Source organism: Somniosus microcephalus, unplaced genomic scaffold (genome assembly GCF_052327205.1).
Source record: "Somniosus microcephalus isolate GS21.2 unplaced genomic scaffold, FLI_Smic_1.0 unresolved_chr9, whole genome shotgun sequence".
In the NCBI taxonomy this organism is placed as follows: domain Eukaryota; kingdom Metazoa; phylum Chordata; class Chondrichthyes; order Squaliformes; family Somniosidae; genus Somniosus; species Somniosus microcephalus.
Genome location: NW_028225187.1, coordinates 24,882,864 through 25,027,042, shown reverse-complemented (window position 1 = coordinate 25,027,042; position 144,179 = coordinate 24,882,864). Strand labels below are relative to the sequence as shown.

Here is a 144,179-nt window from a genome sequence, read left to right as displayed (position 1 = left end):
GTTACTTCCCACTGAAAACACAATGTGGCAATCGAAGTGAAAAATTACTGCCTTGTGAGCAGATTCACAACGTAACACAATTATTCTTCGTTATCTGTGCTCAATAATTTTGAGTTTACAAGCAGTTTGTACCGTTGGATTTTGCTCTGTTACAATCGTGTTGTCATGACGTTGTGTTTTAATGGAAAGAGAATAGAAGAGTTCAAGGATTAAGAGACAATATGATCATTCGTCGAGGTGCAATTAATTGGAGTGAGGAGAGGAACATAGATGGACAGGAATGGAAAGCTGTAACGGGCTGGAAGAAGAGCGATGGTGAGGTCATTATCCGTTGCGTAGGTAACACAACAGAAGGAGACGGAGGGCGGCAGTGCCAACAAAACCATTGAATGTGAGTAATGTGCATCACATCAAATTCTTCTCAGCAGCACAGCCTTCATTTTTGTCAGGTGTCCTGAATTGTAGGTGTTGTTAGCTGAGAATAGTCCTTAAAGACGTTGAGCTTTGCTCCATTGTCATTGTTATATGGAAAGTACAGTCAGTGAAATTAATCCACTTGCAATACCAGTAAGAGTAAATTGCATGCTTTGAATGCCCATATATTTGAATGATGCTTATCAAAAACCTCTTCCAGGAATCTTATGGCTAAGATGCGAAGAAACTTTCAAAGATATTGTAAAGCTCCCAATTCCTGTTGCTGCACTACCCGCACTCCTAATGCGATGATATGAAGGCAGGAAGGAAAGTGTACGCTACTGCTGTGTGAACACTGTGGCTGCAGAATTTATCAGTTGTGCGTGGACCTCAACCGAAACTGGCAGTTTCAGAGATGCTGATATTTTTCTCCTCTGGTCTGATTCAACATGTCTTGATACCTGTGACCGGTGAGTATTAACATATTCAGACAGTAAGTTATTGCGACTTCTGGGTAACGAGAAATGTGCCCTGTCTGATTTCTTCCAATGCTGTCAGCTCTGGTGTTGGAATTCCTTAGTTATCTTCTGTAGAGAAGGCAGTTCATTTAAACAGTTACAGCTCTTCTAATAGATGATTGTAAAGCTGTCATGCAAGAGTCTGGCTTTATGACCAGGACAACAATGGAAATTTGCAGCACTTAACAGGGTCTTTCAGAACATTCTCTCTCTGCTGGCTGTTTATTGCAGCTAGTCGGAGCACATCCTAATATCATGCTGCTTCCCCACAGCCCTTGCATTTTCTTCCGATTATAACGTTTATTCAATTACAACTTTACAGGTGGCAATGAACTCTGTTTGTGCGTGCTGCTGGACCTGATACATCTTCCGGGTCCCTCTTGTTTTTTCTCGACTTTCATTTAATAGTTATTGATTGTAACTTCTGCAGTCGCGCTGCTTATTGTCATTCTATGAATTACATTATGAATAGGGCATGAGCAGCGTGCCCACAACATTGGCTAAGAGACTAAAAGCACAGTGGTGCTGAACGCTTGTTTATCAGCCTTGAGGGAAGTATTTAGTGGCGTTCCCCAGACGTGAGATATTGAGAACACAGAAACATAGAAGATAGGAGCAGGAGTAGGCTATTCGGCCCTTCGAGCCTGCTCTGCCATTCAATGAGATCATGGCTGATCATCCAAATTCAGTACCCTGTCCCTGCCTTCTCCCCATATCCCTTGATCCCTTTAGCCTTAAGAAATATATCCAACTCTTTCTTGAATATACCTAATGAACTCGCCTCCACCGCCCTCTGTGGCAGAGAATTCCACAGGTTCACCACTCTCTGGGTGAAGAAATTCCTCCTCATTTCAGGCCTAAATGGCTTACCCCTTATCCTTAGACTATGACCCCTGGTTCTGGACTCCCCGGCCATCAGAAACATCCTTCCTGCATCTAGTCTGTCCAGGCCTGACAGAATTTTATAGGATTCGATAAGATCCCCTCTCAATCTTCTAAACTCCAGTAAGTATAAGCCCAATCGACACAATCTCTCCTCATACTTCATTCCTGCCATCCCAGGTATCGGCCTGGTGAATCTTCGCTGCATTCCTTCCATGGTAAGAACGTCCTTCCTCAGGTAAGGCAACCAAACCTGTGCAAAATACTAAAGGTGTGGTCTCACCAAAGCCCTGTACAACTGCAGCAAGACATCCTTGTTCTTGTACTCGAACCCTCTTGCTACGAAGGCCAACATACCATTTGCCTTCTTAACCACCTGCTGCACCTGCATGCTTACCTTCAGCGACTGGTGTACAAGAACACCCAGGTCTGTTTGCACTTCCCCTTCTCCCAATCTTTTCCCATTCAAATAATAATCTTCCTTCCTGTTTTTGCCAACAAAGTGGATAACCTCACATTTATCCACATTATAGTGCATTTGCTATGTTTCTGCCCAATCACCGAACCTGTCCAAATCATGCTGGAGTTTCACGACATCCTCCTCACGGCATACCCTCCCACCGAGCTTTGTGTCGTCTGCAAATTTGAGATATTAGATCCAATTCCCTCGTCCACATCATTAATATATATTGTGAACAGCTGGGGTCCTAGGACCGAACCTTGCGGTACCCCACTAGTCACTGCCTGCCACTCGGAAAACGACCCGTTTATTCCAACACTTTGCTTTCTGTCTGCCAACCAGTTCTCTATCCAAGTCAATACCTTGCCCCCAATCCCATGTGCCTTAATTTTGCACGCTAATCTCTTTTGCGGGACCTTATCGAAAGCATTCTGAAAGTCCTAATACCCCACATCCACTGGTTCTCCCTTATCTATTTTATCAGATACATCCTCAAAAAATTCCAGTAGATTAGTCAAGCCTGATTTACCTATTGTAATCCATGTTGACATTGTCCGATCCAGTCTCTGCTTTCCAAGTGCTCTGCTATTACATCTTTTATAATGTACTCTAGCATTTTCCCCACTACAGATGTCAAGCTTACCAGTCTATAATTCCCCACCTTTACTCTACCACCTTTTTTGAATAGTGGGGTAACATTAGCTACCCGCCAATCCATGGGTACCGTTCCAGAGTCTATCGAGCTCTGGAAGATGACCAGCAATGCATCTACTCTTTCTAGGGCCACTTCCTAATGTAGACTGGGATGTAGATTATCAGGCCCTGGGGATTTATCGGCCTTCAGTCCCATCATTTTTCCTAACACCATTTCCCTACAAATACTGATTTCTTTCAGTTCCACCCTTTCATCAGACCCTATGTTCCCCGGCATCTCTGGGAGGTTATTTGTGTCCTCAATTGTGAAGACAGATACAAAATATGTATTTAGTTGTTCAGCCATTTCTTTGTTCCCCATTATGAATTCCCCCGATTCTGACTGCAAAGGACCTACGCTTGACTTCACCAATCTTTTTCTCTCCACATATCTATAAAAGCTTTTACAGTCAGTTTTTATGTTCCCTGAAGCTTACTCTCATATTCTACATTCCCTTTCTTAATTAATCCCTTTGCCCTCCTTTGTTGAATCCTAAACTGCTCCCAATCCTCAGGATTATTGCTTTTTCTGGCCAATTTATATGCCCTCTCCTTGGACCTTATGCTATCCCTAATTTACCTTGCTAGCCACGGTTGGGTCACATTTTATGGTTCATTTTTATGCCAAACTGGGATGAACAAATTCTGTAGATCATCCATTCAGTCTTTGAATGTTTGTCATTGCCTATCCACCGTCAACCATTTGAGGGCCATTCCCCAATCAATCCTACCCAACTCACTCCTCAGACCATCGTAGTTTCCTTTATTTAAATTCAGGACCCTAGTCTCCGAGTCAACGACTTCATTCTCCATCTTAATGAAGAATTCGATCATATTATGATCGCTCCGAACCAAGGGGCCTCGTACAACAAGATTGCTAATTAATCCTTTCTCGTTACATAATCCCCAGTCTAAGATGGCCTGATCTCTGGTTGGTTCCTCGACTTATTGGTCCAGGAAACCATCCCGTAAACATTCCAGGAATTCCTCCTCCACAGTATTGTTACTCATTTGGTTGGCCCAATCTATATGTAGATTAAATTCACCCATGATGACTGCTGTGCCCTTATTGCACGCTTCTTTAATTTCTCCTTTAATGCCATCCCCAACCTTCACCTCACTGCTTGGAGGTCTATAAACCACTCCCACTAAAGTTTCTTTCCCCTTAGTATTTCTCAATTCTACCGATACAGATTCCACCTCATCAGAGCTAATATCCTTCATTACAATTGTGTTAATCCCTTCTTTAACCTTTAATGCTACCCCACCTCCCTTTCCTTTTTGCCAATCTTTCCTGAATATCGAATACCCCTGGATGTTGAGTTCCCAGTCCTGGCCTTCCTTGAGCCACGTTTCCGTAATCCCAACCAAATCATATTTATCAACTTCTATTTGCGCAGCCAATTCATCCACCTTATTACAAATGCTCCTCGCATTAAGACACAAAGCCTTCAGGCTTGTTTTTTTTAACCTATTAGAATTATTATTTACTGTGGCCATGTTTGATTTAAACCGTTGATTTCTCTGACTGCCACTTTTGTTTTTCTCCTTCCTAACTTTTGATTGTATCCTTATTTCCCTTTCCTCTGTCTCCCTGCTCAGGTTCCCAACCCCCTGCCATTTTAGTTTAAACCATTCCCCACAGCACTAGCAAACACTCCCCCTTGGACATTGGTTCCAGCCCTGCCCAGGTGCAAACCGTCCGGTTTGAACTGGTCCCACCTCCCCCAGATCCAGTTCCAACGTCCCAGGAACTTGAATCCCTCCCCCTGGCACCATTCCTCTAGCCACGTTTTCAGCTGAAGTATCCTTCTATTTCTACTCTGACTAGCACGTGGCACTGGTAGCAATCCTGAGATTACTACCTTTGAGGTCCTGTTTTTTAATTTATCTCCTAACTCCCTATATTCCGCTTTTAGGACCTCATCCCGCTTTTTACCTATATCGTTGGTGCCTATATGCACCAGGACAACTGGCTGTTCACCCTCCACTTCCAAGATGATCAGAACGATGCCCTTTTTGATATATATTAATGAACTGGACTCGTTTATAAAGGGCATAGTTTAAAATGGCAGACAAATGCTGGCTGAAATATAATGCAGCTAAATCTGAAGTGAAGCATTCTCGAAGAACGATGAGCCGCAAACCACATTAAATGGTGCTACATTAAAGGAAGTGCAGGAAGAGGCAGGCCTGGCGATTCCCATAAACAATTGTGACGACGACAACAAAAGTAGATACGGCTGATAAAGCAAAATCATACGGCTGCTGGGCTTTTTCAAATAGAGGCACAGAGTAAATTAAAAATGAATGCAAAACAACATAAGAAGTAGGAGCCAGAGTAGCCCATTCGGCCCTTCGAGCCTGCTCTGCTTTTCTATAAGATCATGGCTAATCTTCTACCTCCACGCAACTTTCTTGCACTATCCCCATATGCCTTGATTCCCTCAATATCAAAAAATCTATCGATCTCTGTGTTGAATATAATCAACGATTGAGCCTCCACAACCCTCTGGGTTACAGAAGTCCAAAGATTCACCACCATCTAATGGAAGAAATTTCTCCTCATCTCAGTCCTAAATGGCTGAACCGTTATTCTGAGACTGTGACCAATGCTTCTGGGCTTACAAGTCAGGTGAAACATCCTCCTGGCATCTATCCTCTCAATCCATGTAAGAATCCGGTATATTTCCATGAGATCACCTCTCATTCTTCTAAATTCTGGAGAATATAGGCCTAGTCTACTCAATCTCTCTTCTTAGGACAATCAGCTCATCACAGGAGTCATTCAGATGAAACTGCGTTGCACTTCCTCTACGGCAAGTAAATCCTTCCTTAGGTAAGGAGACCAAAACTGTGCATAATACACCAGGTGTGGTCTTACTAATGCCGCACATAATTGCAGGAAGACATTTTTATTCTTATACTCAAATCCTTTGTAAGAATGTTCTACATACCATTTCCCTATATTTTTGCTGTACCTGCATGTTAACTTTCAGTGATTCGTTTACAAGGGCACCAAGGTCCCTCTGACTCCCAACATTTCCAAAACACTCACCATTTAAAAAATACACTGCTTTCCTACTTTTCCTACCTAATAGGATAGCTTCACTTTTATTCCACATTATATTCCATTTGCCATATTCTTGCCAACTCACTTAGCATTTATCTATCCACTTTAAGCATCTTTGCAACCTCTTCACAACTTGTATTTCCACATAGATTCGTATCATCAGAAAAGTTGGAGATATTATTATTTGTCCCCTCATCCAAATCATTGATATAGATAATGAATAGCTGAGGCCCAAGCACTGGCAATTGTGCTACCCCACTAGTTACAGCCTGCCAACCTGAAAAGGACTCGTTTATTCCTACTTTCTCTTTTATGTCAATTAACCAATGCTCAATTCATGCTAGTATATTACTCCCAATCCCATGAACACTAATTTAGTTTAACAACCTCTTGTGTGGCTATTTATCGAATGCTCTCTGAAAATCCAAATACACCAAATCCACTGGTTCCCCTTAGCTGTTCAGCTAGTTGCAATCTCAAAAACTGTAACAGATTTGTCAAACATGATTTCCCTTTCATAAATACGTGTTGACTCTGCACAATCCTATTATTATTCTCTCAGTGAAGGGAATGAAAGGGAGTTTAGCTGAAGCTTCGCACATCATTGGTTGGGACTTAGCTGGAGCTTTGTGTCTAATTATGGGCACCCCATTTTAGAAATGGTGTTGTAGGCCTTGTAAAGTGCACAGGGGAGATTTACCAGCATGACTCCTTAGATGAGGGACTTCAGTAAGGTGGAGATAACAGAGAAACTGCGAATGCTTTACTTTGATCAGAGAACGTTAAGGGCACATTTAAAAGGTGTGCAGTACTATTGTTAGAGTAAATGAGGAGACCCTGCTTCCACTGGATGGACGGTCGGTAACCAATGGTCACATATTAAAGATAACGGGCATGGAGTAGATGAGGAGATATTTTAAAGCAGTGAATTGTTATCATCAGGGTTATTGTAGCCGATTTTCTTGTAACTTTCCAAAGGGTAATTGGAGATATACTTGAAAAGGAATTAAATGCAGGGCTATGGGGAAGGAACAGGTGAGTGGGTCTCATTGGATCGCTCTTGCAAAGATCCGCCACAGCCACAATAGGCTGAAACACCTCCATTGTTGTTGTTTCTTTCTATGATTCTATAAATGTTCAGCTTAAAAAAAGCCTTCTATTGCCAAAACGTGACCTCTGCTTAGCTATTCAAGTGTATGATGCCAGTAAATGCGACAAACTTACAGCTGATACAAACAAACACATGGTTGTCACATTACTGGTTCAAAGAGAACAAGGGAACATACAGGGCCAGTCAGTAAAACTGCGATGTTACAGATGGTCCTTTTTATTTCCTTGCTTAAATCAGTGATCTGTAACCGTGCCACAATTTGTACATTGATAATAGGCAACAAAGTGTTACTGACAACAGGAGTATGCCATTCAGTCTCTTGAGGTTGTTCAGCGTTCAATTAGATCAGCTCTTATTTGTATCTCAACTTTGTCTTTGACCCATTCTCTTTGATACCCTTTCCAAACAAAAAATGTTCAAGCGCAGTCTTGAAAGCTACAATAGAACTTGCAAAATAACAACAGAAAATGCTGGAAAAACTCAGCAGGCCAGGCAGCATCCGTGGAGAGAAATTAGAGTTGACGTTTCGGGTTGAATCCCTTTTTCAAAACTGTAAAGGAAATAAAATAGATCGAAGTCAGGGCTGCGATAGAACAAAAGAAGTAAAAGAGACAGTAAGAGGAATTCAAAACCAGACAAGATGCTAAAGGACAGTGGAGACAAAAGACGGCTCAGTTTAGGTGTGAAGTGTACTGGCAGGATAAGAGACAGCTGCCATGTGGGAGAGAGAAAATAAAGGAAAGGGGGGGGAAGGGAAAACCCAAAACCAAAGGGGTGGAAAAAAATATAAGTAAAAATGTAATGGGGGTCGAGGTTATTATCTGAACTTATTGAACTCGATATTGAGTCTGGAAGGCTGTAAAGTGCCTAATCGGAAGATGAGGTGCTGTTCCTTGAGTTTACGTTGAGCTTCTGTGGAACAATGCAAGAGGCCAAGTAGGGTGAGGTCCGAGTGGGAATAGAGTGGTGAATTAAAATGACAGGCGACCGGAAGCTCGGGGTCACCCTTACGGACTGAACGGAGGTGTTGCACAAAGCGGTCACCCAATCTGCGTTTGGTCTCCCCAATGTAGAGGAGACCGCATCGTGAGCAGTGAATACAGTGTACTAGATTGCAAGAAGTACAAGTACAGGGAGCCTGCCTAAAGGAGTTGAATACCAGCAGTTTACTTTTAAAATACTGGGGTGTTTTTACTTCGGGGCAGTGAAGATCAAAGTTCGCAGGGCACGGAGCAGGCGTTTTCATTGGTGAGCATATAATTTCTGGCCCATTACAAGGCAACTTAGGATAGGTATAGGGGTGGAAACTAAGGGGAATTTCGTAAGAACTGTGATGTTAGTCGATTTTCCCTCGCTGTGTCCGTTTTCTCCTCCCCTATTTAAGTACCAGTGTTGCACTAGCAGAAGAGTGCTGTAGTGAACGCTAAGAGTTCTGTATTAAAAGGGACTTTTAAGTAACAGTGTTGCACTGAGCAGAGAAGTGCTGTAGTGAACACTAAGTAGCTGTATTTAAAGGTGCTCTATTTGAGTAACAGTGTTGTGCTAAGCAGAAAGGTGCTTCTGTGGACACTAAGTAGCTTTATTAAAAGTGCTGTATTTAAGTAAGAGTGTACTGCATTAAAAGTGCTGTATTCAAGTAAAGGAGTGTTGCACTGAGCAAAGAGCGTGTTTAGTCTTTTGGGGGGTTAATTCCAGAATTCTAAAACCCATTCTGTGTAAAAAGCTTTCCTGGTTACTCTGCTGAATGACGTACCTGTAATTTTACGATATTGCACCCTTGCTCATAATTTTCCCTGTCGATTTCGCCACAGAATTTGCCCTATTTATTCCTTTTAACAGTTCAGACATCTAGATCATAGTAGCCCTAAATGTTCTATACTGAATGGAATTCAAGCCATATATATGCACACTGTCCTCACAGTGTAACCGTCCAAGCCCCAGCATCATTATAGTCTATCTGAGCTGCATCACCTCCAAGGCCAAAATATCTTTCCTGCGGTGTGGTGGCCAAGACTGAAATTCCACCCATTTTTTGTATTCCTGCCCCCTTGAGACTTAGGTCAGCATTTCCTTAGCTTCCAGCTTTAATGACTGTGATCTTGGACTCCCAAATCCATTGGCTCCTCTACAGTCACTAGTTCCTCGCCAGTTGGAAAATACTGCGAATTATCCCTCTTGGGTGCAACGTGGATGAGATCATACTTGCCCACATTGAACATAATGTACCACAGGTTTTTCCCATTGATTTAATCGCTCTATGTCCCTTTGCAAAGTCCTGCACAACAAACGCCCCTATTAACTTAGTGTTATCTGTAAAAAAGCTTTTTTTTTCATTCATTCACAGGATGTGGGTGTCACTGCCAAGGCCAGCATTCAGTGCCCTTTCCTAATTGCCCTCCAGATGACAATGAAGTCAATTACATTGCTGCGAGTCTAGAGTCATATATAAGCCAGACAACGTAAGGATGGCAGATTTGTTTCCGAAAGGTCATTAGTGAACCCAAAGTTTTTATATGACAATCTGTTAGTCACACACTCTCGATTACTGTTATGATCTCTTAATTGCAGACTAATTTAACTCAGCGTAAATTCCTCAGGTGCGGCATGTTGAACTTGAACACTTATTCTGCGGATTATTAGTTCAGGCCTTTGGAATCCTACTCTAGTAATATTAGTCATCTATCACCTTTCCCCATTGCAGTATATATGTATGTATTTACTAGCAGGGGTGCCTGACGTTGCCAGGGCAATTTTGGGGCGCGCAGGCTCCCTGCCCCTGTCTGTCCCCCCTGTCTCTCCCTCTTCCTCTGTCCTCTCCATCCCCCTCTCTATGTCCCTCCATCCACTGTCCCTGCCTAGTGCGTCAGGCCCGGTGCCGATGTGGTACCGGCGGTGTGGGGCCTAGCGCTTCAGGCCCGGCCAGGCTCTGGGTCCGAGGTGGACCACAGCTGAGCTCCCCCGCGGATTGCATGGTTGACGGCAAGCTGCTGCCGATGACCCGCCCGCTGTGTGTAAACTCACCTGCCGCTCCCGGAGTCACAATGTGGGGGTTTGTTTGACTGGTGCTGTCCCTGTGGGGATGAAAAAAATGGCGGCGAAGTATAGGGAGACTGGAGGATTAGGTCCCGCCCGTGATGCACCGATTGGTGAACCATCAGGTCACTGAACTGTAGGATTGGTCAAGCAGCACGTCACTCAACGCTAATTAGAGGTAGAACTGGGCAACCGCTAATGAGCGGAGTTTTGAGGATTTTTGAAAGATTTTTGTATACTGTCCGAACAATTTTTGAGTGACCAAAAAGTAAATATCCCTATGAGAGTCCGCTAATGATAAGCTTTCTTTTGATATAAGATATGTGTAGGTATGCTCTATAACTTTTGATTGAAAAGCCGGACACACAGACGGAAAGACAGACCGTTTTATATATATATATGTATCGATCTATCTTACTATCTATCTTACTCTCTATCTATCTATCTGTCTATCTGTCTCTCTTTCTATCTATCTCTCTATCTGTCTATCTGTCTCTCTTTCTATCTATCTATCTATCTATCCATTTATATATCTATTTATCTATCTAGCAAGCAAACTACGATACTTCTAACCTCAGTATCCTTGCCCACCTATCTCAGGTGCCCGTCTTGGCTCAGTGCTTGCCCTCTTGCTCCTATGTCGGTTGATTGTGGGTTCCATATCCCACTCCAAAGACAAGAGCGGTTAATCCAGGCTCACACCTCAGTGCAGAATGTTGAGGTTAAACAGAGACACCGTCTTCCAGTTCAGTTGCAGATAAAAGTTCCGAAGGTAGTGTTTGAAGAAGGGCAGGGCATTCCCCTAGGACTCTTCGCCAATATGTAGCCATAACGCAAACCTATAGTTTGCCGACCCTCGGTATACAATGTGTGGCAAGGCATCCAGCAACCATGGAATCATATCACCTCGACATTAACCAGCGCCTCCTCGGGAAAGCCAGTGAGACTGCAGGTGTTAAGTGGAAAAAAAAGAAACATTTTTATAGCAACTATGGAGACACATGACTATACAGAAATTGGATTAATGCATGAAATATGGTCATGAACTGAGTAATCCTGTCGCCTGCAGTTGTAGCAGAGTAATTGGTAAATGTCTTTACTGGCATGACTCACGAGATGGGAGGTGGAATGGATATGACTGGGAGAGCAATTGAGGACAGTGATCATAATGCAGTTAGATTTAGGCGAGGAATGGAAAAGGACAAGAATAGACCAGGAAGTAACTTTCTCAATTTGGGAAAAGCCAATTTTACGAAGCTGAGATTTGGTTTAGCCAAAGTGGACTGAAAGCAACTACTTGAAGGTAATCAGTGTCAGAGCAGCAGAAGGCATTAAAGATAATGGCCTAGAAATTCAGTTGCGTTCGCCAGCCGTTAACGCCATAAGAGGGGTATATTTCCAGCGCTAGGCACTTAGCGCCCGGGCGCAGACCGATCTGCGCCTACGCCCAAATTCAGTTGACATTTAGCGCTGGCGCAAAGTGTTTGCGCCCGCTCAGCTGCGCGCGCAGCTTATGACGTCATTTCGTTGTGCAACGCTGTTTGTGCACCCCAAACCGGAAATTCAGTGGCGCCCGCCCAATGTGGGCGTGGCGCTGTTAAGAACTGTGAAGTGGAACGCAACAGAGGCCCTGTGGGCCTCGGGGAGCTCTAATTAAAGGGCACTTACACTGACCTATAAAGCCCAGCCAGTTTGCTGCAATGACTTTACTGCATTGGATTTCTGGACAGAGACCAAGGAACAGAGCTTACTGATTTGGGACAACATAGGAGAGGTATTTTTGGCTTCTGGCCAGTGCTTTGACATTTGATTCATTGTGATTTATCGGTTCTCAACTTTATTATGCGGGCTGTATGGGGGGCCAACCCTCAGTTGCAGCATTATGTGCGAAGGGCTCGGAGACGCTGTGAGAGAGGGCCAGCCATGCCTAGATGCAGAGGGGTCATCAGGCGTCGGCAACGTAGGCCTTACCCACTCAGGCAATACCGGCAGCAGGTGTCCTATCTCACCATGACTGCGGCGCATTGTGTGAAGAGGCTGCGCTTCAGAAGGGAGGTGGTTGCAGAGATCTGCCAGCTGCTTCACACAGATCTGCGTCCACAGCTGATGTGCAGGACGTCTCTCTAGGTGGAAGTGAAGGTCACGGTGGCTCTGAACTTTTATGCAAGCGGCTCCTTCCAAGCTGCTGCTGCGGACATAGTGAACATCTCCCAGTTCGCCGCGCATCGCTGCATCCGGCAGGTCACCGATGCACTTTGCACGAGGAGACACCAATTCATCGACTTCCCCATGACCCGACAGAGGCAGGAGCAGCGTGCAGTCGGATTTGGCAGGATCGCGGGCTTCCCCATGGTGCATGGTGCCATTGACTGCACGCATGTGGCTATGCGGGCACCTATCCACAATGCCGAGGATTACCGCAACCGGAAGGGCTATCATTCCCTAAATGTACAGCTGGTGTGTGACCACAGGCAGCGCATCCTAGCTGTCAATGCCCGCTTCCCAGGAAGCAGCCACGATGCATTTATCCTGTGCCAGACTACTGTGGCTGACATGTTCGAGGCACAGCCTCCACCAAGGGGATGGCTTATCGGGGACAAGGGCTACCCTTTGTGTACATGGCTCATGACCCCGCTCCACGCGCCCAGAACCCAGTGGAGGAGGCATACAATGAAAGCCATCAAGCCATAAGGAACATCATCGAGCAAACGATAGGTGTCCTCAAGCAACGGTTCCGCTGCCTGGATCGTTCCGGAGGATCTCTTCAGTATTCGCCGGATAGAGTCTCCCAGTTCGTCGTCGTGTGCTGCATGCTGCACAACCTGGCTATCCGCAGGACTCAGGCACTGCCACCTGGCATTGCACCATCACCTCAGGAGGACGAGCAGGAGGAGGAGGAGGAGGAGGAGGAGGAGGACCAGCCCAGGAGGGAGCGACAAGGGCCAAGGGCCGTCCGCCGGGGGCTTATTGATCGACACTTCTAGGCCCCCTGTCAGGGAATGGCCTGTGGCAATGAACGCACCTGAGGCAGCCGCTCCGCAAGCCCTCAGCCGGTTAACGCAACAACCACTTCAAACATGACACCTGGACATGCTGAATAAAAAGAAAGCTTTATTTCACAAACTCAGGGCCCTTCCCACATGAAACAGAAAAACAGACAAGACCCCCAAAAAGCAGTCAAAAACATCTGTCACTCCCAAAACCTGGGGAGGACTAACAAAACTTGCCCATCCAAAAGGCCTTCAACAGCGGCCTTATAAAAATAAGCCCCCCTCCACGACAGAGACACCCCCATGAAAACAAAAAATGCCTTGATCCTCGGCCTTAACAAAATAATGCCCCCCACAACACAAGCCCCCCAATATAAAAGAAACCGCTCTCACAACACTCTAATGGGTGTGCCGAGAGGGCGAGTCCTTAGACAGGCTTCTCCGGCCCCTGGCCGACCTGCTGCTCCGCCTCAACCTGGGCCCTGCGGGTGTGGTGAGGCTGGGGGAAGGCTCATGAGGGCCACAAAGCGTGTCGGCAGATGCCCTTGGGGGTCGGCCTAGACGAGGCCTGGCCCGGGAGGGGCCGGCTGCTGACTGCTGTGGCTGGGCAGCATCAGTCTTAGCAGCAGCTCGTCGCACCTTGGCTGGGGGAGTGGCAGTGTCGGCAGCACCATTGGGGGCAAGCTGGCTGATGGCAGGTACGCGCTGCTCACCAGAGACACTGGCACATGGCCGGGCTGGCAGTGTAGCAAGCGCAGCAATCTGGGGGAGGCCAGACCGCTGTGCTGCAGCAGGGCGGCGGGTGCCATGGCGATGCCGCCGTGCCACAGCGAGTGTGGCAGAAGTGAGTGCCCGAACTGCCCTGGTATGTGCCCTCATCAGCTGTGCCAGTGTCTGGACGGCACCACTCATCTCGCGAGTCGCGTCCTGCGCTGCCACCAGTTGCTGCACACCCGCGTCCTGCGCTGCCGCAATTTGCTGCACACCCCTGTCGTGCGCTGTGGCCAGTTGCTGGACACCCCTGTCGTGCGCTGCCGTGAGTTGTTCGAACCCCCTGGCCTGTGATTCCCCGAAAGACACCACACTCTGAGCCAGGGACTCAATGGCGTGAGGCATCTGTTCGACCACCCCCTTGAACTCCTGGTGGCGCCGCTCAGACGCCGCCGACATCTCATCAAGGACGCGCACCTCCTGGGTGAGGACCGTGTCCGGACTGGAGGGCGGACTCTCCCTCCGGGGAGAAGGCCGCCGAGCTGGCCGACCCTTCCCGCGTGCATCGACCCCACTTGGGCCAGGTTCTGCCCTCCCCACCAACGCCTCCCCCCTCTGGGCAGAAGGCCGGCGTGCTGCCGGAGCCTTCCCGCATGCGGCCACCCTACTGGGACCAGCTTCGGCCCTCCCCTCCAGCACCTCCCCCTGGCTCTCCTGCATGCCAGACGTCTCCCCTCCATTGCCATCCCCTGGTGCGGAGGAGGGTTCCCCCGAAGTGCCGCCGTCCTCCTGATCCTCGGCGTCCTCCTCCTCCAAGGGCCTGGCTCTCTGCGCTTCAGGGACCACCTCCTCCTCACCAGCTGAAAGCAGGAAGGCACAAGAGTAGCTTTAGAGTGAGGACAGGCCGTCAGCGAGGGAGGCCTGAGTGGTGCATTATGCGCATTTGTCGGTCAGTGGGAAAGGATGTAGATCTGAAGCGCGAGGGCAATGAGAGAGGTGCAACCGGTCATGTCCTTACCAGTGGGTCCCAGTACAGGGTCCACCTCGCCGATCGTGACAGGGCCAGTCACCCGGCCACGCATGAGTCGTGCCACGCTCTCCTCCATTTCAATTATCGCCTGGTACTCGGGACGGCCTCCACCAGTGACAGCCTGGCTCCTTACATTGCTCGCCAGCTTGGCCTGCAAGAGAAAGGGCGGCCTCTAAGTACAGTGTGGTGCCCTGTCGCTGTGTGCACTGCCTCCCATGGTGGAATAGCTTGGCCAGTGTGGTGCCCTGTTGCTGGGTGCACTGCCTCCCATGGTGGAATAGCTTGGCGTTATTAGGCCGATCGCCGGCTTAGCGCCGGAACACAGCATTTCAACGCCAGTTTCAGCGCTCGGCCAAACTTAGGGCCAACTCTACTGAATTTCGGCGATGTGGCCTACACTTTCCGGCGGGCGCTAACTTTAGCGAGCGCCCGACTTTAGCGCCCCTAAAGTGTCCAAACTGAATTTCTAGGCCAGTATGTGTTCAGAGCAAGTATGCCCGCTTAAAGAAAAAGGGTGGGACTAACAAATGCAGTGGCCCCTTAATGTCAAGGTGTATACAGGGGAGGTTAATGAAAAAAAGGGAGGCTTATGACTGATACCGAGTGATCAATACCATCGAAATCCTGGAGGAGTATAGAAAGTGCAGGGGTGAAATTAAAAAATGAATTTAGCAAAGCACAGATAGCGCATGAAAAAATATTGGCAGGTAAAATCAAGGAAAACCCAAAGATGATTTATGAATAATTTAAGATGCTTTATGTATAATCATTAAAGTGGAAAAGTCCATATGTTCGGATGAACTGTGTCCCAGACTGTTAAGAGAAGTAAGAGAGGAAATAGCACAGGCTCCGACCATCACTTTCCATTCATCTCTGGCTACAGGTATGGTGCCAGAGGGCATGAGGACTGCTAACGTTGTACAGTTTTTAAAAAAGGAGAAAGGGATAGAACGAGTGATTGCAGGCTATCCAGCCAAAACCCCGTGGGGGGAAAATTATTGGAAAAGTTCTGACGGACAGGGTATATCATCATTTAGAAAGATACGAATTAATCAAGGACAGTCAGGGTGGATTTGTTAAAAGGAGGTCTTGCCTGACAAACTTGTTTGAATTTTTTCCGAAGGTAACAACGAAAGTCGCTGAGGGTTGTGCAATTGATGTAGTATATATGGATTTTAGCACGGCTTTTGATAAGGTCTCACATGACAGATTGGTCAAGAAAGTAAAAGCCCATTGGGATCCAAGGCAAAGTGTCAAGTAGGGTCCAAAAGTAGGTTATGGTCGATGGATGTTTTGTGACTGGAAGGCTGTTTGCAGTGGGGTTCCGCACGGCTTAAAACGAGGTCCCTTGCTTTTTGTCATATATATCAATAATTTAGTCTTGAATGTAAGGTGTTTGATTAAGAAGTTTGCTATTGATACAAAAAATGGCCGTGCACTGGTTTATGAAGAAGAAACCTGCAGACTGCAGGAAGATATCAATGGACTGGTCAGGTGGGCAGTAAAGTGGCATATAGAATTCAATCTGGTTAAGTGCGAGGTAATACATTTGTGGAAGGCTAACAAGGCAAGGGATTACATTGTAAATAGTAGGCCACTGATAAGAGCAGAGGAACAGAGGGACCTTGGAGTGCATGTCCACAGATCCCTGAAGGTAACAGGACTGGTAGATAAGTTGGTTAAGAAGGCATACGGGATAGTTGCGTTTATTAGCCAAGGCATAGATTAGAGAGGCTGGAGTTGTTTCTTTGGAACAGATGAGGCTTAGGGGTGACTTAATTGAAGTGTTTAAAATTATGATGGCCTAGATAGAGTGGATAGGATGAACCTATTAACCTTAGCAGAAGGGTCAATAATCAAGGGGCAAATACATTTTCGGAGGCTTAGAGGAGATTTGAGGATAATCGTTTAACACCCAGAGGGTGTGGGGGTCTGGAACTTACTGCCTGAAAGGGTGGTAGAGGCAGAGACCCTCATCACATTTGAAAAGCACTTACATATGCACATGAAGTGCCGTAACCTGCAGGGCTACAAACCAAGTGCTGGAAAGTGGGATTAGTGAGGATAGCTCTTTGTTGGCTGGCATGGACGAGATGGGTCAAAAGGCTTCCTTCTCTGCTGTAATTTGCCATGATTCTATGCCTGTAGAACAAGCTTGATTCAGTCATTGCTAATTTTAACTTGTTTCATCTGGTAATTATCGGCTCTGCTCAAACAGCTTTCCTTGCATTTTCACAATGAGAGACGCTGCACTATGAAACAGGGAAGTACAATTTCTGTACTCACATCCTCAAAAGAAAGCAGCTCAGATTCTTTGAACCGTCCTTGTTCCTGGTGTGTTCTCTGCATGTAGATCCCTGTCGCAGTACCAGTTAATCTGTAATAGAGCTCCCCTCCAAACAATAGAGGCAAAAATATCTTCAGATCATTTGTTTGTAAATCGCTTTTAGATATCTTCGAAACATTCTCAAAAATGTATTCATTCACTCTTTAATTTAACATCATGTCATATATATCGGTGAGCATGTATAAATGTCTCTGTATACATGCTGAGAGAGAGGCAAAAAGTTAGACCTGACAACTGTGCGTTATGCCTCTCAGAAAGATCCAAAGTGCTTTAGATGAACTGAATTGTCTGCTGCCCTATTTGGATGGATATAATGTATCATTGCCTGAGAAGAGAGATGTACAAGATGGAGTGTTAACTCTCTACGGGGGTCCCATATGACCATGATATGCCTTGTCAAAGAAAGCCCCCTTTTAAATAGAATACTGACTGCAGAAAGAGTTCAGTAAATGAAGCAAACAGCTACAAAAAATACGGCATCATGGACAATGTAGCGAGTAATCTTTCTTTTGTACTGAAAATAAAAGTGGATCATTGCAGTTTTCAAAAAGGTTTAACAAAATGCATATCTGCACTTAGGACACGATTACGTCATTAATAAATTTGACAAAATCAAAAATGGAAAACCGATTTTCTGGTCTTGTTCCTATAACAGTATTTGGTCCACTTTCAATTCGAAATTTCTTTCCTTTATCATTGAAACATAATTTTGAATGGTGAAAGTACTCTAGCGTGGCGAAGGGAACATCTATATGATTGCCTGAATTGCACACATCATTAAGATACTCTTTACTGCATGCCCCATACGCAGATATATACCGTTGCAACATGATCAATTCATTTTGAAGGAGTTTGGCTGGGTAACTTATGTGGCGACAAGTGAGGGATGTTTTTTGTCCCAAAGTGACAGCTTGACTAATTTTAGCACCGTGCTCTGATTGGTGACTACAGTATTCATGATGTATGTGCTGTCTTCTAGGTTGCTGCAGCAACAGCCTCGTCATATCTGTCATCTCAAAACCAATCATTACAGAACTGAGAAAATCAACTTACTCCGAGCAGTGTGCGTGAATCTTACTGCACCATGTTTACATTCTCCCTTTTTCTTTGGATCGGTGAGTATGGGTAACAGATACTATCGGCTGAAAATTCAGTAGCCTTAGCGCCTCATTTGAGGCGCTAGAGGGCCTTGCGCCGGAGTTATGGCCAGTAGTGAAATTCCCTGGGGCCCTAAATCGGCGTTGCTCCGGTAGCGCTGCGCCGGCACCGATGATGTCATCGGTGTGCGCAGCGTCCCGGTTGCCGTGGTAACCCGCCCGAACTCCGAAATTGAGTTGCGGCCGCCTCGCCCGTGGCAGCCGCAACCAGCGTTTTGTCAGAGGTGCCTTACTGCAGTTAGCGCCGGCGCATTAAAGGCCCCGCGGCGGCCGGCCGCTTTCCCGCCGGCCGCCTGCCCGCAGCTCCCTCACCGGACTTCTCCCCACCCCCCCCGGAACAGATGCAAGCCCGGCACTTGTCCGAGGTGCCGGGCTCATTTTTAAGCAGATTTGCGCGGGCTGTGGCCGGGTGCAGGCAGCTCCTCCTTAACGGAAGGAGGAGGCCTGCACTTCCCCAGCCTGCCGCACCGCATCGGGTGCCGCAGCGCCAGAATTGCGGCGCGAAACGGCAGTTCGCGCCCTTTTCCAGGCGCTAAGACCCTTCAGTAGAGCCGGCAGCCGTTTGGGCGCGGCGCCACTGAATTTTTGGCGCGCGCAGGGGACTTAGCGCCGGCACTAATTCTGGCGCTAAAGCCCTGGCTAAGCCAAAACCCAATTTCTAGGCCATTAACTTTAACTCTCAGAGCTCAAAGATCTTTATTTCAACAGAAAGTTTGAACTGTTCTGAAAACTGCCTGAATTGAAGAATTGCAGGAAGAGGAAGTAGTTCGGAGTTGTATTTTTTGATTGCGCATTTTTGACCCATTTATTGGAATTGTATGAAAGTGGGCTATATCTTTACAGCATACAAACTAAATGTCGTGTTCTAGTCTCTTAAAAAAGAAACCACACGGATGTCATCCATGATCTGACCACACTTATCATACAGTTTTACAAGAGGCTGAAATGAAGTAGTCACGACATGTATGTCTCTGAATAAAAATTTTGAAATATAACCTATCTCTCTAATTGAATGTATGTCTATCTCTCACCTATTTAGTCTATTTCTCTATCCGTGTATCTATAGCGATGTATGCACTATCTCCATTTGAAATAGCAGAGTGGAAAATGAAGAGCATTTTAGATGCACAACTTAACACAATGTGATATTATTAATTTCAGATAATTTTCTGCATTATTTAATTTCTGTGATTTCGTAGTGGTGTAGTTACACTTCAACCTTTTCTGAACTGCACTAAATTTGCATTCTGCACTTGTGTTGCATTAGCCAGTTAACAAAATATTAAAGTATTGGCCTTGGAGGGAATGCAGCGCAGAATCACCAGATTGTTAATGGGATATTTGGCTGAGCATTGAAAGGGTAGATAGAGAGAAAAGTTCTTCACTGGCATTGCAATTCCAGGATAAGGGGACATAACCTTCAAATCAGAGCCAGGCCATTCAGAAGAGAACAACAGAAAATGCAGGAACGACTTAGAAGGCCAGGCAGCATCCGTGGAGAGAGAAACAGAGCTAACGTTTCAGGTCTGGGACCCTTTTTCAGAACTAGATATGGCTAGAGATGGAACAGATTATAAGCAGGCGCAGAGGCAGGGGGAGGAGAGGAGCCGAAGGAACTGTCTGTGCTAGCGTAGGAGGCAGGAGAGAGAAAATGTTGCAAATTGGGATGGCAGAATCATACAGCCTGAAAAATAGGGGTGGGGGTTGTACTCTTAAATTGTTGAAGTCAATGCTGACCATACCAGTACTTCCAATATTTGTTCCTTTTTCCTCAACCAAAGATTCCCCTCTACTGTGGTTGACAGAGCCATTGACAATGTCCGTTCTATTACCAGCACTCCTGCTCTCACCCCTCCCCCACCCTCCCAAAACCACGGTAAGTTCCCCCTTGTCCTCAAATTTCACCCCACCAGCCTCAACATTCAATGAATCATCCTCCACAATTTCCGCCACATCCAACAGGAGCCCACCACCAAACGCATCAACCCTTCATCTCCCCTTCCAGCATTCCAAAGGGTCCGCGCCCTCTGCGACATCCTGGTCTACTCAGCCACCCCCAACAACCCTTCCACTTGGTCTGGCACCTTCCCTTGCAATGCAGGAGATGCAACACCTGCCTTTTTACCTCCCCCATTCCCGCTGTGCAGGGCCCCAAACATCCCTTCCAGGTGAAACAGCGATTTACTTGTACTTCTTGCAATTTAGTATTACTGTATTCACTGCTCACGATGCGGTCTCCTCTACACTGGGGAGACCAAACGCAGGTTCAGCGACCACTTTGAGGAATACCTCCCCTCAGTCCGTAAGTGTGACCCCGAGTTTTTGGTCGCCTGTCACTTTAATTCTCCGCATCACTCCTACTCTGATCTCACTGTCCTCGGCCTCCTACACTGTTCCAATGAAGCTCAAAGCAAGCTCGAGGAACAGCACCTCATCTTTCAATTAGGCACTTTACAGCCTGCTGGAATATACACTGAGTTCAACAATTTCAGACTATAAGCCCTGCCCCCATTTTTCAGGCTGTATGATTTTGCCATCCCCTTGTGCAAAATGTCATCTCTCCTGCCTCTTACCATAGCACAGATTGTTCCTTCAGATCCTCCCTCCCCCTGCCTCTGCACCTGTTTAAAATCTGTTTCATCTCTAGCCTTTTCCAGATCAGAAGAAAGGTCCCAAAGCTGTTTCTCTCTCCACGGATGCTGCCTGGCCTGCTGAGTGTTTCCACCACTTTCTGTTGTTATTTCAGATTCCCAGCATTCGTAGTATTCAGATTTTCCATTCAGGAGAGAAGCAAGAAAATACGTCTTCACTTAAAATGGTGGCAGAATTGTGGAACGCTCTTCCAGAAAATGCAGTAGCTGCTAGCGTTTAATTATTTGTAATTCTAAGATTGATAGAATGTTACTAGCCAAGGTATATGGACCCAAGCCAAGCTGGATGGTTGGAATTTGGATCCAAAGTGTTATCTCGAAGAGGCTCGAGGGGCAGAATGGACTCATCCTCTCCATACTTTGAGAAAGAAAAGCTGCAATTAAATTATGAGAACAGGTTGCAAAACTTCCATTGTATTCCTTGATTCTAGAAGATTGAATTTGAGCTGATCGAGGTGATTAGACTGAACACTCTCGCACAAAAGACTCTGTGGATCCAGGCGCTCAATTGGAGCTTTCATAGTCGAGATAGATCATAGAAACATAGAGACAGGAGCTGGAGTAGGCCATTCGGCCGCTCGAGCCTGCTCCGCCATTCAATGAGATCATGGCTGATCATCCAAATTCTGTACCCTGTCCCTGCCTTCTCTCCATATCCCTTGATCCCCTTAGCCTTAAGAAATATATCTAACTCCTTGAATATATTTAATGAATTGGCCTCTACTGCCTTCTGCGGTAGAGAATTCCATAGGTTCACAACTCTCTGGGTGAAGAAATTCCTCCTCATCTCTGTCCTAAATGGCTTACCACTTATCCTTAGACTGTGACCGCTGGTTCTGGACTCCTGGACCATTGGGAACATCATTCCAGCATCTAGTCTGTCTAGTCCTGTTAGAATTTTATAAGTTTCAATGAGGTGGCCTCTCATTCTTCTAAACTCCAGTGAGTACAAGCCCAATCGACACAATCTCTCCTCATACGTCATTGCTGCAATTCCAGGTATCAGCCTGGTGAATCTTCGCTGCACTCCCTCCATGGCAAGAACATCGTTCCTCAGATAAGTTGATCAAAACTGCACACAATACTCAAGATGTAGTCTCACCAAGGCCCTGTACAACTGCAGCAAGACATCCTTGTTCCTGTACTCAAACCCTCTCGCTACAAAGACCAACATACCATTTGCCTTCTTAACTGCCTGCTGCACCTGCATGCTTACCTTCAGTGACCGGTGCAAAAGGACGCCCAGGTCTCGTTGCACTTCCCCTTCTCCCAATCTATTGCCATTCAGATAATAATCGGCCCTCCTGCTTTTGACACCAAAGTGGATAAACTCACATTTATCCACATTATATTGCATCTGCCATGCTTCTGCCCAATCACCCAACCTGTCCAAATCATACTGGAGTTTCTCGGCATCCTCCTCGCAACACACACGCCCACCCAGCTTTGTGTCATCTGCAAACTTGGAGATATTACATCTTGTTCCCTCGTCCAGATCATTAATATATATTGTGATTAGCTGTGGTCCAACGACCGATCCCTGCATTACCCCACTAGTCACTGCCTGCCACTCGGAAAAAGGGCCGTTTATTCCAACTCTTTGCTTTCTGTCTGCCAACCAGTTCTCTATCCAAATCAATACCTTGCCCCCAATCCCACGTCCCTTAACTTTACACGCTAATCTCTTATGTGGGAACTTATCAAAAGCATTTTGAAAGACCAAATACACCACAACCACTGGTTTTCCCTTATCTATTTTACCAGTTACATCCTCAAAAAATTCCAGTAGATTAGTCAAGCACAATTTACCTTTTGTAAATCCATGTTGACTTTGTCCGATCCGGCCACTTTTTTCCAAGTGCTCTGCTATTACATCCTTTATAATGGACTCTACCATTTTCCCCACTACCGATGTCAGGCTTACCAGTCTGTAATTCCCCGTTTTCTCTCTACCACCTTTTTTGAACAGTGGGGTAATATTAGCTACCCGCCAATACATGGGTACTGTTCCAGAGTCTATCGACTTTTGGAAGATGACCAGCAATGCATCTACTATTTCTAGGGCCACTTCCTTAAGTACCCTAGGATGTAGGTTATGAGGCCCTGGGGATTTAACGGTCTTTAATCCCATCAATTTCCCTAAAACCATTTCCCTACAAATGCTGATTTCTATCAGTTCCTCCCTTTCATTAGACCCTATGTTCCCCGACATCTTTGGGAGTTTATTTATGTCTTCCTTTGTGAAGAAAGAACCAAAGTACGTATTTAATTGTTCTGCCATTTCTTTGTTCCCCATTATAAATTCCCCTGATCCTGAATGCAGGGGACCTATGCTTGACTTCATCAATCATTTTCTCTTCACATATCTATAAAAGCTTTTACAGTCAGTTTTTATGTTCCCTGAAAGCTTACTCTCATACTCTATTTCCCCCCTCTTAAATAATCCCTTTGTCCTCCTTTGTTGAATCCTAAACTGCTCCCCATCCTCAGGTTTACTGCTGTTTCTGGCCAATTTGTATGTCCTCTCCTTGGATCTTATGCTATCCCTTTTTTCCCTTGTTAGCCACAATTCAATAGTTCATCCATGCAATCTTTGAATGTTTGCCATTGCCTATCCACCAGCAACACTTTGAGTGACATTCCCCAATCAATCCTACACAACTCGCGCCTCAGACCATCGTAGTTTCCTTTATTTAAATTCAGGACCCTAGTCTCTGAGTCAACTCCTTTACTCTCCATCTTAATGAAGAATTCTATCATATTATGATCGCTCCGACCCAAGGGGCCTCGCACAACAAGATTGCTAATTAAACCTTTCTCATTACATAATACCCAATCTAAAATTGCCTGATCTCTAGTTGGTTCCTCGACATACTGGTCCAGGAAACCATCCTGTATACACTCCAGGAATTCCTCCTCCACAGTATTGTTACTAATTTGGTTAGCCCAATCTATATGTAGATTAAAGTCACCCATGATAACTGCTGTGCCCTTATTGCACGCTTCTCTGATTTGCCATTTAATGCCATCCCCAACATCTGCGTTACTGTTTGGAGGTCTATATACCACTCCCACTAACATTTTCTGCCCTTGGTATTTCTCAGTTCTACCCATCTAGATTCCACATCATCAGAGCTAATATCCTTCCTTACAATTTTGTTGATCCCCTCTTTAACCAGCAATGCTACCCCGCCTCCTTTTCCTTCTTACCTATCTTTCCTGAATATTGAATATTCAATAACCCTGGATGTTGAGTTCCCAGCCTTGGCCACCCTGGAGCCATGTTTCCATAATCCCAATCATATGATATGCATTTACCTCTATTTGCACAGCTAATTCATCCACCTTATTACGAATGCTCCTCACATTAAGACACAAAGCCTTCAGGCTTGTTTTTTTTAATGCTCTTCGATCTTTTAGAATTATTATTTACTCTGGCCATGTTTGATATAAACCCTTGAATCTCTGCCTGCCACTTTTGTTTTTCTCCTTCCTGCCTTTTGCTTTTATCCTTGTTTCCCTTTCCTCTGTCTCCCCGCTCAGGTTCCCAGCGAGCGATTTTAGTCAGTGGTATTCATGGAGCAGATCTGGGAAATGTTGTTGATGTGCAGATGGGCCATGATGTAACTGAATGAAGAGGCAAGTGCGTGGGGTTCAATGGCCACCTCCTGTTCCTAATGTTCTCAATCTAATGCAAATGAATGAAATGACTAAATCAAGGCTCTGAGAATTGTTGGACTTTGCTGCTGATATTTAAAATGTTGATGTGCACATGTTTTGACTCTCTCCGTGTGTTTTTCTTGCAGCTCATCTCCATATGCTGGTCGTACAGGCGATACATTGTGAGTATACTTCATTAAAATTAATAACCAATTAATTAATGTAAACCTGAAGGTACCATTTTTATACCTGACTACTTGATAATCGGGAAAGCCGTAGCGCTCCTGGGAGCATTAATCTATTGCAAAAATTGTTATAGAACATTATTCAACAGTTTCTTAATTTTCTAATACTCCCAACTAAGTTTTATCTATTGTTGAGCGGTGATCATGGATTGTTCGCAATTTAAAAAAATTAATGACACTGTCCTTTTCTGCCACAACAGCATGGAATTTTGCTTTGAGCCATTGCTATTGTGTAAGAACTAACAGCATGTGTTTAGAATGACTGCAGTTGTACCTTCAATTTATGTTTGTTGAAACCTGCATTTTACGGTTACATCCATCACCGTCATTTAAAATTGGACGTTAGTTCCAAATATGTAGAAATGTTTAAAAGCAGACTGTGCACTCGCTTCTGACAATATTGCCATTGCAGCACTGATGCGTTTTCCGGTAAAGAACACAATGAACTTGCTTTATTACAATAATATAAAGGTAGAATCATTAAAAGAATTCCCTTGATATAATGTGCTGTTTGTTCATTCCACAGATGATTTACCGAAGCCAACCTTATCTGTGAATCCACCCTTCCGAGTGTTCCTAAATGGAGAGAAGATAACATTGACTTGTCATTGTCAATGTCCCAGCATCAGGAACCACTATTACAGAGGTCAGGATAGATTCATGCACATGGATCCTGAGGATGGAATGTGTGAGACCTCTTTGGATTTCATGAAAGATCAGGGCTTTGAAGGGAATTATACATGCACCTGTTTCAAAGAGCCTGGAGATTGGAGGGAATCAGATCACAGCGACAATGTTCAAATAATTATTAAAGGTATGTTAGCAAAACAGATTCTGCCAATGATATTACCTGAATTTGGGGCGCTTCTTCAGCAATCACGGATTCAAACTGCCATGTCAGTCACAAGGAATCTCTCCTCGTCGCTGCTGCTTAAAGTGGAACAGGAGGACACTTGGGCTGCAGTTATATTAGTGTTTTGATGCGGATATGCAAAGCAACCCGTGATACACCGATCTGCAATTGACGTTGTAAATCAGCTGACAGCTCAGTTTACATTGCAGTTTAAACTGAAGTCTGTATATAATGTTATAGGGGAGAGAAGATGCAGATCCTGGGCAGTTCCAGTAGTTATTGGTACATATCTCTCTCATTGAGAGAATGCATATCATCCCGTTTTCTTTAGACTTCTGAAATGTCCCGGAATTGCGAATAAGCGACTCTCCTGTTGGACAGCGTGTGTCTTGCAGCCAGACGAAACCTTCAATATAATTCTACCAGAAGTCTTTCCTGCTTTTTATGTTCCATTCTTGTACAGAGATAGCCTTATTCTATTAACTTTGTTACAAGCTCCAATTATTTCTATATCATTGGACAGAGTATTAATCAAGAAATATTAGGAGCTAGGAACAAAGACAATACAATAATTGTGGGGGACTTTAATATGCATATAGCTTGGGAAATCAAATTGGGAAGTGAAGTCTGGAGGACTAGTTCTAGGAATGTATTCCTAGAACAATACGTCATGAAACAAACCAGGAAGAGGCTATTTTAGATATTGTTCTGTGTAATGAGACAGGGTCCTTTAAGTAATTTTATAATGAAGTGTCCTCTAGGAAAGAGTGATCATAATATGATAGAATTTCACATTGAGTTTGAAAGTGACATTCTTAATTCCGACACTAGAGTCCTATACTTAAACAGAGACAATAATAGAGTATGAGGAGCGAATTGGCTAAGGTAGATTCGGAAATTAGCTTAAAACGTATGATAGTAGAAAAGCAGTGGCAAACATTTAAAGAAATGTTACAAAATTCTCAAGGAATATACATAGACTGAGAAATAAAACCTCCACGGGAAAAGTGATCCATCCATGGCTAACTAAAGAAGTTAAGGATAGTATTCGATTAAAATAAAAGACTTATGAAGTTGCAAAGAATAGGAGTAAACCTGAGGATTGGGCGAGCTATGGAAGCCATCAAGGGATGACAAAAAATGTATATAAAGGGAGACAATAGAATATGAGAGTAAATTCGCCAGAAATATAAAAAGATTGAAAGAGCTCCTACATGTATGTAAAAAGGAAGAGAATAGCAAATGAAAACATTGGCCTCTCAGAAGCTGAGACAGGAGAATTAATATTGGGGAACAAGCAAATTGCAGCAAAGTTAAACAAATATTTTTATCTGTCTTCATAGTAGAAGACACAAAAGGTGTACCAAAAATAATGGGGAACCAAGGGGCTAATGAGAGCGAGGAACGTAATTATTTGAGTAAAAAGTACATCCTAGAGTTGTAAAAGAGGTGGCTATAGAGATAGTGGATGCATCGGTAGTGATCTTCCAAAATGGCCGAGATTCAGGAATGGTCCCAACGGATTGGAAAGTAGCTAATGTAGCTATTCAAGAAAGGAAGGAGTGAGAAAACCGGGAACTACAAGCCAGTTAGCCAGACATCTGTTATCGGGAAAATGCTAGAATCCATTATTAATGAAGTGGTAACAGGGCACGTAGAAAATCATAACATGGTTAGGCAGAGTCAAGATGGTTTTATGAAATAAATATCGTGTTGAAAAATGTATTAGAGGTTTTTCAGGGGTAGGCTAGCAGGCTAGATAAAGGGGAACCAGTGGATGCTGAATATTTGGATTTCCAAAAGGCATTCGATCAAGTGCCAAATAAAAGATTGTTAAGCAAGTTAAGGCCACATGCCCTTATTTGGGGTAATATACCAACATGGATAAAGCATTAGTTAACTTAGAGATAAGAGAGAGTAGGAATAAAGGGGTCATTTTCAGACTGACAGGCTATAACTAGTGGAGACCCGCAAGCATCAGTGTTTGTGCCTCAGCTATTTACATTCTATATTGATGACATAGATCAAGGGGCCGACTGCAATGTATTCAAGTTACCTGACGATACACAGTCAGGTGGAAAAGTAAGATATGAGGAGAAAACAAAGACTCTGCAAAGATATATAGACAGGTTAAGTTTGAGGGCAATAAGATGACAGATGAAGTATAATGCTGGAAGTCTGAGGTTATTCACTTCAGTAGGAATAATAGCAAAACAGAATGGCCTAGAAATTCGGTTGTGGGTTCGCTAGGGCTTTAGCGCCGGAAATTTAGCGCCGGCGCTAAGTAACCCTGCGTGCGCCAAAAATTCAGTAGCCCCACTCCCAAACGGCTGCCGGCGCTACTAGAGGGTGTCAGCACCTCGAAATGGGCGCTGAGTGCCGCATTGCGGCGCAATTCCGGCGCTGCGGCACCCGATGCGGTGCGGCAGGCTGGGGAAGTGCAGGCCTCCTCCTTCAGTTAAGGAGGAGCTGCCTGCACCCGCCCGCTGGCCGCTCAAATGTTCAGAAAAATGAGCCCGGCACCTCGGACAAGTGCCGGGCTTGCAGGCCAGACGCATCTGTTCCGCGGGGGGGGGGGGGTGGAGGAGTCCGGGGAGGGAGGTGCGGGCAGGCGGCCGGCGGGAAAGTGGCCGGCCGCTGCGCGACCTTAATGCGCCGGCGCTAACTCCTGCAAGACTCGGTTGCCAAAGTCTTAGTTGTGGCTGCCACGGGCGAGGCGGCCGCAACTCAATTTCGGCGCTGGGGCCCGTCACCACGGCAACCGGGACGCTGCGCACACCGATGATGTCATCGGTGCCGGCACAGCGCAACCGGTGTAACGCCGACGGAAGGGCCCCACTGAATTTGCCAACTGGCCATAACTCCGGCGCTAGGCCCTCCAGCGCCCCAAATGGGGCGCTAAGCCTACTGAATTTCTAGGCCAATATCCTTTAAATGATGAAAATCTATTAAATGTAGGTGTTCAGAGGGATATAGGTGTCCTAGTAGAAGAAACACAGAGAGTTAGTTGCAGGTACAATAAGCAATAAGGAAGGCAAGTGACATGTTGGCCTTTATTGGAGTGCAACGGAAAGGAAGTCTTGCTACAATTGTACAGGGCTCTGGTAAGACCACACCTCGAGTACCATGCACAGTTTTGAATTCTGCACTTAAGTAAGGCTATGCGTGCCTTAGAGTCAGTGCAACGAAGGTTCACTTCATTGATTCCTGGGATGAGGGTGTTGTTCTATGAGGAGAGATTGAGTAGACTGTGCCTATATTCTCTGGAGTTTAGAAGAATGAGAGGTGATCTCATTGAAAAATATATGATTCTGAGCGGGATTGACAGGATAAGTGCTGCGAAATAGTTTCCCCTAACTGGAGAGTCTATAACTAGGGGGCATAGTCTCAGGGTAAGAGGCCAGCCTTTTAAGTTGAGGAGGAATTTCTTCATTCAGAGGGTTATGAATCTTTGGAATTTTCTTCCCCAGAGTGGTGTGAATGCTCCATCTTTGATTAAATTCCAGGCTGAGAGCGATAGATTTATGGACTCAGGAGGAATCAGTGATATGGGGATAGGGCAGGAAAGTGCAGTTGAGGTCCAAGATCAGCCGTGACGTTTTTGAATGTCGGAGCAGGCTCGAGAGGTTGTCTCGTTTATTCCTGCTCCTTAATCTTATGATCTTATAGTCCTACGTGTATCTTACTTAACAGTAATCTTGCATTGTAAAACATTTAGTGGTGAGGACGTGATATTGAATTGGGAAAGTTTATACGTGTCTAAACCTGGCATTTGATTTTAGGAAAGTGTCCTGTGCTCTTAAGGAAATTGGAATTCCAGAATACACATCTTATGCCAATGTATTGGGCACCACGATTGACTGGGAAATTGTCTTAGGGGTTAGTGTGGGAATTTCACAGTGTGCATCCTCAAAATAAAAAAGTGCATGCTTTTGCTGAACTATGCCCTACCAGGGAACTAACAATTAGTATTTAAAGAGGTTATTGTACAAATTCACACTCTCTATCGGATATGATGAGCACTATCCATCGTGATATGCTTTCAATGCCTGTGGTTGTTTTATTATGTGGACATAAAGGCAAGTATGAAAAATGGGTTGGAAACTGAAGGAATCATTTGGAAAATGGTGGAGACATATGGGTGTGGGTATTCTAAAATCAGTGTTCTGAATAGAGAGAGGGGCTGTACTGTATATTTTGGGATAAACAAATGAGACGCTGAATTATGTAGAGGTGAATGAACCAGATAGAGAACTTTTGGTGTTAGAAAGGCAGAGGCAGTTAAAGTTTTGAGCCAAAGGAAGGGCAGAATTGTGAGGGCAGAATGGGGCTACTGACCAAGCGCCTACACAATGTTCAATCTTGAATAAACAAAAAAATGACTCGATGCAATATGCAGCATAACAGAAAGACAATGCACATTCTGATTTATCTCGTTTGCCATCCCTTCCACACTTAAAATACTTCCAAAATGTTGGAAGAACTGTCCTACATTTGTTTTTGAATTTGATGACCCAATGCATCATTCATTAGAATTGTGACGCAAGATTTCATTTAAGGTTGTTGAAACGTATCCATTATTTCTTAGTAATTCTGTTACAGATACGCTTCTAGTGCCGACGATCTCCATGGAGCAATTGCCCAGTGAAGTTTCAAATGGGGAAGTTAACATTACCTGCAAAGGAGAAATTCGCTCGTCAGGGGGGACATTTTACTTATATAAACAGCCCCACAGAAAAGTTCTGCTGCGGCGAATGGTGAATGGTGCTGAGCGTACTGCGACCTTCCCTATAAACACCCTAAAGGAAGGCAATGCAGGAAGATATAGATGCCAATATCAAACAGATGTTACAGGACATTCGGTGAAATCGCCATTGAGTACATATGTGAGAATTACTGTGAAAGGTGGGGATTAACAAATACCAACACGAAGTTTGAGGTTCTTTTATCTGAAGGTCTGACGCATTCGTTCTAATGAAATGATGGGCCACAATTTATAGGCCCTAAAGGTGCGCACGCGGCCAGAGGGGCCGCGCAAATTCCGGGTTTGGACAGATGCTCTGCATCGCAGGGAGATGGGCGTCGGCTGGTGGAGATTGCGCTATTTACCCAACTTCTGCCCGTTGAATGCCCTTGAACCTCTTACGCCTGGTAAAAGCCGAAATAAGGCATGCTGTTAGCAGCGTGAGAGTTTCAAAATTAGAAAAATAAAATGTTTTCTCTCACTATCAGTTATTAAAAACTGTCCAACAAGCTAAGTTTATTTGTAGCCCCATTAAAACATATCGGGCCAGTAATTCCTGTCCCAACGCGTGAGTACGCACGGGGAACTCACGCGTGGGCCTGGAGGAATTGCCAGTTTTCAGCATGCAGAGCGCATGCGGGTAAAAACGGCATTTCCTCTCCTCTGACCCAAGGGGTTAAGAGGCGGAACGCGTATGACATGTCAGGCAGCGCGTGCGCGCTGAATTTTCTATTTTTGTAAGAGTTGCCCGTGCGTACAGGCCTCCGGTTTTTACGCTTGCAAATACCAGACATAAGTACTAAGTGGTCTATTAATACAATTTAGAATTTTCTTTCCACAGGTTTATTATTTTTAAAGAATTTACAGTAAGTTAAGAGTATTTTTAGAACCTATTTGTTAAAAAACTATTTTTTTTTAAATTTGATTAATTGTTAAAATAGTTTTTTACACTTATTCATAGTTCATTTATTTAGTGGGATGTTCTTTTAACATTTATTTGTAGTTTAAGTGCTGTTTTGGGCGCCTGAGTTTTCTTGAGTTTGACAGTTCTTACTATCAAACTCATGAATGAACTTTTGCAACCTCCCATTGGTTGCCCAGTGCCCACGTGATCCCAGCCGCTCATCAAAATAACTACGCTTTAATTCTGTTAAAAACTACTTTACATTCTTCAAAATAATTTTAAAGTATTTAAAACTTTATAAAAGTTACCTAAAGATTAATAAAAATACAAAAAAATTATTTAAAATGCTGCTCTGCATGTAGAATTGCATTGCAGCTTGTGTTAATAATTTGGGGCGTGGCCTATGTTAAGGAATCCTCAAGGGGCGTGTCTAACTTAGACTCCGCGCTCGAGGCTTCATGCTGGCTGCACTCCTGGGCGGCGTGACGTCGGTCGCTGCCCGGGAGTAATCAACTGAAAACAGGAATTGCAAGCGTCCCGGGAGCCGAATGGCAGGTGCGCCGGGTAAGTGCTCATCGGGGGCTTGCACGCAGGGCAAGCCCCCGAGCCTAATTTCTGGGCCATCATTTCCTTTTTACAAAAAAATACATTTTTGTTAAAAAAATTAATGAAATTGCATTTTAAATTATTATAATTAAGTAATTGGCCGAATTTTTTCCTTTTGGAGGCTACCTGCATGCGGAGACCACCTTTCTGGAAAAAATCTATGAACTTACCTGGGACTCCCGAGCTGCATATACTTCCGTATCTGGGACTCTCCAACTGGAAATGCCCAGGGCCACGTATCCCAGAAGCGTATGCAGTTTGCAAGCTTCCCTAGGATCACGTGGGCCATGGGGAGCCAATAGGAGCAGGGAATCTCCCTTCATATACTTGACAGATAGAGCTGTCAATTGTATGAATGAAGATCACACAAAAAAAGTGTATGACATTAAATTGATTTTTTTTTAAATAACATTTTGAAAATGAGTTGAAATTACAATAAATTTAATGGCCCAGAAATTCAGGTCTCCACGGGTGAGTACGCACGGGGCACTCACACGTAGTCCCAATGAAAGTGCCAGTTTTGTACATGCACTGCGCATGCGCGGGAAACCGGAAATTCCGTTCACTTAAAGGAAGGGGTTCAGAGTCCGAACCCGTGAGCCGGAGAGGCATTGCTTGCGCCTGGAACTTATGGTTTCTTGCAGGTTCTCCGGGAGGGTAAGTCTCCAGGATTTACACTTTTGAAAAGCAGGCACAAGGCCTGCTTTTAACAATGTAAGTGGTGAATTAATTAAAATTAAAACAATTTTTTCCACAGGTTTATTATTTTTAAATACTTTAAAGAAAGGTAAGTTTATTTTTAGCCCTGTTAGAAACTGTAATAAATTTTTTCAAAAATTTAAATTATTGTTTAAAATAGTTATTTTATGTAATTTATAGTTATTGTAAAAATGTGAAGTTTATTATTAATTTATTTGAAGTTTTAGTTATGTTTTGGGGCTGATTTGTATTTATAGGTTTGACAGCTCTTCCTATCAAATTCATGAATGGGCATTCCCTGTTACCATTTGCTCTCCATGGCCCACGTGATTCCAGGGGACGCTTCGAACTAACTGCTCCCCTAGAAATTAGAATAAATTTAATATTTCAAAGCAAAATTTCATTTTTTGAGAAAAATATTTAAAGTTGCTTACGAGGCTAAAAAATTTTTTGCTTTTCTACAAGTATTTTTAAATGATAAACGATTGAAATGTAGTTTTTTACGTTTTTCAACTCTTATGCTGGTAAAAGCAGGCCTTTTACCAGGCCTAAGATTTCTAAGGGTTTTCTGCCAGGGCAGAGGTTCACCAGAAAGCGGAACTGTCTGCCCGCAGAGGCCCTTCTCTAGCACAGGCATTCTTGACTGATTGGAAATGCCGGTTCTCAGCTCATGCTTCTGGCGTGCCTGATACCAGCACTTCCAATGTACCTATGTGTGGTTACACATCGCGTACACACCCGTAGGGACCATAATATAGGGCCCATAATGTTTTTTATTGCTTTCATTTGTTCGTGTATTTTTTAAGTGACCCCCATTCATACTTTTGGGATTTCGTTCATACGGAAATCCCATAAGTATGAATGGGGATTCCCCTTCTTTCATTGTTTGGGCCGACCCCTGCGATCCCAGGGGGCGCTTGCGAGCCACGTATGCCCCTGGGACATGTGGGCCTCTGCCCGCGGGTACCTAGAGAGGCCCAGGATCGCAGGCCGCCATAACCCCCGGACCACAAGGTAACTTCATAGATTTTTTGCCGGTCGGAGGCATCCGCCCGCGTGAAGCCTCCGACCACAAATTTTGGGCCAATATAGATATTGAAACTATTTAAATTCCAATCGTGTTGTAAGAATGTCCCTGCAACGGTCATTTTTGGCTTAGTTATTGACCTATTATATTAACATTTTCCCACACTCCATGCGCTTAGCACTTTTAAAAACAGAGTAAACCTAAAAAGGAACCTACAGATTGTGACAGATTGTAGCAAGCATAGATGGCATGCAGAAGTGATAGAAGCCAGATAGACAAAGATCAATGTTATGATGGGAGATGCAGTTACAGTGTTGGGCCAAAGGAAGCTCAGGATTTTGCAGGCAGAATGGAGATGTTCAGTAAGCGGCTACCCAATTAAAAAAGGGACATGTCGAAATATCCTGCATAAAAGAATGACTAGACACGATCAGATTCACCCTGGTTTCCATCCATTCTCATATTGTACAGACTATCTAACAGCGGTATGTATGTCGAATCAATGTCATATATCATTGTTAATTGGATGTCAATGGGCCATTCAGTCTAATTTTTCAACAAAATTTCGTTTAAGATGTTCCAAAATTTTTCTATGACTTTTTCAAATAATTCTGTTGCAGGTCATTTGCCAGTGCCAACTATTTCCATGGATCCAGTGTCCGGTGTTGTATTAAATGGAGGAAAAATTCACATTACCTGCAAAGTTGATATTCGCTCCACAGTGGGGTTATTTAACTTATACAGCAGTCACAACGAAAAACCTGTGCAGTCCCGTAATGTGTCTGATGCTGGGCGAACTGTGACCTTCACCATAAACACTCTAAACAAAGGCTCAGGAGGAATATATAGGTGTCGATATCTAACTGACGTTAATGGAGTTTGGGAGGAATCACCAGCCAGTGAAGATGTAAGGGTTACAGTGAAAGGTGAGGACCAACAAACATCAAAACTATGCTTTATGTTATTGTGTTTCAATGTCCAGAATCATTCGTTCAGATCATTTTAATATACGTAATGAAATTAATTTACAATCCTACCGACATATATGAATTTACTTGCATTGCTGAACTGGGGAGCGTTTTTTGATCGACTGTCTTAATGTTTCCATTCATGCTGCATGGACTGCAGAGGCCAAATCCTCAGCCTGTTTCCCCCAAATCATATCAATGAAATTAGCGCTGGAAGCAGTATTTAACGCTTTCCCGTTATATGCGTTGGATTGACAGGTAACTCCCGATTTCAAATTCCATTCTCTTTGGTCCCTGCGTTGGTCTCTCATTGACAGAATGTAGGGGAGATACAAGGGAATGGCTCTCTGCATACATTCAATTCAGCCTATTGGAGTGAACTGAAGCTCATCAAGCGAACTATGCCCAATATTGACAATGTGTGCAGTCGCCTCTATACATATTTAGGCAAGTTCGTGATTTTCCCAAGGCTTGCGACTCCATTTACATCTAAGCAGCTCTCACATTTCTTTAAAAATAGCGGATGTATTTAATCAGATCTCTGTAACCTCCTCCAGCCCCTACAATTCTCATCCACCTATTCAAATCCCTCCATTTCTCTCGCCCCCTCCCTATCACTTTAGCCTCTGCCAGCCCGACAATTCTCATGCTCCTGTTCAATTAATTCCATTGCCTCGCACCTCCCTTCATCTGTAAGCTCCTCCAGTACAATTCTCATCCTCGTCTTCAAATCCCTCCATGGCCCCTCGCCCCCTCCCTATCTCTGTAACCTCCTCCAGTCCCGACAATTTTCATCCTCCTGTTCAAATCACTCCATGGCCCTCGCCCCCTCCCTATCTCTGTAACCTCCTCCAGCTCTACAATTCTCATCCTCCTCTTCAAATCACTCCATGGCCCTCCCCCTCCCTATCTCTGTAACCTCCTCCAGCTCTACAATTCTCATCCTCCTCTTCAAATCACTCCATGGCCCTCGCCCCTCCATATCTCTGTAACCTTCTCCAGTCCTACAATTCTCATCCACGTGTTCAGATCTCTTCATGGCCTCGCACTGCCTATCTAAGTAACCTCCTACAGGCCTACAACACCCAATAACTCGCCACTACTCAAACTCTGGAATCTTGATCATCCCCGCTTTTATTTTGCTCCAGCATTGGCGGCCGGGCCTTCAGCTGCCTCTGGCCCTAAGCTCTGGAATGCTCTCCTTAAACCTCTCTATCACACTCTTCTCCTTCTCGACTATCATTGAAATCCATCTCTTCATCCAGACTTTTGGGCACCTTTCATAATATCTGTTTGTGTGGCTCCGTGTAAAAGTTAGTTTGTTAACCCTCCTGTAATGCGCCTTTAGAGGTTTAACTGCATTAAAGACTTATGTAACTGAAAATTGTCAGAAATAAATGATTGCTAACGTGTTTGAGGGTTAGCGTAGTGATATTCTGGCAGATGAAAGGAAAGTGTTGTGTAAAGTAGTACTGCTGGAGTAAGACATGACACCATGACCCGACGGAATGCACACTAGAATGCTGAGAGAGAATAGAGCAAAATTATCAAGGCGCTAGAAATATATTTCAAGGCTGCACTAAGTATGGATGTGTGATGGATGAGTGTATATAACCTTATGCTGTACGGTTTTTGGAAATAATAACATAGCCACCCAACTAATGACAAGTCTGTTAGATTAGCATCTGTTGTAGGGGAAATGTTTAATTATTTAATTAAGAATGATTGCAACAAATGTATAAAAGAAGAGAAATTCATTAGAATTAACCAGGGCGTATTTCAGAACGTACGTTCGTGCTTGAGAAACCTCACAGTGTCCTTTAGGGAGTTAACAGACTTGGAAGAGGGGGAAATGCACTGGGCCTGTTGTGCATTGACTTGAAAGAAGCCTTCGATGATGTCGCACAGGGGAGATTATTAGAGATGAGTAAGGGGTATGGGATTAGAAACAGGACCAAAAACAGGATTATCATTGGTTAGAAGGAAACAATCAAAAGGTTTGTACAAATGATACCTGCTTCAGAGAATTTGGAAGTAGGTAGTGATGTTCCTCTTGGATTAGTTCTGGGGCCGCTTCTGTTCCCCGTGTATATCAATGACTGGAGTTTAGATATAGAGGGGGGTGGTGGAGAAATCTGCAGATTATACCAAAATAGAAACTATGATAAATATTTTGGTAGACAAAATGCAGATACCAATAGTTATTGATAAGGGGGGCGGTGGGCTACAAGTTTACAGGTGGAGTCAATATTAATAAGTGTGAGGTTGAAATGTTTTTTAAAAAAAACAATTATAATTATAGCTTGAATCGAAGCATGTGCTGTGCTGTGGAGGACCTGATGCATTCGGGGGTACAGGTTCACAGGTCGTTAAAGGCAACAGCACAGTTGATAATGCATTGAATAAAAGCTAATGGAATTCTAGGTTTAATGGTAAGAAAGCCAAGTGGTAGTAATGAGTCGCTGTCAAATTTTAATAAGACTTCAGTGGACGATTTACACCGCCATAAGCTATTTGGGCCGAATGGCCTCTTTCTTTGCTCTAAGTTGTCTTCTCATTTAAGACGGCACGGTGGCATAGTGGTTAGCACTGTTGCCTCACAGCGCCAGGGACCCAGGTTCGAATCCGGCCTCGGGTGACTGTCTGTGTGGAGTTTGCACATTCTCCCCGTGTTTGCGTGGGTTTCCTCCGGGTGCTCCGGTTTCCTCCCACAGTCCAAAGATGTGCGGGTTAGGTTGATTGGCTATGATAAATTGACCCTTAGTGTTAGGGGGATTAAATACGTGGGGTTACGGGGATAGGGTGGGATATGTGTTGGTGTAGGGGTTACGGGGATCGGGTGGGATATGTGTCGGTGCAGGCTCGATGGGCCGAAATGGCCTCTATCTGCACTGTGGGGTTTCTGTGATTTCTGTGAAGACGTATACATGGCCTCTACGTCTCTCCCGATGGCATCCAAGCATTCCTTTCTACAACTCTGTGTGGTGATATTTCATCTTGAGTACTTGGCAATGCTTGGAAACACTGAACTTCCGTAACATAGCAATATTTGAGATATAACAGAGAGTTTTAGTACAAGAGCTAGGATCCGGGATGACTGCCATACGCATGGTAATTTTCGTCCCCTTTTAGCAGTAAGCTCATCTTAGTTGCTTGTTGACAAGTAGCCCTCTACCACAGCTGACAATGTTCCCAGATAGAGATCAGTCTGCTGCTCATTCTCCATGTGATTATCTACCTTGCCCCAAATTATTATATTCGTATCATATTCAAAAACCAAAGCATCTCACTGAAACTGTCCTACTGTGTGAGGACACCACTTGGTGCCTGATATGGCCACTGCTTTGCGTCCTTAGGATAGAAATTGAGTATTGGCACGATTTTCAGTTCAAATGCGATCAATGGATGCTCGTGCCTCCTATTTCTTCTACCTTTCCAGCATTTTATGAGTTTGATTTCTATTGGAGCTTTGAAGTGATGCCTCCTTATCATTGTCTGTGGACTATTTGTTATTAAGGGGAAAGAAGAGTGAGTTCTAAAGTCTGAGCTCGATTTTCGTCTTTTTGGCGTTAAGATCGCCTGGGCAGAGACCAGGGAGGAAAATCGGGCAGGGACAATTATGCACGGGCAGAAGAATCCGCCTATTGCTCCTTCTATTTAACTCAATAGAATAAAAAATCCAATATGTTTTGTTCTGGCGTGGGGTACTGCAGACAGCATCTTCTGGGTGCATTGTCGACAAAATGTTTAGCACCCAGACAGCATGAACAAGTATCTAACCACATTTCATGCATCTTATCCTATGCTGGAAAAAAAACGCTGAAAGTGCTGCAGATACAATTTTAACATTTCAATTTTAAATCGCTGTATAGGTGCAGAGAATGGACTGTCACTATACGCAAGCCTGGGATGCGCGGCGGGTGTAATCATTTTAATGTTTGTGGCACTTACCTGGTTCTTGATCGCTAAGGGAAGTAAGTGGTTCTGAAAATCTATACGAATTTGTACATGAGAAAATATAGTGTGAACGCTGGAGGGAGATTGCAAACAGCCAACATGAAGGTAGTCAGCGGTGACGTTTAGACAAATGAAGATTGTTCTCCGTCTTAATTGAAAGGGGTCTCCGTCTAGTTTGATCTCAGCAGAACATTTTTTAATTTAAGAAAGTAATTGACTGCAATCTTACAATCAGCAAACCTTGAATCTGTATATTTGGGTTGGGATAGAGTCAGCGGAAGCCTTATATGTGAGATAGCCAGTCACCACAAGGTGTGGCTGAATCAAACTATGGAGCTTTGGACTCACGGAGTAATTTCTGGCTAACAGTGTATAATGAACACTGAGGCAACTAAAGAGATGCCTGCGCCTTACCCGAATGAAGTGGGAATAGAGTGATACAGGTGCAGGGTAGAAAGATGTAATTAGATTAGGAGGAGTCAACATGTAATGCCTAAACATTGGCATAGCTCAGTTCGGTCGAATTACCTGTTTCTGTACTGTACGTCTATAAGACAACTCTTGTGAAGCGAATTGAACATCTTGCTGCGTTAAGGTGCGAAAATTTCAAATAGCTACTATTGTAACTGAAAACGCAAGATGAGAAAACTGTTTTCTTGATCATTTTCTCATTCTATAATGATAATAATAATAATAATAATCAACTTTATTTTCATTGTTAGTGCACAAGTGCACTACAACGAAATGTAGGCTTGCGGCTCCCGAGTGTGTATATTTAGATTAAGATTGTGGGTGTACTGGTTAACGTTCTTTGTTAGGGAGGGAGTACATACAAGTTTGAATCTACCTCATTCATAAAAAGTGCTAAACAATGGAAATTATGATAATTTGAGAGATTTTTAGTTTTATTATATATTATCCCATTTGTTTCTTTCAGGGAAAACAAGAAGGCAAACTATTGAGAGGTAACTGTATCATGAGACATGTTTCATTTTATAATATTAATAGTTTTAAGCAATTTACACTACGAATCATGAAACACTCAACTTAATAAGTTTAATAGTTTCTTAGGCATGGGCACGGAATAATAAAACAAAACTTTGTGGATTTAGGATAATCTAACGACTGTATTTTATCTTACAGAAGTGCAGCCTCTGCAAGTGGAGTCACAAGTCAGGCATCTGGTGAATGCATGCGTAAGTGTAATATTGCTGGCATTACACCTAGAGTAATTAAGGAAGTGGCCCTAGAAATAGTAGATTCATTGCTGGTCATCTTTCAAAATTCTATAGTCTCTGGAACAGTTCCCATGAATTGGAGGATCGCTAACGTAACCCCGCTATTTAAAAAAGGTGGTAGAGAGAACACGGGGAATTATGGATGGGTAAGTCTGACATCGGTAGTGGGGTAAATGTTAGAGTCCATTATAAGTTATGTAATAGCAGAATAGGAAAACAGTGACAGGATTGGACAAAGTCAAATTGGATTTACAAAAAGTAAATCAGGCTTGACAAATCTACTGCAAATTTTTGAGGATGTAACTGGTAGAATAGATAAGGGAGGACCAGTGGAGGTGGTGTATTTGGACCTTCAGAAGGATTTCGATAAAGTCACACAAATGAGATAAGCGTGCAGAGTTAAAGCACACGGGATTGGGAGTAAGGTACAGTCTTGGATAGAGAACTGGTTGGCAGACAGGAAGCAAAGAGTTGGAATAAACGGGTCTTTTTCCGAGTGGCAGGCAGTGGCTAGTGGGGTACCGTAGGGATCGGTGCTAGGACCCCAGCTATTCACAATATATATAAATCATCTAGACGAGGGAACTAGTTGTAATATCTCCAAGTTTACAGACAACACAAAGCTAGGTGGGCATGTGTGCTGTGAGGAGCATGCAGAGAATCACCATTATGATTTGGAAAGTTTCGGTGATTGGGCAGATGCTTGGCAAATGCAGTATAATGTGGATAAATGCGAGGTTATCCACTTCGGTGGCAAATGCAGGAAGACAGATTATTATCTGGACGGCAATAGATTGGGAAACGGGGAAGTCTAGCGAGACCTGGGTGTTCTTGTGCACGAGTCACTGAAGGTAAGCATGCAGGTGCAGCAGGCAGCTAAGAAGGCAAATGGTATGTTGGCCTTCATAGCGAGAGGATTCGGCTACAGGAGCAAGGATGTCTTGCAGCAGTTGTACAGGGCCTTGGTGAGACCACACCTTGAGTATTGTGTGCAGTTTTGGTCACCTTACCTGAGGAAGGGTGTACTGGCCATGGAGAGTGTGCAGCGAAGACCCACCAGACTGATACCTGGGATGGCAGGAATGACGTATGAGGAGAGATTGGGTCGATTGGTCTTATAGTCTCTAGAGTTTAGAAGAATGAGAGGGCATCTCATTGAAACTTCAACAATTCTAACAGGACTAGACAGACTAGATGCAGGAAGGATGTTCCCGATGGCAGGGGATTGCAGAACCAGGGGTCACAGTCTAATGAGAAGGGGTAAGCCATGTAGGACTGAGATATGGAGGAATTTCTTCACCCAGAGAGTGGTGAACATGTGGCATTCTCTGCCACACAAGGCAGTCGTGGCCAATTCATTAAATATATTCAAGAAGGAGTTAGATATATTTCTTAAGGCTAAAGGGATCAAGTGATATGGGGAGACAGCAGGGAAAGGGTACTAAATTTGGATGATCAGCCATGATCTCATTAAATGGTGGAAGAGGCTCGAGGGGCCGAATGGCCTACTCGTGCTCCTATCTTCTATGTTTCTATTATGTCAATAGCATTGGCGTTAATGCTCAAGATTCAAATGTAATATTTATCGTTTTCTTTCTATTTGTCAAGGTTGCCTTCATTGTTTCAATGGTCCTTTATAATATTCGTACTGATGTGAATTTTAAATTATTATTTTTTCGCTGGAACTAAAATAGAATTATTTTTAGTGAGAAGTAATAAACCCTCATGCGAGCAAACTGGATACGGGAGTGGAAGTAGAAATGGGCGAGGATACAAAAGAGGTGGCATCCCATTTTTGAATCGCTTTACGACAAGCCTGATATTCAGTTCTATATACCAGGCGACCGATGTGATTCTGCTTGTTTTGTGTCACCACCCATATCTAACCATATCCTCCAAATAATTTAAGTGCTTAATAATGATGTAGGTTATACGTTTTCCTCTTTACTGCCTTGTCATCACCTGAGCAGGGTGCCGATAAGTAAAATCTACATGAAAGTATTATATGCCTGTAATGCCACCAACATGGTATTCCTTTCAGTAAAATCTGGCGGGAGGATCGCACGGCTCTTACAAGATCCCCAGGATTTTCATATCAGTGCAACTGTAGTGATATTCTCTTAAATCAGGAGAGGTGCATAATGGCCGGCCATCCCAATACCACCAGTTTTACGCCATCAGTGAATTTGAAATATCAGAGCAACAATCCTTTCCCTCCCTCTGTATGTTATAATGCCTAACTAATCAACTGTTTTTGTACCAAGTGCCAAACACCCAAGTGCAGCTTGCCCCCCTTCTGCTTTAAGTGTTGTTACATTTAGGGCAATTGGAAGATTTTAAATGTGTGTTCCACACATCACCTGCTTTAGAAAGAAGCTGACCTATTGTCCACTCTGCTTTCTGGAACATGTAGTTAAAGCGCTCTAAAATTGTGGTATTGGATGCGAATAGAGAAAATGTGGAATTGTCATTAGTGCTATGAAACATGTCAGGGCAGCTTGTAAACCTGCTCAACGGGACAATATTGGAGTACTTGTTCGGCCGACAGTGAACTTCTTGAAATGGAATTGAAGATTAGGTGGTTCCTATAATGAGCGGCCAATCCATAATGCCTATTTTAAATCCAACTGGCAAGGTGCAGTCTAGCCCATTGAAACTCGCTGCTTAAACAGAGAGAAATTGGAACACAATTGATGGAATGTTATAAATTCATTTAAAAGGTTAATCTAGCGCACCTATCCCTTCTTTTAACGTTTATATGGTAGAGGGAATGTGATAGAAAGGGAATTAAAACATAGAAACATAAAAAATATAGTGGCATGAGTAGGCCATTCGGCCATTCGAGCCTGCTCCCCCATTCAATATTATCATGGCTGATCCTTTATCACAATAACATATTCCCGCTCACTCACCATACCCCATCTCCTTCTTAAATATATTCAGTGACTTGGGCTCCACAGCATTCTGTGTTAGGGATTTCCACAGGTTCACTACCCTCTGAGTGAAGAAATTCCTCCTCATCTCAGTTCTAAATGTCCTACCCCGTATCCTGAGACTGTGATCCCTCGTTCTAAACACCCCCAGCCAGGGGAAACATCCTCCCTGCATCCAGTCTTTATAGCTCTGTCAGAATTTTATACGTTGCAATGAGATACCCTCTAATTCTTCTAAACTCTAGTGAATACAGGCCTAGTCGATCCAATCTCTCCTCATACGACAGTCCTGCCATCCCTGGAATCAGTCTGGTGAACCTTGGCTGCACTCTCTCTGTGCCAAGTTTAAACTTTCTTAGGTATGGTGTGGAGATGCCGGAGTTGGACTGGGGTGGACAAATGCTGTGATTATCTCTCTGCCGAGGTGTGATAAATGGCAGTTGGAAAGATTACCTGTAAACATCTGACATTATTCTCTGACTATATAAGCTGTGTCTTTATGCATTTCACCACTTCACCAGACGAAGGAGCAGCGCTCTGAAAACTTGTGATTTCAAGTAAAGCTGTTGGACTATAACCTGGTGTTGTGTGACTTCTTACATCTTTCTTAGGTAAGGAGACCAAAACTGCACACAGTACTCCAGGTGTATTCTCACCAAGGCCCTGTATAACTGTAGTAAGACATCTTTGCTCCTGCTCTCAAATCCTCTTGCAATGAAGGCCAACATACCATTTGCCTTCCTAACTGCTTGCTGCAGCTGCTTTTTTGCTGTCAGTGACTGGTGTACAAGGACACCCAGATCCCTCTGTACATCAACATTTCCCAATCAATTACCATTTAAGTAATACGCTGCCTTTCTGCTTTTCCTACTGAATTGGATAACTTCACATTTATCCACGTTATACTGCACCTGCCATGTTGTTGCTCACTCACTCAAATTGTCCAAATCGTCTTCTAGCCCCTTTGATTCCTCCTCACAATTCTTAATCTTTTCTCTATATCTGAACATCAGACAGTTCCAGTTTCAGCACATACCACCGTAATAGATAAGATATAGTGTACACACTTAATCTACTATAAAAAATGATTGTAGCACAGCAGCAAAGGCTGAGAAGTTTATAAGCTGGGTAAACACCTGAAAATGCGGCCTCAGCTAAAGATGCAACCTAATGATTACGTATCTACTTATTACATAAGCACAGGTCCAGGTTGTATTATAGTAAGTGTACAGCCAGGTCCCATTCCAGTCAGAGCGTTCTTGAGGGTAAAGAGCAATGCAGCCGTGCAGAGGTCCAGGATGGTGGGTGATAGAGTTGTTCTCTGAATATAACGACCATTCTTGGAGGTAATCGGAGCCTGGGAGCCAGGTTGCATTATATGCATGCCATTTAATATAAATGGAACACAGAATCATCAGTGTAATAACGCATGTTATTTTACAATTCAATTGTGCATGAATCATAATTGGAATTACTGTTGCTCGACTAACATCCCTTTGTTGCAATGCTAACCACTAAGAAATCCGTTAATAAAAATTAATATTTTTGCTTTCAGATGTCAGAATGAATCACTCTTCCAATCCTGAGATAAATGTAAGCACATTTTCAGAAATATTAGTAATTAATCTAAGCTGCCTCCTGTATAGACAAACGGGAATATAAAATATAATGAGGGAGAGAGAGAGACAGTGAACGACAGAGAGAACGACAGAGAAATTCAGAAAGAGACAGAGAGGTAGAGAGAAAGAAAGGGAGAGCAAGAGACTGTCAAACAGAACGACAGATACAGTGAGAGAGACAGAGGGTGAGAGAGTGTGATAGAGAGAGAGAGAGACCGAGGAAGGGAGACAGAGAAAGAGAGAGAGAAAGTGAACATTGGAGAGAAGGGACGAGACATGTTAACGTGTATATCATTAACGTTTCCCTCTTTTTCATGTTGTTCTCACAGGGACTCCATTCTGAAGTACCAGAGAACGTCCACGAGGAGATCACTTACGCATCTTTGAATATGGAAGCCCTGAATCGTAAAAAAGCTGCTTCCGTCATTACTCCAGAAGTAAAATATATATTTTTTTGCAGTGGGTGGTTGACAGTTACTCATAGTGGACACAACTGCTTCCTTGGGCTTAATGGCAGGAGGGGAGCGCGAATTTCGTCTTTAGTACCAGGACATTAAATATTATCAGTGCAGATTGTAGAAATGAAAGGAGGCAGTCGGGTTGGCATATCATCTACAGAGCCAGCCAAAATTTTCTTCCGTTGATATATAGTGAGAGGCGCAGTATATTAGGGGTGTGCGTTTGTTTCCATTGAATCTACTGTCTGAATTTCGCAGAGAACATGCGTAACTCTGTTGTTAAAGATGAAAATCTGCTCCAATATGGCGATTTGAAGCACGTAGCGTCATGAATCATCTTTTCTTAAGAGTATATCACGTTGCATGCTTATCACATTGTCGCAATTTCATAAGAGACGATAGCATGACAGTGAGAGACAGAGTTAGAGAAAGACAGGAAGAAAGAGAGTGAGTATTAGAGAGAGACAGCGAGAGACATATGTTGAAAAGGAGAGACAGTGGGCGGAATTTTAACATCCCAAAACGGGTGGGTTGGGTGGGTGTTTAATGTACTAAAATCCTGAATCCCGAACCCAGCCCTCCTCCAACCCGTCCATCCAGATTTATAGAGGCGGGACGGGGGTGAGCAGACGACCTGCTCCCAGGAGGCCGGTCGGCACTTTAAATATGTTAATTGAAGTTTTAGATGTAACCTGCTGTGCAGGTTTATCTGTGCCGGGCAGGTGTTCCCGGGACTCGGGAATCGCGGCAGCTGAAGTGAGGCGAGCACAGCCTCTGGGAACACTACTTGTGGGCCGGAAAGAGCAGCAATGCTTCCTCCCGGACTCCCAGGCTCCGCCACCATGAGCCTCCCCCCTTACAAACCACCGCCCGCCCCCCAGATTGGAAACAAGCCGGATCAGGGATTGGACCCCCGAGTTCAGGGTCGGAGCGCTACGGGATTGGAACACCCCATGTCGGGGCTCGCACCTACCTGGTCCTGCGGCTTTTGTCCAGCTTCCCCATCCGACTGGAAAGCAGCCTCTCACTCAGGCTAACTTCCGTGCGGGGAAAGCTGTCCGTGATGTCCCGCACACGGGGAAACCACTACGTACCCCCCCAACACCCAACTCCCCCATTCCAGGTGAGTCTAAAAGTAAAAATGTCGGTTAGAGAGAGAAGGAGCAAGAGAGCGGGAGAGACAGAGAGGAGCGAGACAGTGAAAGAAAGAGCGAGAGTGAGAGAGAGGCAGCGAAAAATACAGAGTGAGAGAGAGCGAGAGGTAGCGGGAGAGAGACAGAAACACAGATGGATACAAAGCGAGAGAGAGGAGGAGAGTGAGAGTGATAGAGAGAGAAAGAGAATTCGAGAGAAGGAATGCCCAATGTATGCGTATATAATCTAATATGTCCTGTTCTTCTTCTTATTCGTAGCAGCGACTCCATTCTGAAGCAGCAATGAGCGACCTCCAGCAGCCCACTTTTGCATCTGTGAACACAAAAAATCTGAAACCGAAAAAAGCTGCCTCGGACACTGCTCCCGATACAAGCTTGTATGCCGAAGTGAAAAGGATATAATCATACTCAGCAGCGGGTGCTGGATGTGTGTTACTGGCCAAGGCCCGTGAAGACAACTGCTTCCTTGGGACACATGGTGGAAATGCTGTTTGCATTTTCAGTTTAACCTCCTGCACGATTGCAAACGGCTCTTGTAGAATCAGTCAGTTTCCTGAAAGAAAGGAAAGTAAGATGGGGTCTATTCTTTCTGTGTTTCTCCATGAGCATTCTTGAAGCCCAGGCGCTAAAGACCTATAACCTTAATTAGCTCCATTCATTATATATGATTTCGAGAAGCTGTACGACTGCATGCTTATCGCATTTTTAGCAGTTCTCTTTTTAGCAATATATTTTATATCAATGTGCTTCAGTCATAACATGCCGTGCCTACAGCCATTGAAGGCATTAATTAATCAGAACGATTTGATATAAGCAATGCTCAGTGCAGGTTTGAATGTCCAGATGCCTGAAGAATGAACAATAAAAAGTATTTATCCGCTGCAGATGCCTATTGTGGTAAACCACTGTTATTGTATATTGTTACCTCTGGGTGGCGCTGTGTACCAAGGCATGCCTCAGCTGACTCCGCCCACATGACCAGGTATAAAGGTGGGGGTTTCGCCGACTCACTTCCTTCTTGGAACCAGCCACCCACGAGAGGCATGCTCTGTTCTCTAGTTAATAAAAGCCTTTTCATCACCTTCCTGATTCATCGTCTTTTATGGAGTAATTGATAAGCGTATCACCTATTTAATACACTTGGGAGATCAGCTGTGAGGAGAACTCTTGGACTCTGCAAAGGGATAGAGATAGACTAAGTGAGTGGGCAGAAAGTTGGCAGATGGAGTATGATGTAGGGGAATGAGAGGTTATGTACTTTTGTAGGAAGAATAAAAAAACATAATATATTTGAAATTGTGAGAAATTTTCAAATGTTGTTGTTCAGAGAGATGTGGTTGTCCTTGTGCAAGAAACACAGAAAGCTAGCATGCAGGTACAGCAAGCAATAAGGAAGGCAAATGGCATGTTGGCCGTTATTGCTAGGCATTGGAGTATAAGGGTAATGGAGTCTTGCTACAATTGTACAGGGCCTTTGTGGGACCACTCCTGAAGTAGTGTACACAGTTTTGATCTTCTTATTTAAGGAAGGATGTACTTGCTTTGGAGGCGGTGCAACAAAGGTTCACTAGATTGATTCCTAGGATGAGAGGGCTGTCTTATGATGAGAGATTGTTTAGAATGGACCAATACTCTGTGGCATTTAGAAGAATGAGAAACATACAAGATTCCGAAATGGGGATTGACAGGATAAATGCTGAGAGGTTGTTTCCCCCTGGCTGGTGTGTCTATAAATAGTGGCATAGGCCTAGAAATTCGGTGGGCTGTGCCACCATTTAGCGCCCAAAGAGGGCACTTAGTGGCTTTAGCGCCACTGGCCATGCCCCCCGCGAAATTTAGCGGGGTGCTAATGGCGGCGTTAGCCAGTAGCGCTGCGCCACCACCGATGACGTCATCGGTGTGCGCAGTGACCCGCTACTGCCCTGATCGCAATATTGGGTCGCGCCCCCCGCTGTAACGCCGGTTGCAATCTGCGACCGGTTCAGGGGGGCTGACCTGCGGAGGTAGTGGCGCTAATTAAAGGGGAGGTGCGGGGCAGCCATTTTTTTTGCTGGCCGCCTGCCAGCTCCTCCTCGTGCCGCCATCCCCGGCCTACTGAGCCCCCCCCCCCAGGCAGAGCCAGCTGTGTCCCAAGAGCCTGGCATGTCTCCTCGGTGCCGGGCTCTTTTGCCGGCAATCGCGATCTCTGATCTCGCTGGTGCAGCCCCCTCCCCTTTAAGCCTCGAGCAGTGCCCCACTTCCGTTTGGGGTGCTGAAACTGAATATCGGGCTGGCGCAAGCGGCTCCATCAGGAGCGGTAATTCCGGCACCCAGTCGAGCTTGGCGCCCCATTTCGAAACCATAGACTCAGGTTAAGGGGTAGGTAATTTAAGACTGAGATGAAGAGGAGTTTCTTCTCTCAGAGGGTTGTGAATCCGCTATCACCCACATTTGCTCCATATCCCTTGATACCCTTACCTAAAAACAATCTATCGATTTCACACTTGAAGATTCCAATGAACTCAGCATCCACAGTTTTTGAGGGAGAGAGACTCGGATTAATACCAACATTAGTGTGCAGAATGTGCTGCCGGATTTCACTGCAAAGGGATCTAGCTATAATACTGAGAGGATGCCTGGTACTAGAATCCACATTGGAGGAAATATGTCGCCTGTATCCAACGTATCGAAGGCTTTATCATTTGAAATACATCGATTGGTTCAGCCCTCAATCTTCAATATTCAAAAGAATACAAATCAGGTTTATGCAACATGTGCTTATCATTTAACCATTTAGGCTCTGATATATTTCTGGTGGATCTGCGCTATTTCCCGTCCAAGGCCAGCATATCCATCTTTAAGTTCGGTTTCCAAATCTCAAATCATTACTCCAGCTTGGATTTAAAGAATGCGCTATACAGCTGCATTATCACTACCTCCCCTTTGTATTCCAGCCCACTTCAGAGAAAGACCAACATTCCCTTTTAGTTTTCTTATTAACTTTTGTAATTTTACATATGAATTAATTAATTTGAATATATGGACATTCAAATCAATCTCCTAATTTCTTACTATAAAAAACATGTTGAAATTTATCTTCCTTGAATCCCAATTGGATGTGCTCTCCTTTACCCACTTTGGTCTCTATCTGCTATAGGTTTACCCGCTCATTTAGTCTGTCTATGTCTGTTGGTAATTCTTTTCTCCATCATCGCATCTTAGATGGAAGAATGTTGGATGAACTCCCTACTCGTTTTAGAATATTGGCATAGTAACAGTTTCAAGCAGCAGGCCTGAGGCTCCTCCAGCCCACCTATCGGCAATGCTCCCTTGCTGCTCTTCTATTCACCCTGACTCCTTTTATTTGACAATACCTAGATTGATTAAATTAAATATATTCATATATTCATAGAGTCATAGGGCTAGATTTTCAGTTGCTTGCGCCAGCAGTTAGCGCCTTAAGAGAAGTGATTTTCGGGCGCTATGCGTGTAGCGCCCGGGCGCAGCGCAGTTTGCGCCCCGCCCCAAATTAAGTTGCCCGTTAGCGCCGGCGCAAAGTTTAGCGGCCGCCCGGATGCGCGCGCAGAAAATGATGTCACACCCTCGTGCAACGCCCTTTGGCCGCCCCGAATCCAAACTTCAGTCTGACCGCCCCATTGTGCGGCTGGCGTCCAGAGCGTTTGTAAAATGGAACGCAACACACCCTGGGGAGCGCAAATTAAAGGGCACTCCTCCTGCACTATAACAGGCAGTCTGCATGTGTTGTGTGGAAGGATCCAGTGTGTTGTTGTGAACGGTGTATTTATGTTTCCGGCCTCCTCCTCCTCCTCCTCCTCCTCCTCCTCCTCCTCCTCCTCCTCCTCCTCCTGTTCTTCATCATCATCCCCAAACTCTGCCTTTGAAAAAAACACATGCACCCTTCCCCTTTAAGAGCTCACTGGCACCAGAGTGTCTGCCGTGCGCTGCGCCCGAGCTCGGGTGTTGCGCTCTTCACCGCCGGCTTAGCGCCTAAAGATAGTCGTGGAACGTCTCTTTTAGCGCTCCACCAACCTCTTAGGGTGAAGCCACTGAATTTCCGGCAACGGGGCGCAACTTTGGGGCGGGCGCTAACTTCGGGCGGGCGCTAAGGTTAGCGCCCCAAAACTGTCTATACTGAAAATCTAGCCCATAGAGTTATACAGCACAGAAAGAGGCCCTTCGGTCCAACGTTTCCATGCCGGCCACCAAACCCTATCTAATCTAATCCCATTTTCCAGCATTTGGTCCGTAGCATTGTATGCTCTACCAAGGAGGAGTTGGATGTATTTCTTAAGGCTAATGGGATCAAGGGATATGGGGAGAAAGCAGGGACAGTGTACTGAATTTGAATGATCAGCCATGATCTCATTGAATGGCGGAGCAGGCTCGAGGGGCCGAATGGCCTACTCCTGCTCCTATCTTCTATGTTTCTATGTTTCTGTGATTGCTTATTTAAACCTATTATGATTACTTATCCCCACAGCCTGTTTGGCAATCTGTGTCATAGATCTTTCAAATTGCTTATTTTTGAAGAGTAATTATTTACTGTACTTTGCACCAATTAACAGACTGCCAACAGCAAATTCCATTAATTTTATTTGCTGGTATTGTTTGACAATGAATGTTGGATAAACTCCCGGCTTATATCATGCAAACTTTCATGCCAACCTAAGCAGGCAAATGGGGGCTTGTTCTCAACATCTAACTGAAAGAGCCTCCGGTCAGTATTCTCTTGAGAAGTTGCCTTATTTTGGTCGCTCATGCCCTGCAGTAGGGTGTGAAGACATTAACTTCTGACTAAGAGGTGACAGCGTGATTACCATGCCAACAGATTAAGGGCTGTGACAATAATCTCCAGGTTATCCGAAAAGCAATTGCAAGGACAAGTAGAATGGACTTTTGGACTTGCAGCTGCACTTGCTAAGCTATATTTGTTTCCAGCTTCATTTCCTCATTCAGCAGGCCTGAGCTCACCAAGTCACAAATAAATAGTAGTGCAACAGAAGGTGAAGCTAGGGGAGCCTTTGAAAATATAGCTCTACGACTACGTTTTCTGGCGTGCAGTTTTAAGCTCAGAAATATGGGCATCTAGCAGGCCGTGTGAGTGCATCATTGCATATCCTATTACAATTCTGGAGTGTTGCATTGCAATGACTTTTGTGGATGTAGAAGCTTGCAGAGGGGCGCATTGGTGCTCGGTTAATTCTGTGACTTTGTTTATTGCTCTCAAGTTCACGTTTCTTAAATAATGGAAGCAAAACCGCGAACCAAAGGACTTCCTTCAAAGCTGCAGCTGCAAGTCTCATCCAAATAACAGTGCAACGTTTCCTCTTGCTTAAAAATACTGGAATAAACCTTTGTTTTTTACATGTCGTACTATGTTTGGGTTGATTTGATATTTATTTGCAGGGACAGATTATTGTCTACAAATAAGTTATTTATAATTCTTTTCCACTTATGAATGCAACATTGGTTTTTTGTTTTGAGCTGATCCATGCACTTTTACTAACAATGATGGATTGTTCCTATCAGATACTGTAATGAAGATTAAAAAAATACTGCATTGTTAATAGGGCATTCAATATAATGGGACGCTGATCAGTAACACCAGTTTTATAATTAAACTCAACCACTCTCTGCGCAGTATTTGTCACCACCCAAGATGTTGTTGCCTAATAAAGAAGGATGTCATTTTTCTTGCCTAGATTAAGATTTATCAAATCGTGAAATGAAGATATAATTGGTGCCTTGGATTTGATTTCGCTGTAGGGACATAGGGTAGATTTCCATTGGCTGGTCAGACTAACACTAACGTTGCAGATCACACACCCGTTAGATGAAATTATATTTGCCTTCCTCCAGCAAAATTCATCACTGGGTAGCCCTCAGCTAGAGTATTGTGCCCAATTCAAGGCAGCACATTTCAGAAGGATGTCAAGGCCTTGGGGAGTGTGCAGAGGAGATTGACCAGGAACTACCATGAGTGAGCGAATTCTGTTATGTAGAAAATGTAGGGAAGCTGGGATTCTTCTCCTTAGAGCAATAGAACAAAGAGGAGATGTAATAGAGATGTTCAAAATTCTGGGGAGTTTCGTATAGTGTCGATAGGGAGAACCTGATTCAAAAGGCAGAACGGTTGGTAACCAAAGGACTCCTTAAAATAACTGGCAATGAAGCCATGTGGGATAAGATGATATTTTCTATTTATTGAGTAAGTTGTTATGATCTTGGATGCATTACCTGATAGGATGGTGGACGCAAATTCAGTAGCATCTTTAGAAGAGTATTATACCTCAAATTAGAAAGAAAAACAAATGCAGAGCTATGGATAAAGAGCAGCGGGCTGGCAGTAACTGATAGCACTGTCAGTGAGCCGGCACATGTAGGGCCTCCATCAGTACTGTACGAATCTATGATTCTATGAAGCGCCATGGCTCACACCGAGGTAAGTGAACGGAGTGTACATATGTTTCACATTACCTGTGCACCTTCTGATTAGAGCACACAAACAGGTCATTGGTTTCAACAGGTCCATGTCGCTGTTTATGCTACACAGGAGCCTCCTCCCACCCCTCTTCTTCTAACCCCAACAACATATGCTTCTGTTCCTTTCTCCATCATTTGTTTATCTAGCATCCCCTTAAATGCTTCAATGCTATTTGGCTTAATCCGTCTTTGTTTTAGTGATTTCTCCTTCTAACCACTCTCTGGGTAAAGTCGTTTCTCCGGAATTCCTGATTCGATTTATTTGTTGCTATTTTACACGTATGGCCCCAAAAGTAGAATCATCATCTCTATATCTACCCTATATAATACTCTCAGAAACATAAAGACCTCGATTAAGCCACCACCCAGCCTTTTCATTTCTGCAGAAAATAGTCGATCCTGCTTAATCCCCTAATAGATTTGTTAGTGAGTGTATTATATTTATTGTCCCTAGTTCTCTTTTCGCTAGCAAGTGGAATTTTTTTCTACGTATACCCTATCAAACCGTTATATGATCTTAAAAGCATCTGCCAGGCCACTCTTCAGTCTTCTCCATTTCTATATTTAAGAGACCCCGCCATTTCATTCGTTCCTCTTATTCTAGTACCATTCAAATAAAAACTAATTTTGCCATCGGCAGTGCCTCTACAATCCTTTTATAATATGGACACCAGAATGGTTCATAATACGCCAAGTGATGTATAAGCAGCTTTCCATATCATTTAACATAACTTCTTTGCTTTTCAGTGTTATCCCTCTAAAATGGACCCCAGTTCTTTCTTTTTCCTTTGCTTTGGCCTTATTAAGCTCAATCGATACTTTTACTGATTTGTATATCTGTATCGCAGAGCACTCTGTTCCTTCATCCCATAGAGTCATAGAGTCATAATGGCACACAACGAGGCCATGTGGCCCATCGAGTCCATGCCGGCTCTCTGTAGACCAATCCAGTCAGTCCCATTCCCCCGCTCTGTCCCCGTAGCTCCGCAAGATTAATTCCCTCAAGTGCCTATCCAGTCCCCCCCATTGAAAACATTGCGTCTCCGCTTCTGCCACTTCCATCAGCTGCGAGTTGCAGGTCCTCACCACTCGCTTTGTAAAAATGCTTTGCCATACATTCCCCCTGTATCTCTTGCCCAAAACTTTAAATCATTATCCCCTAGTCCATGTACCACAAATTAATGGGAACAGCCTTTCCCCGTCTATCCTATCCAAACCCGTCATATTCTTTTACAAATCTATCAAATCACCCTTCAACCTCCGTTGCCTTAATGAAAACAAATCCGGCTTCTCCAACCTGTCCTTGTAGCTAAGATCCCTTATCCCCAGAACCATTCTGGTAAATCTCCTCTGCACCTCTCAAAGGCCTTCACATCCTTCTGAAAGTGTGGAGACCAGAACTGAGAGCAATACTCCAGTTGTGGCCTAACCAGCATAACTTCGCTACTTTTGCTCTCAATACCTCTATTTATGAAGTCCAAGATCCCATACGCTTTATCCACTCTCTCAATATGTCCTGTCACCTCAGGGACCTAGGCACATTAACTGCCATGTCCCTCTGTTCTTGCACACTCTTTAAAACTGTGCCATATAGACAACTACGTTCCAAGGAGTATACGGCCTCCTTATTCTTAATACCAAAACTTGCCAGCACACACTTATCTATATTGAAGTTCATCTGTCAATTGCACGTCAATTCTCCAATGAATTACGCCTTCCTGCATCTTGGTGCAGTCCTCCTCTGTATAAATATTACTCCCCAATTTGGTGGCAGCCGCCAATTTTGAATTTGTACTTCTGATTCCCAAATTAAAATCCTGTACATTATTGGTGAACAACAATTGTCCATGCACTGAAACTTATGGATCACCACCTTTCACCTTTTGCCAGCCTTGAGCAGCTATGTTTACCCGCGATTCTCTGTTTTAAATTTTGTTGCCAGCTTGCCATTCCTCCTGCTACTTTTTCCCTCACTACCCCTGTTCTGGCCTTAGTCATGAGTTTACTATGTGATACCTTATCGAAGGCAGGTTGAAATTCCAAATATATTACATCTCATGCATTTCCCTTATCTACTCTTTCTGTCACATCTTATCTGTGGAAACACTACGAGAATGCTCGCATTCATAAATGTTGTTTCCCCAGGGTGCCAGAGAAATTAAATATTGTTCATAGAGAAGAAATCTTGGAAGATGGCCACTGATGGAAATCGCTTGAGATGAATTTAATTAAAATTCATCTGCCACCTATCTGCTCAATTCCCTATTATATTCCAATTCTCCTGTAATTTAGCCCATTCAGGCTTGGTGTCTATCATCTGATAATGCTGCAATTGTGTTTCTGACTCCTGGTTCCAGGTTACTTATAAAGATATTAATCAATAAATGTCACAAAGCATACCCTTGTGGCACCCCACTGGTAATTTTCTCCCAAGATGATGGCACTCCCTGCTTCACCACACTTTTGGATCTAACGGTCAACCGATCATGTACTGTTGCAAAATATTACAACTAATTCAGATTTATTCTCTTCAGTTGTAGCCTTTTCAGAGGAAGTTCAACATTCAAGCACAGCAGATTCACTTCCTTAAAACTAGCAAGCTCCAGGAGGCGAGTACACAAACAAACGTGCTGCACTAGCATGAATACTGCCCTTGCCAGCGAAGCCCAGATCCCAGAAATATATATAAGATACGGTTACCCCGTGGTTAAGGTACTGGATTGATAACTCACGGGTTGTGAATTTGAATCCCGTCACATTCTGCAATTGCATTATTGAGGTTGCAGCAGAAAATTGAATTATTTCAAACAGCTAATCAATGTCTCTCAGAGAAGAGACACGGACTCCTGCCCAATCTGGCATATACGTGACTCCATTCCCAATCTCCGTGAGTAACTGCTTGAAACAAATCAGGTTAAACTGGGATGAACAGAAACACATGCTTGCCAGCACCGCACAAATTTAAAGGACACATTTAAAAATGCTTTTCCAGCACAGTAGAAGAGGTTATCGCAATATTAGAATCACACAGCACATGTGGAGGCCATTCGGCCCATCGTTCCTGTGCCGGTTTTGAGAAAGCTCAATCAGTCCCACGTCACCATTCTTTCTCTTATAGTTCTGCAAGCTTTCCTTGTCAGCTGTATATCCTATTTCCTTTTGCAAGTTAGTACTGAATTTGCTTCTCATGCCCTTTCAGTTAGTGCATTCGAGACCATAACTCGCTTTTCATTTTGCCAATTAGCTTACATTGGAGCACAGAGGAGAGACGGTACATTAGCAGGCCATTCAGCCCAACCAGTCCATGCCGGTGTGTATGCTCCACTCGAGCCTTCAGCCGTCTTTCCTAAAACTAGCAGCGTAACACTCTATTCGATTCTCTCCCATATGCTTGTCAAACCTCCCCTTAAATGCATCTACACTGTTAGCTTCAACTACTCCCTGTGGTAGCGTGTTCCACATTCTCACCACACATTGGGTAAAAAAGTTTTTCAGTAATCTCTATTCGATTTCTTGGTGACTATCTTATATTGATGGTCTCTAGTGAGGCTCGCCCCACAAGTGGAAACATTCTCCCTGTATCCACTTTACCAAAACCTTTGAAAATTTTTAAGACCACTAATAGTTCATCCCTCAGCCTTCTGTTTCCAAGAGAACAGAGACCCAGCCTGTTCATTCTTTCCTGATATGTATACCCTCGCATTACTGGTATCATCTTTGTAAATCTTCACTGCACCCTCTCCAGTGCCTCTATATCCTTTTTATATCATAGCGACCAGAATTGTATGCAGTTCTCTAAGTGTGTTCTAAAAATGTTTCGATACAGGTTTAGCATAACTTCACTACTTTCCAACTATATCCCTCTGGAAATAAACCCTAGTGCTTGTTCTGCTTTATTGTGGATTTGCTAAACTGTGTCGCAACTTTTAGCAATGTCTGTATTTGGAATCTAAGAACCCTTTGTTCCTGTACCGCACATAGGCTCGCACCCTACAAGTGATAAGTGACTTCATATTCTTCCAGCAAAATGTAATTCCTCCCATATATCTGTGATCAACGTCAGTTGCCAATTATCAACCCATTCTGCAAGTATATTAATATCATAGAAACATAGAAGATAGGAACAGGAGAAGGCCATTCGGCCCCTCGAGCCTGTCCCGCCATATAATGAGATCATGGCTGATCATCCAAATTCAGTACCCTGTCCCTGTTTTCTCCCGATATCCCTTGATCACTTTAGCCTTAAGAAATATATCTAACTCCTTCTTGAATATATTTAATGAATGTCCTCCTATAATTTCTTGCAGACCTCCTCAGTATTAAATCTGTATTAAAAACAGAAAGTTTTGGAAATACTCAGCATGTGTTGAGTAAGAAGAACAGTTAACATTTCAGGTCCGTGACATTTCATCAGAAATCAGAGCCATGTCCTTAATTAGCGATCCACCTGCCAGTGGAAAGATTTGGTCCCTATTGACCCTGGCAAACCTATTAGAATACATAAGAACATAAGAAATAGGCCCTTCGAGCCTGCTCCGCCATTCAATAATATCATGGCTGATCATCTACATCATCTCCACTTATCTGCACTATCCCTATACCCCTTGATTTCCTTAATATTCAAAAATCTCTCGATCTCTGCCCTGAATATATTCAACGACTGAGCCTTCACAGCCCTCTGGGGTAGAGAATGCCAAAGATTTACCACCCTCTGATGGAAGAAATTTCTCCTAATTTCAGTCCTAAATGGCCGAACCCTTATTCAGAGAGTGTGACCCCTGGCACTAGACACCGCAGCCAGGGGAACATCCTACCTGCATCTACCCTGTCAAGCCCTGTAAGAATTATGTATGTTTCAATGAGGTCAACTCTCATTCATCTAAACTCTAGATAATATAGCCCTAGTCTACCCAGTCTGTCCTCATAGGACAATCCTCCCATCTCAAGACCAATCTGGTGAACCTTCGTTACACTCCATCTACGGAAACTGTATCCTTCCTTAGGTAAGGAGAGCAAAACTTTACACAATATTCCAGGTGTGGTCTCACCAGGGCGCTATATAATTGCAGTCAGAAACCTTTACCTTTATACTCATATCCTCTTGTAATAAAGGCCAACATACCATTTGCTTCCCTAATTGCTTGTTGCATCTGCATGTTAACTTTCAGTGATTCGTGTACAAAGATACCCAGGTCCGTCTGAACACCAACATTTCCCAATCTCTCATCATATAAAAAAGTACACTGCTTTTCTATTTTTCCTACCAAAGTGGATAATTGAAAACAAGTAAGATTAGAAGTATGAAAGTATGGTGGAGTCGGGAGGTGAGGGGGTGCATGAGGATTGAGCGTTCGACTCCAATGGTGTAGGAGCGGATGACGAGAGACAGTCGCAGTCAGAATGGATCTCTGACCATGGTTACTTCATTGATACAAGAAATAACACCAAACAGGAGGAATTCGTTCAGTTAATGATGTAGCGATGAGTGTTGATGGTATGTTCAATTAGTTTAGTAAGGAAGAGGAGGTCTGATATAGAATGATAGTTAGGAGAATGGTCCGTAGTAAACCTTTTCACGAAACTGAAAATCTTTCTGTTTTTAACCAGTGTATGATAAGCAATGTCAGAGATCATAGAATTTCTGGTGATGGCTCCAAACAATGGGCTTACAAGGATTGTAGAAGGACTGTACACTAACCGAATGCAATGAAAAGTGAACGAGCAAGTTCTTCATATCAAAGAAGAATTGAACCTGGAGGAGACTGGGAAGATATTGGAGCATATGAATATTGGAACTTAGCAAGAGGTGGACGCCATTCAGCCTCTCGAACCTGATCCGCCATTCAATGAGATCATGGCTGATCGGCGACGAAATTCAATATACCCGCCTTTGAACCATATTCCTCAATAACTCTGGTTAACAAAAATCTGTCAGTCACTGATTTAAAATTAACATTTGAACTAGCATCAATTGCCGTTTGTGGAAGAGAATTCCAAACTTCTACCACCCGCTGTGTGTAAAAGTGTTGTCCTAATTTAACTCCTGAAAGATCTGGCTCTAATTTTTAGAATATGACCCCTAGTAATAGTGTCACCAACCAGCGGAAATATTTATTCGCTATCTATCAATATCTGTTCCCCTTATTAGCTTGAAAATTTCGATCAAATCACAGCTTAACCTTCTAAACTCCAGGGAATACAACCCACCTAATTTCAGCCTTGGACTCCAGGTAACATTCTGGTAAGCACATGCGATACTTGCTCCAAGGCCAATAATTCTTTCCTAATGTGTGATGCCCAGAACTGCTCAAGGTACTGCAGGTGTGGTCTAACCAGGGCTTTGTATAGCTGAACATTACTTCTACCCCGTTGTATGCTAGTCCTCTAGTTGTAATGGCCAGGATTCCATTAAACCTTTTGACTATTTTATGTACCTGTTCATAACATTTTAATGATCTATGTACCTGGACCCACAAGTTTCCATGGACCTCCACTCTTTTTAGCTTTTCACCATTTAGAATATACCCTCTATAATCCTTATTAAGTCCAAAGTGGATGACCTCAATTTTGCCTATATTGAAATTCATTTACAACAGTTTTGCCCATTAACTTAATCTATCAATATCCCTTTGTAATGTTATACTTCCATCAACACTACTTATAATTTCCATCAGACCCCTGATATCTGAGTGTTCATCTCGTATGCCATGCTTGCGGAAACTGGCCTGGAATAATAGGATCTTTATAGGACATTACACAGGATAACCGCTGAACTAATAACGGAGCACATGTGCTGAAGTGCTTGGCTGCGGGGAGGCTGGTAGGTAAGATAAGAGTAAGGACTGATCATTTCTCATGGGGATCTGCCATAGCGAGCAATAAATGAACTGTTTTTCCTTTGTTCTCTGAATGTAGGAGTCTATGACAAGGCGACATACATTGTCCATCACTGGATACACTCAGAGGGTAGTTGTGGGCCTTCTCCTCGAATCGCAGCAGAACTCGTCGTGATGGTGCTCCCAAAGTGGTGTTCAGCATGTCATTCCATGATTCCAAGCCAACGATGGTGAATGAGCAGTGAGTTATTTCCTAGTCAGAATGGTGTGTTTCATTCGCGAGACCAAGTCTGTGGCAGAATGAAATAGAATGACTACATGTCAGATGGTTCAGCATCTTTAAGCAAATGAGGGAGGAGGGAGGCAACGATAGTCCAGTGCTCTTTAATTAGACCTAGGAAGAGAAGTGGGCCACGAGCATACCACTCTAGCACAATAGATATACGCCGCAACTACTTTCATTAGGGAAAATCGCGGGCTAACGAGCACAGGTGCGGATAAGGAGCATTAAATGCAATGGGCTGTATGTACTTTTAAAAATGAGGCTGGCAATGGACGAGGCGGTCAAAGGCAGCATGAGTTGGTTCAGTAAAACTGCTTGCTGACAGTAAATGTTAATGTCACCAAGTTCCTCTGTTGCTGAAATAGAGTGAGGCGATTTCCGTTGAGTTGCAATGTCTTACAATATTTCTGCTTTTGCTGTTCTCATCGAAACTGCTGTTAAATGCATCACTGCTGACCATCCAACAGGAAAAGAAATGAGGAACTATTCTTTCTCAACTGCCTTATCCCAGCTGTGAATGTGGCAGCGGTCAGTTTTATGTCTTCAGCTAGGAACTGATGGAACAGGTGCAGAATTTAACGACCTCCCCCCTGGACTCCAAAGCCAAGAAATCGCTGTTCACAATTGAAGGAGAGGGACTTGCTATTTTGTTCTACTACTTTGTTCTGTCATGGTCTACAATGATAGAGGCGGCATTAGCACAGTTAGATAAAGGGTCAAACCTCCCAAAGGATAACGGCCTGAAGAATTTTCTATTAATCATAAAAAAGAAAAACAACCTCAGGATAGGGCAGCACGGTGGCATAGTGGTTAGCACTGTTGCCTCACAGCGCCAGGGACCCGGGTTCGAATCCGGCCTCGGGCGACTGTCTGTGTGGAGTTTGCACATTCTCCCCGTGTTTGCGTGGGTTTCCTCCGGGTGCTCCGGTTTCCTCCCACAGTCCAAAGATGTGCAGGTTAGGTTGATTGGCTATGATAAATTGACCCTTAGTGTTAGGGGGATTAAATACGTGGGGTTACGGGGATAGGGTGGGATATGTGTTGGTGTAGGGGTTACGGGGATCGGGTGGGATATGTGTCGGTGCAGGCTCGATGGGCCGAAATGGCCTCTATCTGCACTGTGGGGTTTCTGTGATGTGATCTGTGATGATATTTGCACACAGCAAGGTCCCACAGATAACAATATGATAGTGAGCAGATCAGCTGTTTTCAGTGATATTACTTCAGAGATTGATCAGGCCACCGGGAATATCCACTAATTTTCTTTTAAATAGTGCCACGGAAATTTACGGGCAGCTGAGCGGGCAGAATCTGTTTAACTTTTCTTCCACAAGGCAACACTTACGGCAATGGAACTCGCCCTCATTCCTGCTCTGGAGGTGTAGGCTTAAATTATGTGCTCAATCTTAAGACTGTGACTATAAAGCACCGTCTTCTCACTCAGGGACGACAGTGCTGCAACTGTGCCAGCTAATTGCCTCAAATGCCTCATAGGGAATGACACTAATGTGAAAAATCAAAGCTCAGGAACAGTACACATGTAACTGAACAAAGCAACACAAATTGTATATTACAAAAACAACACGTGTACCATATTTATTGGTCATTCACAGAATGTGGGCGTCACCGGGGAAGCTAGCACTTATTGGCCATTCCTAATTGCCCTGGAGAAGGTGATGGTGAGCTGACTTATACAACTGAGTGGCTTTCTGGGCTATTTCAGTTAAGAGTCAACCACATTACTGTGGGCCACGTATAGGTCAGACTGGGTAAGGACGACAGATTTCCCCAAAGGACATTAGTGAACCAGACGGGTTTTTACGACAAGGTGGTAGTTCAGGATCACCTTTACTGATACTTGCTTTTTTATTCCAGATTTATTTAATTAAATTTATATTCCCAAGCTGCTGCGGTGGGATTTGCACTCTTAAACATAACCACTATGCTACTGTTCACGCTGAAATACTGACTTGGATAAAGAACATGTTGGCAGGCAGGAAGCAAAGAGTTGGAATAAACAGCTCTTTTTCTGAGTGGCAGGCAGTGACTAGTGGGGTACCGCAGGGGTCGGTCCTTGGACCCCAGCTATTCACAATATATATCAATGATCTAGACGAGGGAACAAGATGTAACATCTTCAAGTCTGTAGACGACACAAAGCTGGGTGGGCGTGTGTGCTGTGAGGAGGATGCTGAGAAACTCCAGTATGATTTGGACAGGTTGGGTGATTGGGCAGAAGCATGGCAGATGCAGTATAATGTGGATAAATGCGAGGTTATACATTTTCTTTGCAAAAATAGGAAGGGAGATTATTATCTGACTGGCAATTGTTAGGGAGAAGGGGAATTGCAACGAGGCTTGGGTGTCCTTGTGCAGCAGTCGCTGAAGGTAAGCATGCAGGTGCAGCAGGCGGTGAAGAAGGCTAATGGTATGTTGGCCTTCGTAGCGAGAGGGTTTGAGTACAGGAACAAGGATGTCTTGCTGCAGTTGTACAGGGCCTTGGTGAGACCACACCTTGAGTATTGTGTGCAGTTTTGGTCACCTTACCTGAGGAAGGATGTTCTTGCCATGGAGGGAGTGCATTGAAGATTCACCAGACTGATACCTGGGATGGCAGGAATGACTTATAAAGAGAGATTGGATCGAATGGGCTTGTATTCGCTCGTGTTTAGCAGAATGAGAGGGGATCTCATTGAAACTTTTAAAATTCTAACAGGACTAGACAGACTGGATGCAGGAAGGATGTTCCCGATGGCCAGGGAGTCCAGAACCAGGGGTCACAGTCTAATGATAAGAGGTAAGCCATTTAGGTCAGAGATGGGGAGGAATTTCTTCACCCAGAGAGTGGTGAACTTGTGGAATTCTCTACCACAGAAGGCAGTGGAGGCCAATTCATTAATTATATTCAAGAACGAGTTGGATATATTTCTTAAGGCTAAAGGGATCAAGGTATACGGGATCAAGGCAGGGACAGGGTACTGAATTTGATTGATCAGCCATGATCTCATTGAATGGCGGAGCAGGCTCGAGGGGCCCAATGGTCTAGTACTGCTCCTGTCTTTTATGTTTCTATGTTTCTAAAGCTGTGCTACCGTTCCCGTTGTGCTGTAACATACCTTTTAAATTATTTTTTCAGATTTGTGAAGCAATGGCAAACAGGTTATTTTGTTCGTCCCAATTTAACCTGATTTTTTTAACACTCACTCATGCAGTTTGGGAACACAGTCACGTATATGCCAGATGGGTAAGGGGTGCGTGTCTCTTCTCTGAGGGAGATTAATTAGCTTTTTGAAGATCTTCCATTTTCTGCTGAAAAACAAAAATTCAATTGCACAACATGATGGGATTCAAACTTGTGACCCATGAGTTATCAATCCAATACACTAACCATGGGATAACCGTAAATTTTGTTAATTAATTCGGGGGTTGTGTGCTTTGCTGGCAAGAGCGGTATTCATGCTGGTGCTCCTCCTTTGTTTGTGTACTCTCCTCCTGGAGCTTGAGAGGTTTAAGGAAGTGAATGTGCTTTACTTGGATTTCAAAATTCCTCTGAAAAGGCAGTTACTGAAAGGAAACATAGAAACATAGAAGATAGGAGCAGGAGTAGGCCATTCGGCCCCTTGAGCCTGCTCCGCCGTTCAATGTCATCATGGCTGATCATCCAAACTCTGTACCCGGTCCCTGCCTTCTCCCCATACCCCTTGATCCCTTTAGCCTTAAGAAATATATCCAGATCCTTCTTGAATATATTTAATGAATTGGCCTCTACTTCCTTCTGTGGTAGAGAATTCCACAGGTTCACCACTCTCTGGGTGAAGAAATTCCTCCTCATTTCTGTCTGAAATGACATACCCCTTATTCTTAGACTGTGACCCCTGATTCTGGACTCCCCAACCATCGGGAACATCCTTCCTGCATCTAGTTTATCCAGTCCTGTCAGAATTTTATAAGTTTCAATGAGATCCCCTTTCATTCTTCTAAACTCCAGCGAGTACAAGCCCAATCAACCCAATCTCTCCTCATACGTCATTCCTGCCATCCCAGGTATCAGCCTGGTGAGTCTTCGCTGAACTCCTTCCATGGCAACAACATCCTTCCTCATATAAGGTGACCAAAATTGCACACAATACTCAAGATGTGGTCTCACCAAGGCCCTGTACAACGGCAGCAACCCATTCTCCCAATCTATTGCCCTTCAGATTATAATCTGCCTTCCTGTTTTTGCCACCAAAGTGGATAACCTCACATTTATCCACGTTATGTTGCTTCTGCCATGCTTCTGCCCAATCACCTAACAGGTCCCTAGTCTCTGATTCAACTATTTCATTCCCCATTTTAATGAAGAATTCTATCATATTATGATTGCTCCGACCAAATGGGCCTCGTACAACAAGATTGCTAATTAATCCTTTCTCGTTACAAAATACCCAGTCTAAGATGGATAAAGCAGGAATTAGTGGATATATTTTACAATGGTACGTGATGCGGGAGAAAGGAACAGAAGGATATGTTGATGCAGTTAGCAGGAGAAGAGTGGGAGAAGACTCATGTGGAGCATAAACTCCGCCATGGACCTGCTGGGCAGAATGGCCTTTTTCTGTGGTCTAATTACTATGTAATACTATGTAAGTTGAGGGACCACAGGTAGTGTGAAACACATGTACAGTCTCGTGCAGCGGATTGGTCCACCATAGATGCTCCCATACTATTATTTCATCAAGCCTACATCCAATTTGATCAGGCACAAATACAGACGTCACAATAGTGGAAAATAATCGTAAATGTATCAAAAGAAATTGGAGCAAAATGTTGCAGTGTTTCGGTTAATCTCCCAGCACTTCTCCTGCGTGTCTGCTGATCTTCCCCTCGCCTTCAATGTGCTAGATTGGGAAAATCTCCACAAAACATTTAGCCGTGGAGCTAGATTCCAAAAAAAAATCACAACGTTAAAGTGTATTTTTAAAGATGCACCCATGTACTTGCAAGTATCTTATTAGGTTGATTTGATCGACCGTCTCCGCCCTTGCCTCAGCTCACCAGCTGCTGAAACACTCATCCATGCTTTTGTTAGCTCTAGACTTGATGATTCCAAACGCACTCCTGGCCGGCCTCCCACGTTCTAATCAATGTAAACTTGAGGTCATCCAAAACTCGGCTGCCCCTGTCCTAACTTGCACCAAGTCCCGTTCACCCATCACCCCTGTGCTCACTTACCTACACTAGCTGTCGAATAAACTTAAGAACATAAGAAATAGGAGCAGAATTAAGCCATACGATACCTCTAGCCTGCTATGCCATTCAATAAGATAATGACTGCACATTGACCTCAACTCCACTTTCCTTGCCTGATTCTCAGATAGCAAATTTCCACTAGATTCCAATAATCTATCTCAATGTTGAATATACTCAAAGACTCAGCATCCACTGCGCTGTGGGGCAGAGACTTCCAAAGATTCAGAACCCACTGAGCAAAGAAATCACCCTCATCTCGTTCTTAAATGGCCTACCCATGATACTGAAACCATGCCCCCTAGTTCTAGACTTTCTAGCCAGCGGCAACAACACCTCAGCATCTACCCTGTTCATCCTCTTCAGAATCGTGTATGTTTCAATGAGATCACCTCTCATTCTAATAAACTCCAGAGTGTATTGGCCCATTCTACGCAATCTCTCATCTTAGGACAGCCCTCTCATCCCAGGAATCAACCTAGTGAACCTTCGTTGCACCGCCTCCAAGGCAAATATATCCTTCCTTAGATAAGGAGACCAAAACCATGCACGGTACTCCAGGTGTGGTCTCACCAAGGCCCTGTACAATTGTAGCAAGACTTCCTTACTCCTATACTCCAACCCCCTTGCAATAAAGGCTAACTTGCCATTTCCCTACTTGCTGTATGTGCATGCTAGCTTACGGTGTTTCTTGCCCGAGGACACGCCCTTGTGAAGTGCCTTGGGGAGTTTTGCTACGTTAAAGGCATTATATAAATAAAAGTTGCTGTTTTTTTTAAATAATTGATGTTACTTGATATTATCATGTTAGCAAAAAGCTATACCACGGATCCCTCAGACAAAGATATGATTCACAACAAGATGAAACATATATTGTGCATTTTTCCAATGCTGGTATATCAGCAGCATTGAAATATTTCAACACACAGTTCCCGTAGTTATGCAAAGATGATGGAAAGTCCATTTCCTCTCAAATTATTGCTTCGTTTGATTATTTTAAGTAACTCTGCAGTCAGCACGGTGTTTTTTTTTGTTCCCAACGAATAAAGTTACTGACCAGAAACAGCTCACCTCGTGGATGGCTGGGCACTGCGTCACAATCCTGATGAACACGTGTCCGGAAATGACAGGGAAAAAAATTATACCCTGAGATTACATTGCTGCAGGGCATGGAGATTAAAGGAACTCCTTACTGGATCTGTTTAGAATCAGATTCATTATTTCCTATCAAACTATCCCGTGGCAAGTGACAATGACGGATGTACCAGAGTTTCATCCCTGCAAGAAACGTTCAGTAAGAATATAAGAACGTAAGAACATAAGAAATAGGAGCAGAAGTAGGCCATACGGCCTCTCGGGCCTGCTCCGCCATTCAATTGGATCATGGCTGATCTGAATCTAGACTCACGTCCACTTCCCTGCCCTCTACCTGTAACCCCTAATTCCCTTATCTGCTAGGAAAATGTCTATCTCCATTTTTAATTTATTTAATGTCGCAGCTTCCACAGCACTCTGAGGTAACAAATTCCATAGATTTACTACCCTCTGAGTGAAGAAGTTTCTCCTCTTCTCAGTTTTGAAAGGGCAGCCCCTTATTCTAATATTATGCCCCTAGTTCTAATTTCACCCATCAGTGGAAACATCCTCACCACATCCACCCGATCAAGCCCCCTCACAATCTTATATGTTTCGATAAGATCGCCTCTCATTCTTCTGAACTCCAATGAGTAGAGTCCCAACCTACTCAACCTTTCCTCATATGTCAACCCCCTCATCTCTGGAATCAACCAAGTGAACCATCTCTGAACCGCCTCGAGAGCAAGTATATATTTTCTTAAATATGGAAACCAAAACTGCACGCAGTATTCCAGGTGTGGCCTCACCAGTACCCTGTATAACTCAAGCAAGACTTCCCTGTTTTTATACTCCATCCCCCTTGCCATAAAAGCCAAGATTCCATTGGCCTTCCTGATCACCTGCTGCTCCTGCATAATAACTTTTTGTGTTTCATGCACCAGGACCCCCAGATCTCTTTGTACTGTAGCACTTTGCAGTTTCTCTCCATTTAGATAATAACTTGCTCTTTGACTTTTTCTGCCAAAGTGCATAACCTCACAGTTTCCAACATTGTATTGAATATACTTTGGTACAGCTTGTAATTTATTAAGAATGCTTTTGCATTGAATGCGAATATACTCCCGTTTTATATAATTATTACACTTTTCGGTAACTATTCCAAAGCTAAGGTACATGGTAACTTCATGTTGCTTTGATAATCAAGCAGTATGATGTCAAGTCGATTTATGAGCACAAAGGGACAATTTTCCTTGAATCTTGAATAATTTTATATTTATTTGAGACACATTAACGAAAGAAAGACTTGCATTTATGTAGCGCCTTTCACGACAACCGGAACTCCCACATCGCTTTATGGCCAATGAGGTGCTTTTTGAATTGCAGTCACTGTTGTAATGTAGGAAACACGGCAGCCAATCTGCGCACAGCAAGTTCCCACAAATACAGCAATGGCAAAATGAACAGACAAACTCTGTTTCTTGTCGTTGGTTGAAGGATAAATATTGTCCACCGATGAAACTCCGATGCTCTTCTTCGAAACAGTGCCAGGGGATCTTTTACGTCCACCTGACATATGAGGAGAGATTGGGTCGATTGGGCTTATACTCGCTGGTGTTTAGAAGATTGAGAGGGGGTCTCATTGAAACTTATAAAATTCTGACAGAACTGGACCGACTAGATTCAGGAAGGATTTTCCCGATGGTCGGCAAGTCCAGAACCAGGGGTCACAGTCTAAGGGTAAGGGGTAAGTCATTCAGGACAGAAATGAGGAGTAATTTCTTCACTCACAGAGTGGCAGTAGAGGCCAATTCAGTAAATATATTCAAGAAGGAGTTGGATATATTTCTTAAGGCTAAAGGGATCAAGGGATATGGGGAGAAGGCGGGGACAGGGTACTGAATTTTAATGATCAGCCATGTTCGCATTGAATGGCGGAGCAGGCTAGAGGGGCCGAATGGCCTACTCCTGCTCCTATCTTCTATGTTTCTATGTAAGTTTGTGTGTACTATATCCACTTAGTGCATCTGCGCCACCTGCTGGTGGACACTTAACTTCTCCCTTCTATTGCACTGATGCTAATTTTAACTTCCAGTAAATTTTAATTGCCTTGTGGTGCGCAAGGTAGGGATTCTGGTGAAAGAAATTCGCCTCACCTGCAAAACTGATGGTGCACTTTTCTTACGAGTCATAGGCCTCGCCCGATATTCAAGGACAATCGGACAGGAGGGGAAATGGGCGGCCGATACGACATCGCCCATTTTTCGCCCGACATATCAAGTTAAATGTGCACCAATCAAACTGTGGGCTGGTGATCGCCTGGAAGGGATATCATTAAAGAAATCTGTGCAGTTCCGAATATTTTTCCCCTGATACGTTCCAGATCGGGATAATCCATGTTATCACTAATGATACTATTATGCCTGTTCTGAGGCGTAGGTAAGGCTAGTGTTGTTGATACTGGACCAGTAATCCAGAGGCCTGGAATAATTATACAATTGTAGAATGGTTACAGCACAGACGGAGGCCATTAGACCCATCGAACCATGCCGGCTCTCTGCAAGAGCACTTCAGCTAGTCCGAGTCCCCTGCCCTTTCCCCGTAGCAGTTCAAGTTTTTTTTTGAATTCAGGTACTTATCCAATTCCCGTTTGAAAGCCTCGATTGAATCTGCCTCCCCGAACCTTTCAGGAAGTGCATTCCACATCCTAACCACTCGCTGTGTAAAAAAGGCTTTTCCTCATATCGCCAACCACCTGGATTCTGTGTCCTCTGGCTCTCGACCCTTCCGCCAATGGGAACAGTTTCTCTCTATCTACTCTGTCTAGATCCCTCATGATTTTGAACACCTCTATCAAATCTCCCCTCAACCTTCTCTGCTCTAATGAGAACAATCCCAGCTTCTCCAGTCTATCCACGTAACTGAAGCCCCTCATTCCTGAAACCATTCCTTTAAATTTTTCTGCATGCTTTCTAAGACATTCACATCCTTCCTAATGTGTGCTACCCAAAATGGGACACAATAGACCATTTGAGGTTGGACCAGTGTTTAGTAAAGGTTCATCATAAGTACACTATACCTCTATTTATGAGGCCCAGCATCCTGTATGCTTTTTTAACGGCATTTCCAACGTGTCCTGCCAACTTCAACGATTCGTGCACCTATACCCCAGTGTCTCCCTGTTCAATAATCCAAGGTACGTGAGTTAAGATCTCACCATGGCAGGTTGAGAGTTTGAAATCAGTTTTAAGAATCTGGGGGAAAAAGGTGGCATCAATAACTTATGATCATGACGTTGCTGAATTGTCGTAAAAATCCAACTGGGTTTCAGATATGGGTACCTACCACCCTTACCAGTCTGGCCTTTATGTGACTCCAGTCCCAATCCGAAGTGGTTGCCTCTTAACTGCCCTCTAAAGTGTCAATGTGCGAAACTGTGACCAGGTGTTCAATAAGAAGGCCTACCACTACCTTCTTCGGGCAACTAATAGCTAGCTTTGTCAGAGATGCCCACAGCCCGAAAATGAATCAAAAAATGCCCAGTGCGTGCTAATGCAGTTGCTATTTATTTCCATATCTGACCTGGTTTTGCATCGTCAGGTCGAATTCAGGACCTCCATGACGCAAAGTGCTTAACAACTTTCACACCACCAAAATATTAATTCGTTGTTGAACGCTGTTGATTCTGGATATAAATTCTCCGGGGGTGCAATTCGACTTAGTGGAGGATGCATAACATGCAGCATCGCAACTGTGGCCCGTTATAAATGCCATCCAATATTCAGGTTCGATGGCCTGGAAATGGCTTCCCTCCATTCCGAAAGAAAAACATGGGCCGTATATCCCGATGCCTCCGGGTGTGTACGTGCTGTGCACACACCCATAGGGATATCGCAAATGCGCTGAAAACCGGCATTTCCGATCTGTCAAAATTGCTTGGAACTAAAGCACAAGGTGACCTATAGCGTTGAAAGGTCATCTGCACGGCCAAAGATAAACCAATTGGTGGAGCAAATTTGGGCTATTTGCCCACCAACTGGCCAGCAGTTGCGTATGGCAATGTTACGGCTAGTGGAAACAGGCAATCGTGCCTGTTTGCATCGGCGTAAGGCAATACCTCAGACATGTTTTAAGCATTTTCACCTCGGAAACCAGATATTTTATCCATATCAAATGTGTTTTTCTTGTAGCTGCAATTATCAGAGTTTTGGCGATGTCGATGCAATCATCAGCAAAATTATTTTTTTAGTGAAGTTGGTGGAATGAATTCAAATCTGAATTTAATTCAAATCCTGTAAATTGCATATACTGTAAATTGCTGAAGGGATTCCATTAAATATGATTACGGGATTTATTTCTGAAATGATATGAAATCTAATTATGTTTTCTGATTGGTGGACCAGGCTCCCTGATCCCAGGTATGCTTCCACACGGGCTGCGTTGCTGTGTTGCGTGGCGATTAGGCTGCCTTCCTACTGACAGCCTCAAGCCGCAAGTGTTGACAGGAGTGCCGCCCTCAGGTCGTTGCGTGTTCATTTCACAGGTCAGAGGCGTACTCTGGAGGTAGGACTTCAACCGCACATTCTGGCCCATCACAACTGAATATCAGGCATGTAGTACAACTGTCGCAAATTGTGATTCAGCCTGATTTGCGTCCCTGACCAAATTCATTTTCACCTTGTCTACTACAGTCTATTCTTGTCATGTTTTGCATTATTCTTTTAGATTATTCCCTTTCAAACATTTGTACTAACTATTCCTAACAATTTAATCAATTGACACGTTTCCTCTCTTAGAACATATTCAAGCCAGACTAGTCAATGGAGAAAGCCGATGTTCAGGAAGAGTCTGGGGAACCGTTTGCGATGAGGACTGGGACTTGTTTGACGCTGTAGTTGTTTGCACACAGCTGCATTGTGGGTGTGCTGAATCCGCTCCTGGAAATGCCAATTTTGTGGAAGGCAACTCGTCTATTTGGCTGGTCATGTTCCAGTGCAGAGGGTCGCAGCCAAGCCTCTGGCAGTGCCAATCGTAGGCTCTGGATCAGCACCACTGCACTCACCAAGAGGACGCACCTGTCGTCTGTACAGGTACAAAATCCTTTGTTTTTTGATATAGGGAGAAAACGTGAAAGAAAGAATGATAGAACATTATATTCAAAGAAATGAAAGTGAAAAGGGTGCAAAGAAAGAAATAAGAAGAAAATAAGTATAGAAAGACTACCGTCTCTCCACAAATTAAATTTCATATGACTTCTTGTAAAATAACTATTTTTTAAATTTCCTTTTAAGGTCTGAAAATGTGTCTACTACAAAAAGCCAAAATGATGCATGTAAGTTCCGTGAATCTGAAAGGCATCTGCATTTTGGCGAAGTTAGTTTCGGGTGGAAATCTGCTCAGCATACTGGAAGAACTCCCTTTTCTTCTTCGAGTGGTAAAGTGAAATCATTGGATTCCACCAGAAAAGCAGGCACAAATTTGACACCCGAGCATTTCTGAACTATTGCGCTATGGTGTTGGACTGTGCAGCAAAATCATGGAGTGATGCTCAAATCATAACAGGCGATAGTGCTTCCATGGGAGTCCAAGCGGCCAATCTTTATATAGGGATCAAATTTGAAACTCCCCTTTTTTCTGGCCCATGCGGTGACTGCATAGCAGGAAATCGCCGTAGCACCCGCCCACAATTGGCATCTACAACCTCATCAGTTAAATCCTGCGTTAGATGTTGCCAATGATTTGCAGGGGAGCAAATAAGGCCTGTAGGCTGGAAATTCGAACATGTGAAAGGCCATTTTCAATTGAAATTCAGAATCATCTTTTGACATTCACGATGCGTGTTGAATTGGACATCAACCGGCAAACAAAATGTAAGAGCATATTGGATTGGCAACTGATACAAAGTGAAGTCAAGTTTTTTGGCAAGGACCCAGTAATTCCTGTCACAACGCGTGAGTACGGATGGGGACTCATGCGTGGGCCCGGGGGAATTGCCGGTTTTCAGCATGCGCATGCGCTGAAAACTGGCATTTCCTGCCCTCTGACACAAGTGGTTAAGAGGCAGAATGTATTGCGACTTGTGATGCAGCGCTTGCGCGCTGAAATTCCTTTTTTTTTCCAGAGTTGCCCAAGTGTAAAGGCCTCCGTTTTTTACGCGTGGATAAACCAGACGTAAGTACTTAGTTTTACAGGTAAGTGATCTTTTAGTACAAGTTAGATTTTTTTTTCCACAGGTTTATTATTTTTAAAGAATTTACAGTAAGGTTACTTTAGATTTAGACCCTATTTTAAAATTAAAAAAATTTTTCAAAAATTTGATTAATTGTTTAAAATATATTTTAAAACTTATTTATAGTTAATATAATCAGTGGGATGTTTTTTAAAATTTTATTTAAGGTTTAAGCATTGTTTTGGCAGCCCATACTTTTCATGAGTTTGACAGTTCTTACTCTCAAATTCATGAATGAAGTTTCCCCTCCCCTGATTGGCTGCACAGTGCTCACCTGATCCAGGCCAGCACATCGCACTAACTACACCACTGGTGGATCAGGTAAGCACATCGCGCCGACGCCTGAACCGGGCCAGTGACAGGAAATGCAAGCAGGCCCAGGCTTCAGATGTTGGCGCGCTGGGTGAGTGCACATCGGGGGCTTGCACGCGCAGCAAGCTCCCGATCCTAATTTCAGGGCCATTGTCATGAAATAATGTTTAGGCTCTGTTAACTCTGTTTCTCTCTCCACAGATGTTGCCTGACCTGCAGATTATTTCCAGCATTTTATGTTTTTATTTCAGATTTCCAGCATCCACAAGCAATTCTGACAAATGGTCACAGAATCACAGAAACCCCACAGTACAGATAGAGGCCATTTCAGCCCATCGAGCCTGCACCGACACATATACCACCCGATCCCCGTAACCCCTACACCAACACATATCCCACCCTATCCCTGTAGCCCCAAGTATTTAATCCCCCTAACACTAAGGGTCAATTTATCATAGCCAATCAACCTACCCAGCACATTTTTGGACTGTGGGAGGAAACCGGAGCACCCAGAGTAAACCCACACAAACACAGGGAGAATGTGCAAACTCCACACAGACAGTCGCCCGAGGCCGGATTCGAACCCGGGTCCCTGGCGCTGTCAGGCAATAGAGCTAACCACTATGCCACCATGCTGCCCTGAAATGTTTTTCTGAGTGGAAGGCAGTGACTAGTGGGGTACCACAGGGATCGGTCCTAGGACCCAAGCTATTCACATATATTAAGGATCTAGATGAGGGAACTAGATGTAATATCTCCAAGCTTGCAGATGACTTGGCTCAGTGGGTAGCACTTTCACCTCTGAGGCAGAATTTCGTGGTTTTAAGTCTCAATCCAGAGAATTGAGCGCAGAAGCTAGGCCGACACTTCAGTGTACTACAAAAGCAGTGCTGCACTGACGGAAGCGCCGACTTTCAGATGAGGTTTGCTAAGGTAAGATCACGTAGTACTTACAACACAGAAACATAGAGATATTGAAGATAGGAGCAGGAGTAGGCCATTCGGCCCCTCGAGCCTACTCCGCCATTCAATGCAATCATGGCTGATCATCCATATTCAGTACCCTGTCCCTGCTTTCTCCCCATATCCCTTGATCCTTTTAGCCTTAAGAAATATATCCAACTCCTTCTTGAATATATTTAATGAATTGGCCTCTACTGCCTTTTGTGGTAGAGAATTCCAAAGGTTCACCACTCTCTGGGTGAAGAAATTCCTCCTCATCTCTGTCCTAAATGGCTTACCCCTTATCCTTAGACTGTGACCCCTGGTTCTGGACTCGCCGACCATCGGGAACATCCTTCCTGCATCTAGTCTGTCTAGTCCTGTTAGAATGTTATATGTTTCAATGAGAAACAGGCCTAATTGGTCCTTGCTGGTGTTTATGCTGTGCACGAGCCTCCTCTGAACCCATCTCATCTCACCCCAAAAGTATAAATATCTAACACACCCTCAAAGGCATACGTGCGACTCGCTTCAAACATTCCATGTTGCAGCATGTTCCACACATACAAAAACACACCACTATTAGTGTGAAGAAGCTTCTCCTGAAATGCTCCCAGTATCCATCAGCGAAAATACCACATTCATGACCCCCAGATTTGGAACCCAGCCCCAAGAGTGGAATTCTACTCTCTATGTCTTGCCTTCCTTAGGGAAACTGAAGATGGGCAATAACTGTAGATTCTAACAAATCTATATCAAACATTCTCTGATGAATCAGAATATCTGAAGATCGACTCCCATTTTTATAAATCAGATTATTTATTGGTTGAGCATGAGTGACATTCACATGAAGCTAGACCCGTTCCATGGGTAGTATATTTTGACAAATACAAATCGAGGCCTCGACTGCCCTCTCAGCTGGAGTTACAAGATTCCAGGGCACTATTTCTAAGAGCAGGGGGCTTCAGCCAGAGTTCTGCCGAACATTTATATACTGCAACAAACATCACTGAAACAAATGTAAGAAGTCACACAACACCAGGTTATAGTCCAACAGCTCTATTTGAAATCACAAGCTTTCGGAGCGCTGCTCCTTCATCAGGTGAAGTGGAGAAATGCATAAAGACACAATTTATATAGTCAGAGAATAATGTCAGATGTTTACAGGTAATCTTTCCAACTGTCATTTATCGCACCTCGGCAGAGAGATAATCACAGCAATCAAAGGTGTGAATGGTGTCCAAACAGGTCAGCGAGGAAAACATTACATCAAAGAACATGCAGATGCTGGGGTCTGTATGAAAAACAAAAAAAGACAAAAAACATTTTTTTTGCTGGAAATCATAGCAGGTCCGGCCGCATCTGTGTAGAGAGAACAAGCCAATGCCTTTGCTGGAAGTCACAGCAGCTCCAGCCGCACCTGTGTAGAGAGAACACAGCCAATGTTCCTGACTGTTCCTGACTGACCTGTTTGGACACCATTCTCACCTTTGATTGCTGTGATTATCTCTCTGACGATGTGCAATAAATGGCAGTTGGAAAGGTTACCTGTAAACATCTGACATTATTCTCTGACTATATAAGCTGTGTCTTTATGCATTTCTCCACTTCACCTGACGAAGGAGCAGCGCTCCGAAAGCTTGTGATTTCAAATAAAACTGTTGGACTATAACCTGGTGTTGTGTGACTTCTTACATTTGTCCACCCCAGTCCAACTCAGGCATCTCCACACCATCACTAAAACAGATTATCTGGTGATTATCACAATACTGTTTGTGTATATTTGCCGCGTTTCTAATTTACAACAGCAACTACACATCAAAAAGTACTTCATTCGCTTTAAATCGCCCGAGATCCTAAAAGGTGCTATAAAAAGGCAATTTATTTTCTTCTTTTCTCTCTCTCAAACGATTTAAGCTGTTTTCCAGTGTACAGAGATGAGGAGACTGAGATGAGGACAATTTTCGATTCATCTGGGCCACGTTTACCTAGACTGACATCTCGAGTTAGTAATCTGAGTGTTTAAACTGCTGCCTATACTCGTGGAAGCAAAGTGAGGTCCCGTTATTGGCCCGTATTTCCCAATGCCTACGATATGTATGCGCTGTGTACACACACGTAGGGAGCTCGCAAGAGCCGGTTTCAGGCATGCGAAGTGCATATGCTGAAAACCGGCACATCCAATCTGCCAAGAATCCTTTTGACAGATGCTGCGCCTGCCCTGGAGAAGGGTATCTGTGGGTGGAGTGTTCCGCTTTCTGCAGAACCTTCGCCCTCAGAAATCCCTTAAAAATGCCTTTACCATCATGAGTTTAAAAAAGTTAAAAAATATTTTTTTCACTAATTTATTTTTAAAATATAATTTAAAAAATGTAAGTTTATTTCTTCCCCGTAGGAAACTATAATTAATTTTTTTTAATTACATTTTTGTTTAAAATAATTTTAACTAATTTTAAAAAAGAGAATCTAAAATAGTAAATATGAGGGTACCTGTACACATTCAAGTCCTGATTGTTCATACATGTGAGCTGCGTCTGGAGTTGCATTTAGGACATGATTAATAGAAGAATCATAGAATAGTTACAGCACAGAAGGAGGCCATTCTGCTCATGGATCCCATGCCAGCTCTCTGCAACAGCACTTCAGCTAGTCTCACACCCCTGCCCTTTCCCTGTAGCCCTGCATCATTTTGCCTTCATGTACTTATCCAAGTCCATTTAGAAAGCCGTGATTGAGTCTGCCCCCCTCACTCTTTAAGGCAGTGCTTTCCAGATGTTAACCACTCGCTGCGTAAAACAGTTTTTCCTCATGTCGCCATTGGTTCTTTTGCCAATCACCTTAAATCTGTGTCCTCTTATCTGGACCCTTCCGCCAATGGGAATAATTTCCCTCTATCTACTCGGCCGAGACCCCTCATGATCTTGAAGACCACTTTCAAATCTCCAATCAACCTGCTCTGCTCCAAGGAAAACAAGCCCAGCTTCTCTAGTCTATCCATGTAACCGAAGTCCTTCATCTCTGGAATCATTCTCGTAAATCTTTTTTGCATCCTCTCTAATGCCTTCACATCCTTCCTCAAGTGCGGTGCCCATAATTGAGCACAATAATCCAGTTGAGGCCGAACCAGTGTATCATAAAGGTTCATCAAAACTTCTTTGCTTTTGTACTGTATATATGACTTGTCTACCCTGTGGAATTGTCCATGAGAACGTGGTTGAGCTAGACACACCACAAGCAGTTTACAGAGTAAGCAGCACTTGCTGTTGTAAGAATACTTTCTTCGGTATCCCAGCAAAACATGCCCTGTATTTGACGAGATATTAAACCCCTCATTTAACACGCCATTAAGGTTTGACTCCTGACTTGAACATCGGAGTCCATGATACTTAGGTTTGGCTCTCTGGACTGTCTTACAGCATACAGTTCGGGTTGAATTTCAGTTTGCCTTACCAATCATCAGTTACCTACAAGCTACCGAGTGGATGAATTCATCGTTTCAGTGCTATGGAGAAAGTGCTAGGGAGTGGGACTAATTGGTTAGCTCTTTCAAAGAGCCAGCACAGGCACGATGGACCGAATGGCCTGCCTCTGTGATGTATCATTGTATTATTCTTGCCGCATCATCAACGCAGAAATCAGAACACCAATCACACCTTAATAACAATTTATTTACCACAATTATCTCTACTGAACTGTAAACATTCAGTATACAAACCGTTAACAGTAATTAATAATTGTAGACTAGAATCGGCTAGCAGTTTGAACAACAAATAATTAGTGGACAGGTTTACTTAACTAAATGCTTTCACAGAGGTGGTCAAAGGGAATTCACTGCATCAGTTTAATTCCGCATTAACGGAATCACTGACTGATAAATTGTAATTGAGAACAATGCCTGAGACCACTGCAACTTTGTAAGATATATTTAGTACTAACTCGTTATATGGCAGACAGTTCAACAGCGTGAGATTGCCAATATATTGAATAGGTTATATGCTATGTGCTAGCAGTAAACAAAGTTTATAGAGCTTATACGACCTGGTCCTTATGAGCAGTGTAGCGGTTAGCAAAGTTTACAGAGCTAATACGACCTTGTCCTTATGGGAAGCATAGCGGCTGGCAAAGTTTAAAGAGCTTATACGACCTTGTCCTTATGCGCAGCATGGCTGAGCTTATCTCCCTTCTCCCCGGGGTGGTGGCTTTCACTTCTGAAACGTTGAGTTAATGAACCCCTTTTGTGGTAATGCTACCTGTTCCACTGGATGCCCTTTACTGGTTGAAGTTACCTTACACATGAATAACTATCTTACCTAGCTGGCTTAATTCTCGCCTTCCGTGGTCTCAAGCAAGATGTACAGTTGAGGCATATGCACAACACTTTCTGGAACTGGCTAGCATCTCCCTACAATTGGAACTAAATAATGCCTTACATTTTATCCTGAATGTACTTGTAAAGGCAACTAGCAAACTGTAAGTTATAAAGTACAGGAGAAGACAATAGAAAAATGAGAGAATCTTCTTCTAATTAACAAAGAGAACTTTCATCAAATGAAGTCAAAGTGAACCTGAGAGATTCTGTCGATAGCTGCGCCAATTGCAATAATATTGAGATATATATTTGAAGTAAATAAGGCAAGCGACTATTAAAATGTTACCCTATATCGCTGCTCAGGTGCCTCGCAATCTGGTTTATCCTACTGTTATGATGCAACCAGAGGCCAGCAATGGATTTCCTGCAAGCTGCTGGGTTCGTTATTATGTTGAGACATATTGAAACGACACCCCGTGTTAAATCCAGTAGAGTCATTTTATCAGCACTGTGCTACCATCCCGAGCTTTTTCTCCACAACAGTTGGACTGGTCAGCAGTTTCGAACTCCTGCATAAACACAGGTATCTGGACTAGTTGCTGAAGTTGCTTGAGTAAGAGCTGCGGTGTTTAGTTCAGCATAAGTGATTTCCTCATCGTTGTTGCTTGCGGCTGATTGGTCAGATACCTGCACAGGTTAAGAAAAAGAGAGTGCAAATGTTAGCAGGGAAAATCGCATTCCAGAAAATTGTCATAGGGAATCTTTGTTTTGTTATGTTTTGCAGTGGTGTGCTACTTTTTCATTAAAAATGGCCCATAAATTCGGGTCGGGGATTTCCCGCGGGTGCAAGCCCCCAACCTGCACTTACCTAGCGTGCCGGCCGTTCTGCTGTGGGCCCGCGTGGGTTTCCGATCCTGGGCCTCCTCCAACTGCCGGTGCACAGTGCTTGCGTATCCCAGGGGCGAAGTTAGTTCGATGCATCCCCTGGGATCACGTGGGCCATGGGCAGCCAATCGGAGCAGGGAATCTCCATTCATACATTTGACAGGAAGACCTGTCAAATCTATGAATAGAAATTGGCCCCAAAACCAAAGAAAAGCTTCCAAATAAATTAAAAAAAACATCACATTTTTAAAATAACTATAAATTACATAAATTAACTACAATAAACAAAACTGTTAATTTTTGAAAAAAATAATTAAAGTTTTTAAAAGGGCTAAAATAAACTTAACTTTCTTTAAAGTATTTTTAAATGATAAACCTGTGGAAAAAGTGTTTTAATTTTACTTAGTTAACCTCTTACTTGCAGCTGATGGAGACTTACCCGCACTGAAAAGCCTGTGAAAAATGTGGAAGTTCCAGGCGCACGTGCTGCCTCTCTGGCGCACATGTTTGATCTCCGAACCCCTTCCTTCAAGAGAACAGAATTTCTGGTTTCCAGCGCATGTGCAGTGCATGCACGAAACCGGCACGCCCGTTGGCCTTACGGGTGAGTATGCAGCGCGTACTCACCCATGCAGACCCGGATTTCTGGCCCGTTATGTTATGCACTGTTGTGTTATGTTTTCATTAATAATATTGGTCTGGAAATTGCGGTTGGAAGCTTGCCGCCAATGCACGCATCTGAACCGAGAATAAATAGGAACTTAACTGGTGTCTCCGGTACTTCAGACTCTTCAAGTCCTAGGCTTGTAGGTGTACGCCCACCAATCCCAGGGATGCATGCAGTTCACAAGCATCCCTGGGATCATGTGGTCCTGCCCAATCAATCAAAACGAGGGATTCCTATGATGCTGTTGGGAATTCCATTTACGTACGGGATCCCGGATGGACCAGAAATTCGGGTCCCCACAGGTGAGTACGCGCGGGGTACTCATGCATAGCACCAACGGAAGTGCCGGTCTCGTGCATGCACTGCACATGCGTTGGAAACCGGGACTTCCGTTCCCTTGAAGGAAGGAGTTCACAGGTCAAACGCGTGCGCTGCAGAGGCAGCGCGTACGCCTGCAGCTTCCATTTTTTACACGTTTCTCTGGGAAGGTAAGTCTCCAGCAGCTGTACATTTAAAAAGCAGGTGCAAGGCCTGCTTTTAACAAGGTAAGTGGTGAATTAGGTAAAATTAAAACATTTTTTCCACAGGTTTATTATTTCTAAATATTAAAGAAAGGTAAGTTTATTTTTAGCCCCGTAAAAAACTGTAACTAATGTTTTCAAAAATTTAAATTACTGTTTAAAATAGTCATTTTATGTAATTGATAGTTATTTTTAAAATGAGATTTAAAAACATTTTTTTTTTGAAGTTTTACTTAGGTTTTGGGGCCGATCTCTATTCATAGATTTGACAGCTCTTCCTGTCAAAACTATGAATAGAGATTCCCTGCTCAGATTGGCTCCACATGGCCCACGTGATACCAGGGGACGCGGTGAACTAACTTCGCCACTGGGATATGTGAGCACATTGGCAGCTGGTGGAGGCCCTGGATCGGAATCCCACATGGCCCCACAGCACAATGGCAGGTACACCAAGTAAATGCAGGTCGGAGGCTTGCACCCGCGGGAAGTCTCCGACCCAAATTTCTGATCCACTGGAAAGCAACTAAAAAAGCACACTTTCAAAGCACTTAAAAAAATAGATGATCACATGTTCAAATTTAATTGGAACTCCCTTTAAGTAAGCATTTGAAATTAAATTTGAATTTTTTGAATAATAAAAGTAAACATTTTAAAACGTGCCAATATTTAATTAAACTAATTTGAAACATGGTTGTCTGTTTATATCATTCAATTTTAACATCTATTCTACTCTGGGAGTATGCCATCATACCCATCACAAAATCCAGACCAATCCTTATTTATTGCAATTATATATGTAAACGTTTATAGAAAATGCAAATCAAAGATACTTACAACTGGATCCAAAGGCAATGGCGCTTGTACGGCTCTACCTATAAGGAAATCAATGATAAACAATATTTTGTTTCGTAGTAAACACACACATGTGGCAAGAAAACCCTGGGATACCTGGGCCCCGCGCATTTAATAGTGGAGAGGCCCAGGAGCAGAAATAGCTGGACCTCTGGAGCGCACATGTAGATTTTTTCCACACCAGAGGCCTTCGCATGCAGGGAGCCTCCGATCGAAAAATATGGGCCAATGTTTCAAATTCTATTATTCGTTGTTGGATATGGTCAACAATAGCAATTCAGACTTTTCCATGTATCTCTCGCTCCTCTGAGAGCATGAAGATGCAATAACATAATATGAACAGGCTCCATGTGTAGGCCAGACAAGGTAGACATGGGATATTCGATTTCTTGCAGGACATTATTGAACCAATTTGGTTTGCATAACAATCTTGCTGGTTTTCTTCGTAATTTTCTGGTGCCCATGATAAATTACTATATTAATAAGTTCAACGTTCAATGGTACGCTTCAGATCTCGCAATCTCTGGGTTATTACACTGAATGCGATGCGAACATGCGTAAAACATTGGGGGAGTTTAAACCTAAAAATTAACGGGTGGCTTTGCATCGTGTGGATAGTTAATTTGTTAAAAATCTGACTCCCGATCTGAACTCGCTGCCAACCCGACCACTGCCAGCTTTAACAGAGGCGGGATGGGGCGGGCAGCCAAGCCACTGCAAAGGGGTGGTACATCAATTTAAGTATTTTAGTGAGGCTGCAAGCCTTTTCTTTGCCCTCAATTTTGTGTTTAGCTGTAGCTGGTCGGACTTTACACTCTTCCTAAAACCCGGCAGTTGCAGCAAGGTGAGGACTGCTGCATTGAGGAGGTAATTGACTTTACACCTAACTCCTGGATTCAGGGTCATTGTCTAATGCCACCCCCCTCACATGTGATCGGTAAGCCCCACGAGGCCAGACTCTGATCAGTCCTAGGCCTTCCCCACCGACCAAAGAGGCCCCCGATCACACCCCAGGCCTCCTGCCTCCCCCCACCCCTATGAGGGCTCCGATCCCACTCCCAGGCCTCCCTCGCACCCCGACAAGAGGCCGCCGATCAGCCCAGGCCTCACCCCCGACCGCCCACGAGGCCTCCGATCACCCCCGAGGTCTCCGCTCCCTCCACAAGGCTCTGCCGGCCATCCCCATGATCATCCCGGCCCCGAATTTCTGCAGACCCTCCATTTGCTCCTCCTGCCGTCCCCCAGCCTCGGATGATCTTCACATCCACGCCAACTGATGATCCTCACACACGGCCGTCGACCTTCCAACAGCCGATTTTCCTCGCCCACCATCCAAACTAAGGACACCCCCTCCGTGCTCCTTCGGCCGACCCCGCATTCCCCGCCACCCCCACCGCTACATCCGTGATCCCTCCCTTCCAGCTCTGTGTGGCCAGGTGCCGCAGGCCTAACTGCACTCCGCCACCAGCCATCCTTTCAATCTGGCGGTCTGTGGGTGAGAAACAGAGCCCTCTCATGCAATTCAGGCCCTGCTGTTAAATTAGACCAGACCAGCGGAAAACGCGTTCTCCCGGGTTTCCTGACCGCCTCGGAGCCCCCCCTCCCTTAGGACCCCCACCTCTCCCAACAGGCCTTGCATATTTAATCCCAGCCGATTTTTATGCTTTAATGGTTGACTTCAGCCTAAAGGATACTGGTGTCTTTATTATTCCATGTTACATTGATGGGCGCTTGTATATTTTCAAATGTACAAACAGTTCATAGGAGTCCAAGAGTAAAACAATAAACATTGCAATTCTAGCAAGCCGGGGTAAAAATTCCACAAATCCTTGGGACAATCTTAACCTCATATGGAAACTGAGAAGATCGGGTTCAACGCTGATTTTTTAATTCGCTCTATTGTACTCTCTATTGCAATCTGAACGGAACTGAGAGATTACAGCTATCGAGCAAGATTGAACAGGCTGGGGCCTGTTTCTTTAGTAAAGGGAAGACTTAGAGAAGACCTGATGGAGGTAGAAGTGGTGCAAATTTGTCAACTTGTGGGAGAATACAAAATTAGGGGTCATCAATTCAAGATAGTCAAGTATGAATCCAATAGGGAAATAGAACGAAATGTCTTTACTCAGAGACTGGTTAGACTTTGGAAGTGTTTGAGCCAAATAGCTCAGTTGCATTCAAAAGGAAACTAGATGAGTATATGAGAGCAAAGGAAATGGAAGTATATGCTGAAAGGCTGAGATGAGGTAGATGGAATGGGAGGAGACTGGTGTGGCCAAACAGAAGCACGGAACAGTTGGGCCGAATGGCCTGTTCCTGTGCTGTATATTATAACGTCATTCGAGTGTGACTTTGAACGGGGTTGTAAAAGCATAGTTCCCACCGAACCCTTAAGTTTCCGACGATGCCAGATCAATTAAAATGACACCCAAATATGTCATTAATTTTAGTTTCATATAAGCTAGCTTGACATGTTGCTATAATTTAGGACATTTCTGAGATCACGAGCGAGCCAATTTTGAGAGTACACTTCAGGATACTATTCCGACCTTAAACCAAAACACTTCCAATTGCAGCACTTACACACAACATTGGGAACATTAATAACGCTACTTACTTCTTTTGCAAAGCCAGATCCCGGTTATGCCCAACAATAGTGCAAGTATTATTACGGCTGCGCATACTAGCCCGACTGACATCGCAGAAATGTTTCCCGGATCTGAAAAAAGAGAGATTTTGATAATCGCAGGGCAGTTCCGGCTCCTTACTGTCAGTGCATGCGCGATTGGCGACCTTTCAAATGTGATTGGTCGTTAATGTATACCGAATTACACATGCAACTCCAACATAAGGTAGGGTAACTGTTTCCATGTTGTAATATATACACGACATTCGAAATCATGCTGAAACATCCCCATATTAAGGAAGGGATGTGCATTTCGTATGATTGTCTCATTTGTTACTAACGTCAAATCTCAGACACAGGGACACAACGCGCAACTGAACTGATGTTGAGCTTTCTGTTCATCCACTCCTTCCCTAAAAGCGAGATCGCTTGCTTAGTGATGTGTGCCGGGTTTCCAAGTGAGCCAGCATGCGAGGGTCCATGGTGAGAGTGAACTATCTGAGGTGGTGTGAAAAAGATTTACAAAGGTTGAGAGCGGAACTGAGAGTTTTTACCTATCGTTAAATAACGAACAGGATGGGGCACTTTTATCTAGAAATGTTATTTTGGTGGGTGGCCTGATAGAGATCTTTAAAGCCTTGAACGGGTTTTAGAAAACCATAGACTAATAGAATGATACAGAACAGAAAGAGGGCATTCGGCCCATAGCGCCTGTGCCGGCTCCTGGAAAGATACAGGGTTAGAAATTCAGTATAGCCACTGTTGGGGCGGTAAAGTCGGGCGGCCGCCAAAGTTTGTGCCTGGCGCAAAGTCGAGGCCACTTCGCCGATAATCAGTATCATCGCCCTAAGTGGTTGCTGCAGCGCTAAAACTGGCGATGCACGCCTATCTTTAGGCACTAAGCCGCCGGTGCTGAGTGAGACCGCCGAGGCCGGGCGCAGCGCAGGTGTGGTCATTTCTTGATTGACGGCAGACCCGCTGGCGCCGGCCATCTCTTAAAGGGGGAAGGATAGAGTTGTTTGGCTGCCACGCCCTGGACACTGCAGCCCTCCAGCTAGGCCTGAGCACTGCTGCTGCACCTATTTAGTGACCAGGACGATGCAGAAGGCCCGTGAAAGAGCACAGCGCTTTACTGAAGCTGACCTGAGGCTGCTGGTTCGCGCTGTGGAGCAAAGACGCCATATTTTGTTTCCAGATAGTGGCAAGAAGCCGGTGACCAGCGTCTTCCGCAAAGCCTGGAGGGATGTCTCCAACAGGGTGACATCCAACAGTGTGGTTGGCAGGACTCCTGTACAATGCAGGAAGAAGTTTAATGACCTCACTAGGATTGTCAGGGTGAGTACCCTTTCCAGTGTCCTCCTCATCCTTGCATGTGCACCTCACATTATGGGCAAAGGGACCTGAAAGGCCTAATGGCCAGCCCTCATCCAGCAGCTATGGGACTGGCATGACCATCAATTGCACATTCTGCACTTTACATATTGTCCAAGCTATTCCACCATGGGAGGCTGTGCAGACAAGATCAGGGCTACACACCGTACTTAGAGGCCATCCTTTCTCTTGCAGGCCAAGCTGGCTAACAACAAGCGTAGCCAGCTTGCGACCGGGGGAGGCGGGCCTCAGCACCAGGAGCTCACCGACCTAGACCAGCACATGGAGCGCATCATGGGAGTCCGTTTCATTGGCCCCATTGCCACTGGAGATGCCGACCCTGTTCTGGGCACCAATGGTGAGGACATGACCTTTTGGACATCTCTCATTCCACTTGCGCATCAGATCAACATCCTTTGCCACTGTCCGATCAATGCGGTGAATGGCACCACTCATGCCTCCCTCGCTGACGCCCTGCCCTCACTCTAAAGCTACTCTTGTTCCTTCCTGCTTTCAGATGGTGAGGCGCCAGGTGAGGAGGAGGTCCCTGAAGCTGCCAGTGTCAGCCCCTCGGAAGAGGAGGAGGAGGAGGAGGAAGAGGAAGGCGGCCCATCAGTGGCACCCTCAGACGCGCCAACCCATGGCGATGTAGGGGACACGTCTTCCCTGGAGGGGAGCCTGGGGGAAGGGTCGGAGGGGAGTCCAGTTCCTGGGCCCAGCGGCCTGCAGCAACGCGGGAGGGGTGGGGAAGCTCGGCGGCCTTCTCCCCAAAGGGTGAGTGCGGCCTCCAGTCCGGCGACGGTCAGCGCAGAGGAGGTGTGCCTCCTCGAGGAAATGGCCATCGACTCAGAGCGCAGGCACACGGAGCTCATGGGGGTAGTGGCACGGATGCCTGACGCCATAGAGTCATTGGCTAAGAGCGTCAAGGAATTCGGGGCATCACAGGACAGAAGTCTGGAGGAAGTCGGTGCAGCTCAGGCCAGGAGTCTGAAGCAATTCGGTGCAGCTCAGGCCAGGAGTCTGCAGCAATTCGGGGCAGCTCAGGACAGGAGTCTGCAGGAAGTCGGGGCAGCTCAGGCCAGGAGTCTGGAGGAAGTCGGTGCAGCTCAGGCCAGGAGTCTGCAGCAATTCGGGGCAGCTCAGGACAGGAGTCTGCAGCAATTCGGGGCAGCTCAGGACAGGAGTCTGCAGGAAGTCGGGGCAGCTCAGGCCAGGAGTCTGGAGGAAGTCGGTGCAGCTCAGGCCAGGAGTCTGCAGCAATTCGGGGCAGCTCAGGACAGGAGTCTGCAGGAAGTCGGGGCAGCTCAGGCCAGGAGTCTGGAGGAAGTCGGTGCAGCTCAGGCCAGGAGTCTGCAGCAATTCGGGGCAGCTCAGGACAGGAGTCTGGAGGAAGTCAGGGCAGCTCAGGCCAGGAGTCTGCAGCAATTCGGGGCAGCTCAGGACAGGAGTCTGGAGGAAGTCGGGGCAGCTCAGGCCAGGAGTCTGCAGGAAGTCGGGGCAGCTCAGGCCAGGAGTCTGCAGCAATTCGGGGCAGCTCAGGACAGGAGTCTGGAGGAAGTCGGTGCAGCTCAGGCCAGGAGTCTGCAGCAATTCGGGGCAGCTCAGGACAGGAGTCTGGAGGAAGTCAGTGCAGCTCAGGCCAGGAGTCTGCAGCAATTCGGGGCAGCTCAGGCCAGGAGTCTGGAGGAAGTCGGTGCAGCTCAGGCCAGGAGTCTGCAGCAATTCGGGGCAGCTCAGGACAGGAGTCTGGAGGAAGTCGGTGCAGCTCAGGCCAGGAGTCTGCAGCAATTCGGGGCAGCTCAGGACAGGAGTCTGGAGGAAGTCGGTGCAGCTCAGGCCAGGAGACTGCAGGAAGTCGGGGCAGCTCAGGCAGCTAGTAGCCAAATGAACAGTGGTGCCGTCCAGTCACTGGCTGGTCTGATGCGGTCACAGACCAGGGTAACACGGGCACTAACTGCTGCCACACTCGCTGCGTCAGCCAGGCATCGCCAGGGCACCCGCCGCGCTGCAGCAGCACAGCGGTCTGTCCTTCAGCAGATTGCTGCACATGCTGCAGTGCTGGCCCGGGCGAGTGCCAGTGTCTCAGGCGACTACTGAGCGCCTGCCATCAGCCAGCTTGCTCCCATTCCTGCAGCCGCCACTGCCACTCCCCCAGTGGAACTGCCACGAGCTGCTGGACAGACTGATGCTGCCCAGCCACAGCTGCAGCAGTCACCAGCTGGCCCCTCGAGGGCCAGAGCTCGTCTAGGCCGACCCCCAAGGGCATCTGCCGTCACGCCATGTGCCCCTCAGGAGCCTTCCCCCAGCCTTGCTGCAGCCACTGGGCTCACTTTGAGGAGGAGCAGCAGGGCGGGCAGGGGCCATGCAAAGATGCCCAAGGCATCGCCCTCGCGGGCCAAAAACTAGAATGTGTGGCCAGTTGTGTTTGTTTTTTGAGGCCAAGAATTGGATGTTTGCTTCTTGAAGGCCGAGGATGTGATGTTTGTTTTTTACGAAGGCCGAGGGTGACGGCCATTTTTGTTGCACTGTTCTGTTAATCCTCTCCAGGTTGTGGGAGCGAGTAATGTGTCTGACTGTTTTTTGGGGGTTTGTTCTGTTTTTGTTTTTCATGCGGGAAGGGCACTGAGTTTGTGGAATAAACCATTTTCTTTATTCAGATTGTCCATGTTTGAACTTTGAAGTTTTTGTTGCCTTAACCGGCTGAGGGCTTGCGGAGCGGCTGCATTCATGTTCTTTCATTGGCACAAGCCATTCCCTGACAGGGGGCCTAGAACCTACGTTCAATAAGCCGCCGACGGGTGGCCCTTGCACCTTGTGCCTCCCTCCTGTGCTGGTCCTCCTCCTCCTCCTCCTCCTGCTCCTCCTGCTCCTCCTCCTGAGGTGGTGCTCCAACCTGAGGTGGCAGTGCCCGAGTCCTGCGGATAGCCAGGTTGTGCAGCATGCAGCAGACGACCACGAAATGGGAGACTCGCTCCGGTGAATACTGCAGGGCTCCGCCAGAACGATCCAGGCAGCGGAACCGTTGCTTCAGGACACCAATTGTTTGTTCGATGGTGTTCCTGGTCGCTTGATGGCTCTCGTTGTATCGCTCTTCAGCAGGGGTTCTGGGCGCGCGGAGCGGGGTCATGAGCCAGGTACACAAAGGGTAGCCTTTGTCCCCAATAAGCCATCCTCTTGGGTGAGGCTGGGCCTGGAACATGTCAGCCACAGTTGTCTGTCGCAGGATAAAGGCATTGTGGCTGCTGCCTGGAAAGCAGGCATTGACAGCTAGAATGCGCTGCCTGTGGTCACACACCAGCTGTACGTTGAGGGAATGGTAGCCCTTCCGGTTGCGATAATCCTCGGCATTCTCCAGAGCTGCCTGCAAAGCCACATGCGTGCAGTCAATGGCGCCCTGCACCATGGGGATGGCCGCTATTCTTGCAAATCCCATTGCACGCTGCTGCTGCTTCTCCAGGTTCATGGGGAAGGAGATGAATTGACGTCTCCTTCTGAAAAGGGCATTGGTCACCTGGCAGATGCAGCAATGCACGGCGAATTGGGAGATGCTAGCAATGTCCCCAGCAGCGGATTGGAAGGAGCTGGTGGCATAGTAGTTCAGAGCCACCGTCACCTTCACTGCCACCGACAGAGACGTCCTGCACCTCAGCTGTGGCTGCAGATCTCTCTGAAGCAGCTGGCAGATCTCTGTGACCACCTCCCTTCTGAATCGCAGCCTCCTAACACACTGCTCATCAGACATGTTGACATAGGAGAACTGCTGGCGGCATACCCTGTGTGGGCAAGGCCTCCCTTGCCAACGCCTGTTGCCCCCTCTGTGTCTAGCCAGGGCTGCCACTCTCTCACGGCGTCTGTGAGCCCTTTGGAAGTAATGGTGCAAGGCAGCGTTGACAGCCCCCATAATATGCTGGCAAACAATGAGATATCAATGAAGGCAAAGAGAATTGCAAAGCTGTGGCCTGAAACCAGAAATACCTGTCCTAGTGTTGGGCCAAAGCAGTAAGCTCTCTACCTTGGTCTCTCCAAAACTCCGGCTCACAAGAGTGAGTGCTGCAAAATGGCTGCCCTTTATAGTGCAGGGGAAGTGCCCTTTAATTTGCACTCCCCGCGGCCCGCATCGGATGTGCACCGTTCCACTCCACAGTCATTAGGGCCGCCAGGTGCACAATGGGGTGGCGTGACTGAAGTTCCGGTTTGGGGCGCACAAAGGGCGTTGCACGAGGAAATGACGTCATGATGCGCGCGCGCAGCTGAGCGTGTGCAAAGACTTTGCGCCGGCGCTAACTGTCTACTGAAGTTGGGGCGAGGCGCAGATCGCGCTGCGCCCGGGCGCTAATCGCCTAGCGCTCGAGATCTACTCCTCCTAAGGTGCTAACGGCTGGCGCAGCCAACTGAATTTCTAGGCCATATCCCCTTACTCCCATTCCCCTTCTCTTTCCCCAAAGCCCTGCAACTAATCCCAGTGTAGGATAGACGGTAGACATATAATAGAAACATAGAAGATAGGAGCAGTAGTAGACCATTTGGCCTCTCGAGCCTGCTCCGCCAATCATTGCGATCAGTACCTTGTCCCTGCTTTCTCCCCATACCCCTTGATCCCTTTAGCCTTAAGAAATATATCCAACTCCTTCTTGAATATATTTAATGAATTGTCCTCTACTGACTTCTGTGCAGAGAATTCCACAGGCTCACCACTCTCTGGGTGAAGAAATTCCTCCTCATCTCTGGCCTAAATGGCTTACCCCTTATCCTTAGACTGTGACCCCTGGTTGTAGACTCCCCGACCATCGGGAACATCCTTCCATCATCTAGTCTGTCCAGTCCTGTCAGAATTTTATAAGTTTCAATGACATCCCCTCTCATTCTTCTAAACTCCAGTGAGTATAAGCCCAATCGACCCAATCTCTCCTCATACGTCAATCCTGCCATCCCATGTATCAGTCTGGTGAATCTTCACTGAACTCCTTCCGTGGCAAGAACATTCTTCCTCAGATAAGGCAACCAAAACTGAACACATTACTCTAAGATACTAATAGATATTTCCACTTGTGAGGGTCTAAAAAACTAGAGGTCATCAATATAAGATAGTCACTAATTACTCCATAAAGGAACTCAGGAGAAGGTTTTGTGCAAAGATAATGGTTATAATTTGAAAAGTGCAATCACATGAAGCCTTTAAGAGGAAAAGCATTAAGGGAAAGCTGAATAACTACATGAGGAAGAGAGGAACAGAAAAATATGCTACTAGTTTTTGATGAAGCAGCGTGGTAGGAGGCTTCTGTGCAGCATAAACAGTGGCAGAGATCACTTGGACCGAATGCTCTGTTTCTGTCTTTTAAATTCTATGGCCCAGAAACTCATTTCGGGCAGTGGCGCAATTGGATGCTATCGGAATGGCCGCCCGTTACATGCTGTGCCTGATATTCCGTCCCAGTAATGAGAATTTGACAAATCAAATTCACCTTGGCAGATCAATATGTGTGGATCTGATACAGGCGCTGTAAGCATGTTATCTATGGGTTAGAGGTGCTAATGTGAGCACGGGTCATAATGGAAGAGTCATAGCCTGAGATTTGAGTACAAGAGTAAAGACGCCTTACTGCAACGATATTGAGCCCTGGTGAGACCACACCTGGAGTTTTGTGTGCAGTTCTGGTCTCCTTACCTAATGAAGGAGATACTTGCCATAGAGGGAGTGCAACGAATGTTAACCAGAGTGATTCATGGGATGGGGGGATTGTCCTATGAGGAGAGATTGAGTTGACTGGGCCTATATTCTCTAGAGTTTAGAAGAATGTGAGGTGATCTCATTGAAACATACACAATTCTTACAGGGCTTAACAGGGTAGATGCAGGGAGGATGTTTCCCCTGGCTGGAGAGTCGAGAACCAGGTGCCACTTTCTCAGAATAAAGGGTCGGCCATTTAGAACTGAGATGAGGAGAAATGTCTTCAATCAGTGTGGTGAATCTTTGGAATTCTCTACCCCAGAGGGCTGTGGAAGCTCAGTCGTTGAGTATGTTCATGACAGAGATCAATAGATTTTTGGGTATTAAGGGAATCAAGTGATATAGGGATAGTGCAGGAAAGTGAATTTTACATTGAAGATCAGCCATGATCTTATTGAATGGCAGAGCGGGATGGAAGGGACAAATGTTCCCATCCTCCTCCTCTTTCTTAAGTTCTTATGAAATGTGGTCACATTTTCATGGTACATATCAAATATGGTTACATATCAAATAAGTTTTTTTTTTAAATGCATATGCCTTAGAAAGTGGATAATTTTCTATAGACTATAGAAGAATAGAAAACCGAATATTTTTAAATGGTAATACAGTATTAAATATTGGTTTTCAGTGAGATTTGTGTGTCCTCGTACAGGAAACACATAGTTAACATGCAGGTACAGCAAGCAATTAGGTAGGCAAATGGCATGTTGAACTTTATTGCAAGTGGGCTGGAGTAGAAGAATAAAGAAGTCTTATTACAATTGTGCAGGGCTCTGGTGAGATCACACCTGGAGTACTGTGTCCAGTTCTGCTCTACTTATTTAAGGATGGATGTATTTGCCTAAAGGCGGTTCAACGGATTTTCAGTAGAATGATAACTGGGATGAGAGGGTTTTCCTATGACGAGGGATTGAGTAGATTGGGCCTATACTCCCTGGAGTTTACAAGAATGAGAGGTGATCTCATTGATACATATAAAGTGGGCATTGAAAGGGGAGATGCTGAGAGATTGTTTACACTGGCTGGAGAGTCGAGAACTAGGGGTCATAGTCTCAGGATAAGGGATTGAGGGCTAAAAATTCGGTATCGCCGCGCCAGGTCTTTAGCGCCCAAAATTTAGCGCTCGCCCGGATTCCCGTAGCGCCCGCCTGAAATTCAGTTGCGGCGGCCCAAGACGTAGGCGGGCACTATTGCAAGGTTTGGCCGCCTCGTTTGGGGCGATGAAAGTCAGTTTCAGGCGTCCAGCTGCCGCTGCGGCACCCGATGCGGTGCGGCAGGCTGGGGTACTGCAGGCCTCCTCCTTCTCTTAAGGAGGAGCTGCCTGCAGCCATGAGATCGCCGCTGGATTCCCCCGGCAAATGAGCCCGGCACCACGGAGAAGTGCCGGGCTCGCGGGAGTCAGACATCAATGCCGCGGGGGGGTTGTGCAGGAGTCCGGGGAGGGAGGTGCGGCCAGGCGGCCGCCTGGAAAGCGGCCGGCCGCCCCTCCACCTTTATGCGCCGGCCTCTCGGAGCTGCAAGGCACCGTTTTTCAAACGCTGTTTGCGGCCGCCACGGGCGAGGCGGCCGCAACTGAATTTGGCGGTCGGCACGGAATCGCATTGGAACCGGGGCGCTGTGCACACCGATGACGTCATCGGTGCTGGCACAGCGCTACCGGCTAGCGCCGATGTTAGTGCCCAACTGAATTTCGGGCGCTAAAAAACTTCAGGCGCAAACCACTCTATAGCCAAAAAGTGGGCGCAAACGCGACTGAATTTCTAGGCCTGAATTTTTTAGACTGCGATGAGGAGCAATTCCTTCACTCAGAGGTTTGTGAATCTTTGGATTTGTCTGTCCCATTGGGCTGTGGATGCTCAAACATTGAGTATATTCAAGGCTGCAATAGATGGATTTTTGGACTCCAGATGAATTAATGGATTTGGGGATAGGGCTGGAAAGTGGAGTTGAGGTAGATGATCAGTCATGATCTTATTGAATGGTGGAGCAGGCTCGAGGGGCCGTTTGGCCTTCACCTGCTCCTATTATTAAAGGAACGTGTTTGGCTGGCTTGGTTGAGTAGACTATACTCGCTCTTGTCTTGCAATATTCTAATCTTTGAGACTGTAAAAGTGGGAAGAGAGTAACATTACCTTACTATCACACCTTAGAACCTCATTACAAGTGAGATCAGCAAAGATAGTAATGTAACTTTACGTCTTTTAATTATACAGCATATAAATAAAGTGTAAAGGCAAAACACTTCGGATGCTGGAAAGCTGTAATATAAAGAGAAAATTTTGGAAATAATTTGTTGCCGGACCTGCTGAGAAATTCCAGCATTTTCTGTCCAAATAAAATGCTACAGTTTAGAGATTCATTCTGAGACTGGATCTAAAAGAGATAAATAGAGTCATAACTTGAAATATTCTCATGGGGCTGTTGTGATCAAAAATGTAGGTATGCATTGCCATGGGGTTGGCCTCTACATTTCACAGATTTTAAGGAGAGTTTCATCATGATCTGTAATTTTAGATTGAAATCACATTACAACTGAAGCCAAGCCAATGGGAGGCAAATTATTGTAATGGAGACTGCGGTGTGAAGGGGCAGGCGCAGTTAGACACAATATTATGAAGGTTGAATCCATGCTTATGTGTGAGATCTATCAAACTGAGGTGAGCAACTTATTTAATCTAATATTTTACAAGCAATGCTTCAAATGTAGCGTTTGTTTATATTATGTCTGCACATCTGGAACACATCCATTGACTTGCTTGATCAATTGTTCTTGCTCTGCACAAATTAGAATACCCATGTCACGACATTATTGCTCTGAATGTCTCTCAAAAATACTTATTTTGCTGCCAATCGCTAGGGACATCAGACGGCACTTATATCTGTAATATCTGTCAGCCTATTAGCTTGGTTATATCTGACAAACTATCTTCTGATTATCTTGGTTATATTTGCTTTGTCAATAATTAGCGTTGGACACTCCAAGGCAAGACAGAAATTTACCACTTTGAAAGTATATTGCCAAAATGTATGCTGGAATGTTTACCTGTTCTACATTCCGTAGTAACCAGCTTTGCAAAATCTTTTCATTGTTACTCACCTTCCATAGTTATCTGCACCGGAACACTGCTTGGGGACATTTGTGCTTTCTGGTCTATCGATGTTTGATATCTGCATGTGTACTTTCCAGTGTCACTTCTGCTCACGGTTACGATGGTGAAGGTGACAGCACGCTCAGATGCTGAGACATTCCTTTGGTGAATGTGATTCTCTCCTCCTCCTCTGTATAAATAATAACTGTCGCCGGAGTAACGAGTGAGACCACTGCATTTGATCATAACACTCTGTCCCACTGTGACTACACCAGAAGCGGGGTCCATGGAGATTGTCAGCTTTGGGAGTTCATCTACAATAGTCATATGAACACAATAATTAGGAACACGAGAGGTCCATACGAACCTTCGCGCCTTCTCCACCATTCAATATCATATGTAAAAAGTCACACAACGCCGGGTTATATTCCAACAGCTTTATTGAAATCACAAGCTTTCGGAGCGATGCTCCTTCGTTGGGTGAAGTGGAGAGATGCATATAGGCACAGCATATATAGTCAGGCAATACTGCCAGACGATTACAGGTAATCTTTCTAACTGCCCTTTATCACACCTCGGCAGAGATATAATTACAGCAATCAAAGGTGTGAATGGTGTCCAAACAGGTCAGTCAGGAAAACATTACATCAAAGAACAATGAGTGCGGTCACAAGGGGTCAAATGTTGCAGATGCTGGGGTCTGTATGAGAAACAAAAAACAAACAAAAATACAATTAAATTTTTTTTTTTTCTTGGCTGGAAATCACAGCAGCTCCGGCCGCATCTGTGTAGAGAGAACAAGCCAATGACGACTCGAGTTTGGATGACTCTATGTCAGGTGGGGTTACATGTAGCGTGACATGAACCCAAATCCCGGTTGAGGCCGTCCCCATGAGTGCGGAACTTGGCTATCAGTTTCTGCTCGACGATTTTCCATTGTCGTGTGTCTCGGAGGCCGCCTTGGAGAATGCTTACCCGAAGATCGTAGGCTGAATGTCCTTGACTGCTGAAGTGTTCCCCGACTGGGAGGGAACACTCATGCCTGGCGATTGTTGTGCGGTGTCCATTCATCCATTGTCGCAGTGTCTGCATGGTCTCACCGATGTAACATGCTCCGGGGCATCCTTTCCTGCAACGTATGAGGTAGACAACTTTGGCCGAGTCACCTGAGTATGTACCATGTACCTGGTGGGTGGTGTCCACACGTGTGAAGATGGTATCCATGTTGATGATCTGTCATATACTGCAGAGGTTGCCGTGGCAGGGTTGTGTGGTGTCGTGGTCACTGTTCTTCTGAAATCTGGGTAATTTGCTGCGAACGATGGTCTGTTGGAGCATAGGCGGCTGTTTGAAGGTGAGTAGTGGAGGCATGGGGATGGCCTTAGCGAGGTTTTCATCGTCATCGATAACATGTTGCAGGCTGCAAAGAACATGGCGTAGTTTCTCCACTCCGGGGAAGTACTGGACGACGAAGGGTACTCTGTTGGTTGTGTCCCGTGTTTGTCTTTTGAGGAGGTCTATGCGATTTTTCGCTGTGGCCCATTGGAACTGTTGACCGAAGAGTCGAGCATCATATCCCGTTCTTACAAGGGCGGCGTTCAGCGTCTGTAGGATTCCATCGCGTTTCTCCTCGTCTGAGCAGATCCTGTGTATTCACAGGGCTTTTCCATAAGGGATGGCTTCTTTAATGTGGTTCGGGTGGAAGCTGGAGCAGTGGCGCATCGTGAGGTTTTCCGTGGGCTTGCGGTAGAGTGAAGTGCTGAGGTATCCATCTTTGATGGAGGTTCGTGTGTCCAAAAATGAAACCGATTCTGAGGAGTAGTCCATGGTGAGTTTGATGGTGGGATGGAACTTGTTGATCTTATCGTGTAGTCTTTTCAGTGATTCTTCACCGTAGGTACATAGGAAGAAAATGTCATAGACTCATAGAGTCATAGAGTAATACAGCACGGATAGAGGCCCTTCGGCCCATCGTGTCCATGCCGGCCATCAAGCCCTGTCTAATCTAATCCCATATTCCAGCATTTGGCCCGTAGCCTTGTATGCTATGGCATTTCAAATGCTCATCCAAATGCTTCTTAAATGTTGTGAGGGTTTCTGCCTCCACAACCCTTTCAGGCAGTGAGTTCCAGACTCCAACCACCCTCTGGGTGAAAAAGTTCTTTCTCAAATCCCCTCTAAACCTCCCGCCCTTTACCTTGAATCTATGCCCCCTAGTTCTTGACCCCTCTACTAAGGGGAAAAGCTCCTCAGCATCCATCCTATCTATGCCCCTCACAATTTTGTACACCTCAATCATGTCCCCCCTCAGCCTCCTCTGCTCCAAGGAAAACAAACCCAATCTGCCCAGTCTCTCTTCATAGCTGAAGCGCTCCAGCCCTGGTAACATCCTGGTGAACCTCCTCTGCACCCTCTCTAACGCGATCACATCTTTCCTGTAGTGTGGCGACCAGAACTGCACACAGTATTCCAGCTGTGGCCTAACCAGTGTTTTATACAGCTCCATCATAACCTCCTTGCTCTTATATTCTATGCCTCGGCTAATGAAGGCAAGTATCCCATATGCCTTTTTTACCACCTTATCCACCTGTTCCGCCGCCTTCAGGGATCTGTGTACCTGCACACCCAGATCCCTCTGACCCTCCGTCTTGCCTAGGGTCTTTCCCTTCATTGTGTATTCCCTTGCCTTGTTAGACCCCCCAAAGTGCATCACCTCGCACTTTTCCGGGTTAAATTCCATTTGCCACTGTTCCGCCCATCTGACCAACCCATCTATATCGTTCTGCAGACTGAGGCTACCCTCCTCGCTATTTACCACCCTACCAATTTTAGTATCATCCGCGAATTTACTGATCATACCCTTTACATTCATATCCAAGTCATTAATGTAGACCACAAACAGCGAGGGACCCAGCACCGATCCCTGTGGTACCCCACTGGCCACAGGTTTCCAGTCACAAAAACAACCTTCGACCATCACCCTCTGCCTTCTGCCACTAAGCCAGTTTTGTATCCAATGTGCCAAGGCACCCTGGATTCCATGGGCTCTTACCTTCTTGACCAGTCTCCTGTGCGGGACTTTATCGGTGTCGTCGAAGTATCTGGTGTTTTGCGTTGCTAAGAGGTCCTGTGCAGTGAAGAAGTCTTGCTCAAACTTGTGCATGAAGATGTTGGCGTTTTGGGGAGCGAATTTGATCCTCATGGCTGTTCCGTGTGTTTGGGTAAAGAACAGGTTGTCGAAGGTGAAGACATTGTGGTCAAGGATGAAGTGGATGAGTTGTAGGATGGCGTCTGGAGATTGGCTGTTGCTGCCCCACCACCAAAATGGACCCCATCGGTCTCGTGGCAGACACAGAGGAATTCATCAGGAGAATGAGGCTCCAGGAATTATTCCACAAATCCCAAGATATCAGCAGCGAACCCAATGAGAGAATCAATGATCCAGAACAGTAGACAGAGGGATCCGCAGTGCAGCAACCGAAGAAGAAAAAGTCAAATTAGACCCCTCCGGAGGGTCGCTGCCCTAAGCTTGACATGTATGCTCAAGCTGTCAGGAGATGCATCAATGCCAGATTCATCAGCCGCACTCACAAACAGTCCAGAATATCACCCGAGCACAACGCAACACCATCCACGCTCTCAAGACCAACTGCAACATCGTCATCAAACCAGCAGACAAAGGAGGAGCCATCACCATACAGAACAGAACGGACTATTGCAAAGAAGCATACCGACAGCTGGACAACCAGGAACACTACAGACAGTTACCCGCAGATCCGACCAAAAAATACACCCGCCAACTCAACAGACTGATCAAGACCTCCGATCCAGACCTTCAAAGCTTCCTACATGCTCTCATCCCACGTACTCCCCGCATGGGCGAGTTCTACTGCCTCCCAAAGATACACAAAGCCAACACACCCGGACGTCCTATCATATCAGGCAACGGAACCCTGTGTGAGAATCTCTCTGGATACATCGAGGGCATCCTGAAACCCATCGTACAGGGAAGCCCCAGCTTCTGTCGTGACATAACAGACTTCTTACAGAAACTCAGCACCCACGGACCAGTTGAACCAGGAACACTCCTCACCACAATGGACGTCTCGGCACACTACACCAGTATCCCCCACGATGACGGCATCGCTGCGACAGCCTCGGTACTCAACACCAACAAACAGCCAAAGCAAAATCGTCGAGCAGAAACTGATAGCCAAGTTCTGCACTCATGAGGATGGCCTCAACTGGGATCTTTGTTTCATGTCACACTACATGTAACCCCACCTGACCTAGAGTCATCCAGACCCGAGTCGGCATTGGCTTGTTCTCTCTACACAGTTGCGGTCGGACCTGCTGTGATTTCCAGCCAAATAATTTTTTTTTTTTTTTGTATTTTTGTTTGTTTTATGTTTTTCATACAGACACCAGCATCTGCAACATTTGACCCCTTGTGACCCCACCTCATTGTTCTTTGATGTAATGTTTTCCTGACTGACCTGTTTGGACACCATTCACAACTTTGATTGCTGTTATTGTATCTCTGCGGAGGTGTGATAAAGAGCAGTTAGAAAGATTACCTGTAATCATCTGGCAGTATTCTCTGACTATATATGCTGTGCCTATATGCATCTCTCCACTTCACCTGATGAAGGAGCAGCGCTCCGAAAGCTTGTGATTTCAAATAAAGCTGTTGGACTATAACCTGGTGTTGTGTGAATTCTTACATTTGCCCACCCCAGTCCAACACCGGCATCTCCACATCATTCAGTATCGTGGCTGATCTACGACCTCTACTCCACTTTCCCTGGCTGATCCCCCTATCCCCTGATTCCCCTGAAGTGCAAAAATCGATCTAACACAGCTTTGAGTATACTAACCCTTTCAGCATCCACATCTCTTCGGGGTAGTTACCTCCAAAGATTCGCAAGCATCTGAGTAAAAAAAAATCACCTCATCTCAGTATTAAATGGCCGAACCCTTATCCTGTGTCTATGCCCAGTGGTTCTAAACTCATCAGCCAGGGGAAACAACCTCTCAGCATCTACCCTGTAAACGCACCTCAGAATTTTATATCTTTCAATGAGATCACTTCTCATTTTTCTAAACGCCTCAGAGTCTATTCAATCTCTCCTCAGAGGACAACCCTCATAAATAGCTTTGTATCATCAGGAAACTTGGATACATTACACTTGGTCCCGTCAGCTAAGTCATTACGATAGATTGCAAATAGTTGAGGTCCAAGCTCTGATCCTTGCGGCACCCCAATAGTTACAGCCTGCCCACTAGAAAATTACCCGTTTATCCCTACCTACTGCTTTCTTTCCATTAACCAATCCTCTATCCATGTGACTATATTACCCACAACCCCATGAGCCCTAAGCTTGTGTAATAACCTTTTATGTGTCATGTTATCCAGTACCTTTTTGGAAAGCCAAATATAATACCTCCATGGTTCCACTTTATCTACCCTGCTAGGTACATCCTCTCATAAATTTGCAAAACACAACTTACCTTTCACAAATCCATGTTGACTCTGCAATATCATGTTATGATTTTCTAAGTCACTTGATACCACTTCTGTAATAATGGAATCCATCAGTTTCCCGATGACTGATATCAGGCTAACTGTCATGTAGTTACCTGTGTTCTCTCTCCCATCTTTTTTGAATAGCAGGGTTAGATTGCATACCTTCAAATCCACTTGGGACTGTTCCAGAATCTACGTAATTTTGAACGCTCACAACCAATGTATCGGCTATCTCTACAGACACTTCCTTTAGAACACCAGGATGTAGGCCATTAGCTGCAGGGATGTTTCGGCTTTTAGTCATTATAGTTTCTCAAGACCTTTTTCTTTACTGATATTAATTTCTTTAAGTCCCTCACTCGTATTAACCCCTTGGTTCCCCACTATTTTTGGTATGAAGTGCAAATATATGCAACAGGCATGCCGGAAATTTTTCTAACAAATTTAAAATGAATGACTTTCTAATAATGAACAAAGAAGATGGAGGCAAGATAGAAAAGAGCTCAAATCATTAACTTCTCAGCGTCTGATGGTATTTCTGGCAGATTACCATCAGAGAGTCAGGAGGTGGAAAATTCACCTTACTATTGAACTGAAATTGGACTGTAAAGCTCAAATATCATATGACATAAAGACACATAATGATGCATATTGTTATTTTGAAATAAGTTTCGAATAAAGCCATGCCAGTGGGAGATGCAGAACGTTGTGAAGGAAATTCCAATGGGGGGGCCGCAACAATCTATAGCTCAAAGCATCCTGAAGTGGGGTGTGATCAAAATAGTTGCAGAGTAATTTGCTTTATGAATCTCTTTTCACTCTGCCAATATGTCGCAGCATCAGCTGGTAGTGTTCAGTACAAGTAAATCCGGACTATTATTTTACATTAAATTGCAACAGTTACAGAAGCGGGCCAAGGCCAAAATTAATAAATTGAACGGGCCGAGTTGAAAACGGGCGCCCATTATAAAAAAACAATTAATTTCCCATTCCATTGAAGTCAATAGCAGGGAAATTGGGCGGGACTTATTGTGAACGCCCCATTCGAAAGCGGTCATTTTGACTTTTGCTCTAAGCAAATTTATCTCCATAGAGTGATCAACGATTTGGACCAAAATCCAGAAACATTATGCTCCACAGTTCAAAATATACTTTTCTTGTGCCACTGGACGAATTGTATGTTTCATTTCCAAACCTGTATAAGCTAGCATTTTGCATTAGTGAAATTGCTGTTGTATCATCAAACACTTTTAAAGCCCAGATTTAAATTAATATTTGCATAAAATATTACATTATTAAAGGAATATGACGATGGCTTCCTACCAACTACAGTTAGCTTCACCGGATCGCTTCCTGCTGAATCTCTCCAATCGCCATTGTTGCTTGTACTACAGACGCAATGATAGATCGCAGTATCCTTTTTCCTTGCATTCTCGATGACAAATGTCGCATTGTAAGAATCCTCGGGGGTTTCACGGTAGCCATTGGAATCTTGCTCTTTGAAGAATTCATGTCTGAGACCTGGAATCTGAGAACTGCAGATGAATGAAACGCCTTCTCCGCGTACAACCTCGCCCGTTGGAGGGTCCACTGAGAGTGTTGGCTTGGGTATTGAATCTGAGTAACACAAGAGCAGGAACACCGTTAATAATTGACTCTTGAGAATCACTTTACTGGTATTTCAGTTTTAAAGTTATCTCTATTCTTGAAGCGATGTGTCTCAGGTTCAGGAATACAAATATATTTATTAACGTGCATACTGTACATTTATACAGACAAGCATAGGTCTATTATTCGGCTAATGATCATTTAGGAAATGCAGTAGGCCATTCTTCCACCTTGAACCTGCTCCGCCATGGGATGACATCATAACTGATGGCTATCCATAATCCCTCCAGCCGCCATTGCTCCATATCCCTTCATGATATTGGCTAGCAAAAATATATCGATATCAGATTTAAAATAATTAATTGAGCTAGCATCTTGCTTTTTATGGCATAAAGTTCCACACTTCGACCACTCTTTGCTTGAAGATGTGTTTCCTCATTCGTTCTCTCCTTAATGGCCTGGCTCTGATTTGAAGATTATGTCCACTTGTCTGAGATTCCCTCCGCAGCAGAGAATATTTATCTCTATCTACCCTATCAATTCCTTTCCAGATCCTAAAGATCTCAAGCAAATCACTCCTTAACCTTCTACATTTCAGGAGATACAAGCCTAGTTTACGTAATCTGTCCTTCTAAGCTGAGTGCCTGACCCCTGGTAACAGTCTGGCGAATCTGCACTGCAGTCGTTCCAATGCTTTCTAAGGTATGGTGCCCTGAACTGTACACAAAACTGCAGTTGTGCTCTTTACAGGGCTGTCGATAGCTGTCGCAAAACTTCCGCTTCTGGAAGCAATTTATGCGTAATGTAAGCAAAATGTTTGATATATATATATATATGCAGTAATATGAATTAAACATTTTCTATTCGTATAAATGTAGGTATTATAATGACACAGTAACAATACAAAGTTTTTAAATGTTAAACTGTTAAACTATGAAATGAAATTATCAAGGAATATTAAAAAATGTAAAATATTTTACATACACCTCCATTAAAGAGGAAGGTTGGGATGTGAATAGGTCCATTAAGGGACAGACAGTAAAATGCTATAGTTAAAGGTAGAGAGATGTCAGAAATATTAAATAATTATTTTGCTTCAGTATTTACCAGTGATATAGAACAGGTGACATGATATTGGATGATGAGATGATTAATGACATAAGTGCACTTAAAATAAAAGGAGGGGCGGTATTAAATAAACTAATCAAACTGAAAGAGGATAAAATCGCTGGTCCGGATATTTTGTATCTGTGCATTTTAAAAGCATCTGGGGAAGTGATAGCAGAGGCATTACTATACATTTTTAATAATTCGTTAGAAAAAGGTGTATTGTCAGAGGACAGGCGGATAGCAAAAATAATGCCTATAATTAAGAAGGGCGATATAAATTTCCAGAGAATTATAGACCAGTCAGCTTAAAATTGGTGGTAGGAATAATAATGGAATCCCTATTAAGGATAAAATAGAAAAACATCCAGAAACCAAAAGCATAGCAAAGTATATTTAGCCTGAATTTCAAAAGGGAAAGTCTGGCTTGAGCAAAGTCATTGAATTTTTTGAAGTGGTAACAGAGAGAGTAGACAATGGTAATGCAGTGTATTTAATTTACATACATTTTCAAAAGACCTTCGTTAACGTACCCCATAATACTCTGAAGAGAGAGTAGGGGTAAAAGGTGACTATTCATAGTGGCAGAAGATGGATAGTGATGTTCCACAAGGAGCAGTGTTTGGACCACCGTTGTTCACAATTTATATTAATGATTTGTAAATTGGAATCAAAAACATGGCTTGCCCATAAATTCCGATGCCTACGGGTATGTACGAACTGTGGACACACATGTAGAGACCACAGAAGTGCCAGATTCAGGCATGCGCTGAAAAGCTGCACTTCCGAACCATCAAGTATCCTTTTGACAGCTTGCAGGCCTGCCCTGGAGAAGGATCTCTGCGGGCGGAGAGGTCTGCTTTCTGCAGAACCTCCGTCCGCTGAAATCCTTTAAAAAATCTTACGCCTGGTAAAAGCAGCTTTTACCAGCATAGGAGTTTAAAAAATAAAAAAATATTTTTTCACTCAGTTATACTGTAAAAATACTTTTAAAAAAAAGTAAGTTTATGTTTAGCCCTGTAAAAAATGTAATTATTTTTTTCAATAAATTTAAATTTTTGTTTAAAATATTTAATTTAATGCAATTTTTACTCATTTTATAAACATGATTTTTAAAAAAATATTTAATGTTGTAGTGTCTCTTTACAGTGACCCCATTCATACTTTTGACAGGTCTACCTGTTAAAAGTATGAAGGGGGTTTCCCTTCTCCCGTTGGCTCGCCTGGCTCATGTGATCCCAGGGACGCTTGCGAACTGCCTGCGCCCCTTGGGTACTTGGGATACTGTGCCCGCGCACCAGGAGAGGCCCAGAAGTGGAAGAGCCCGGAACTTGGGAGCCCTCAGGTAAGGGCGTAGATTTTTTTTCCCGATAGGTTTCATCCGCACGCAGGATGCCTCTAATCGTAATTTACCGGCCATTATTATGAAGGTTGAACCCATGCTTATGGGTGGAATCCATCAAATGGAGGTGAGCGATTTACTTTTTCAAATATTTTACAATCAACGATTCAAATGTAGCCCTTGTTAATATTATGTCTGCCAATCTGGAACACATCAATTCACCTGCTTACACAAAAAGAAAAGGCTGCAGAAGCTGGAAATCTGCAATAAAAACAGAAAGCTGGATATACTCAGCAGGTCAGGCAGCATCTGTGAAGAAAGAAACAGAGTTAACGTTGCAGTGAGATGACCTTTCTTCAGAACTGGAAAAAAACAGGAAATAGAACAGATTGTTAAGCAAGTGTAGGGGCTGGGAAAGGGGGTAGTAGATGAAATAACAAAAGGGAAGCTCTGTGTTGGGATAAAAGGCAGGAGAGGTTAAGAGACATTGGCCTAGAAATTGGGTATAGCCCCGCTTGGGGCGTTAGAATTGGCGCTGCGCAAAGTTCTTGGCCTAGAAATTCAGTTGGTTGTGCCAGCAGTTAGCGCCTTAAGAGAAGTGAATTTTGGGCGGTATGCATGTAGCGCCCGGGCGCAGCGCAGTTTGTGCCTCGCCCCAAATTAAGTGGACCCTTTGCGCTAGCGTAAAGTTTAGCGCCCGCCCGGCTGCGCGTGCAGAAAATGACGTCACATCCTCATGCAACGCCCTTTGCGCGCCCCGATTCCAAACTTCAGTTGGGCCGCCCCATTGTGCGGCTGGCGGCCAGAGCGTTTGTAAAATGGAACGCAACACAGCCGACGCGGGCCCCGGGGAGTGCAAATTAAAGGGCACGTACCCTGCAGTATAAAGGGCAGTCATTTTGCAGCAAACACTCTTGTGCAACGGATTTCTGGACACACAACAAGGAGGAGCGCTAACTGGTTTCGTGCAGCAATAGCTCAGGTATTTTTGGACTCAGGCCAAAGCGCTGCTAGTGCCCTGTTGGAAATTTGACTGTTTGCCAGCATTTGATGGGGGCTGCATGGGGTGCCAACGCAGAGTTTCAGCGCCATGTGCGTAGGGCTCGCAGACGCGGTGTCAGAGGGGCAGCCCTGGCTAGAGGCAGAGTGGGCAACAGGCGTCGGCAACATAGGCCTTACTCAGTCTGGGTATACCGCCAGCAGCACTCCTACCTCACCATGAGTGGCGCGCGATGTGTAAGAAGGCTGAGATTCCGAAAGGAGGTGGTTGCAGAGATCTGCCACCTGCTTCGCAGAGATCTGCGTCCAAAGCTCAGATGCAGGACGTCTCTGTCGGTGGAAGTGAAGGTGACGGTGGCATTGAACTTCTATGCCACCGGCTCCTTCCAATCTGCTGTTGGGGACATAGCAAACATATCCCAGTTCGGCGTGCATCGCTGCATCCGCCAGGTGACCGATGCCCTTTTCAGAAGGAGACGCCAATTCATCTCCTTCCCCATGGCCCTGGAGAGCCAGCATCAGCGTGCAGTGGGATTTGCTAGACTCGCGGCCTTCCCCTTGGTGCAGGGCACCATTCACTGTACGCATGTGGTTTTGCGGGCACCTCTGGAGCATGGCGAGCAGTATCGCAACCGGAAGGGCTACCATTCTCTCAATGTACAGCTGGTGTGTGACCACAAGCAGCGCATCCTGGCTGTCAATGCCTGCTTTCCAGGCAGCTGCCACGATGCCTTTATCCTGCGGCAGAGCACTGTGCATGACATGTTCGAGGCACAGCCTCCCCCAAGAGGAAGGCTACTCGGGGACAAACGTTATCCTTTGTTTACCTGGCCCATGACACCGCTCCGCGTGCCCAGGACCGCTGCTGAAGAGGCATACAACGAGAGCCATCAAAGGAGCAGAAACATCATCGAGCAAACTATTGGGGTCCTCAAGAGCGGTTCCGCTGCCTTGATCATTCCGGCGGATCTCTGCAGTATTCGCCGCAACGGGTCTCCCAATTTGTCGTAGTTTGCTGCATGCTACACAACCTGGCTCTCCGCAGGATTCAGGCACTGCCACCTGACGTTGGACCACCACCTCAGGAGGAGGAGCAGGAGGAGCAGGAGGAGGAGGAGGGGAAGGAGGAGTACGTTCCCAGGAGGGAGCGACAAGGTCCAAGGGCCGTCCGTCACCAGCTTATTGAACGTAACTTCTAAGCCCCCTGTCAGGGAATGCCTTGTGGCCATGAAGCAAGATGAATGCAGCCGCTCCACAAGCCCTCAGCCGGTGAAGGCAACAAAGACTAACAAGAACAACCATGGACACTGTCTGATTAAAGATAAATTTATATTTGACAAAAATGAAACCCCTTCCCACATGAATCCCAAAAACAATCACCGGCCCCCACAAAAAGTGTAACAAATGACTCACTCCCACAACCTGGGGAGGAGTAACTCCACATTTGAACAAACCAGGCCTCAGCCTTGGCCTTAACGCAAAAAACATACCCATAAACAAAGCAACCATGGGCAAAATAAAGATGTCCACCGCCATATAAAATGAAAGCTGGTCACACCCTCTACTTAGTGGCCCACGAGGGCGAGACCTTGTCCAGCCTTTTGACGCCCCTGCCCGGCCTGCTGCTCCTCCGCAAGCTCTGCCCAGTGGCTGCTGCGAGGCTGGGGGAAGGCGCCTGAGGGTCAGATGTCCTTCCGCCAGATGGCCTTGGGGGGGCGGCCTACATGGGCTTTGGGCCTCGAGGGGCCGGCTGTTGATTGGCGCACATGTGCATGGCCACCATCAGCTCCAGTCGCTTGCCGTTGACGCTCCACTGGGGGAGTGGCGGCGACGGATGGTGCAATGTGGGCAAGCTGGCATATTGGAGGCGCTGGCTGGTGATGTCACATGCTGGCACTCGCCCGGGCATGCACTGAATGATCTGCACCAATCAGTCGAAGGGCGGATCGCTTTGCTGCTGCAGCGCGGCGTGTGTCCTGGCGATGTCTGGCTGAGGCAGCGCGTGTGGCAGCAGTGAGTGCCCCTGTTGCCCTGCTCTGCGCCCGCATCACATCCGCCACTGACTTGACGGCATCAGCCAGTGACTCCATCGCCGGAGACATCCGTTCCACTACCTCCATCATCATCTGGCCACTCTCGGCATTTGATGCCCCAAACTCCCGCACACTGGTCGCCAGCGACTCGATGGCCTCAGGCATCTGTCCCACCACCTGCATGAGCTCTGTGTGGCGGTGGTCCGAATCATCGGCCGTTTGGTCCAGCTGGCGCACCTCCTCCGAGGTGAAGGTGGCCGGACTGGAGGCGGGACTCTCCCGCTGGGGAGCAGGGGTCCGAGCTAGGCGACCCTTGGCACGTTGCTGGCGCCGAATGTCCGCAGCAGCTGCACTCCCCTCTGATGCTTCCCCCCTCTGGGGGGAAGGCCGCGGCCCACCCGCAGCCCTCCTGGGTGGCTGGACGCCACTGGTCCCAGCAGCTGCACTCCCCTCCGAAAGTTGCTCCAGGCTCTCGTCCAGGGAAGACGTGTCCAACACTTCGCCCTCTGCTGCGGGACCTGAGTCCTCCCCTGATGGTCCGGGTTGCTCTTCCTCCTCCTCCTCCTCCTCCTCCTCCTGTTCGGAGGGGCTGTCACTGGCAGCTTCAGGGAGCTCTTCGTCACCAGCTGAAAGCAGGAAGGCACAAGAGTAGCTTCAGAGTGAGGAGTGGGCGTCAGCGAGGGTGTCATGACTGGTGGCATTCAGCGCATTGGTGGCACAGTGGCAAAGGAGGTAGCTCGGATGCGCAAGTGTGATGAGAGAGGGCCAAAAGGCGAGGTCCTTACCATTGCCGGGCAGCGGAGGGTCGGCTTCTCCGCACGCTCTGGGCACAATCACGCGGCCTCCCATGAGGCCACTCACATGCTCCTCCAGGGGAGTGAGCTTCTGGAACTTGGCGCGGACTCCCCCAGTGGTGTCACGGCGCTTGCGATTATTGGCAAGTTTAGCCTGCAAGAGAAAGGACGGGCTCTAAGTACGGTGTGTAGCTGTGACGTAGTGTGCACTGCCTCCCATGGTGGAATAGCTTGGCCAGAGTGTAGCCCTGATCTAGTGTGCACTGCCTCTCATGGTGGAATAGCTTGGCCAGAGTGTCGCCCTCATCTAGTGTGCACTGCCTCTCATGGTGGAATAGCTTGGCCAGTGTGTAAAGTGCAGAATGTGCAATTGATGCTCATGACTGTCCCAAAGCTGCTGGCTGAGGGCTGCCCATTAGGCCTTTCAGGTCCCTTTGCCCATCATGTCAGGTGTACATGCAAGAATGAGGAGGAGAGTGGAAAGGGTACTCACCCTGACAATCCTGGTCAGGTCATTGTATTTCTTCCGACATTGCACCTTGTCCCTGGGGGCATCGCCGTAGGACGACACCCTGGTGGCGATCTCCCTCCAGGCTTTGGTGTAGACGCGGTGGGTGGGATTCCTGCCATTGTCTGGGAACAAGATCCTGCGCCTCTTCTCCAATGCTGTCAGCATGATATCCAGATCACGCTCTGAGAAGCGCAGGGCACGCTCACGGGCCTTATCATGCATTGCCATGGCTCCTTGGCCTCAGCAGCAGTGTTGAGGCCTAGCTTGAAAGCTGCAGTGTGCAGGGCGTGGCAGCAGACCAAATCGTCCCTTCCCCCTTTAAGAGCTGGCCGGTGCCACGGGGTCTGCTGTCAATCAAAAAATGACCGCACCCGCGCTGCGCCCCGCCACGGTGCTATCCCTCTGCACCGCCGGCTTAGCACCTAAAGATAGTCGTGTAACGCCTCTTTCAGCGCTCCAGCAACCTCTTAGGGCAAAGCAACTGAATTTCGGCGAAGGGGGCGCAGCTTTGGGGCGGGTGCTAAAGTCGGGCGGGCGCTAACGTAAGCACCCCAAAACTGGCTATACTGAATTTCTGGGCCTATAGCTAGATGCAACTTATCGCCACCTCGCGCAATATTGGGTTGCAGCGCCCCAAAGGTGATTGAGGCAGGAGTTCAGGCGTTACACGGGGCTCCTAAGGCGCCAAACTTCCGGGGCAACCCAGTATCACGGCGGACGGGCGCACCACAGGTGCTATCAATTACTGATGATGAAGAGACGTCCAGGCGCCAGCCAGCTCTTAAAGGGGTGGGTCAGTCAGCTTCAGCATCCACACTCTGCGCCTTGCAGGCCTCAGAATCGGCGCAGGCCATTCTCTGGTGCTAAAAACTTGGACCAGATGGAGAAGGTGAGACAGAGAGCAGAGCGCTTCACCAATGAGGCTCTGGAGCAATTGGTGGCCGCAGTGGAGCGCCGGCGAGATGTGCTCTACCCAGACAATGGCAGGAGGCCAAATCATAAGGACTACCGACGAGCTTGGAGGGATGTATGCCAGAGGGTCAACTCCAGCAGCATGGTGACCAGGAGCCCTGTCCAATGCAGAAAGAAATTCAGTGACCTCACTCGGGTCGTGAGGGTGAGTGTTGTTTCTGCAAACTTCTGCATCCCTTCATTTGCACCTGACTTTATGGCTACAGGGTGGGCTGTGCCCCATTGGCCATCTGCCAGCAAGCACCCATGGCCCTTTCTGGGCACACACATGCACATTTGACTCAAGGCATCATGTAAGGCCTCTTCCACCATGGGGGGCATGAGGTGATCACTTAGGGCATCATGTAACATCACCTCCCCTCATTTACCCTGCAGTCCAAGCTGGCAAGGATTTGCAAAGACAAGCTTCGCACCGGTGGAGGTCCTCCTCAAGCGGTCACTCTCACGGATCTCGAGGAGAGAGTCCACCAGATTCTTGGAGAACGCCTGAGTGGTCCTGTAAGCACTGCAGCTGCCGACCCCATTGTCGACAGCGATGGTAAGGTTCGCACATTTTACAGCTGTCTCCTTCCACTTGTTCCCCCCGCCAGCATGCTTTCACACTGTGGTCCCATGTCATAGCCTTGACGCAATCTTGCAACCCTTGCTGCCAAGCTGTCCTTTTGCTAAATCCACTCTTCCTCCTCCCTGCTTTCAGATGCTGCATCACCAGCTCGGGACCCGGGCCCTCAAGCTGCCAGTGCCAGTGCCTCCGGAGGCGACGATCAGGAGGAAGCCGGACCACCCGTTCCAGCCTCAGGGGAGCCTACACATCTGGAGACTGGGGATAGTAGTTCCCTGGAGAGGAGGGGGGGCTCTGATGAGGAGCCAGTTACCGGAAGCAGCAGCCTGCAGCAACGCGAGGGGGGTAGGGAAGTTCGGGACCCGCGGCTCACCGGAGGGCAAGGCAGGGCACGATGACTGCTGCATAGAGTGCAGAGGACATGCATAGCCGAGCCGAAATGAGCACCCAGGCCCGGATCAGGCACACTGAGCTTATGGCTGCAGTGGGGAGTATGCCTCAGTCGATCGACACACTGGCAAAGAGTGTGCTGGACTTTGGGGCAGCAATGGTGAGGACTGTCCAGGGCTTCGAGGCCGCTATGGAAAGGACTGTCCAGAACTTCGGACAATACCTGGAAAAGTCTGTCCAGGGCTTGTCCGAGGCAGTGGAACGGACTTCTCCGGCCTTGCCAGAAGCAAAGGAAAGAACTTTCCAGGGCTTCTCCGAAGCACTGGCACCTGCCACACTTTCCTCACTGCTGCCACACAGTCACTTCCTGGCCTCGTCCACACCCAAATTGAGGCAACGCAAACTCTCACTGCTGCCACCCTATCTGCATTAGGCAGGATGACCCCGGGCCCTTCCAGCACCACAGGAGGCCATGAATCTGCGGAGCAGTCGATTTGGCGGATGATCCGAAGCGGCCCCATCAGAGAGCCAGTGTGTCGTCCAACGAATGTGCAGGTGTCCTCTCTTGGCATGTGAGCATTGCTCATGCAACCGCTGGAACGTCTACAGTGCAGCTGCCACCACTTGCAGGGCACACTGCTTCCAGCCATGCCCAGCTGCAGCAGCCAGCTTCCGCGCCCTCCAAGCCCAGAGGTCGTCCAGGCTGTCCCTCAGGGGATTCAGCGCTTCCAGATACTCAGCAGGTGTCCCCCAGCCTTGACGCAGCCTCTGGTGTGCAAATGCGGAGGAGCTGCAGGGAGGGAAGGGGCCGACCTCGAAAGAGAAGTCGGTCTCCATCAAGGGGTCAACAGTAAAGGGAGGTGCTGAGACGTCTCTTTTTTCAAATTCAAGGACGTCCACACCTGCTGTGATTGTTTGTCATGTTTTGGTTAGTCTTGCGGCTTTGCCAGAGATTTATCTGTTAGTTAGTTAGTTATGGTTTCTGTTGACCTGACGTTGTTATGGTGGAAGGAAGCAGTTTTTGGAAAATAAATATTTTTTTTTATTTACAATGGAGCTCCTGACTCTTTACAATCATGGTGGCCTTCATAGGCTTTGTGCGAACCGAAGGGCGCGGATCCAATGACACCCAGCATTCCGTCAGAGGGGCCTAGAACCGAGTCCTTATGAGCCTCTGCCGGACGGCTCTTCCAGATTCTGGAGCCCTCCCATCTTCCTCCTCCTCCTCCGCCTCCTCGTCCGCATGCTCCTCCTCCTCCTCCTCATCCACCTACTCTTCCTCCTCCTCCTCCTCCTCGTCCACCTGCTCTTCCTCCTCCTCCTGCTCCTCGACCGCCTGCTCTGCTGGACCTTGAGGGTCGGCTGGCATTGGCTGGATGCATCGAATGGCCAGGTTGTGGAGCATGCAGCAGACAACGACGATGCACGCCACTTGCTCCGGCGAGTACTCTAGGGTTCCCCCCGAATGGTCTAGACAATGGAAACGCTGCTTGAGCACAACAATTGCGTGCTCCACAATGTTCCTGGTCGCCTGATGGCTGCTGTTGTAATGCTCTTCTGCCGGGGTGCTGGGCAAAAGCAGTGGGGTCATGAGCCATGGGCAGGGAGGACAGCCCTTATCGCCAAGAAGCCAGCTTCGTGGGTGAGTCGGGGCCTCAAAAAGGTCAGCCACTGAGGTCTGCCGCAGGATGAATGCGTCGTGGCTGCTGCCAGGGAATTGTGCATTGACTGCCATGATCATCTGCCGGTGGTCACAGACAAGCTGAACATTGAGGAAGTGGAAGCCCTTGCGGTTGCGGAACTCCTCGGGATTCTGTAATGGCGCCCGCAAAGCCACGTGTGTGCAATCAATGGCCCCCTGCACCATGGGAAAGTCCGCAATAGCAGTAAAGCCCTGCACGTGCTGCCCCTGCTTCTCCAGGGTAACAGGGAAGGTGATTAACTGACGCCTCCTTCAATAGAGGACAGCTGTCACTTGCTGGATGCAGCAATGCACCGCAAATTGTGATATATTAGCTATGTCCCCAGTGGCTGCCTGAAAGGATCCGCTGGCGAAAAAGTTGAGGGCAACAGTGACTTTGACAGCCACCGACAGAGAGGTCCTGCACCGTATACGCGGCTGCAGATCTTCAGCAAGCAGGTGACACAGCTCAGTCACAACATCCTTACCAAATCTGAGCCTTCGCAGATGCTGCTCCTCCGACATGGTAATGTATGACACCTGCTGCCTGAAAACCCTGGCAGCGTAACGTCGGATTGGGCGACGTCCATTGCCCCTCCTCCTTCTGGCCAATCCCGGCCCTCTCTCCCGCCGTCTCTGTGCCCTTACCATGAGGACAGCAGCTCCCATTGTTATGCCGGACGAGCAAGATGCAGTAATCTGTAATGTTCCAACTGTTCCGGACAGGGCTGAAGGTCCCAAGTCTCTGATGGCTCAATGAGAAGATTACTATCCCACTGAAGGTCAGCAACTCTCTCCAGCAACGATCAGAATGGCCAGGCCAAATGGCTGCAGCTTTTATACTAGTGCTGTCCCCTTTAAATAGCGCCCCCTGTGTGCGAGAAGGACCTGGGAACAATCCATCCAACTGTCACTGATAGCACCAGGTGGAAAGGTTGCGGGCGCAGCCGAATATCCGGTCCGGGGCACCAAAAAGGCGTGGCACACTGAAATGACGTCGTGATCTGCTGCGCCCGCGTGCGCTTGCAAATATTAGCACCAGCGCTAAAAGGCTACTCAATATGGCAGGTGGCGCTAGATTCACTGCGCCCATCCGGAAATTGGGTAACACCCCAATTCTCGGGCTCTTTAGGCGCTAATCGCTGGCGCAACCAATCAAATTTCTAGGCCAGTAAGAGATATTCAATGCAAAAGGAGATGGTAATGGGACAGATTTAGAAACAGAGGATGGCTCTAGATCACGTGCTTGATCAATTGCTCTTGCTCTGCGCAAATTAGTATACTCATGTCACTATATTACAGCCGTGAATGCATCTCTAAAGGACTTCATTTTCTGCCGAGTGCTAGGGACATCGGAATGCGGTTATACATGAAATGTCTTTCTTCTTATTAGCTTGGTTATATCTGCTTTGTCAATAATTAGCATTGGACACTCCAAGTCAAGGCAAAAACATAACGCTTTGAAAGTAGATTGCCAAAATGTTTGCTGGGATGTTTACCTGCTCTTCATTCCTTAGTAACTAGCTTTGTAAAATCATTGAAATGCTACTCACCATCCACAGTTATCTGCACCGGATCACTGTATGGGGACATCTGTGCATTCTGGCCTATCGTTGTTTGATAACTGCATGTGTACTTTCCAGTGACACTTGTGGTTGTGATGGTGAAGGTGACCGCATGCTCAGATGCTGAGACTTCCCTTTTGTCAATGGAATTCATTCCACCTTCTCTGTATAAATAATAACTGTCGCCGTCGTAACGAGTGAGACCACTGCAGGTGAACATAACACTCTGTCGCACTCTAACTGCACCAGAGGCGGGGTCCATGGAGATTGTCGGCTTCGGGAGTTGATCTACAATACTCATAAGAAAACAAGAATTCAGAACACGGGAAGTTCATACGGCCCTTCGAGCCTGCTCCACCATAAAATACAATTTTGACTGATCAATCACCTGAACTCCACTTTTCTTGCCCGATCCCCCTAACCCTTGACTCCCCTGGCGTCCGGAAATCAATCTATCACAGCCTTGAATATACTGACAGTTTCCGCATCCATAGCCCTTTGGGGTACAGAGTCGCAACGAATAGCAAGCAACTAATTGAAAAAAAAACTCATCTCAGGCTTAAATGCCCGACCCCTTATTCTGAGACCATGTCCTCTGGTTCTAGACTCACCAGCCAGGTGAAACAACCTCTCAGCATCTACCCTGCAAACCCTCCTCAGAATCTTATATATTTCAATGAGATTGCGTCTCAATCTTCTAAATGCCAGTAAGTATATTCTAATTTATCCAATCACTCTTCATAGGACAACCCTCTTAATTACCCACCTAGTCTTGTATCATCAGCAAACTTGGAAGCAATGCACTTGGTCCCGTCATCTAAGTCATTAATATAGATTGTAAATAGCAGCTGTCCAAGCTCTGATCCTTGCAGCACCCCACTCGTTACAGCCTGCTCACCCAGAAAAATACACCTTTAACCCTACTCACTGATTTCTATCCATTCACCAATCCTCTACCCATGCTACTCTATTACCCCAACCCCATGGGCACTAACCTTATGTAATAACCTTTTACGTTGAAACTTATCGAATGCCTTTTGGACATCCAAATATACTGCATCCAATGGTTCCCCTTTATCTACCCTGCTATTTATATCCTCAAAAATCTCTAAAAAATTTCAGACACGATTTACCTTTCATAAAACCATGTTGACTCTGCCTCGCCATGTTATGATTTTCTAAGTCACTTGATACAAATTGTTTAAAAATGGAACCCAGCATTTTCTCGATGACTGATGTCAGACTAGCTTTCATGTAGTTATCTGTGCTCCCTCTCCCACCTTTCTTTAATAGCAGGGTACCTTTAAATCCACTTGTGACTGTTCTAGAATCTACAGAATTTAGAACGCTCACAACCAATGTATCGGCTATCTCTACAGGCACGTCCTTTAGAACTCTAGGATGTAGGCCATTAGCTCCAGGGAGCTCTCGGCTTTTAGTCCTTTTAGTTTCTCAAGAAGGTTTTCTTTACTGATATTAATTCCTTTAAGTTGATCACTCTTATTAGCCCCTAGGTTCCCCAATATTTTTGGTATGAAGTGAAAATATAAGCAACAAGCACGCCGGAAAAAATGTTAACAAATTTAAAATGAATGACTTTCTATTAATGAACAAAGAAGATAGAGGCAAGCTACAAAATGCTCAAATCAACAAGTTCTCAGGGCTTGATGGTGTTTCTGGCAGATTACCATCAGAGAATCAGGAGGTGGAATATTCACCTAACTATTGAACTGAACGTGGACACTAAAACACAGATATCATCTGACTTAAAGACACATAATGATGCATATTGTTATTTTGAAATAACTTTCCAATTAAACCATGCCAGTGGGAGATGCAGAACGTTGTGAATGATGTTCCAATATGTGGCACGACACTCCCAAAGCTCAAAGCATCCTGAAGGGGGATCAAAATAGTCGAAGAGCAATTTGCTTTATGAATCACTTTTCACTCTGTGAATACGCCAGAGCGTCTGCTGGTAGTGTCCAGTGCAAGTAAATGTGGACTTTAACTTTACTATAAATTGCGACAGTTAGTGAAGCAGGCCAAGGCCGAAATTAATAAATTGTTAATTTTGAAGCTGATGTCAGGAAATTCTGCATCATTCAAAGGGCTGTGATGCAAAACGGGCGCCCGTTATAAAGCGCAATTAATTTCCCATTCCATTGAAGTCAGTTGCAGGGAAAATTGGGCATGACTTATTGTGGATGCCTCATTCGAAAGCAGCCATTTTACACTTGCCCAAAGCATAATGATCTCCACAGAGTGATCAACGCATGGGACCAACATTCAGATACATTATGCTCGACAGATAAAAATATATTTTTCTTGCGCCAATGCAAGATCTAGATGTTTCATGCCAAAACGTCTATAAGCTATCATTTTGTGTTAGTTGAAATTGCTGTTTTATCATGAAACATTTTTAAAGCTCAGAGTTAAATTATTATTTGCATAAAATATTTCATTATTAAAGGAATATGACGATGGTTCATTACCAACTACAGTTAGCTTCACCGGATCACTGCGTGCTGAATCCCTCCATTTCCCATTGAGGTTTTTTCTGCACTTGCAATGATAGATCACAATATGTCTTCCGCCTGCCTTCTCAAAGACAAATGTCACGTTGTAGGAATCCTCGGGGGCGTCATGGTATCTAATGCGATATTGCTCTATGAATAATTCATATCTGCCACCTAGAATCCGAGAGCTGCAAATGAATGAAAACCTTTCTCCGCGTACAACCATACCCGTTGGAGGGTCCACGGACAGTGTTGGCTTGGGGAGCACATCTGAGTAACACGAGAGCAGGGACACCGTTATTAATTGACTCTTGATAATCACTTTACAGGTATTTCAGTTTTAAAATCCTCTCTATTCTTGAAGCGATGTGCCTTAGTTTCAGAAATACAAATATATATTATTACCATGATTATTGTACATTTATACAGACAAGCGTACATCTATTACTCTACAAATGAACATTTAGGAAGAAGAATGGGCCATTCATCCAGCTCGAAGCTGTTCCCCCATTGAAAGAGATCATAACTGATGGCCATCCATAATTCATCCAGCCGCCACTGCTCCACATCCCTTAATTCCATTGGCTAGCTAAAGTGTATCGATCGTAGATTTAAAGTAATGAATCGAGCTAGCATCTTGCTTTGTGTAGGAGAGACTTCCACACTTCTACCACTCTTTGCGTGAAGAAGTATGCCCTCACTTGTTCTCTCCTGAATGGCCTGGCTCTGATTTGAAGGTTGTGTCCCCTTGTCCTAGATTTTCTCTGCAGAAGAGATTATTCCTCTCTATCTACCCTATCAACTACTTTCAAAATCCTAAACATCTCAAGTAAATCACTCCTGAACTTTCAACATTCCAGGAAATGCAAGCCTAGTTTATGTAATCTCCCCTCCTATGATGAGCCTCGCACCCCTGGTAACTGTCTGGTGAATCTGCACTTCACTCCTTTCCATTCTTTCTAAGGAGTTGTTCCCAGAACTGTAACTAGGGCTGTGGATAGCTGTCGCAAAGCTTCCAACCCTGCAGCAAATATAAGCATAATGTAAGCATAATTTTTGATATGTATGCAGAAATATGAATGAAAAATTTCCTATCTGTCTAAATGTTGCTGCTATAATGACACATTAAACATACAACATGCTAAAATGTTAAACTATTAAACTATGAAATTTAGTGATCACAGAACAAAAAAATATAGTAAAATATTTTACATACACATAAAGTAAAAAGGAAGTTTGGGATGGGAATAGGGCCCTTATAGGATAGACAGGAAAATACCACCGGTAACGATAGAGAGATGGCAGACATATTAAATAATTATTTTGGTTCAGCATTTGCCAGGGATTTAGAACAGGTGACATGACATTGGGTGATGAGATGAGTAATGAGTTATTGGCACTTAAAATAAAAGGAGGGGCTATATTAAATAAAGTAATCAAACTGAAGGAGGATTAAACCCCTGGTCCGGATGGATTGTATCCTGTATTTTAAAGGAATCTAGGGAAGTGATAGCAGAGGCATTACTACACATCTTTAAGAATTAGTTAGAAATAGGTGTTGTGCAAGAGGAGGGCGGATGGCTAATGCAATGCCAATATTTGATAAAAGAACATATGAAATTAAGAAGTAAGAGCAGGAGTAGGCATACGGCCACTCGAGCCAGCTCCACCATTCAATAAGATCATGGCTGATCATCGAGCTAAACTCCACTTTCCCGCCCGATCTCCATACCCCTTGATTTCACTAGAGTCCAAAAATCTATCTGTCTCAGACTTCAATATACTCAAAGACTCAGCATTCACAGCCCTCTGGGGCAACGAATTCCAAAGGTTCACAACACTCTGAGTGAATAAATTCCACCTCATCTCAATCTTATGGCCTTCCCCTTATCCTGAGACTTTGCCTCCTACTCCTCGACACTCCAGGTAGGAGAAACAACCTCTCCGCATCTACCCAGTCAATCCAGTTCAGAATCTTGTATGTTTCAATGAGATCACCTCTCATTCTTCTAAACTCCAGAGAGTATCGGTCCATTCTACACAATCTCTCATCATAGGACAGCCCTCTCATCCCAGGAATCAATCTAGTGAACCTTCGTTGCACCGCCTCCAAGGCAAGTATATCCTTCCTTAGATAAGGAGACCAGAACTCTGCGCAGTATTCCTGGTTTGGTCTCACCAAGGCCCTGTACAATTGTAGCAAGATTTCCTTACTCCTATACTCCAACCCCCTTGCAATAAAGGCCAACATGCCATTTGCCTTCCTCATTGTTTGCTGTACCTGCATGCTAGCTTTCTGTGTTTCTTGCACGAGGACAACCAATCACTCTGAACACAAAAATTTGAAAGTTTCTCATCATTTAAATAATATTTTGTTTTCTATTCTTCCTTCCAAAGTGAATAACCTCACATTTCCCTACATTATACTACATCTACCACCTTACTGCCCACTCACTTAGTCTATCTAAATCCCTTTGCAGACTCTTTGTGTTCCCCTCACAGCGTACTGTCCCACATAGCTTTGTATCATTAGCAAACGTGGATATAATTCACTCGGTCCCTTCATCTAGGTCATGAACATAGATTGTAAATAGCTGAGGCCCCAACACAGATCCTTGTGGCATCCCAATAGTTACAGCCTGCCAACCTGAAAAAGATCCATTTATTCCTACTCTCTGTTTTCTGTCCGTTAACCAATCCTCTATCCATGCTACTATTTTACCCCCAACCCCATTCACACTAATCTTGTTTAATAATGTTTTATGTGGCACCTTATCGAATGCCTTTTGGAAAATCAAATATACTACATCCACTAGTTCCCCTTTATCTACCCTGCTAGTTACATCCTGAAAGAAATCTAAAGAATTGTCAAACATCAGTTCCCTTTCATTAATGCATTTGAATCTGGCTAATCATGTGATGATTTTCTAAGTGAATTGATACCACTTCCTTAACAATGGATGCCAGCATTTTCTCGACGACTGATGTCAGGTTAACTGGCCTGTAGTTCCCTGTTTTCTCTCTCCCTCGATTCTTGAATAGTGGTTTTATATTTGCGACCTTCCAATCCGGTGGGATCTCTCCCGAATCTAGGGAATTTTGGAAGATCAAAACCAATGCATCCATTAACTCTTCAGCCAGCACTTATGGAACCCTAGGTTGTCGGCCGTCAGGTCCATGGGATTTGTTGGCTTTTAAGAAGGGCGATAGAACTTTACAGGGAATTATAGACCAGTCAGCTTAACACCAGTGGTAGGAAAAATAATGGAATCCCTATTAAGGACAGAATAGAAGAACATCTAGAAACCAAAGATATGTCAAGGAATATTCAAGATGTATTTCAAAAGGGAAACTCCTGCTTGTACAACCTCATTGAATTTTTTGAAGAGCTAACAGGGAGAGTTGCCAATGGCAATGCAGCAGATGTAATTTATCTAGGTTTTCAAAAGTCCTTCGATAAGGTACCCCATAATTGACTGATGAACAGGTTCAGAGAATGCGGAGTCAGGGGACAAGTAGCAGAATGTATAGATAGCTGGCTTCAAGACAGAAAGCAGAGAGTAGGGGTAAAACTTATGAATTCACAGTGGCCAAAGGTGGGTAGTGGTGTCCCACAAGGATCTGTGCTGTGACCACTGTTGCTCACAATTTATATTAACGATTTTGTCTTTGGAATCAAAAACACAATTTCTAATTTTGCAGATGACTCCAACTTGGGAGGAGGTTGTCAAAAATGAGGAGGATTGCAATAAGTTACAGAAGGACATTACTAAACTTGTAGAATGGGCATATCATTGGCAAATGAATTTCAACACAGATAAATGTGAGGTATTATATTTTGGCAGGAAGAATAGGGAGATCTTATATCCTTGGTGGGTGCGAGTCTAGGTGGGGCAGGCGAACAAAGGGATAGAAACATAGAAACTTAGAAGATAGGAGCAGGAGAAGGCCTTTTGACACCTCGAGCCTGCTCGGCCATTCAATGTGATCATGGTTGATCATCCAAATTCAGTACCCTGTCCCTGCTTTCTCCCCATATCCCTTGATCCCTTTAGCCTTAAGAAATATATCTAACTCCTTCTTGAATATATTTAATGAATTGACCTCTACTGCCTTCATTGGTAGAGAATTCCACAGGTTCACCACTCTCTGGGTGAAGAAATTCCTCCTCATCTCTGACCTAAATGGCTTACCCCTTATCTGTAGACTGTGACCCCTGGTTCTGGACTCCCCGACCATCGGGAACATCCTTCCTGCATCTAGTCTGTCTAGTCCTGCTAGAAATTTATAAGTTTCAATAAGATCCCCTCTCATTCTTCTAAACTCCAGCGTGTATAAGCACAAACGACCCAATCTCTCCTCATACGTCATTCCTGCCATCCCAGGTATCAGTCTGGTTAATCTTCGCTGCAGTCCCTCAATGGCAAGAACATCCTTCCTCAGATAAGGCGACCAAAGCTGCACACAATACTCAAGATGTGGTCTCACCAAGGCCATGTACACCTGCAGCAAGACATAATTGTTCCTGTACTCGAACCCTCGCGCTACGAAGGCCAACATACCATTTGCCTTCCTAACCACCTGCTGCACCTGCATGCTTACCTTCAGCGACTGGTGCACAAGGACATCCAGATCTTGTTGCACTTCCCATTCTCCCAGTCTATTGCCATTCAGATAATAATCTGCCTCCCTGTTTTTGACACCAAAGTGGATAACCTCGCATTTATCCACGTTATACTGTATCTGCCATGCTTCTGCCCAATTACCCAACCTGTCTAAATCATACTGCAGTTTCACGGCATCCTCCTCACAGCAGACACGCCCACCCAGCTTTGTGTCGTCTGCAAACTTGGAGATATTACATCTAGTTCCCTCGTCTAGATCATTAATATATGTTGTGAATAGCTGAGGTCCTAGGACCGAACCCTGCGGTACCCAACTAGTCACTGCCTGCCACTCGGAAAAAGACCCATTTATTCCAACTCTTTGCTTTATGTCTGCCAACCAGTTCTCTATCCAAGTCAATACCTTGCCCCCAGTCCCATGTGCCTTATCTTTACATGCTAATCTCTTATGCGGGACCTTATCGAAAGTACAACTGCAATAATCACTAAAAGTTGTGACAGTGGTTAGCAAGGCCATAAAAAAATCAAACCAAGCACTAGGGTTTATTTCTAGTGGTATCGAATTGAAAAGTAGGGAAGTTATGCTAAACCTGTATCGAAATGTGGTTAGACCACACTTATTGTACTGCATTCAGTTCAGGTCGCTATATTATGAAACGATTATAGAGGCAATGGAGAGGGTGCAGAGAAGATTTACAAGGATAATACCGGAAATACGAGAGTATACATATCAGGACATGATGAACAAGCTGGGCGTCTTTTCACGTGTTAAAAGAAGGCTGAGGGGTGACCTAATAGAGGTCTTTAAAATTATGATAGGCTTTGATAGAATGGATACAGAGAGAATGTTTGCACTTGTGGGGAAGAGTATAAATAAAGGACATCAAAATAAGATAGTCAACAAGAAATGCAATAGGGAATTCCTAAGAAACTTCTTTACCCAATAAGTGCTGAGAATGTGGAACTCGCTACCACAGGGAGTGGTTGAAGCGAAAATTACAGATGTGCTTACGGGGAGGCTAGACAAGCATATGAGGGAGAAGGGAATAGAGGGTTATGCTGATAGTTTTAGATGAGGAAAGGCGGGAGGAGGCTCGAGATGAGCTTAAACGGTGGCATGGACTGGTTTGGCCGAATGGCCAGTTTCACTGCCGTATATCCCATGTAATCCTATGCATGTATATCTATCAGCATAAACCTCTATTCCATTCTTCCTCATATGTAATCTTATGTACCGCTTGTTAAAGTTATTTTCAATATATTTTGAAATAAAATGTTGTAACTACTGGCAAACTATATTAATAGATGTTTATATCAAGATAGTCATTGGAAGGAAGTTTGTAGTGATAAAAAATGAAGACCGCCACTCGCCTGTCAAAATTAACTGCACCGGATCACTCATTGGCGAGATAGCGGCGTTGCTACGCTTTTTACATTGACATGTGAAGCTGCTACCATTTGTCATTGATTTAGTATCCCAGACAAATGTGGTGGTACTTCCGTTTGAATACTTCTCCGCATCTTTTATTCTGGAGCTGGATTCATGGAGATAAATTGTACAACCAGGTCGCTGACAGTTGCAACTAAAGGAAACTTTTGTTCCGATCAGGATTCCGCTCGAGGGTTCATCCAGGGTCAGTATTGGTTTGGGCAAAATCTCTGAATAATAAAAATGAATTACATAGATTAATGCCTTATTATTTTAGTGATTTTTTTTATTTGTTCACGGCATCTGGGCGTTGCTGGCAAGGCCAGCATTTATTACCCATGCCCAATTGCCCTTGAGAAGGTGGTGCTGAGCAGCCTTCTTGAACTGCTGCAGTCTGCGTGGTGAAGTTGCTCACACAGTGCTGTTCGGGAGGAAGTTCCAGGATTTTGACCAAGTTATTATGAAGGAGCGGCCGATATATTTCCAAGTCAGGATGGTGTGTGACTTGGAGGGGAAATTTGGAGGTGGTGTTGTTCCCATGCGCCTGCTGCCCTTGTCCTTCTAGATGGTAGCGGTCGCGGGTTTGGGAGGTGCTGCTGAAGAAGCCCTGGTGAGTTGCTGCAGTGCATCTTGTAGATGGTACACACTGCAGCCACGGTGCGCTGGTGGAGGAGGGAGTGAATGTTTAAATGGACGGTCTGCTGAGCAACTGGGCTGCTTTTTCCTCGATGGTGTCGAGCCTCTTGAGTGTTGTTGGAGCTGGACACATGCCGGCAAGTGGAGTATATTCCATCAGACTCACATGCCTTGATGATGGTGGAAATACTTCTTTGTAGCGGTTTGGTAGAATGGAGTGGCTATTGCTTTGTAGCATTAAATAATCGAGCACACACGGGGTACGAAATGCACCGCTTAGGGAGTGCTGCACTACCGGAGGAGCATTCATTGAGATAATGTTCTTAACCGAGGCCTCATTTGCTCTCTAAAATCCCACTGAACTATTAGCTGGGGAGTAACAACAGAAAATGCTGTTGTTAATTCTGATTTCCAGCATCTGCAGTATTTTGCTATCGTATTAGCTGGGGAGTTTTGCCAAGTGTCGCTGGCCAATATTTATACCTCAACTAACACCAATAAAAGCACTTTGAGACATCTTGAGGTCACGAAAAACATTGTAGCAATAGAAGTTACTTCTTTCCTTTTTTTCATCATGTTTCTGTGATTTGATGATCGGAGGATATAGAATTGGGCCTAGGCGTATGAACAATAAAAATAACTTGTATTTATACAGCACATTTAGCCTAGTAAAACGATCCCAAGGCGCTTCACGTGAGTGTTGTAAGACAACAAAATTGACACCCGGCCACCTAAGGATAAATTAGGGCAGACGGCCAAATGCTTTATCAAAGAGGTAGGTTTTCAGGAGCGTCTTAAAGGAGGACAGGGAGGTAGAGAGGCGGAGAGGTTTAGGGAGGGAATGGCAGAGCTTAGGTCCTAGGCAACAGATGCCACGGCCATCAATGGTTGACCGATTATAATCAGTGATACTCAAGAGGACAGAATTTGGGGAGCACAGATATCACAGCGGGTTGTGGGGCTGGAGGCGATTACAGAGATAGGGAGGGGCGAGGCCATGGAGGGATTTGAAAACAAGGATGGGAATTTTAAAATTGAGGCATTGATTAACTGGGAGCCAATATAGGTCAGCAGGCACAGTGGGTGACTTGTGAATGAGACTTGGTTTGAGTTAGGATACGGGGTAACCGATTTTGGATTATCTCAATTATTCATACGGTAGAAGTTGGGAATGGGAGGGCAGCCAGGAGTGCATTTGAACAATGAAGTCTGGAGGTAACAAATGATGAGGCTTTCAGCAGTGGATGAGCTAAGGCAGGGGTGGAGACAGGTGATGTTACGGAGGTGGAAGTAAGTGGTCTTAGTAAAAGCAGTAATAGCCAATATGATATAATACCAACTGGTAAATAATGATTAAAGCATCATGTTCATAACATCTTTCATCAGTGCAGATAGAAACGCTTAGAACTATAACAGGCATGAAATAAACTGAATATCAGGCGGGCGCAACAACTGCCATTTTTCATTCCCGTTCAAGTCGATTTCACCCCTGCCTCACTGTATATTTTTTTCTAGTAATGCATTTTATGCAGCCTAAATCCCTAACATAAACTTAACCTGGATTGTTCACGCAGATTTACGACAATGTTACGTTGAGGCATTTTCGAGTGAGATTCGTAGTAAATTTGAGTATCACTTGATTGACCCGCAGCATGAGGCCTGAAAAGGGGCATTTATAATTCTAATGTCTGGATTGCACCATAGGAGGAAATCCCAGACATTTTACAATTTAACTTCACCAGTTTCCAAATTATGTAACTATTGACCCTCCATTTCCCTTCTGATCAACAGTCATGTCTCAAGCACAGTCGTCTCTATTCAATGTGAGGCAAATCTCAGATAAGAATATATGAACATAAGAAAGAGGAGCAGGAGTAGGTCATTTAACCCTTCGAGTGCGCTCCGCCATTCAATAAGATCATAAGAACATAAGGGCATAAAACATAAGATCATAAGATGTAGGAGCGGGAGTCGGCCATTTGGCCCCTAGAGCCTGCTCCGCCATTCAATAAGATCATGGCTGACCTGATCTTGGCCTCAACTTCACCTCCCTGCCCGCTCCTCATAACCATTGACTCCCTTACCATTCAAACATCTGTCTATCTCCACCTTAAATATATTCAATGATGCAGCCTTCACAGCTCTCTGGGGAAGAGAAGAAGATTCACGACCCTCAAAGAGAAGAAATTCCTCCTCATTTCAGTTTTAAATGGGTGCCCCCTTATTCTAAAATTATGCCCCCTAGTTCTAGATTCCCCCACGAGGGAAAACATCCTCTCTGCATCTACCCTGTCAAGCCCCTTCAGAATCTAATATGTTTCAATAGGATCCCCTCTCATTCTTCTAAGCTCTAATGAGTATAGGTCCAACCTGCACAACCTTTCTTCATAAGACAACCCCTTCATCTCCGGAATCAATCTGGTGAACCTTCTCTGCACTGCCTCCAATGCAAGTATATCCTCTCTTAAATAAGGAGAACAAAACTGTACGCAGTGCTCCAGTTGTGGTCTGACCAACGCCCTGTAAAGTTGTAACAGGACTTCCCTACATTTGTACAGCATTCCCTTCACAATAAAGCCCAACACTCCATTTGCCTTCCTAATTACTTGCTGTTCCTAAATGCTAACTTTTTGTGATTCATGTACAAGGACCCCCAGATCCCTCAGTACCTCAGCATTTTGTAACCTCTCCCCATTTAAATAATAATTTGCTTTTCTATTTATCCTACAAAATAGGATAACCTCGCAATTTCCCACATTATACTCCATCTGCCATATTCCTGCCCACTCACTTAGCTTATCTATAAATCCTCAGAGATTCTTTGCGTCCTTCACACAATTTGCTTTCCCATCTATCTTTTTTTCATCAGCACATTTTGCAAAATTACACTAGGTCCCTACATTCAAGTCATTAATATAGATTGTATATAGTTGAGGCCCCAGCACGGATCCCTGTGGCACCACACTAGTTAAAGTTTGCCAACCTGGAAATGGCCCATTTAGCCCAAATCTCTGTTTTCCTTTAGTTAGCACATCCTCTATCCATGCTAATATATTACACCCAACCCCGTGAGCTCTTATCTTGTGCATTAACCTTTTACGTGGCACCTTATCGAATGCCTTCTGGAAATTCAAATGCACGACATCTACTGGTTCCCCTTTATCCACCCTGCTCGTGACATCCTCAAAGAGCTCCAGCAAATTTGTCAAACATGATTTCCCTTTCATAAAACCAAGCTGACTCTGCTTGACTATATTAAGATTTTCTAAATTTCCTGTTATCACTTCCTTAATGATGGACTCCAGCATTTTCCCAATGACAGATGTTACGCAAACTGGCCGATAGATGCCTGAATTCTGGCTCATTCCTTTCTTAAATTGGTGCACTATATTTGCAGTTTACCAATTCCGCTGGGACATCTCCAGAATTCAGGGAATTTTGGTGGATTACAAGCACTATATCTTCAGCCACCTCTTTTAAGACTCCAGGGTGCAGGCCTTTGGCTCCAGGAGACTTGTCCACCTTTAGCCCCATTAGTTTGCCTAGTAATTTCATTCTATTGATAGTGATTGTTTTAAGTTACCCCCCCCACCCAAATAGCCCCTTGATTGGGATGCTTTTATTGTCTTCTACCGTGAAAACCGATACAAAATATTTGTTTACAGTCTCTGCAATTTCCCTGTTTCCCATTATTAATTCCCCAGACTCTCCCTCTAGGGTACTAACGTTTACTTTAGCTACACTCTTCCCTTTTATATGCCTATAGATGCTCTCCCTGTCTATTTTTATATTTCGTGCGGGCTTACACTCATAAGCCATGTTCTCTCTCACTATCATTTTTTTAAAATTTCCTTTGCTGGTTTTTAAATATTTCCCAATCCTCTGGCCTTCCACTATTCTTTCCAACCTTGTTTACATTTGTTTTCAATTTGATACCATCCTTTACTTCCTTAGTTAGCCACAGATGGTTCATCCTTCTCTTAGTCTTTCTTTCACTTCTGAATATATATTTGCTGAGAGATATGAAATATCTCCTCAAATGTTTGCTGCTGCTTTTCTACAGTCTTCCCCCATAATATATTTCCCCAGTTCACTTTAACCAAGTCTGCCTTCATACCTTTGTAATTACCTTTACTTAAGTTCATGATACTAGTTTGAGACCTAGCTTTCTCACCCTCAAACTGAATTTGAAATTCTAACATATTATGATCTCTCTTCCCAAGAGGATCCTTCAGTTCGGTATCATTACTTAATCCAGCCAAGTTACACATTAGCAAAGCTAAAATAGTCTCTCTCTGGTTGGTTCCACAACGTATTGTTCTATGAAATCATCCCTTATACACTCTAGGAACTCTTGCTCAAGTTTAACTTTGCCAACTTGCTTTGTCCAATCAATATGAAAATTAAAATGTCCCATGATTAATGCCGTGCTTTTCATACAAGCCTCCATTATTTCTTGATACTCTGTCCTACAGTGTGGCTTGTTATTGTGGACATGTAGATCAATCCGACCAGTGACTTATTACCCTTATTATTTCTTATCTCCACCCAAACTGATTCTACGACTCAATCTTCAAAGCCAATATTATTTCTCATTACTGCACTGGTCTCATCCCTTATTAACAGAGCTACACCACCTCCTTTTCCTTCATGCTGGTCCTTACGAAATGGCAAATTCCTCTGAATATTCACTTCCGAGCCTTGGTCACCTTGCAACCAAGACTCTGTAATGACTATCATATCTTACCCATTTATTTCGAATTGTGCTGTCAACTCATCTATCTTGTTACGAATGATGTGTGCGTTCAGATATAGAGCTTTTCATTTTGTCATTTAACAATTTTTCCCTACTCTCACCCCTCTTTCTGATGCACTATTACATGTATACTCTCTGTCCCTTCTTGTCACACTCTGGTTATCATTACCCCTATCGCTAGCCTGCAATTTTGCTTTCTCATTTGACTTGGACATTTTAAATTTCCGCTCAGCGTATCTCTCTCCCTCACTATTTAGAATATAGCCCTATCTGCAGCCCAATTTATTCGATTCGCCAGGACACTGGACCCAGCCTGGTTCAAATGAAGCCTGTCCCGACGGAACAGCTCCCTCTTATCCCAGTACTGTGGCCAGTGCCACAAGAATCGAAACCTATTTCTCCCACACCAATCTTTGAACCACTCGTCCACCTCTCTGATCTTATTTACCCTATGTCAATTTGCACGTACATCAACATTTCCCAATCTCTCACCATTTAAAATATACTCTGCTTTACTATTTTTCCTGCTAAAGTGGATAAATTCAATTTCTCCACATTATATTCCATGTTCTTGCTCACTAACGTAGCCGGATTAGATCACTTTGAATCCTCCTTGCATGAATCGAAAAATTAAGAGTTGCTGACAAAAAGATGAAATAATTCTAGGTAATAGCAATGACGCCGAATTTTTACATAAGATACATATTCTTCATATAATCTCTCCACCGTCAAGTGGCATATTCAAGGACAGTGTGTAAACTTACCGGCTGCAGCAAGATTTTCTTTCTCGTGACCTGGAGTTTCAAAGTAAAGTAAAATGTAAAGGTATTGTTTAATAAATAAATCTGCAAACAAAGAGCAAAATCCTTACTGCTGATGATGAGACCTCAGCCACAAGGAAATGTAGCAACGCCAAACTGCAGCACATATATTAAGTATCCAACAGATGGCAGACCTAACTCTCATCGATAAATAATTACATATCTTCAGATAGACTTCAGGCAAACGGATATAAGTTAATATACTCGAATATGACAACATAATATAGAACATTATAAAATATTAACATCATACAATATTTAGAGAGGCAGGTAGAAACATAGTTGTATCTCTTTATTTTGTCGTACCTATATAATGCAATGGCCAAAGTTAAATTCAGTTAGGAATGTTGCTAACTTTAGTATTCTCCTCATTTCAAAAGATTGTGAACTGTGAAGGTTGAAAGGGTTGTGTCTCCAGGAACACAAATCAATGAATGTTCATTCATACGTGGAACAACAAAAATAAAGTCTAAAAGAATGCTGTCCTTTATCTCAAGTGTATTACACAACAAATGCGAGAAAGTGATGCTTAATTTGCACAAAGCCTTGGTCATACACCACCTGGAATACCCAGTTCAATTTTGGCCACTGAACATCAGGAAAGATATATTAGCATTGGTGGGGTTACAGCACAGATTCAGCAGAATGATATCAGGACTTGAAGGGTAAATTACGAGGTCAGTTTGCATGAACTTGGTTGGTTTTGAGCACATAAGAACATAAGAAATAGGAGCAGGAGTCGACCACCTGCTCCACCATTCAATAAGATCATGGCTGATCTTTTAACTCAACTACACTTTCCTGCACTATCCCCATATCCCTTGATTCTCTGAGTATACAAAACTCAATCGAGCTCTGTCTTGAATATACTCAACGACTGAGCTTTCACAGACCTCTGGGGTAGAGAATTCCAAAGATTCACCACCATCTGAGTGAAGAAATTTCTCTTCATCTCAGTCCTAATTGGCCGGCCGATTAGCCTGAGACTGTGACCCCTGCTTCTAGACTCACCAGCCAGGGGAATCATCCTCCCTGCATCTACCCTATCAAGCCCTGTAAAAATTTGGTATGCTTCAAAGAGATCACCTCTCATTCTTCTAAACACTAGAGAATATAAGCCTATCTATTCAACCCCTCCTCATACAACAATCCCCCCATCCCATGAATCAATCTGGTGAAACTTCGATGCACTCCCTCCATGGCAAGTATATCCTTACTTATGTAAGCTTTATACCTCTTAAGTTTAGAAGTTTGACAGGTGAAATACTCGATGTCTTTAAAGTTATGAGGGGACTGCAGTACAGAAATAATTACAGTATTTAGTATTGTAGAGCAATCCAGAACATGGGGACACAATCATAAAAAAATAGTTCTAGCCCATTTGAGAGTGAATTCAGAAATCACTTTTTCACTTAAAGGGGAGAGGTAACTGGCAACTTTCTCCACAAATGGATGTGGATGCTGGTGATTAACTTGGAGTTTCAAAATTGAGATGGAAATATTTTTAAATGGTGAGGGCTCAAGGGACATGTATCAAATGGACTTCAGGTACGGATCAACCAGCTATGATAGAATGGTGGAATAGGCTCGAGGAGCTGAATAGCCATCATAAAAAAGCACAATACCGCGGATGCTGGAAATCTGCAATAAAAACAGAAAATGCTGGTAATACTCAATAGGTCAGGCAGCATCTGTAGAGAGGGAAAGAGAGTAAATGTTTCAGGTCGATGACCTTTCGTCAGAACTGGAAAAAGTTAAGATGTTACAAGTTTTGAGCAAGAATAGGGGCAAGGAAAGGGAGGAGGGGAGGAAGGAACAAAAGGGAAGGTCTATGATAGGATGGAAGGCAGGAGAGATTCAAAGACAAAAAGAAGGATGGTGCAAGGCAAAGGAGATGGAAATGTGACAATTTAAGAAACAAAAGATGGTTCAAGATCAGGTATAAATGTAAATGGCAGAATTATAAACAGATGCCATGTGAGAAAAAGGAAGGAAATAATAAAATAAAGGGGTCGAGGTTATAGACTGAAATTGTTGAACTCGATGTTGAGTCCAGAAGGCTGCAAAGTGCGTAATCGGAAGATGAGGTGCTGTTCCTCGAGCGTACGTTGAGCTTCGTTGGAACAGTGTAAGAGGCCGAGGATGGAGAGACCAGAGTGGGAGTGGAGCGGAGAATTAAAGTGACAGGCGACTGGAAACTCGAGGTCGCACTTACGGACTGAACGGAGGTGTTCCTCAAAGCGGTCACCCAATCTGCGTTTGGTCTCCCCAATGTAGAGGAGACTGCATTTGTTGCAGCAAATGCAATATACTAAATTGGAAGAAGTACAAGGAAATCGCTGTTTCACCTGGAAAGAGTGTTTGGACAGTGGGAGCGGGGGAAGTAAAAGGGCAGGTGTTGCATCTCCTGCGTTTGCACGGAAATTTGCCGTGGGAAGGGGAAGGGCTGTTGGAGGTGATGGGGGAGTAGACCAGGGTCTTGCAGAGTGAGCGGTCATGAATAGCCATCATGTTTATTTGTTCCTAGGTGCTCCCAATTTCTACTTCCTAATATTTACAGGCAGCACTGCAATATTACAAGACAATTGCTCTTAATCACAAGTTTGGCCTGTGAAAATAATGGCCCAGAAATTCGGGTCTCCACGGGTGAGTACGCATGGGGTACTCACCCGTAGGCCCGATGGAAGTGCCTGTTTCCTGCATGCACTGCGCATGCGCGGGAAACCGGCACTTCCATTCCCCTGAAAGAAGGGGTTCAGAGGTCGAATGTGTGCGCAGTAGTGGCTGCGCGTGCGCATCGAACCTCGCTTTTTTTTTACAGGTTTTCACGCGAGAGTAAGCCTGCAGAATTTAGAAATATAAAAAGCAGGCATAAGGCCTGCTTTTTACAAGGTAAGTGGTGAATTAATTAAAATGAAGACATTTTTCCCACAGGTTTATTATTTTTAAATAATTTAAAGCATGGTAAGTTTAATTTTAGCCCCGTTAGAAAATAAAATTATTTTTTTCAAAAATTTAAATTATTGTTTAAAATAGGTATTTCATGTAATTTATAGTTTATTTAAAAATTGTGATTTTTAAAAAAATGTATTTGAAGGTTTAATGCTATTTTGGGGCCGTAGTATTTATAAGTCTTGACTGCTCCTCTTGTCATTATTATGAATGGAGCATTCCCTGCTCCGATTGGCTGCCCATGGCCCACGTGATCCCAGGGGACACATCGAACTAACTGCGCTCCTGAGATGCACAAGCACTGTGCGCCAGCAGCTGGACCAGGCCCCGGATCAGAATCCCCCGGGAGCCCAGAGCTCAACGGCCGGCGCGCTAGGTAAGTGCAGATCGGGGGCTTACACCCACGGGAAGCCCCTGAATCGAATTTCTGGCCAATGTGTTTCAATAATCCTCCCAGACAGATGGAATGACATTAGCATTTCTGTTCAGGCTGGAAACATACAATATGAAATGAGGTTGGGCGATGTTTTAACTTTTGGTCATGCATCTGCATTACAAAAGTCACCATAATTGCTTCTAATTGACATTCTCACTCAGTGGTATCAAAGAAGTGTTTATCATATTATCTTTCAGCTCTGGTTCACGAGTTGCACTCTCGCCTCTGAGTCAGAAAGTGCTGATTACAAGCCTCACTCCAGAGACTTCAGCACAACATCAGGGCTGCTACTCCTACTACAGAACTGAAGGAGGTCTGTACTGCCATCTTTCAAATGAGGTGTTAAACCAAGTTCTCCTCTGCCTTCTCAGCTAGATTAAAAATATTACATGGCACTGTTTCAAACAAGGCCAGTGTCCTGGTCAATATTTATGCCTCAATTATCATTGAAACATTAGCTGCTTTTTACTATTAGTGGGAGCTTTCTGTGCTCTTTATTTGCATCTTTGCCATGGAAAATGAGAAAAGTCAATCTGGTGAAATAGAGTGTTATGACGGTAGATGAGCAATGGTGAAAATTTTAAGACATATTTAATAATTCTCAATGCATTTACATTACATTTAGATTTAAAATTCCACTAGAAAAGTGATCCACCCACGGCTAACTAAAGAGGATAAGGAAAGTATTAGATTAAAAGAAGAGGCTTACAATGCTGCCAAGAAGAGTAATATGCCTGGGGATTGGGAGAGTTTTAGAAACCAGCAAAGGTTGACCAGAAATTGATTTTTTTTAAATGATATGTAGAATACAAGTAAACTAGCAAGAAATATAAAAATATAAAACAAATTGTGGGACCTTCTACAAGTAGCGAATGTAAACGTTGGTCCCTTAGAGATTGAGGCAGGATAAATTATAATGGCGAATACAGAAATGGCAGAGATGTTAAAAAATATTTTGCATCTACCTTCACTGTGGAAGAGAAACAAGTATCAAAAATATCGGAGAACCAAGGGTCCAATGAGAGTGTGGAATTTGAAGTAAAGAAAAAGCGCTAGAGAAATTAATTGGACTAAAAGCCACCAAAACCGCTGGACCTGATGGCCTACATCCTAGGATTGTAAAACAATTTGCTACAGAGATAGTGGATGCTTTGGTTGTGATCTTCCAAAATTCTCTAGATTGTGGAACTGTCCCAAGAACTGGATAGTAGCAAATCTAACACTGCTATTCAAGAAAAGAGAGAAAGAGAAAACAGGGAACTGCAGGCCAGTTAGTCTGACATCAGCTGCCGGGAAAGTGCTGGAATCCATTATTAAGGAAGTGGCAATAGGTCACTTAGAAATTCTTTATATTATTAGTCAGATTTAACATAGTGTTATTAAAGGGAAATCGTTTTAAACAAATTTATTAGAGTGTTTTGGAGTATTTAACTAGTAGGGTAGATAAAGGGGAACCATTGGATTTAGTATATTTGGATTTTCAAAATATATTCGATAAGGTGCCACATGGAAGGATTTTGTACAAGATAAAGGTTCATGGCGTTGGAGGTAATATGCTTGCATGGATAGAGGATTGGTTAAAGGCCAGAAAACAGAGTAAGAATAAATGGGTCATTTTCAGGTTAGCAGGCTGTTACTAGTGGGGTGCCATAAGGAACAGTGCTTAGGCCTCAGCTGTATACAATCTATATTAAGAAAACATATAAAGGGGACGTGTGTAATGTATAATATGATAGAATTCTTAATTAAGATGGAGAATGAAGTAGTTCACTCAGAGACTAGGGTCCTGAATTTAAATAAAGGAAACTATGATGGTCTGAGGTGCGAGTTGGATAGGATTGATTGGGGAATGTCACTCAAAGGGTTGACGGCGGATAGGCAATGGCAAACATTCAAAGACCGCATGGATGAACTACAGAATTTGTTCATCCAAGCTTGGCTTAAAAATAAAACAAAACATGTGACTCAACCGTGGCTAACAATTGAAATTAGGGATAGCATAAGATCCAGGGAGAGCACATATAAGTTGGGCAGAAAAAGCAGTAAACCTGAGGATTGGGAGCAGCTTAGGAATGAACAAAGGAGGACAAAGGGGTTAATTAAGAAGGGGAAAATAGAATACGAGAGTAAGCTTTCAGGGAACATAAAAACTGACTGTAAAAGCTTTTATAGATATGTGAAGAGCTTAAGATTGGTGAAGTCAAACGTAGGTCCCTTGCAGTCAGAATCAGGGGAATTTATAATGGGGAACAAAGAAATGCACGACCAATTAAATACATATTTTGGTTTTGTCTTCACAATGGAAGACACAAATAACCTCCCAGAGATGTCGGGGAACATAGGGTCTGATGAAGGGAGAAACTGAAAGAAATCAGTATTTGTAGGGAAATGGTGTTAGGGAAATTGATGGGATTGAAAGCCGATAAATCCACAGTGCCTGATAATTTACATCCTAAGGTACTTAAGGAAGTGGCCCTAGAAATAGCAGATGCATTACTGATCATCTTCCAACATTCGATTCAATCTGGAACTGTACCCATGGATTGGAGGGTAGCTAATGTTACCCCTCTATTCAATAAAAGTGGTAGAGAGAAAACGTAGAATTACTGACATCGGTAGTGGGGAAAACGCTAGAGTCCATTATAAAAGATGTAATAGCAGAGCACTTGGAAAACAGTGACAGGATCGGACAAAGTCAACATGGATATACAAAAGGTAAATCGTGCTTGAATGATCTACTGGAATTTTTTGAAGATGTAACTGGTAAAATAGATAAGGGAGAACCAGTGGATGTGGTGTTTTTGACTTTCAGAAGGATTTCGATAAGGTCACTCATAAGAGATTAGCGTGTAAATTTAAGGCACATGGGATTTGGGGCAAGGTATTGACTTGGATAGAGAACTGGTTGGCAGGCAGAAAGCAAAGAGTTGGAATAAATGGGCCTTTTTTCCGAGTGGCAGGCAGTGACTAGTGGGGTACCGCAGGGATCGGTCCTTGGACACCAGCTATTCACAATATATATTAATGATCTAGACAAGGGAACTAGATGTAATATCTCCAAATTTACAGACGAGACAAAGATGGGTGGGCGTGTGTGCTGTGAGGAGGATGCTGAGAAACTCCAGGATGATTTGGACAGGTTGGTTGATTGGGCAGAAGCATGGCAGATGCAATATAACGTGGATAACTGTAAAGTTATCCAGTTTGGTTGCAAAAACAGGAAGGCAGATTATCATCTGAATGGCAATAGATTGGGAGAAGGGGAATTGCAACGAGACCTGGGTGTCCTTGTGCACCAGTCACTGAAGGTAAGCATGCAGGTGCAGCAGGCAGATAAGAACGCAAATGGTATGTTGGCCTTCATAGCGAGAGGGTTTGAGTACAAGAACAAGGATGTCTTGCTGCAGTTGTACAGGGCCTTGGTGAGACCACATCTTGATATTTGTGTGCAGTTTTGGCCGCCTTATCTGAGGGAGGATGCTCTTGCCATGGAAGGAGTTCAGGGAAGATTCACCAGGCTGATACCTGGGATGGCACGAATGATGTATGAAGAGAGATTGGGTCGATTAGGCTTATACTCACTGGAGTTCAGAAGAATGAGAGGTGATCTCATTGAAACTTATAAAATTCTGACAGGACTGGACAGAGTAGATGCAGGAAGGATGTTCCCGATGGTCGAGGACTCCAGAACCACTGGTCACAGTCTAAGGATAAGGGGTAAGCCAATTAGAACAGAAAAGAGGAGGACTTTCTTCACCCAGAGAGTGGTGAACCTGTCGAATTCTCTACCACAGAAGGCAGTAGAGGACAATTAATTAAATATATTCAAGAAGGAGTTGGATATATTTCTTAAGACTAAATGGATCAAGGGGTATGGGGAGAAAGCAGGGACCGGGTACTGAATTTGGATGATCAGCCATGATCTCATTGAATGGCGGAGCAGGCTCGAGGGACCGAATGGCCTACTCCTGCTCCTATCTTCTATATTTCTATGTTTCTATGTATACAAGTTTGCACTCAATACAATGCCAGGTTGGAAAGTAAGTTGTGAGGTGGACACAAAGAGCTGCAAAGGGGTATAGCCATGTTTAGTGAATGGGTAATAAGGTGGCAGATGGAGTACAACGTGGAGAAATGTGACTTTATTCACTTTGGTAGGAGGAATAGAAAAACAGAAGACATTTTAATGGTGCAAAACTATTAAACGTTGGTATTGAGAATGATCTCGGTGTCATTCTCCACGAAACACAGAAGGATAACAAACAGTTAAAGCAAGCAATTAGGAAGGGAAATGGTACGTTGGCCGATATTGCAACGGTGTTTGGTGTAAAGAATAAGGGAGCCTTGCTGCAATTATACAGGGCTTTAGTGAAACCACACCTGGAGTACTTTGTACAGTTTAGGACACTTAGGTATCTCTAAAACTTTATACTTGCCTTAGAGGCTGTTCAACATATGTTCACTAGATTGATCCCTGGCATGGGAGGGTTGTCCTATGAGGAGAGATTGAGTAGAACGGGCCAATTAAGGATAAGTGGTAAGGATAAGGGGCAAGCCGTTTAGGACAGAGATGAGGAGGAATTTCTTCACCCAGAGAGTGGTGAACCTGTAGAATTCTCTACCACAGATGGCAGTGGACGCCAATTCATTAAATATATTCAAGAAGGAGTTAGATATATTTCTTAGGGCTAAAGGGATCAAGGGATATGGGGAGAAGGCAGGGACAGGGTACTGAATTTGGATGATCAGCCGTGATCTCATTGAATGGCGGAGCAGACTCGAGGGGCTGAATACCCTATGCCTGCTCCTATCTTCTATGTTTCTATTTTTCTATTAGCACTGGAGATTTGAAGAATGAGAGGTGAACTCATTGAAGCTTCTAAGATTCTGAGAGGCCTTGAGAGGGTAGATGCTGAGAGATTGTTTCCCCTGACTGGAGAGTTTAGAACTTGGGGGACATGTCTCAGGATAAGAGGTCGGCCATTTATGACTGAGCTGAGGAGAAATTGCTTCACTCAGAGGGTATTGAATCTTTGGAATTCTCTACCCCAGAGGGCTGTGGATGCTCAGGTCGTTAAGTATATTCAAGGCAGAGATGGATAGAATTTTGGATTTAAACAGCATCAAGGGATATAAGAATCGGGCTTAAAGTGGAGTTGAGGTCGAATAGCAGCCATGACCTTATTGCATGGCGGAGCAGGCTCGAGGGGCCATATGGCCTACTTGTGTTCCTATTTCTTATGACTTTAATCTTATTAATGGCCCAGAAATTCGGGTCCCCATGGGTGAGTACGCACTGAGTACTCATGCGTAGGCCCAACGAAAGTGCCGGTTTCGTGCCTGCTCTGCGCATGCGCGGGACACCAGAACTTCCATTCCCTTGATAGAGGGGTTCAGATGTTGAACGCGTGCGCTGGAGAGGCAGTGCGTGCGCATTGAACTGACGTTTTTTTTCCAGGTTTACCCGGGAGGGTAAGGCTCCAGGAGTTACACATGTAAAAAGCTGGCACAAGGCCTGCATTTAACAAGGTAAGTGGTGAATTAATTAAAATTAAGACATTTTTACACACGTTTATTATTTTTAAATACTTTAAAGCAAGGTAAGTTTATTTTTAGCCCCGTAAGAAAATGTAATTAATTTTTTCAAAAATTTTAATTAATGTTTAAAATAGTAATTATATGTAATTTATAGTTATTTTAAAAATGTGATTATTAAAAAATGTATTTGAGATTTTAGTGATGTTTTGGGGTTTATAGTATTTATAGGTTAGACAGCTCTTCCTGTCAAATTTATGAATGAAGCATTCCCTGTTACCATTGTCTCTCCAATGCCCATTTGATCCCAGGGGACGCATCAAAATAACTGCGCCTCTGGGATACGTGAGCACTGTGCGCTGGCAGTTGGAGGAGGCCCAGGATCAGAATCCCACGCAGGCCCACAGCTCAACAGCTGGCGTGCTAGGTAAGTGCAGGTCGGAGGCTTGCACGCGCGGGAAGCCTCCAACCAGAATTACTGGGCCAATATGTTCCTATATTTTTGCTGCAGCATGTTGTTAGATTGGAGTGGGGAAAACGTCAGTCTTCTTCTGGATTTGCTGTACCTGTCATTGGTCTGCTTAATAATGACACTGAAGGACTGAATTTCCCAGAACTTAGAGCTTTCACGTTAAAGGCTACAAAAAACAGAAAATATTGTATTGCAAGTCAGTTATCTCTTAATGCAGCTGACCATTACGACACCTAAATATTACTTAACTGATCCCCGAGGCTAGATATAAATTAATTTCACCAGCAAATTGCTACACTTGCTAATCATCCTGTGTGAAGAAATACTTACTGCTGTTTGTCTTAACCTTATTGGCATCTCAGCCTCTCTCCCTGACCCATTCCCTTGTGGGGAAAAATTGTCGGGTTCACTTTATCATTCGCTTAAATATCAAAAACACTGTTTCTTTAGCGCTACTCAGAATAGACCTATTGAAGTTATTGTTTCTTCCAAGTCACATGTTGGGCAACAAGAGGAATTCGAATTGTCTGCAACGTGCTATTAGCTCCTGTTACAGTGAACGCCAGAACTGTACCTTCAAGCTGCCTTCCCCATTGTGCTATACAACTTCAGTGTGACTTCTGAACTTTCGAATTCAACGTAAGAATATAAGAACATAAAAAGTAAGAGCAGGAGTAAGCCATATGGCCCCTCAAGCCTGTTCCGTCATTCAACAAGATCATGGCTGACCATTGACCTCAACGCCACTTTCCCGCCTGATCTCCATTCCAACTGATTCCCCTGGAGTCCAACTTAGAGACTATCGACTACACATTACAGAGAGCACGTTGGACAATATCATCTTGATCTCCAAACACAAAGAGTAAGGTGCGTTTCATAATGAATGAAACAAAAACAATAGTACTCACCCACTATGAGTAGAATCAGAAAATAAAGCATATTGAAAGTGAGTTTGAGGGGAAAATCAATAAAAATAATTTATTCGTGCAAACCACACATCTGCAAATGCAGTTACTGAATCATTATTAGCGACGACAGCCGCACAATGCGAGCTTAACCTGACACTTGTCCTTACACTCTCAAAAACAGGAAGTGAACCATGCAAGTCCGTCAGGGTGCCATCCTTTTTTAGATTTTCTCTGTTACCGTATTTGCAACGCTGTGCCTCTGTGCATTTAGCCTGTCTACATTATAGGCAGAACAAAGGGGATACGCTGTGTCGAATGTTATGGTCAACATCATTCGATACTCGAAATGTGTTATACAATGACCCACAACACCCCTCCTGCATTCAGAATGGTTGAGCCAATGGTTGAGCAACCAATGTGTTGCACTCGAAAGGGGAACTAGGTGTGGAAGTTACTTTAGACTCAGAATAGAGTTGCAAGGCAAACATATATCATTAATTCCCAAGCCCTTTGCTGTAGTTGATATGGCCCTCGACCGTGTCCGTTCCAATTCCCGCACTTCTGCTCTCAACACTTCCCCTCCCTCCCTGAACCACAACAGGCTTCCCCTTGTCCAAAACATCCACCCCACCAGCCTCCTCATTCAACGTATCATCCCCCGCCATTTCTGCCACCTCCAGCGTGATACCACCAGCAAACACATCACCCCCTCCCATGCCCTTTCTGCGTCTATAGTTTATTTATATATTCTCTAGAGTTTAGAAGAATGAGAGGTGATCTTTTGAAATATACAAAATTCTTACAGGGCTTGACAGGGTAGATGCAGGGAGGATGTTTCTCCTGGCTGGGGAGTCTAGAACCAGGGGTCACATTCTCAGAATAAGGAATCGGCCATTTGGGACTGAGATGAGGAGAAATTTCTTCCCTCAGAGAGTGTTGAATCTTTGCAATTCTCTGCCTCAGACGGCTGTGGAGGCGCAGTCGTTGAGTATATTCAAGACAGAGATCGATAGATCTTTGAATATTAAGGGATTCATAGAAACGTAGAAACATAGAAGATAGGAGCAGGAGCAGACCATTCGGATCCTCGACCCTGCTTCGCCATTCAATGCGATCATGGCTGATCATCCAAATTCAGTACCCTGTCCCTGCTTTCTTCCAATATCCCCTGATACCTTTAGCCTTAAGAAATATATCCAACTCCTTCTTGAATATATTTAATCAATTGGCCTCGACTGACTTCTGTGGTAAAGAATTCAACAGGTTCACCACTCTCTGGGTGAAGAAATACCTCCTAATTTCTGTCCTAAATGGCTTGCCCCTTATCCTTAGACTGCGACCCCTGGTTCTGGACTCCCCGACCATCGGAAATATTTCCTGCATTTAGTCTGTCCAGTCCTGTCAGAATTTTATAAGTTTCAATGAGATCCCCTCTCATTCTTCTAAACTCCAGGGAGTATAAGTCCAATCGACCCAATCTCTACTCATACGTCATTCTTGCTATCCCAGGTCCCAGAATTAAGGGATACTGCGATAGTGCAGGAAAGTGGATATGTTGTAGAAGATCAGCCACAAACTTATTGAACGGTCATAGAGTCATAGAGTTATACAGGACAGAAAGAGGCCCTTCAGCCCATCGTGTCTGCGCCGTCCATCAAGCCCTGTCCAATCTAATCTCATTTTCCAGCATTTGGTCCATAGCCTTGTATGCAATGGCATTTCAAGTGCTCATCCAAATGCTTCTTGAATGTTGTGAGGGTTCCTGCCTCTACCACCCTTTCAGGCAGTGAGTTCCAGACTCCAACCACCCTCTGGGTGAAAAAGTTCCTCCTCAAATCCCCTCTAAACCTCCTGCCCCTTAACTTGAATCTATGCCCACTTGTTATTGAACCAGCTACTAAGGGGAAATGTTCCTCTTTATGTACCCTATCTATGCCCCTCGTCATTTTGTACACTTCAATCAGGTCCCCCCTCAGCCTTCTTTACTCCAAGGAAAACAACCCCAGCCTGTTTAGTCTTTCTTCATAGCTGAGGCGCTCCATCCCAGGTAACATCCTGGTGAATCTTCTCTGCACCCTCTCCAAAGCAATCACATCCTTCCTATAGAGAGGCGACCAGAACTGCACACAATACTCCAGCTGTGGCCTTACCAGCGTTTTGTACAGCTCCATCATAACCTCCCTGCTCTTATATTCTATGCCTCGGCTAATGAAGGCAAGTATCCCATATGCCTTTTTAATCACCTTATCTACCTGTTCCGCTGCCTTCAGGGATCTATGTACATGTACACCAAGGTCCCTCTGACCCTCTGTACTTCCTAGGGTCCTACCACTCATTGTGTTTTCCCTTGCCTTATTTGTCCGTCCATAATGCATCACCTCGCACTTTTCAGGTTTAAATTCCATTTGCCACTATTCCGCCCATCTGACCAACCCATTTATATCGTCCTGTAGCCTGAGGCTTTCCTCCTCGCAATTTACCACCCCACCAATTTTCGTGTCATCTGCGAACTTACTGATCATACCTTTTACATTCTCATCCAAATCATTTATGTAGATCACAAACAGCAAGGGACCCAGCACCGATCCCTGAGGTGCCCCACTGGACACAGGCTTCCAGTCACAAATGCAACCTTCGACCATCACCCTCTGCCTCCTGCCACTCAGCCAGTTTAGGATCCAACGTGCCAAGGCCCCCAGGATCCCATGGGCTCTTACCTTCTTGACCAGTCTCCTATGCGGGACTTTGTCAAAAGCCTTACTGAAGTCCATGTATACCACATCCACAGCATTTCCCTCATCCACAAACCTAGTAACCCCCTCGAAAAATTCAATCAGATTGGTCAGACATGACCTCCCTCTGACAAAGCCATGCTGACTATCCCTGATTAATCCTTGCCTCTCCAAGTGGAGACTAATTTTGTCCCTCAGAATTTATTCCAATAATTTCCCTACCACAGATGTTAGGCTCACTGGCCTGTAATTCCCTGTTTTATCCCTGCTACTCTTCTTGAATAATGGTACTACGTTAGCTGTTCTCCAGTCCTCTGGTACGTCCCCTGTGGCCAGAGAGGTTCTGAAAATTTGTGTCAGAGCCCCTGCCATCTCCTCCTTTGCCTCACACAGCAGCCTGGGATACATCTCGTCTCGGCCTGTGGATTTGTCCACTTTTTGGCCTGCTAAAACCGCTAGTACCTCCTCCCTCTCGATGCTAATATGTTCAAGTATATCACAGTCCCCTTGCCCGATTTCTATGTCTACATCGTCTTTCTCCATAGTGAACACAGATGCAAAAAATTCATTTAAAACCCCGCCTACATCATCTGGCTCTACACACCGATTGCCACTTTGGTCCCTAATGGGCCCTACCCTTTCCCTGGTTATCCTCTTGCCCTTAATATACTTATAAAACATCTTAGGATTCTCCTTTATTTTGCTCGCCAGTGTTATTTCATGGCCCCTCCTTGCTCTCCTAATTTCTTTTTTAAGTATGCCCCTGCACTTTATATACTCCTCTAGGGCTTCCTCCATCTTTAGTCTTTTGTAGCTGCCAAAAGCCCCCCTGTTTTTCCTAATGCATTTTTGTATATCCCTTGTCATCCAAGGTTCCCTTTGCTTGTTGGTCCCACCCTTGACCTTTACGGGAACATGTTGGCGTTGTACTCTCTCTATTTCCCTTCTGAAAGTCTCCCACTGCATTGATGTGGATTTTCCTATAAGTAGCTGCGCCCAGTCCACTTTGGCCAGATCCTGCCTCATCATATTAAAATCGGCATTCCCCCAATTTAGAACCCTTATTTCCGGGCCGTCTTTGTCTTTTTCCATGACCACCTTAAATCTCACCGAATTATGGTCACTGTCGCCAAAATGCTCTACTACTGACACTTCCACCACTTGCCCGGATTAATTCCCTAGAATTCGGTCCAGTACCGCCCCCTCTCTTGTAGGACTTTCTACATGTTGGCTCAAAAAGCTCTCCTGGATGCACTTTAAGAATTCTGCACCCTATAAGCCTTTCACACTCTGACTATCCCAATTAATATTGGGGAAGTTGAAATCCCCCACTATTATTACCCTATTATTTTCGCACTTCTCTGAGATATGCCGACATAGCTGTTCCTCTATCTCCCCCTGACTGTTTGGGGGCCTATAGTACACTCCCAGCAAAGTGCTTGCCCCCTTTTTGTTTTTAAGTTCTACCCATGTGGCCTCATTAGAGGAACCCGCTAATATATCATCCCTCCTAACAGCAGTAATTGACTCCTTAATATATATTGCAACACCCCTCCCCTTTTACACCCCCCTCTCTCTCACCTGAAGATTCTATACCCCGGAATATTGAGCTGCCAGTCCTGACCCTCCCTCAACCATGTCTCCGTGATAGCAGCAATATCGTACTCCCATGTGTTCAACAGCAACTTCAGTTCATCCACCTTATTTGCAAGACTCCTTGCATTAAAATAAATGCCTTCCAGCCTTGCCATATTCCCTTTTGCCTTCACATATTTGCTCTGCCTTCCCAGCTGACTTGTTTTTTCCTACGTATTTGGCTGTAAATCACCCCCTACTATAGCTCCACTCTGTATCCCATCCCCCTGCCAAGTTAGTTTAAACCCCCCCCAACAGTAGCAAACCTCCCCGCAAGGATATTGGTCCCCCACTGTTTCAGGTGTAAACCATCCAACTTGTACATGTCCCACCTTTCCCAGAAGCAGACCCAGTGATCCAGGAAACTAAAGCCCTCCCTCCTGCACCATCCCTTTAGCCACGCATTCATCAGTTCTATCTTCCTATTCCTATACTCACTAGCACGTGGCACCGGGAGTAATCCAGAGATTACAACCTTTGAGGTCCTGCTCTTTAATCTTCTACCTAGCTCCCTAAATTCTTGCTGCAGGACCTCATCCCTCTTTTTACCTATGTCGTTGGTACCAATGTGGACCACGACCTCTGGCTGTTCGCCCTCCCCCTCCAGAATGCCCTGCAGCCGCTCAGTGACATCCTTGACCCTGGCACCAGGGAGGCAACTAACCATCCTGGATTCACGTCTATGGCCACAGAAACGCCTATCTGTTCCCCTTACTATAGAATCCCCTGCCACTATTGCTCTCCCACTCTTTTTCCTCCCTTCCTGGGCAGCAGGAGCACCCCCAGTGCCAGGAAGTTGGCTGCTGCTGCCTTCCCCTGGTAAGTCATCCCCCCCAACAGTATCCAAAGCGGTATACCTGGTTGAAAGGGGGATGGCCACAGGGGTCCCCTGCACTACCTGCCTGCTTCTATTGTTCCGCCTGGTGTTCACCCATTTCCCTTCTGCCTGTGCAGCCCTACCCTGCGGTGTGACCAACTCACTGTACGAGTAATTCGCGACCCTCTCAGCATCGTGAATGCTCCACAACCCATCCACCTACAGCTCCAGCGCCCCAAGACTGCCCGTTAGTAGCTGCAGCTGAATGCATTTCTGGCACACGTGTTGGTCAGGGACACTGGCAGCGTCCCTGAATTCCCACATCGTGCAAGAGGTGCATATCACGGGGCTGGGCTCTCCTGGCATGAGCTACCCCTTTAATCAAGTTAAATTAAATTAATTCAATACCACCAGTAAAGTAAGCCTTACCTGGTCTCTGGAGCCTTTTGTAGGCCCGCTCTACCGCTGAAGCACCCACCGAAGCTCTGAGGCCTTGCCTCACCTGACTCCCTGACACACCCAACTCCCAGCACTCTGTTGAAACCGCACTCAGTGCAAAATCGCACTTCAAAGCCTGTTTTTATAGGCCCTGAAACAAAGACTTGCTGAGCCCAGCTACAGGGAAACCAGGTTAACCAGATTACTCCAGTTTCCCTTGTTAACTGCCTTCATCTGCTCTGAGTTGTACGACTTGTTTATCCCTTTTTAACCCTGCTTAAAGCTGGGAAATTTAGATTTTAAACAGTAAACAGTACACAGTAAACAGTAAATGTGAAACAAACAAAAGTTTGATTTCAGCAACCAGATAAGACTCCCTGACTCACCCAACTCCCAGCACTCTGTTGAAAACCGCACTGGTGGAGAAGGCTCGAGCGGCCAAATGGCCTACTCCTGCTCCTATATCTTACGTTATGTTCTTTTATCTACCGTACTGAATACTTTAAAACACCTTAATCAGATCATCCCTTAACGTTCTATGCTCAAGGGAATACAAGCCAAGCTCACCCAACCTATAATCACAAGTTAACTGTTTAAGCACAGGGTATCATTGTGTTGAATCTGCGCTGCTCACCCTCAAAGGGCTTCCTGAGGTGAGATTCCCAGTACTGAACTCAGTTCTCCAGATGGGGATGGTCACGACTCTGCATCTGTGAAGCCTAGCATCCTCCCCTTTGTACACCAGCTCCAAAGGCCTACATCCCATTAGCATTTTGGATACAGTATTGTTACGCACTTCTGTGGAA

The 144,179-nt window shown here is 44.9% G+C and overlaps 2 protein-coding genes, 1 long non-coding RNA gene and 1 pseudogene across 7 annotated transcripts; 1 reads left to right on the top strand and 3 right to left on the bottom strand.

Moving 5' to 3' along the window:
- The first annotated feature begins 18,275 nt into the window (after positions 1-18,275).
- Positions 18,276-47,217, top strand: LOC147084945 (leukocyte immunoglobulin-like receptor subfamily B member 3A). Of its 4 annotated transcripts, XM_085979637.1 has the most exons (10): positions 18,276-18,377; positions 24,877-24,912; positions 25,502-25,789; positions 30,431-30,733; positions 34,429-34,734; positions 39,671-39,698; positions 39,877-39,929; positions 44,460-44,497; positions 44,853-44,960; positions 46,394-47,217. In XM_085979637.1, exons 1-10 carry the CDS (start codon positions 18,347-18,349, stop codon positions 46,535-46,537), a joined length of 1,335 nt encoding a protein of 444 aa, XP_085835763.1. In that variant the 5' UTR covers positions 18,276-18,346; the 3' UTR covers positions 46,538-47,217. The 4 variants fall into 4 exon arrangements, 2 of the variants coding, with proteins under 2 accessions (XP_085835763.1, XP_085835764.1); XM_085979638.1 differs by lacking the exons at positions 39,671-39,698; positions 44,460-44,497; XR_015075872.1 differs by lacking the exons at positions 44,460-44,497; positions 46,394-47,217 and having other exon boundaries at positions 38,649-39,929; positions 44,853-44,893.
- A 29,956-nt stretch (positions 47,218-77,173) lies between these two features.
- On the bottom strand, positions 77,174-116,317 carry LOC147084943 (immunoglobulin superfamily member 1-like). Of its 2 annotated transcripts, XM_085979635.1 has the most exons (7): positions 115,158-116,317; positions 112,651-112,950; positions 100,422-100,715; positions 93,580-93,885; positions 83,375-83,476; positions 80,740-80,777; positions 77,174-78,519 (listed from the first exon to the last, which is right to left on the bottom strand). In XM_085979635.1, the coding sequence occupies exons 1-7, from the start codon at positions 115,405-115,407 to the stop codon at positions 78,385-78,387; spliced, it is 1,425 nt and encodes a 474-aa protein (XP_085835761.1). In that variant the 5' UTR covers positions 115,408-116,317; the 3' UTR covers positions 77,174-78,384. The 2 variants fall into 2 exon arrangements, with proteins under 2 accessions (XP_085835761.1, XP_085835762.1); XM_085979636.1 differs by lacking the exon at positions 93,580-93,885 and having other exon boundaries at positions 115,158-116,316.
- On the bottom strand, positions 94,416-96,797 carry LOC147084944 (uncharacterized; annotated as a pseudogene).
- A 4,865-nt stretch (positions 116,318-121,182) lies between the features above and the next one.
- LOC147084942 (uncharacterized) lies at positions 121,183-137,872 on the bottom strand. The gene is made up of 3 exons (XR_015075822.1): positions 137,752-137,872; positions 127,392-127,421; positions 121,183-121,465 (listed from the first exon to the last, which is right to left on the bottom strand). It is a non-coding gene; the product is annotated as an uncharacterized LOC147084942 (long non-coding RNA).
- Positions 137,873-144,179: the final 6,307 nt, after the last annotated feature.

Coding starts and splice junctions, on each gene's coding strand:
- LOC147084945 (XM_085979637.1), top strand. CDS start 18,347: ATGTTTACATTCTCCCTTTTTCTTTGGATCG. Junction 44,498..44,852: donor CTTCCAATCCTGAGATAAAT/GTAAGCACATTT, acceptor TTGTTCTCACAG/GGACTCCATTCTGAAGTACC. Junction 44,961..46,393: donor CTTCCGTCATTACTCCAGAA/GTAAAATATATA, acceptor TCTTATTCGTAG/CAGCGACTCCATTCTGAAGC.
- LOC147084943 (XM_085979635.1), bottom strand. CDS start 115,407: ATGGTTGTACGCGGAGAAAGGTTTTCATTCATTTGCAGCTCTCGGATT. Junction 112,951..115,157: donor GGTGAAGCTAACTGTAGTTG/GTAATGAACCAT, acceptor TGAGTATTGTAG/ATCAACTCCCGAAGCCGACA. Junction 93,886..100,421: donor GGTGAAGCTAACTGTAGTTG/GTAGGAAGCCAT, acceptor TGACTATTGTAG/ATGAACTCCCAAAGCTGACA.